The sequence below is a fragment of the Zootoca vivipara genome, chromosome 2 (genome assembly GCF_963506605.1).
Source record: "Zootoca vivipara chromosome 2, rZooViv1.1, whole genome shotgun sequence".
Lineage (NCBI taxonomy): Eukaryota > Metazoa > Chordata > Lepidosauria > Squamata > Lacertidae > Zootoca > Zootoca vivipara.
Window position 1 is genome coordinate 56,591,808 of NC_083277.1, and position 107,115 is coordinate 56,698,922.

A 107,115-nucleotide genomic window follows, 5' to 3' on the forward strand; every position below is an offset into this window, starting at 1 on the left:
AACATACATGTGTGTTTAGGGAATTCTTACTTCATTCTTTTGTGATGGTAAGTACTTTAATTCCTGGATCCTGGTCATAGGCTCACCCTATTCATACGCAAATATGGCCTTAAGACAGGTAAGCAAAAGACAATGGAGAGGCTTTCCCATTTCCTTCCCGCCTTGCCGAGACATTGGAGGTCAATTTAGGAGTCAAAATGGTTTCAGGATTGCTCTCTTAAGGAAATCAACCCTGAGTGCTCACTGGAAGGACAGATCCTGAAGCTGAGGCTCCAATACTTTGGACACCTCATGAGAAGAGAAGACTCCCTGGAAAAGACCCTGATGTTGGGAAAGATTGAGGGCACAAGGAGAAGGGGACGACAGAGGACGAGATGGTTGGACAGTGTTCTTGAAGTTACCAACATGAGTCTGACCAAACTGCGGGAGGCAGTGGAAGACAGGAGTGCCTGGCGTGCTCTGGTCCATGGGGTCACGAAGAGTGGGGACACGACTAAACAACAACAATTTCAGACACATGGTTTATATACTTATGTGTTTGCCTTGTAAATTTATGAACATTTAATTTATATATTTGAGACCTTAAATTCTTATAACACTGCCAAGTTGTAAAATGTTTTAGTTGCCTGCCTTCGATTTTGCTCATCTGATGAGTGTAACTGAACTAAAAGTGACTGAAAACCAACCTAGGTCAGCTTTTTGTCACCCATTCTGCAAAATGCTCCATTTAAAAACAGTCTGCTCTCCCCAGTAGTCATTTACAACTTACAAATAGGGTGTTCCCCAGGCTCCAGTCTCAAGTATGAAGGCTTTGCATTTCTTCTTCTTTGGCAATGACTTATAGCCAAGTAAGATTGTCTTCCATGAAAATGGTCTTAACAGTGAGTCTGTAAGTGATTGTGGAAGCCAATTCTATATCCACACATCCTTCCACAGTGGGTTTGCCAAACGTGCCTTTTAGCTTGTTCCTCCTTTTCACCCTGAGTTCGTGCTTCTTCAAAGTCCGCTACACCTTTGGTAAAGTCTGTTCTCCAATGGGAGCGTTTGCAGGCCAGTGTTTCCCAGTTATCAATGCTTATAACTACATTTTTAAAATATTTGCCTTGAGAAAATATTTAAACCTCTTCTGTTGTCCACTGATATTTCACTTTGCATTCTTAAGTTGGAAATAGAGTAGTTGCTTTGGAAGACGATAATCAGGCATCCGAACATGACCAGTCCAACAAAGTTGATGTTAAATATCATTGTTTCAACACTGGTGGTCTTTGCTTCTTCCAGTATACTGACATTTTGTCTTCTCAAGTGATGTGTAAAAAATTTCTGAGACACATTTGATGGAATCTTTCGAGGAGTTGGAGATGGCGTTTATAAGTTGTCCATGTTTCACAAGCGTAAAGTTAGTAGCAGAATGGCTTTGTAAACAAGCATTTTGGTTTCCCTGCAAATGTCCTCATACACTTGGTGCTTCAATTGGGAGGAAACTGCACTCGCAGAGCTCAGGCAATGCTGGATTTCAGCATTGATGTTGGTCCTTGTGAAAAGATAACTAGGTAGGAAAAGTGGTCGAAATTTTCCAACACTGCACCATTGTTGAATTTGTGGCACTGCATAGGGTGTTTTGTGTGCTTGTGGTGCAGCACTTTGGTTTTTTGGATATTGAGCAATAGGCCAAGCTTTCCATAAGCTGTGAAGCTGTTTAAGATGGTTTGGAGGTCATCCTCTAGAGCAGGGGTGTCAAACTCAAATTCATCGGGGGCCGCATCAGCAGTTTGGTCACCCTCAAAGGGCCGGTAGTATCTGTAGGACTATGTGTCCACTCTTTATTATCTTTATTATCATAAATTTTTGTCACTGCATTCAGTTATTACTGCTTTTTGTAATAATGTAAGTAATAACTAACATAGTCAGAATAATGGCAAGTAGATATTCAAATGTACAATTATTGTACAATTTATTGAAAAATGATTTTTTTGGTAACTGCACTGGGTGGTGGAGGCTCGGTAGGGTTTCATGCAGGAGCTTTGCAGAGCTACTAGTACCTGGAGATGCTGGGGTCCTTCTGCATGCAGGACAGATGTTCTGCCAGTGATCCACCACCCTTCACCAAAGGGACTGGCTGAGGTTCTCCTGGTTCCAGGGTTTAAGGGCCAGAAGTATAAAGCAGCATCCTACCGTGTTTTCCCTTTTTTAAGACACCGTCTTATAACTTTTTTTCCTAAAAAAAACACAGGGTGGCTTATTTTTGGTGGGTGTCTTTTTATTATTATTACTGCAAGTGGTTCCAGCAGCACGCGCAGAGGTTCATCTGGACCTGAGTCTTTTCTTCTTCTTTTTGGTACCAGGTGAAAACGTTGTATTACCCCAGACTTTTTAGATGTGGTTTTATGACCGTTACTGCTGATTTTTTTTAAAAAAAATGTGTTCTCCTTTAAAGTTGGTTTGAATGAGGCTCAGGGTGCTCTGCGTGTGCTGCTGGGTGTCAACCCAAGCCCCTGGGAGCCGGCAGGAGGAGGAGGAGGCTTGCTGGGACGTCATCCAGCAGCGCGCGCAGAGCGCCCCGAAGCCTCAGGAAGCCGGCAGGAGGAGGAGGAGGTTTGCTGGGTCGTTACCCAGCAGCGCGAGCAGAGCGCCCCTAGCCTCCGGCAGCCAGCAGCAGCAACGCTCCCAGAGACTCGGGGCGCTCCGCGCGCGCTGCTGTGTGACAACCCGGCAAGCCTCCTCCTCCTCCTGCCGGCTCCCAGAGGATTGGGTCGGCACCCAGAAGCATGCGCAGAGCGCCCTGAGTCTCTGGGAGCGTTGCTGCTGCTGGCTGCACTTTGAATCCTCCTGCTCCTCCACGCGGCGCTGCTGGTTGCTTTGTCTGTGCTTCAGCAGCAGCAGCAGCAGCCGTTTCCAGGCGCCGAGCCGTGGCAGGAGGAGGAGGATTCAAAGTGCTACAGAGCACTGCTGCGTCGCAGAGGATCGGGACTCTCCGTGCGGCGCTGCTGGGCGCTGACCTGGCAAGCTACCTCCTCCTTCTGCTGTGGCTCGGGGTGTTCCATGCAGCACTGCTCCAGCCGCCTTTCTACCCCCCCAGGCCCCAGCTGTTTGTCGGCGCTTTGTCGGCGCGGCGCTTCAGCAGCAAGGTCCCGCTGCTGGGTCCCGCTGGCTGGGGCGCTCGGCGGGCCACATGACGAGGTCTGGCGGGCCGGATTTGGCCCCCGGGCCTTGTGTTTGACACCCATGCTCTAGAGTGTGCACAAACTACATTGTCATCAGCATACTGAAGCTCGATGACAGAAGTTATGGTAACCTTACTCTTTGCTTTCATCCTACTCAGTTTAAAGAGTTTTCATCTGCTCGTTATGATTTCTACTCCAGTGGGCAGTTTCCTTTAGACAATGTGTTGGATCATGGCGATGAAGATAATAGAGTTGGGGTGATAACTCATCCCTGTTTAATGCCTGATCCCACTGTGAATGGTTCATTTTGAGAGCCATTGTTATCCACAATTGTTGCAGTTATATTATCATGGAGGAGTCAAGGGATGTTCACAAATTTATCTGGGCAGCCGATTTTCAGAAGGACAGTCCACAGGACAGTGCAATTCACCGTGTCAAAGGCCTTAGTCAGGTCAATAAATGCCACATACAGGGGTTGGTTTTGCTCTCTGCATTTTCCTTGCCAAGCAGTGAAAATCGTATCCACTGTCCCCCTAGAAGGTCGAAAACCATTTTGGGATTCAAGAAGAATATCCTCGGATATACCTAGGAGATGGTTTGCTAAGATCCTTGCAAGAATTTTTCCAGCCACAGCTAATAAAGAGATGCCTCGATAGTTTACACAATCCGTTCTATCATCTTGCTTTAAAAAAAATTGATTTTTTTTTTGCATCCCTAAAGCCTACTGGGATCTCCTCTTTCTCCCAGATTTTTTCGATGAGCTTTTGAAGTTGTTGTGTAAGCTCAATTCCGCCCACTTTGAAGACTTCAGCAGGTATCTCATCAGGTCCACTGGCTCTGTTGTTTTTCATTTGGTTAATAGCTGTACACAACTCGCCCAGATTTGGACATACTGCAAGGTCATCTCCAATTTGTTTTTCGGGGATTTGTGAGAGGCCTTCAGCAGCTACGGGGAAGTTGCCTTCCATTGCCACATCAACTTTTTATTACCATTTTAGACTTACCAGATTTCTCTTATCTAAAATCTTAAAATTTTAAGAGACCACATATCAAGTGCCCAGGATCCGGGGATCTGCCTATGGAAGGAGGCAGGTCAAAGGTAACTTTCCCAATCCCCTTCTCTTCCCAGCAATTCCAAGGGTCAAGAGACATTTCTGAATAGCGTAGACTGTGATGTACAGGAGTATAGTGTAAAATTGGGCAGATGCATCTCCTGTGAGCAGAAACTATATTTACAGAAGGTGCCTTCACTAACTTTCTGCTATTTCTCCCTTCCCCCATAATGCCCCACTTAGTCACTTCCCACCCCACCCCACTTCTGCAGGTTATCTCTAGAGCCACCCCTCAAGTTTACCAATTGCACAGATTGGCAAAAGTTGTAATACAGACACTAAATGGTTAGTCAAATACATTGTAAAGGGAGCAACACAGTGAAATGAGAAAACGCATATGACCATAAAGGAAATATTTATTAAAATATAATCAAAGAAACTGTCAAACTTCTAACAAAAGCCAGGAGAGAGTTGAAGGGAGAAACATCTGTACAGGAAACATCATTGGAAATGCTTTTACATGCTTTATTGTTTAAGTTTCACAGTTTAGTTATTGGCTACAAAAATATATTTCTGAAACTCTGAGTCCTCTATAAAAAAAGCTGGTCAGCAACAGCAAACCTGACAAGCAGAATATACCTTAGGACAGAGTGAGCTCCTCCTGCAGATAAGCTTGACATGACCCAGGGCACTCCTGCCTTAACGTTAGGAACAAACGTTCTTTGGGATTAAGCTCCACATTAATTCTGAAGGAAGTCTATTCTTCCTCCAGCATGCATAAAACTTGGAGCAAGGAGTTTCACATCTATATATGTGAGAAGGGGTCACTGAACCAATGTTTAGTGTCAGGAAAGAGACTCCACTTTAGCATTACCCTTGTGGCAACTGCTAGTCTGAACCCAAAATATACCATGATGTGCCACTGGAGCACTTTCATCAGCACCTGGCCCATCCTGCTTTCTGGGAAAAAAACCCTTGATTAGCTAAGGAGTCTCAAACCTGATATGGATCCTCAAGCGATGCCACTCTGGCAGTTTCAAAGTTGTTTTATTTCCCAAATGTAGGTCTAGGTAATACTGGCTATCTTTGAGGGCTTAAGGCTTATACAATGTTCACCAGCATTCAGAGACTGACACAGCCTTATCATTTATGTATTTCTAGTATGCTAATCAGCACGGTTTCTACAAAACAAAAGGCTCAGTGCTAGCCAGCTGGGATCTTCCCAATTTCTCTCCTTATGGAGGTTTTTACCTGATAAGTCTTTAGAGGTATTCATGTGTAAAAAATAATTTTGCTTACTAATATATGGTTGCCACTTTTAATTAAGTGTATCTTACACTACTCCCTGAAACAGGCAAGATGAACAGACTCTGGGCAATCCCACAACTGGGGACCTTGATCAGAAAATCTTACGAACAGAATTTAGGAATTGCCAGCAGCAAGCTGAGCAAAAGACGCTGCTGATTTTCTCTGCTTGTAATACGTACAATGTGACACTGGGGCAATAAGCATCCTATTTTCCACCGCAGGAATGCTCAACCCATGGGTTGACAGAACTTATCAGTTATAAAGCAACACTGATATTAGTTGGGTTGCAACAGGACAGTGAAATACATCAGTATCTCCTATCCAAGTATGAAATCTAATCAAACTTGGTATCCTGAGAATTTCAGTTTCATTTTTAAAGCACATTCCTGCTCTTATGGTTGTAGCCAACAGCTTGACAATGCATAACTAATGTTGAGTAAAGTACAAGAAACTAAAAGGCAGAGTGGCAGGGCACCAGAACCCTGCAATTCCCTGCTCTTCCTCAATGGCTATTTCCTACTGTCTTTCTCACTAATCCCAATCTCCATATGCACTTCTCACTCTACAATTCCCTGCCGTCTCTGTAAAAATACCCTAAACATGATGGTCTATTGGAGGCAGAAATATGCACATTTATATTATTATGAATCAGAATTTTGAGTGCTGTGTAATGGGGAGGTTGATGGAGAATACACACAGCCCTGAACTGCCCTCTGGAGTAGCACCTAATGTTATGGCTATCTGAGGCACATCAGCAATGTGTGAATGTTTTGTACCTTGGGATTTTCTCAACAGATTGTGAAATGTCATACATGCAGCCCACCTCACAGCTAGCTAGTTTGCCCACTACAGAGAGCCGAGTTTTTCAAGGGCTGGTGCAGACACAATTCTGGCCCTTGGCTCAGGCCAACAGATCAACAGCAAACAATAAGTTCACATCTCTGTCTCCTCTCACAGGTACATTCCTTTAGCTCTCTTGTTTAGAGTTAGGTCTAAGCAATGTTAATCTTGATTAACACAGATGTGAACCTAGATTTTGGAACTGAAGAGGGGGAAGGGTGCGGGCACAGGAAATTTACACTTGAGGAGGAAGGTTGGGGTGAGGAAGTGTCTTGTCACACAGGCTACTCACATTTTCTTTAACCCAAGTTAAAGGCCAGCATTGTGGTATATTTGCAACAACCCAAATGGCAATGCATTCCAGTTTTCAGGTTGTTTAGAGCAGATTAGTATGCAGATCAAATAAAAAGCTGAAACTGTTATTTTTGCCCCAAGTTAAATCTCTTCAGAGGTGAAGGCTTCACTCAAAGGTTCCTCACATTTACTGCCACACACTTAGCACTAACATCTGTAAGCATGCCCCCCCATGCACAGACTGCTAAAAACCCTGAGCGACCCAAGAGGTATGTGAATTTTAAACATGAAGTCATAATCATCCAAGAGATTATAAAGCTATTGTGCCTCCCCCACTACCAGAGCCTACATTACACCAAACACTTCCAACTCACATTCTAACAAAGCACACACTACAAGGGCACCATATACCATCTCACAATACAAAAGTAAGATTTTTCTTGCTCAGGACTTGCCTCACTTTAAAGGGATTCTCTGTACAACTGTCAGTTAGCACTTGGCATCGAAGAAATCCTGCCAATATTTGCAGACAGTCTTGGAAAATTGGGATGCTTGGGGACATGCTGGCCCATTATCAATGTTCAGTTGTAAGCAAGATCTAAGATGAGGTTTCTACTCCACCCAGTTCCCAGGTTGCCTAGCTGACATTTTGTTTGGAACAAAACAAGGGAAAGTTGAATTCTGATTACAAAAAAAAAATCCCGTTCTTCACCCCCAATTGTTTTCTGAGCTTAATACTTAGGCGGTCTGATTAAAAGCCATAACGTTTTCCTAGTCAAAGAGTTCTGTAAAGTCCAAGCAACATGACAAGGCTATCCTCCAACAATAATAAATACTTTGTTTCATTACGAACCATATGCTGTGTGGACAGTGCCAGGGAATAAGAATTTATTCACCTCGTAAGAGAGAATGTACAACACTAGTTCTGCCTTTAAATCTGGTTTAAATGCCTTGGTTAAAACATACCCCTGTTGTTGTTTTTTAAAGGCAACTGCCATAGTTTGCCACAGACCAACTATTTCCCCCAAGAAGAATCTATGTGGCCATCTGTAGGTTTTGAGAATGAATTCTGTTGGTTTTTTTTTTTTTTGCAAGACAAGGACTCAATTCAGAGAAAGGGGTTGAAGTAAAGAACTGGAAAACTTAGCACGCACACACCTGGGACATTTCATACTAAACAAAAATCAGAGGGAACAATCCTGGCTTGGCCTTTGATGCATGTTAAGAGACAGGTCAAAGAGACTTAGGTCCCAAGTTAAGTTCTAGGATTTCAGCATAATCATCTTATTGTAGCAAAGTTGCACTAATAAGTGTGCAAAGAGCAGGCATTTATGTAACCTGACACCTTGAGTTCTGAAACGCCTTCTGCCTCCCTATATGGAGCTGACTCCTCATTCCCTGAGCTGGGCCCAAATCTCAGTTGAATCTTCCTTCCTGTAACTTCACAAGCATCTTGGCTATCGATGCAAATTCTCTGCACATCTTGAAACACAAATAAGATTCCAGGCAGAATTTCCAATTCACTCTGGTTCATAGAATTACTTACCCCCAGCATCCTAAGAGCAAATCACCCACCAAGCACATCAGTTAACAGCATACAGGCAGGTCAAAGCAGTAAATGCCCACAACTGAGCCAGGGCTCCCCTTCCTACCAAGCAAAACTACACCCGCACTTTCCCTCCCCATTACAGTGTACTTTGCCCCTTGTACCTGAAACTCTGCTGACCTTCAACCTAAGAAACCACCTTAAATTCACACCAGTCTCGTTTTGGAATCACTGGAATTCTCAGTATTCTACTCAGGTACTGTTTCCCCGTATATCACACAGTGGAGGCACGGGCAAGGAAACCTGCATGTTCAAACTAAACATTACCAAGAGGGCGAAAAGTCACTGCTTCATTGCCCCAGATAAGGAAAAGGATTCACCAAAAGATTTAAACTAAATCTGATATAAAATATCTGTTTAAAGGCAAGAGCTAGAATTTGCCAACAATGAAATGCATTCTCCTGTCCAGTGTGAACAGGAAATAGTCCACAGGGATCACAATATGTCCTAAAAAAAAGAGGAGGCCTTCCCTGCTTTCTCATGGGGGAATAAAGAGAACAACAGAGATGCTACTGGTCAGTGGAGATTTCTCTGTCTGGCTCCAATTTGCTTGACTCTCCCGGAGAAGGGGTATGGGGTGCAGAGTGAGACACAGAGGGAATACCGTGAGGTACAATCCCCTCTACTGGTGGTTCTGGGAGCCCTGTGGCTGCTACTCCCACTACTCCTGGAGGAAACCTGCCACAAAAAAAGAAAGCACAGGGTGATTACAATCCAGGGAGTGTTTCCTTGAAGGTTTCATTGACATTATATAAAAGACATTCCGAAATCAAGCAATTAAGTGAAGGTTAGTGGGAAATTGCATTAAATTCTATTACAGCTTTAACTTTGCATTTATCAAGCCACAATCCTCTGGTCACTATCCTCCAAAGCAGGTTTGTCTTAATTGCTGCAGGGGTAGAGCTACATGTTAAAATCCTGACAAGTGTGCCTAGCCTGTAACCCATCTGAACGAAGGTCCTGAAGCCCTCTGGCTAACTTAGGTTGGTGCTCTTTGTTCAAGAGCTACAATTTACAAAGCAATGCAGCTTTATTTCAAATGAGTTTGCTGCCAGAAAGAAGGTGCACAGGGAGGCTGGGTGAGTCTCACAAAGCTAGATAAATGTTCTGAATACAATCCTTTTGAGACGTGACGCATAAGCGACCTGTGCAGAAAGCTATTGGTAAGAATGCATGCACATCTCACCTGTAAGCTGCAGCTCCGTTAAGCTCTGGATGCACAGCCGCAGGGTCAATACTGGACCACTGAGCTGCTAAAAGCAAGTACTCCTTATTAACACAGTTCCTCAAATGATCAGGTATGACACCTAAAACAAAGTCAAAAAATAGAGAGGTATATTAGATGCTAACGCCAAAGTTTATTTACACCCAAAAGTCACAGGGAAATACCCCAAAAGTCACAGGGAAATACCCCAACTGCTTCTCTACTTTGTATATAGGATGCAAGATAAACCCACAAATGTAATATAGATATGAAAAATAAAAATGGTGTAGCACAAGAAACAATTGCTTGATTCTTGCACCAAGTTCATGAGAAACTATTCCCTCAACTGCCGTTTCTAGGTGCACCAATGTCATTAGACACAATTGCTGTCAAGAAAATCCTCCAAGGCATCACTCCATGTTGAAGCAGCACCAAACATCTCCCAAACACCAGGGTAGGAAAACAGTCTAAGTCAGGCATCCCCAAACTGCGGCCCTCCAGATGTTTTGGCCTACAACTCCCATGATCCCTAGCTAACAGGACCAGTGGTCAGGAAACATGGGAATTGTAGTCCAAAACATCTGGAGGGCCGAAGTTTGGGGATGCCTGGTCTAAGTGGTCTAAAAAGCTAAAGAACTAATCCAGTGACTTAATTTTGACCTCCACCAATTAGGCAAGGAGCTCCATCACAACAGTTGTATAGACCTATCCCAGTGAAACAATCTCAGAAGCAAAAGCAGAGCTACCTGTGATGGCTCTTCGGATCTCCTTAGCTGCATCCTCTCTAGATTCAATGGAGGCCTGTTCACTATACCAGGCTGTGTGAGGAGTACAGATCACGTTGGGAGCATCTTTGAGGGGTCCATTCGCAAAGCTGTCATGTAGAGAAAGGGGCATGTTTTTTTATTATGATCTCTGGCAGCCCTAACACTTGGAGAAGGAGAGGTGAAAAGCGGTACAGTATAGGCTGGCAGCAGTACAGGGCAATAGTGGAGTTGTTACCTGAAGGGTTCTGACTCATGCACATCCAATGCTGCCCCTCGGATTCTCCCTTCCTTTAGGGCTTGAGCCAGGGCTCTCTCTTCAACCAGGCCTCCACGAGCTGTATTCACCAGAAAGCAGCCTTGGCGCATCTGCAGAAAAAAATATAGGTGGCTATTGAGCTTGAATAACCTACTATTGAGTCCAAATTACATTATTGTTAGTAAAATTTAAATGGAGCAGAGTTTAGAAGGAGTATTGGACAATCAGATCGCACTCTCTCCTCCCTCCCCCAATCAGTCATTCATCACCAGCCAGAACAACTGCTTTCAGGTTCTGTTAGGATCCCTCTCAAGGTTTTTTAAAGTAGTAGTTGAAGAGAACAGCCAACATTTGGATCATGGGATGACAATAATTAGGAAGAACCATTACTGCAAACCCATATAAAAGAAGTACAAAAATGAGACCTCAAATGAAACAAGCATTGAGTCACTATAGTATAAAACCACACTCACTCTAAAAAGAACATTGAGTGGGCAAACTGGGAAGAACATGACATTAAAAGAATCTGGAGTTGTTTGAAACAGTTCAGTGCTGTCACTGTTCTTTGCTTACTCAGCACTGCCAGTTACAGAGTTTATTATATATAGTCTGAACCCAAACATTTGTTACAGGCAGTTTCTAATCACAGAATCAATCTATTCACAACAAAAGAAGCCATGCTCAGCAGAAATGCAAGCACCAGATCCACACATTTTTTGTTTTCATGAAACCACCATACAGCAGCAACTTGTACTCCCAAGCACAATGCAATGTTGCACCTGTTTAATGGCGAAGTCATTGATGAGGTGATGATTATGTTCGTTGAGGCTGCAGTGCAATGTGATGCAGTCACTGTGCATGAGCAGATCTTGCAGGGTGCTCATTCGCTGTAACCCCAGGGAACGCTCCACTCCATGAGGCAGATATGGATCGTAGAAAATCACATTGAAGCCAAAGGGTTTTGCTCGCAGAGCAACTGCTTGCCCAACTCGACCTTGAAAAAAAGGAAGACAGATTCACCTAAATAACAGCACAACACATTATTTCCAAAGCGCTAAGTCACTGGGAGGAGACTTGGAATGACCTATGAAACACTATACCCTCTTTTAGGGATAGGGAGAAGGGGAGGGAAGACTGATGGTGGGTGCTGAGGTCTTCTGTGCTTTCTCTCCAAGGAAACAGACCCCACATATATGCAGCAGCTGTGATCAATGGCCTAGTTGAGGTTCTTTGCAAGCGCCGCTGGGAGATTCTGAAGAAGACCTGCAGAAAGCAACTGAAGTTTCAATTTAACCTGATTGTTCACAATACTAGAGTCTTCCCTAACTTGGGGCCCTCCACGTTTCGGACTGCAATTCCCACCAGCCCCAGCCAGCATGGATAATGGTTACGGATGTTGGGAGTTGTAGGCCAAAACACATAGACAGCCCCAAATTGGGGAGGGCTGCTCTACCAGATAAACCACTGGCCTAACTAAATATAAGGCAGATACCAATTCCACCCCAAATCTATCAGTGGGAACATCCCATTCACACTAGGAGCAACAAAGTCAAACTACACAACCAACAAGGCAGAGAGGGTGAATGAGCAGGAGCGTCATTCAACATGTGACACCCATTTCTGCAAACTTTCAATTTAACGATTAGATAAGTCTCTCCACATCTAGTAAATTTCCCATACAGGTAACTCCCCATTTACATGGGGGTTATGTTCCAGACTTCCATGCATGTCAGTGAAACACGTATAAATGGAGAACACCCTGGAGAGTCCTAGGGGCTTGTGAGGAGACCCACCCCAGACCCAGAAGAGGACATATGTAAAGAAGTAGTAAAGGAGGTTTTGGGCTTAGACATTCCCTCCTCACCTCACCTCCCATCTTTTGCCTCTCCAATCCTGGTTTGCAGTAGAAGCACAAACCATAGCAATGGTTTGCCTCAAGCTATGAAAAGAGGGAGAGAGCTGCCACAATGCAAGGCTCCTTCACTACAGGAAAGGGACTGTGAGCAGCATCATGGGAGGGGTGACTCTAGGACCAAGGTGAAACTGTAAAGCTCGCTTGTTATTTTTGCTATTGGATGCTTGATGTTGTTTATGTAATATTGATATATTAATAGTACTGAAATGTTTATTAGGTGTTATTGCTATTATTTATTAAATCTGTATATTGCCCTGCATCCAGATCACAGGGTGGTTGACAACATTAACTAATTAATTTTATTTCATATTTAGCATATCTAAAAACATAATTAAAACATCAAAGCATTAAAAACCTCCCAATACAGGGCCTCCTTCAGATGTTTTCTAAAAGTTACATAATTCTTTATCTCCTTGACATCTGAAGGGAGGGAGTTCCACAGGGAGGGCGCCACTACCGAGAATAATAATACAAAATGAGAACACAAAATACATAATAATGCCACTCCTCCCACAAAAACATTTAAAGGACATAAGGCCTAGTTATAGAGAAACATTTTCACCTGGCACCTGAAAATATGTAATGAAGTCACCAAGCAAGCCTCCTGGGGAGAGAATTCCGCAAGAGAGGAGCCACTGCAAAAAAGGTCAATTATTGTGTTGCCACACTCTCATGGAGGACGCACACAAAGATGATGATGATCAGATTATTATATTTGCTACTGTATTGTTTTGCTATGTTGTTATGAATTTTTTTTCGCACTCTTTGCTTTTGAAATGCATTCCTGTTTTCATTGTTGCAAGCCACTTTGAGCATTATATTTTGTGGAAAGGCGGTATACAAATAAAATGAATAAATGAATGTCTGATCATATAACTCCGAACAGCTTGGTCTAAACCATGTCCGTATCTCTAGGAGCAGCCAATTTCTTACCAAGGCCAATGATGCCCAAGGTCTCACCACGGATACGCACAGCACCTCCAGCCACCTCTCTGATTTGCTCCATACTTGAGGCCCTGTTTCCTTCTCGCATGGCCTGGTGGAGCCAAGTAACCCGACGATAAAGGTTTAAAATGTGGCAAAGGGTAGAATCAGCTGTCTCTTCCACAGAAGAAGAAGGGACGTTGCACACTGCAATGCCTAAGGAAATAGGAAGAGGCGGCTAGTACAATTCCCAAACAATCGCAATACAGATGAAGAAAAGAAGGGATTCCCCAACACTCCAGAGCTACAAACAAGGCAATATATTTGATACTGACCCTAGCACATTGTCCAACATTTTAATGTAAAGCAAAATCCTGTTCCCACTATCAACACCATGATAATTTCGGAGACAGGAAAACTCTCTGTCACAATCAGGCAGTTGGATGAAGGGCAGAAGAAGCTGAATTGCACCAAATCAGGTAAGTAGGCTATCTAATTTAGTCCTGTTTCTATCTGATATTAGCTGTCCAACTTCTGAGGCAGAGGTTCTCCCCAGCCCTGCTACCTAAAAGATTTTAAACAGTATATATCAGTGACTAAACCTGAGAGCACCTTCTATTTACAACACATGCCACTTACTATTTAGCTATGATCTATCCACAAAGGACTCGATTATATACCACATTTTCCCATGTATAAGACTAGGTTTTTTTCCCTTTAAAATAATGCCAAAAATTTCAAGGCATCTTATACGCGGATACATCTCCCCCCATTTTCTTAAACTGGAGTCCCCCAAAATAGGGGGCATCTTATACATGGGGGTGTCTTATAGATGGAAAAATACTGCAATTCTTTTCTTGAAAAATACTTGTCCTTGTGGAAATCATAGCTCAGAATACGCTATACGTAGTCTAAAAGCGCAACAATATGTATCAGTTTGGCATTAAATTTCAACACTTCAAGAAGATTATACAGACAGACCACCACCAAAACTCAAGAGAATTTAGGTTATTCAGTATGACAAGAGTTTAAGCCTAGGACTGCAGAATCTATAGGAACTCCATTAGATGGCTTTCACACAGGTGTTGAGATCAGTAGCAGAATACTTGCTGCTTTTAAGCTAGATGTATACATAGAGTTTAATTTGCAAACTATGCTATACTTTTGTATTGTGTTTGCTTAATTAGTAATTAGGTGTCATGGGCTTTGAAGACACTCAAACTCAGGACGAAAGGAAGAAACGTGCTAAGAGAAAGGCACATTTGGCAAAGTCTCACCATGATCAACTCCCATCCAGAAACCTATGGACTCTCTGTTAAGACCGTGTTCATGGAAGACAATCTTACTTGGCTATGAGTGATCGCCAAAGAAAGAAGAAGTCTACTTATTAAAATGGTTTACATCTTGAACCAAAGCATCCTTGTGTGAAAAAAGTCCCACTGAAATCAGTAAGTTACCTCCACATGAATCGGCTTAGGACCAGAAAGTTAGAAAATTACAGCCTTAGCCAACATAGCAACCAGAACATTAGCAGCCTGCAAAAACTGTTGCTCAAAGCAAACACAATACTATGTTGTTAGTGCATGTCCTCATAGGTCTGCCACTACATGCAACAAGTAGCTATTTAACAGCTTACATTTTATAAAATTCCTAAAATAGTTCTAATCCATAGTAGGCCTAACTTATAGGGGTTCTTATGAGAGCAAATGTATTAAAATAAAACAGTGGTGTGCTTTGCAAATTTCTCTCTCTCTGCAATGGTGAGCATTCCATCGCTTCTTAGGAGTTTATGTTTTTGGCTAGCCCCCAATTTAGACCCAGTAAACTGAACACAAAGAGGCAGTGCACATGTTTTCACTCTATGTATTCATTTATTTTTTAGAAAATATTGCACTGGGATCACCATACCTAATTCTGCAGCTGACTTGATATCCACATTGTCATAGCCACTGCCAATTCGCACAATGACCCGGAGAGCTTTGAACTTCTCCAGGTCCTGGCGCGACAAGGTAATGGTGTGGTACATCAGAGCCCCAACAGCTTCATTTAGCACCTATAGGAAGACAGAACAACAGAATAATGCTTGCTCCACAGCATTAGAACTAGTCAGGTCAGGATTCTGCAAACCCACTTACTTGATTGCCAGCGGCAATGCCCCTCCCTGCCCCATGGTGAGCAGCCCTGCCCCAACCCACACACCCACCATAAGGATCCCTTCCCCTAATTTTTGTGAAGCAGTGGTTTACTACCGCAGGGCCTTTGCAGAAGGCACAAGCAGCATCTCAGTGATTATTTTAATAAATGTTTAATAGATTATTTTATTTCATTTTTCTGTTGTAAGCCGCCTAGAGTGGCTGGGGAAACCCAGCCAGACGGGCCGGGTATAAATAATAAATTATTATTATTACTATTATTATTTTACAGAAGAAGAGAAACGACTCCCTTTCCCTCAATTTGTCTTGAGTTCTCAGTGAACTCAAGAGAGGAGTTGTTCCCCCCCTTCCCCCATGGCCTTCTGCAGGAGACAGAAACAGCAAGCCATAGTGTGTGCCTTCTGCACAAGCTCAGTGTGAAGTCAAAGAAAATGCATCACCCTCCCACAAATTCTCTGCTAAATTCTTTGCAAATTCATTGGGCTTCTGCAGGATTTGGGGGGGGGGGTTGGAAGCAACTACAAATAGCAGCTAGTTATTAAAGCAATAACAAAATGAAAGATATTCTTGTTTTAGTGTGTTTACCTTTTCATGGATTTCCTGAGTTGACTGTGCATCACAGAAAGCCACTGTAGCAACATCCTTCAGGATGGGCATCTCTACAGTGCAATCTCTGCCATCCAGGAGGGCAACCAGCGGACGGGCTTGCATTGGGCCATTACCAATAGGAGGCCTTATACCTAAAGGGAAAAAGCATCTTAATGAGCTGCAAATGCGTGCATGACAAGATTCTTATGTCAGTCCTAAGCAAACATCACCAAGAATTCATAGTGAAAACAAATATAAGGGTTGGGGGGGGGGGGGAATCAGAGAAGTCATAGCTCAGTGCTAAAGCACATGCTTTGCACGCAGAAGGTCACAGACTCAATCCCAAATATTTCCAGAACTGAAAAACACACCTGTCTAAAACCCTAGAGAGCTGCTGCCAACCACTGTAGACATTATAAAGCTAGTATGCCAGTGATCTGATCTGACACAGGCAGCTTTCTGTGTTGCTTTTAGTAGTATGCTTTTCTTACATGCAAAGGCTCCCATGAATCACTTGTGTCATACCAGCATGCAAACATTGCCTGAATTCATGATGCATGCAACAGGGCCCAGAGATACTTGCAAACTACGTAACAAGTTCTGAAGTTTGGTTATTCAGACCTTTTATAAAGTCAATTATCATATAACAGATACTGATAACTCGTTCACAAAAGTATGCAATTTGGGAGTTATCTGTAGGAAAAATAAAATTAGAAGAGCTCTATTTTTCACAAGTTACTTTGAAGGAAATGGGTCTAAAAGCAATCTGGGAGGAGTGTGGAGAAAAGGCAAACAGCTATTCTTGAACAGAAGCAGTGTCTCTAGGGAACCTATACAAAGTGATGACAACCCACAAAAATGACTCTTGGTACTTTGTGTTCATTTCAGGAAGCATGTGGTTGTTTGAAACATGCAAACTTAAAACCATGGTTTCAAAGTTTAGTCTGAAACAAACCATAGTTAACCACAGTTTGTCAGTTAGGATGGCACAAGCTGTGGCTAAGCTTCCAGACTCTCAGTCCAGAGATAGAAAAGTATATTTGCTTGTTCTGGTGAACAGAGGAAGCCTCAGGCTCATCTTGCTATCCACAGGGATAATGATAATCAAGGAGTAAATTCAATAATCTTAGAGAGACATTGCCAAACATAATGCACAGAATTGTGCTGCAATACAAAACAAGGACAGTTTATCTAACAGAGATCAAACTTCAACCATGCATGCAACTAGTTGAAGGGAAGGGAACTGACAATACGTTTTGAGGGTGAATCCAAAAACCTTTTGAAAAACTGGACCCACCCTACCTAATTAAGACATTGTGTGTATATGTGTGTGCCCAGGGTATGGAGACAGTACAGTTGATGCCTGAGTCTAGTCAATAAAAATGTAAGATAATAAAGGAGTGAAGAGCTAAACACTCTGTTTTGATAAATCACAATATAATCTGGAAAGGAGGAACAAAGGAGACATTTGCACTTGCATCAGCATCTTCCTGTGTCTCTTTGGGATGCTACACAGATACAGGATTATTTGTGCAATAGTGTTAGGCCACAGGGCATTATACACATAGTGTCACCTAAGAATGGTCCAGCTCACACATAAGCATCCTGATAAGAAACCATTGTCAGGCAATTAAAGGAATTAGTCACAAGATGAGGCAACTACTGCATAAGAATTAAGAAAGCATAATGTCAAATAGCAGCTGAGCCAGCAACACAACCCGTTTCTTCACAATTCTCTGTACTTTCAAGTAACCACACACCTGCTGCTGAACATATGAAGTTCCTTACTCTCTTTTCTAACTTTACTTTAGAACTCTAGAACAGTCTTGCAGATGGCTTCTTGACCTAGGGAAAGAACACCACCTTCCAGCCTTACTACTTAGGTCGGTCTGTGTTACTTCAGCAATCAGAAAATTTATATGGGAGTCTGGAGAAGTGGGCAGTGGCTCCAGAGACCACATCAACAGTACTCCAATTAAGAAAAAAGGGGCAATGACACAGTCTTAAAAAGGGGCTGTGAATAATGGACTGATTCCAGACTTAGTCTAACTTAAGTCCCATTGAATAAATGAGACTTTACTTCAACTAACCTAATCCAGATCCAATACAGTCATACCTCGGTTTAAGTACGCTTCAGTTTGAGTACTTTCAGTTTAAGTACTCCGCGGACCCGCCTGGAACAGATTAATCCACTTTCCATTACTTTCAATGGGAAAGTTCGCTTCAGGTTAAGTACACTTCAGGTTAAGTACAGACTTCCAGAACCAATTACACTCATTGTTGTTGTTTAGTCGTGTCCGACTCTTTGTGACCCCACTCATACTTCGGGTTAATTACGCTTCAGGTTGAGTACTCCGCGGACCCATCTGGAATGGATTAATCCACTTTCCATTACTTTCAATGGGAAAGTCCACTTCAGGTTAAGTACACTTCAGTTTAAGTACTCTGCAGACCGTCTGGAACGGATTAACCCACTTTCCATTACTTTCAATGGGAAAGTTCGCTTCAGGTTAAGTACACTTCAGTTTAAGTACTCTGCGGACCGTCTGGAACGGATTAACCCACTTTCCATTACTTTCAATGGGAAAGTTCGCTTCAGGTTAAGTACTGACTTTCAGGAACAATTGTGTACTTAAACCGAGCTAAAAACATATAAAGGGCAATTGTTAAAAAGCAATTAAGCTCTAATAGGATTAAAACGTTATAAGAAACAAATTATTAAAATGCAGTATTAAGAACCCTTTCGGTTTCTGGTCACGAACTTGTTAAGAGTTCATGAGCAGAAAAGGAAAGTCCCAGTTCTCTTGGCCTTGGCTCTTTCTTCCATCTACAATACAGGGATAATACTGTTGGGCTACCTGATCAGAATACCGTTAAGGTTTCTTGAGATGGGAGCATGTGAAGCCACCTGAACCGCTCTGTAAGACCGGAAATGGGATGTCTGCCTGCTCACAGCTCCCTAAAGGGCAGGGAGGCATTTGCACTTGGGCTAATCCTGCTCGTGTACACCTTCACTATCTGGACGGATCTGGCAAAGCTACCAGGATCTAAGCTTCGAGTGGGGAAAGGGCCACGTCCAAGACCCCGTTAACAGAAAGGGGCGTGGGGGTGCGAATAAACCCTTCGCCTGAAGTCGCCTGTCACTGCGGCGGAAGGGCGACGAGATCCTCCGCCGCTTGGCAGAAAGGAAGGCGCTCGCCCCGGGGCCAGGCCCCTTCCCCTTTCCCTTCCCCGCCGCCGCCCAGCAAACGCCTCCCTCCCTCCCTCTGCCCAGGGCGTTACCTTCGCAAATGCGGTCGAGCCTCTGGCGCTTCACTTTGTGCCTGTCCATGGGACACACCGAGGCAGGCCCGCGCGACTCTGACCCCGGGAGAGGCGGGTGCTAGGGAGGCACAAGCTCGGGGACCGGCGGCGGCGGCCTCGCCCCCGCCCAAGGACTCGCAGAGGCGGCGGCGAGCAGTCCGCCTACAGCCAGAGGAGAAAAGGGCGGGGAGGAAAGGCCAGGCCAGCTCAGCGGATGCGCTCCGGGCGCCGTCCTCCTGCCTCTCGCCTGCCGCGGCCCTCCCCCCACCGCACGTCGCTCGCCACCGGCCTCCAAAAGGGAAGCGGAAGGTCTCGGCTGGGTCCGCGGAGGGAAAGATCCCCGTCGAAGCCGGAGCGCAACGGGCTGCGCAGCCATAGAGTAGCGTGCCCAGAGCGGCCCCCGGAAACCACCGATCACTTCCGGTCCTTTGGGCTCTCCAGCGGCGCCGGCCACAGTCCTGTCGAGCCAGGCGCAAGGCTAGAGATCCAGGGGCGCCGAGGCACAAAAATTTTAAAGTAAAAACCAGGCGTGGCTTAAGGTTCTGGTTGCGGCAGTGATACAAGGACCCTCTCGCCTCTTTAGGGACCTTGTGCAAAGCAGAAATTCCAGAGGTGCAGCAATGAGAAAAGCTCCCGTTGGATTTGTTTCATCTGTAAAGAACCACCACAGCTATAGCAGTTTATTATTAGGTGTGTTCATTTCCCGCCTTTCTTCAAGCTATACGTAGCATGAAAACATTAGCCAGGTCACCAGTGCCCATTAAGGGCACGATACAGGAATTCAAACAAAAACGCAATAAAGCTATGGCAGTGGGTATTTTGTTGAATTTCTGCTTATGTAGCCTTTTAAAGGCACAGGTTTCCTATCCTGAAGCTCAGCTCCATATATTCTAATGAAATCTTTTTTGTCCCAATGAAGCCTCCAAGGGAGTGCCATTGAGGCTCCCAGCCTATGTGTGGGTTTGCACACACACATGTGCAGGGGGGGCACCAAACTGTGACCCAGGTGAAATAAAGCCTAGTTCTGCCCCTGTCCAAAAGCTGTTTAAAAAAATTATGAGTCTCACTTTTTGCAGTTTCTCAAAATAACTTACATACAGTGTGTGTGTGTCTTCGTGTGTAAAACATGAATCCAGTCTCAACTGTTCCAATAGTTCCCTTTTCTCTATACACTTCCCTTTTGGGGGGTGTTTTCCAGTTACTAACATATGGTCTTCTTTTCCGATAGTCAGGCAAAACATACAATCTTTACAGTGTAAGAAATTTAGATTCCGCTAGAAGGATAGCGTTACAGTGGTACCTCTGGTTAAGAAGTTAATTCGTTCCGGAGGCCCGTTCTTAACCTGAAACTGTTCTTAATCCAAGGTACCACTTTAGCTGATGGGGCCTCCCACTGCTGCTGCCATGCAATTCTGTTCTCATCTTGAAGCAAAGTTCTTAACCCAAGGTACTATTTCTGGGTTAGCGGAGTCTAACCTGAAGTGTACCTCAGGTTACAGGCGCTTCAGGTTACAGACTCCGCTAACCCAGAAATAGTACCTCGGGTTAAGAACAGTTTCAGGTTAAGAACGGACCTCCAGAGCAAATTAAGTTCTTAACCCGAGGTACCACTGTACTTGAATTGAGACAAGTCCAAGATGCATTGTCTTGCCAGAGTGGTGCATGCTCTAGTTATCTCCCACTTGGATTACTGCAATGCGCTCTACATGGGGCTACCTTTGAAGGTGACCCGTAAACTACAACTAATCCAGAATGCGGCAGCTAGACTGGTGACTGGGAGTAGCCGCCGAGACCATATTACACCAGTCTTGAAAGATCTACATTGGCTCCCAGTATGCTTCCAAACACAACTCAAAGTGTTGGTGCTGACCTTTAAAGCCCTAAACGGCCTCAGCCCAGTATACCTGAAGGAGCGTCTCCACCCCCATCAATCTGCCCAGACACTGAGGTCCAGCGCTGAGGGCCTTCTGGTGGTTCCCTTACTGCGAGAAGTGAGGTTACAGGGAACCAAGCAGAGGGCCTTCTCGGTAGTGGTGCCCACCCTGTGGAATGCCCTCCCATCAGATGTCAAGGAAATAAACAACTATCTGACTTTTAGAAGACATCTGAAGGCAGCCCTGTTTAGGGAGGTTCTTAATGTTTGAAGTTTTATTCTGTTTTTAGTGTTCTGTTGGGAGCCACCCAAAGTGGCTAGGGAAAGCCAGCCAGATGGGCGGGGTATAAATAAAAATTATTATTATTATTATTATTATTATTATTATTATTTTATTTCCTTGTTAATCTTCATAAAGAAACAAAAATAAAATTAAACTGAAGTCTTGACTTTTGGATTGGCTGATATGGGGAAGGAGGACAATAATAATAATAATTTATTATTTATACCCCACCCATCTGGCTGGGTTTCCCCAGCCACTCTAGGCGGCTTACAACAGAAAAATGAAATAAAATAATTAAACACTAAAAGCCTCCCTAAACAGGGCTGCCTTCAGATGTCTTCTAAAAATCTGGTAGCTGTTTTTCTCTTTGACATCTGATGGGAGGGCGTTCCACAGGGCGGGCGCCACCACCGAGAAGGCCCTCTGCCTGGTTCCCGGCAACTTGGCTTCTCGCAATGAGGGAACCGTCAGAAGGCCCTCGGTACTGGACCTCAGTGTCCGGCCAGAACGATGGGGGTGGAGATGCTCCTTCAGGTATACTGGACCGAGGCCATTTAGGGCTTTAAAGGTCAGCACCAACACTTTGAACTGTGCTCGGAAACATACTGGGAGCCAATATAGATCTTTCAAGACCGGTGTTATGTGGTCTCGGCGGCCGCTCTCAGTCACCAGACAGCAGCAAAAGCCTCGAGTTCTATACTTACCACCAGAAAGGAACTAGGTACTACCAGTGGGGGTGGGGGTGGGGAATGAGTATTACAAAGAACCACAACAAAATTTAATTTCCAACTCTGCTTGTTTCATCCAATATTTTTACAGAGATTCCTATTTTTTCCACCAAACTTGTGGAATCATTTCAATGGAATGAGGTCATAGTAGAACTCTCCCCGCCCCCCATCGTTTTACGGTACTAGAGACTAATGTTATTATCTCCCTTTGGGGTAATGGAGTCCATTTTGAAACCTGGGTGCCCAAGGGGCTTGCTAAAAAACTGATATGGGAATAGGGAGAAGGGTTATTGGCAAAGTTCTCTGTTTTTCTCACATATGGACACACCCCTCTGGCAGGGCTTCATCACTCTATCCCAGAGACATACAGCATCTATACAGCCATTTTTCCTTTTTTTTTAATAAAAAAGAAACAAGCAGACAAAACCCCACCAGTCCCAATGCCACTTTCCCCTCTGCACCCACCCCACTTCCCTCATCAAGGAGTGCAGCCTCCCTTTGTGGCTGATCCCAGAATCAGTTTCTTGTGGAGACATCCAACCCCTAGTTCTCCTCAATCAAAGTTAGATCCAGATCGCTAAAGTCTGGTTGGAAGAGTGTCCTTTTGCTTGCTAAATTCCAATTTAGTCGCCGTGCCGCTTGTACTGCTGCTTCCTCTTCCTCCTCCTCTTCCTCACTTTCACTAAGAACCTGGACACAGTTGCTGAGGGGACTACATGGAGCTGAAGGAGCTTGTGGGCTGCAGCCCAAGAGCCATGATGAATAGCCACCTTCTTCAGATTTGTCCAGCTGACCTGCAAATGGTTTCTGTCAAATGTAACAAAACAAGTTTTTATATACCAATGCACCTTCCATATTTACGGTAGATTACATTATTCTAATACTGACAATTTATAACCATATTCATAATCACTTGCACTAGAGCTCTTTTAAGTCATAACTTGCCAAAGAAAAACACCACTTCCCCCTCCCTGCTCTGGGTCATCTACCTGTCGGCCAGATTCCAGATAAGGCATGAAAAGCCACTTCAAAGCCTGTTCCAGGCTGCACAATGCAGTGCCCCACCTGCAGTGCCATCTACTATCCCATGCAAAGGATCCTTATGTTGTTAGTACTGTATTTTTTATTTTTTTAAATGTAGTTTATTGTTTCTTGTGAAAGCTGCCTTGGAAGTTATTTGTATCCTGTAAGGCAGGAACATAAATAATTGCCATACACAAATAATAAACTGAAGCTGCTGAAGGCTCACCATTGGCTATGGATCTGAGCAGATGGGACACAGACTTGAATTTTCAAAAACTAACTGCTCTCCTTGCTGACCTAAGCTGACGAGTGTGAGACAGACAATGCTATTCTAGCAAAGCCTTCCTGAAGCATTAGCTTCACATATATATTTCTGGTAGCCACCTTACTTTCCCCACAATATGATTATTAATTTAATCTATGTCTTCTCAGGCCATAGTAGACTACTGTTGAAGTTAATGGGGCTAAAGTCCTGAATGCTGTTCACATTATACTTTAATAATAATTAAGCTACCCATCACCTCCTGGCAAATAGAAGGAGAAGAAATGGAGGCAGTGAGAGATTTTACTTTCTTGGCTTCCATGATCACTGCAGATGGTGACAGCAGTCACGAAATTAAAAGACGCCTGCTTCTTGGGAGAAAAGCAATGACAAACCTAGACAGCATCTTAAAAAGCAGAGACATCACCTTGCCGACAAAGGTCCGTATAGTTAAAGCTATGGTTTTCCCAGTAGTGATGTATGGAAGTGAGAGCTGGACCATAAAGAAGGCTGATCGCCGAAGAATTGATGCTTTTGAATTATGGTGCTGGAGGAGACTCTTGAGAGTCCCATGGACTGCAAGAAGATCAAACCTATCCATTCTTAAAGGAAATCAGCCCTGAGTGCTCACTGGAAGGACAGATCGTGAAGCTGAGGCTCCAATACTTTGGCCACCTCATGAGAAGAGAAGACTCCCTGGAAAAGACCCTGATGTTGGGAAAGATTGAGGGCACTAGGAGAAGGGGACGACAGAGGACAAGATGGTTGGACAGTGTTCTCAAAGCCACCAACATGAGTCTGACCAAACTGCGGGAGGCAGTGGAAGACAGGAGTGCCTGGCGTGCTCTGGTCCATGGGATCACGAAGAGTCGGACACGACTAAACGACTAAACAACAACAACAAGCTACCAGTGTTCATATATGCTTTGCCCAAGGCAGAGGGCGTGGGAAAGCAGTGGCCATAATTGAATACTCCATAGAATGGAGGATTCTATAATAGGAATGGGTGCTCTACCCAAACATTTCTGCCCTAACTCTATGTTTTGAATCTGAAAATAACATGGGATGGCTGCTGGATCTTCCAGCAATAACTGAGCAACCAATTACTGCTGGTCAAATGTGAACCCTATAGCAATAGGGACATAAAACAGTAGTTTCAGCTGGAAACTGATAATGTAAGCGGAGGAGCCCATGAAGCAGGGTCTATTATCACTTCTGTATTTTGTGCAGCACCTGACCCAACATTACCAATAAATAAACACGGAGTAACATGTTTCGTTGGCATCATTCAGAGAAATCCCGGTGTGGCTCCCAGCTCTCCCCTTTGCCCAGTGCTTGTAATCTCAACTATCTCATAACAGCAAATTGTTGTCAGAGGTTAAGGACAGAGATCAAGAGAATCTCTCTCTCTCTCTCTTCTCTCTCTCTCTCTCTCTCTCTCTCTCTCTCTCTCTCTGTGTGTGTGTGTGTGTGTGTGTGTGTGTTATTTTGTGACATAGCCAAATCTGTTCTTCAGTAGATTACCCTTTTAATCTGACTCCACCCCATCATTTCCCCTTTCATATGTATCCTTAAGGCACTCAGATGGGAACAGTGCTTCCTTCCTTCCTTCCCTACCTGATTCATCTTGTAGAAATCAAGCGAGGGCCTATGCCACCTCACATCCTCATCGTGGCGCCGCTTGAGACCAGATTTCCTGGTGTCCAAGTCACATGGCTGTGAGCGGCTGCGAGGGAGGCTGTGCTGGTGTCGAAGCAACTCTGGAGTGGAGGTGGTGGAGCTTCGCGGGGAGGGAAGGAATCTGACAGGTGAAAGGGAGAAACGTCGTTGAAGAGGGTAGGGCTGCAAAGTCTCTCCAGTCTCCCATGATGTGCTTGCTGGCGATTCTCGGGATAGGGCCAGGCTAAAGAAAGGGGGGCTCCTGCCGCCGCTGCTACCACCAGCACCATCTTGAACACACTGGTGAGAGGCACTGGGGGCAGGGTTGAAGCAAGGTGTGTTGGCTCCCTGGGCCAGGTTCTGGGCTTGTACTGCCAAAGTGTCCCCTCCACTGTTGTCCCGGCGTTTGATGTGCGTCCAGACTTTGGAGCCCAGGGGCTTCCAGACAGCCTGCCAACGGGAGAGGTCTTCAGGCACTGATAGTGAACGGCAGTGTCTTTTGGTGGGGGGCACAGAAGCCTTTTCTGAGACTACTGAGTTGGTGGCCAGTGTTTGGGATGTGAGGCTGTTCTGAGGACGGTTGTCTGAGCTGCAGGGGGGCAGGGGGAGGCTCAAGCTGGAGTGTTGGTAAAGACCTGTGCTGTCCTGAAGATGGATCTTTGGACAAGGAGCTAGGTCCCTCCATGAAGTTCCCTCTGCAAGAAATATCACAAGACAGAATATTAAAGATGAAGGCTCTAATTAGCACCACAAGCCACACGCCAGATAGCCAATTTATCTTTTGACATGTGAGCAATCAGCACCCCTTGTTGCCTTATTTTTACTTTTTAATAGCACCATCACACATACAAAGTTTCAGAACCTTCTACAACAGCCATTGTAGAACAAACAATCATTCCAAGCAATTGTTAGATCAGAAACAGCCCTAACTATTCTACTATAGCCGATTAGGATTTAAGATCTCGTCTGATCATCTTTGTTGTGCCTCACTCTCAATTAAGAAGTAACCCACAATGACAACAAGATAGGGAAATGTTCTCCAGGATAACATTCCCATTTGCTCCCCTTAGTTCCCTGATTACGGTGCCTCTGGGTGTCCCCCCCCCCCCCCCGTGATGCATGAGGTCTTCACATTCAAGAAGCAATTCTCTTCTTTCGCTGTTAGACAGGAGGCACTTGTGGATCAGAGAAAGGGAGTAAACCTAGTGAGGGACAACATAAATTTTCTTTTATACTTACACCTGTTACAGTTGGAGCAAGATGTTGGCAGGGAGCCAGATTAAGATATCCTACCTTAAAAAATTCTACAATTTATTCATTGTTTGGTTACTACCGTTGGGGCAGTTCACTGAACAACTGTGGGAACCAATTAAAGGAATTGAATTCAAGCTGAAGAACAGTTGGAGAAAACAATTACTGCTTTTTTCCAAGTTCTTCCATGTTTAGTACAACTGACGAATTTGGGGTGCTTTTCATGTCCACAGCCCCACCCCACCCCATTCATATTTAACACACATATAATAAAACAGCTGGAATATTTCTCTCTCCAACATTAGCATACAGTAAGATCTTCCAGCCACTTCCCTTCTTAGTCATGCCTTAAGAAAAGCAAAAAGCAGTCCTGCGTTTCACAACTGCAGTCCGTCCAGAAAGGCTGTGTTCATTTATGACATTGTTCTTATAAGACTCATTTGTCTCTTTGCATAGCTACAGAGGTGGTCAAGCTAGTAGCAACAATAATCAAATGAGTTAGCCTCCAAGTCAAAATCCATGCTGCCTTGAAGGAAATCCAGAGACGAAACCCCAAGTTGCCTATATATAGAAGTTTTTTTTAAAAAATGACAAGGAGCTAATATGGCCCATTTCATTCAAAAGCATACTGGTTGCAAACTGAAATAAGAGGACTAATATGCAAAAGCTAGAACCAAACATGCCGCACAAAGAAAAGAAAGGAGCAGACATATGACAGGAACCTTGAGAAACACAAACCATGCTTTCCAACAAGACAGAAGGAAGGAGTTTAAATATTCTGTAAATCCCACACAAAGCCACTCACATAGCCAATCTGAGCTCCAAAAGCATAACCATACTAGTCTGTAGCAGCAAAAAGGAGTCCTGTTGAATCTTAAATATCAACAAATTTATCATGGCATAAAGTTTGAGGCTACGGTACAGCGCACCGGTATATTGTGTAGGGAAAAAAAAGCAAAGATAACCATGCTGGTCTATTAGGACTCCCAATATCCACAGGTGAGCAGTACCTTTTATTGGAACCAATTTTACCTCATTGAGGCGGATCTCCCTGCTTGTGTGTGTGTGTGTGTATTTAAATCTTCACCCTCCACTTGATGCACCTGATGAAGTAGGTTCATGTTAAAAGTATGTAGCCTGAAATGGCCCTCTTCGGACACTCCATTAGAGCAATTATTACGTACAGTAGAAGATAAAGCTATTTTAACTCAGGTTATCCAGCTGAAAATCCTGACAGGCTAATATTGCCCTGTATAAAGCAGGTAAAAGCTAACAAGTTTAAACCCAAGATACTTTGTTTTGTAAGGCAGCCTGGAAACTTGCTTAAAGGATAAGGTGGAAACTTCTGTAATAAATAAATCAGATAAATAAAATGGCCCATCATGCTATAGCTGAACCAAGAAAACACATTCGCCACCAACACCCACAAAGTCATTATGTGGAAAATATTCTAATTCTAAGCCTACAAAGGAGTCACAGTCAGATTGCTGTACAATATGGTTCTAGTACAAGTGACCAGAACAGTCACAGGAATGACTCACTTTGGCAGGGAACACACGCTTTCTTTAATGTGCCTTGCAAAGAAAACGTGCTGCAAACAAAAAATGCTATTTTAAAATAAGTGACTAGAAGCTATTCTGCTCAAGGCTCAGTACAGATTGTACAATGTAGGTTTCCTACATTGATTGGAAACATAAGAGCTACAAAGGATCCAGGAATACACTTTGATAGCTTACAGTTTTATGACATACAGCTGAGATTAATTACGTACCAAAATTCTATATGGGCCGACTGCAGTAAGAGTCAACAGAACTGATGAAGACAGCAGCTAGTATTTTTTTTAAAATTAAGACTATGGGTTTTATTCTCTTATCCACCTGGCATCAATTCTTCCTCCATACCTAATCAAGCACAACCATAATTCAAGTGCCAAAATCAAGTTATTTATCAGAGTATGTACCGATATACTGCCAATGTAACTATGCTACAACGTAGTTTGTATCAAGAGTTAATTATTAGCGCTATCTATCCTGAAGTGTTTACATGACCAGAATACCAGTGGTGGTACTTGGCCACATACGTAAACTGCTTTGATCAAGCGGTATATACATTTTTGAATAAATAAATAAATATGAAATATGTAACTTTTTTAATATAGGCAGCACCCAGTATGCATATAGCAATATTACGCTGTATTAGATTTTATTTTATTGTTTACACAATTTATATCTTAGATATAAGAATCTTAGTTGTTTGCAACATTTTAGATAAAACGGTGATGGTTGCCAGTTCAAAAATAAAGACGGAAAAAAGAAATGGGAGCATTAGCAGGATTAATTTTTAAAACTACTAAACAGAACACCACTTCTTCACTGGATCTCTTTCCTTCCATTCGTCAGAAGCATAATGACATTTCTTTACTGAAAACAGCCATTCTTGTTATTTATTGGGATATCCTCCTGCATTTAACTCTGTTGAATTCTTGTTATTAAAACTAAACCACAGTTGGAGATGGTATCACAAAATACATGAGCTCTAGGAGACCTGGAAAGCAAGCTAATCTTATTAACTGTGAGCTGCATATAAAGGACATCAGACGATAAAAAGGACAGACAAAAGAGAAATGGATGTAGGCACAAAAGGTGGAAGTCCAGCCAGACGCTCTTACCAGGCGCTATCTGGAAGGGGCTGCCACAGCTGGCCACATCAGCATGATCAGGCAAAGGCTAGGGAGGAAACACAAGGAGTCACCACATCACAGCAAGGACCAGCATCTCACAAGCACCTCTGGATCTGTAATTCCTAACATGTGGGCATACAACAGAAGAGTGGTACCAGCTGTGGGATTCTACCAACATTCAGATATCTTGCCGTATCTCAGGATTGGAGAATTTGTGGCTCTTCAGATATTGGTGGACCATGATGCCATTCACTTCCCACCATTACTCATACTGGCTAGGGTTGATACAAGGTGGAGCCCAACAACATCTGGAGGACCACAGGTCTCCCACTCCTGGACCTATCTGAATTCCTTGGATCCTATGACCCCCCACCCCCTGTCATTAGTAGTAGCAAATCTTCAAGCTTTCCCCAAGAAAAGCTTCCCAAACTTGCTTTAATCTGAATGTTGAAACCAAAGTTCAGAGGGGCAAAATAACCAAATGGAAACTCTGATTTGCTCAAGCTCGACTACCAGTCCTTTCCATGGTGCTGCTCTTACAGTCATCCACAAGCTACTATTCTACAGAGGTTCTACACAGATTTAAACTGCTCCCTTTATACCATGCCTAAACTATTCAGTATCAAAAGCCCGAGGATACTTCACTCTCATTAGAAAGAATGTGAGAAGACACAGCAAGAAATTAATGTTTTAGATTATGGCCACAGCTAAAAGTGCACTTACCACTATTTTCCTCTTTCATTCTATCACTTCACTGATCTTTGGTGACTGGAAACCCTCTGAGACAAGGACAATGTAGTATTTATTTGTCCGTATGCCAGCTCCCTTAATATAAGGAGAGCCAGACACTAAATACCACAAGCCATCATAAATTAAGATGCACCACTTCTACCTAAAGCAATGAGTGGTCTCCCCAAATCTCTTGCTTGACAATAACAGATTAAACATACCTAACAAAATAGCACAGGAAAGAGTTATGGAAGGAACAATTATTGTCATCTTTGCCTCCATGTGTTGTTTCCAAATGTCAATAGAGTAGCGTGTCTCTGCACATTATCCATGTTTAAAACTTGAAAGGCTGAAGTCCCTTTGCTCTCCAAACCATTGACTCTCTGCTACAGAGCTTCCTCTGCTCAAACATTATTATGCTTTTGGACTGTGCCTTCCCCTGCAAAAGCTGCATTAGGCCACACAACCCATTCTTAGAAGTCTACACCTCAATGCTGCAGAGAAGTCAAGTTCTGTTACTGGCTGCAACTGCAACTTTGCAGAGTTTTAACTTTTTTTCTGGACAATATTTCTAGGCAACAGATTAATGCATCTTTAACTCATTTTGAGGCAAAAAAATCCCTTATTCCCATGGACTCCAGATCTAGGATAAATCAGAAAATGCATGCTTCATATTCCACCACGTCATTCTCTTTTTAATTAATTTTTGCCACAGCAGTACATTGCCTTTCATTTTCCAAGTCAGACCAACTCTCCTTAGATTACAGGGACAGGTTAGAGAGAGGACCCCTTAGTACAGTTTATCCTATCCCCGTTAAGAAAAAATATGGAGAAAGTGCACTGGGAAACGCTTTGCATTTAATAAGGATTGGGGTGATTGGAAAACAAAGACGATAGAACACATGCACATGAGCGAGAAACTGGTGGGGGAACTTGGAAACTGCAGGTCAGTTTCCCTTGTGAGTGGTATTCCACAGTCCTCAAACAGTAACATGCTAAAAAGAAGAAAATAATATGGGATTTAGAGATAATTGTAAAAAAACGGCAAGCTCCTAGTGCAGTAGAATGCTTGAGTAATATTATATAAAGCAAAGAAATACACCAGTATCTTCTTGATTCCTCCCCAATACTCTTTACTCTTTCCATCACTGCCCTGTGATGTATTGTAAACCAATATGTGATCCTCAGATGAAGGGCTACATAGAAATTCAGTAAGAAAATAAATAAATCACCTTCCAAAGGAGTGACCTTTACCCTCAGTCATTCAATGGCAAACGAGCCTTTGACCTTTACCTGTTCAGAGCAGCAACAAATATAATGCTAACTTGAGGCATATCTGCAGTCATCTGTAGCAATAACTTCAGACCATACCTGTCCCTCACTTGTCCTTGAAGACAGGAAATTATGGAACTAGCATGGAAAAAAACAAAAAACCCACCCATTCTCTTGCTCTCACAGAAAGAAAAAAATCAACATCTGGGTAATTTTGATAAGCCCCTTGAAAACACCAGATACCCAATGTGATGTAGTGGTTAGAGTACTGGACTAGAGAGACCAGGGTTCAAACCCCCACTTAGTCATGAAGCTCACTGGGTGATCTTTAGTCAGTCACTTTCTCTTAGCCTAACCTACCTCATAGGATTGTTCTGAGGATAAAACATGTTGCTCAACAACTCCAGGTGAGCACTCAGGAAGTAAAGGCCCCTGTGGCAAAGGTATAACTTGGCGCACTACTTACAAATCACCTTATTGTATTTAGCACCTAATTGCATGATGAGGTACCAAGTCTCTTTTCTAGCATTAAACAGTAATCTTTTGAACACTAAAAGACAAGGCATGCCATATATGCAGCTTGGCTTGCATCACCAAAATCTGACCGGGGGAGGGGAGGAGAGTTACCATCTCCCAAATATGTCCAACCAAGCTTCGCAGTACAGTACAAAGTTCAATTTGGGATAGGAAAAGTTGGCCAGAGTTGAATGTCTATATCCGATATTGTAGACCCAATAACAAATTGGGACTCTGTTTATGTACCAGACACCTAGCTGCCCAACACTCTCCCCATTTGAGCTGACAAAGGTGGTCAGTGTGGCATTGAGAACTGCATGGTTTATGGTTAGGGAGAACTTTAATAACCCCACCAAACCTAATTGAGGCTGATTCAACACATGTAGGATGACAAACTTGGAAGCTAGTCTTCTGTACAAAACAAAAACATCTGCAGGTGAGGGAGACATTCTTGGTTCTGTTGCGTTGGCCACTTCATTACATGATCAGATTTGACATTCAGGCTGTCTAATCTCCACAGAACCTGATTAATTTCAATGGTTTTCTGTCATCACTGGAGATTTTCAGTCTAGCTGATGGTCCTGCCAAGACTCTGGTATCTGCTTGGAATGAGGAGATCACAATGGCAATTGATGGGATAGCTTGCAAATATCCTCAACCCGATTGTAGAAGCATATCAGCTTTGTGGTATTCCAAGAAGCTAATGGTGACGAATCATCTGAACCAACGATTAGTGTGTAAGTGACAGAAAACATTCAACGAATATGACCAAACACAAGTGAGAGCTAATTTACTTCTCTGCCACCACTGCATTTGTTCAACGTTATCCACCACATCCGTTTCTGGTGATGAGCAGACTCCTCAGTGGAGGCTCAGTGATACAAGATCTAGAGCCTGAGTCTGCTGTTTATTTTGTAGATAAAGTAACTTGCACCTGTGCCAACTTGGGTGCAAGAACTGTGATAGAGTACAAGACTATGAGCCTCTATGAGTGTCATTCTATGATTCTCATCACCTCACACCAAACTGAAGACATATACAAGTTGCTTGGAGAGTTGAGGCCCCCCACATATCCCCTTAACCCTTGCCCATTTTAGCTAGTGAAATCTGCCAAGGCTAGGCTATGCAATCTGAACCTTAGAGGTGATTAACACCTTTATCAGGGATACTGTGGTCACTGCTACCTTGAAATACGCCACGTTGAGGCCACTATTTAAAAAGCCAAGTTTAGAAATACTAAACTCCTGAGGCAATTATCTGGAGGCAACTGTGAGCTAGATGAGCGTGAGTAAGATACAACTTAATCCTGGAACCTGAATAATCTGGATGGAGAATTTAATCGAGTTGCACTCACTCTGAAGTATGAAATTCAGAAGGTTGCATGCTGGACTATTGTAATACACTCTAGATTGGGCTGTCTTTAAAGGCAGTTTAGAAATTTCAAATGGTGCAAAATGCAACTGCCCAAGTATTGATGAAGGTCAGGTGGTTAGAGCAAGCAACAACTACATTGCACAAGTTACACTGATTCAATAGTGCATTTCTGGGCTCAATTTAAAGTCCCAGCAATTACCTTTCAAGTCCCAAACCAGGTGTGGTGAACACAAAGATCATGCCAAAAGCAGTATCTTCCCCTTAAGGTGTCAGGTACTCAATTCTACTGTAACATCTCTATAAACATGGAGACTTCAGTCCTGCCTAATGAAACTATTAGCCAATGACAGCCTACCAATTTACCTTCATAGACACTTGTCATGTGGAGATCAGTTCCATAGGTTAATTACATGTAAATGTAGAATGGAATCTCTCTTCTTAAGCAGTGTATAGATAATAATCTCCGATAAGAAAGACTGCCTATTAGCTACTACCATGACAATAACTCCAACCCAGCAACAGTAGCTCAACAACTGTAGAAAAGTAATGGGTGAGAGGGGGAGGGAAGCACTTATCCTTATTTGCACCAATTCTTATAACTGTAAAATCACAGCCCTTTTCTTTAACCCCAAACACATGACTGGAATGGCAAAATTGACTTTGAGGAATCATAGAGTTGGAAGAGACCACAAGGGCCATCCAGTCCAACCACCTGCCAAGCAGGAAACACCATCAAAGCATTCCTGACAGATGGCTGTCAAGCCTCCGCTTAAAGACCTCCAAAGGAGACTCCACCACACTCCTTGGCAGCAAATTCCACTGTCGAACAGCTCTTACTGTCAGGAAGTTCTTCCTAATGTTTAGGTGGAATCTTCTTTCTTGTAGCTTGAATCCATTGCTCCGTGTCCGCTTCTCTGGAGCAACAGAAAACAATCTTTCTCCCTCCTCCATATGACACCCTTTTATAGATTTGAACATGGCTATCATATCACCCCTTAACCTTCTCTTCTCCAGGCTAAACATACCCAGCTCCCTAAGCCATTCCTCATAAGGCATCGTTTCCAGGCCTTTGACCATTTTGGTTGCCCTCCTCTGGACACGTTCCAGCTTGTCTGTATCCTTCTTGAACTGTGGTGCCCAGAACTGGACACAGTATTCCAGGTGAGGTCTGATCAGAGCAGAATACAGTGGTACTATTACTTCCCTTGATCTAGATGCTATACTCCTATTGATGCAGCCCAGAATTGCATTGGCTTTTTTAGCTGCTGCATCACACTGCTGACTCATGTCAAGTTTGTGGTCTACCAAGACTCCTAGATCCTTTTCACATGTACTGCTCTCAAGCCAGGTGTCACCCATCCTGTATTTGTGCCTTTCATTTTTTTTGCCCAAGTGTAGTACTTTACATTTCTCCCTGTTAAAATTCATCTTGTTTGCTTTGGCCCAGCTGTCTAATCTGTTAAGGTCATTTTGAAGTGTGATCCTGTCCTCTGGGGTATTAGCCACCCCTCCCAATTTGGTGTCATCTGCAAACTTGCTCAGTATGCCCTTAAGCCCATCATCCAAGTCATTGATAAAGATGTTGAATAAGACTGGGCCCAAGACAGAACCCTGTGGCACCCCACTTGTCACTTCTCTCCAGGAGAATAGTAGCAGCTTTTGGTCTACTCAGTTTTACTGCTAAGGAAATAATGTTCTTGAATGCCAGGGTACTGCTGAAAGAAGCAGGACCCTCACTTTGAGATGTCTACCCCAACCCACCACATTCGTATTTGCATAGGTACTCACTCATCTTTTCATCTGCTTAAGAGCTTTTTAAAAAATTCCAAATCTCCTCTGGCCATGGAGAAGCAAGGAAACTTGGGAGTGGGGGTAGGGAATATAAACTGTTTCATGGGCCACAACCATGGCCATAACAAGAGCTGCCCATAACAATCACCAGAATAAGTGTTCTTACTTATTATTGAAGTGTTAGCCATGTTCTCAAGGGCTGGTTTTAGCTTTGCCAGGGTATAGATTGAAACAGAAAATCTGTAAGAGTGATTGGCGTTAGGGCACTAAACGTAATATATGTACTCTGCAGAACACCCCTCTCTCCCAAGACGATATAGCAGGCTGCGGGTTCACAACAAAACTAATGATGTTGGGACTACAACTCCCATTCACCCTTGCCAACATGGTCAGTGGTCAGGGATAATGGGAGCTGTTGTTCAAGAAGATCCGAGGGAGACCATGTTGGTTACCCCGGCTTAGACGGTCACAAAGTGCTTGTACTACTTGTACTAGCCCAATAGATTTTTTTTTAACATCTGTCTTTGAATAGCAGATCCTCCTGCCATATCAAAAGCTCTATTGGAACCTCCCCTCACTTTCAAAAGCAGTTTGGCATGCAGTATGGGCAGAAGACTGTTGGGGTAGGGAAGACCCAAAGTATACTTAGGCATTCAGAATTAGTTATTTGACTCCTGGTCATAGGCAGCAGCAGCAGCTTGAAGCACAGCGTAGCAATCTCTCCAATCTTTCATCTATTAAAATGAGGCAACGGGTGAATTCAAGGTCACTGAGGAAATCATTCCACCAGTGCAAGCATTTCTGCTTGCCCAGCAGAACAATCTTCCCTCTCTTCCACCCTGTGTACTGTTCTGGGGGTTCTCCCAACCTCCAAAGTGGATTTGGAAGAGGCATGGGGGAGGGGGAGCCCCGCTGCACTGGCAGGAGTTATTGAGTTGGTTTCCTCTAACAGAATAAGTTACAGTGGTACCTCGGTTTAAGTACACAATTGGTTCCGGAAGTCTGTACTTAACCTGAAGCGAACTTTCCCATTGAAAGTAATGGGAAGTGGATTAATCCATTCCAGACGGGTCTGCGGAGTACTTAACTTGAAGCGTACTTGACCTGAGGTATGACTGTAATTGGTTCTGGAAGTCCGTACTTAACCTGAAGCGTACTTAACCTGAAGCAAACTTTCCCATTGAAAGTAATGGAAAGTGGATTAATCCATTCCAGATGGGTCCACGGAAGGTGATTAATCCACTTTCCATTACTTTCAATGGGAAAGTTCGCTTCAGGTTAAGTATGCTTCAGGTTAAGTACAGACTTCCGGAACCAATTGTGTACTTAAACCGAGGTACCACTGTAGTTGAATCTGGCCCTAAGATTCAAGATAAAAGCAAACAGTATTTCTTGTACTAATTTGAAAACTATCAAGATCCAAGGCAAGGCAGGGCAAATCTTACCAGGCTGATGCTGAAGGATGTGCATTTCAATTCCTCCAGGCTTTGTTTCTGTAGCTGTTCAGTTATCAAGGTGATCATGGCTTCTTACAGAGGCCAGGCACCAGAACCCTTGAGAGACTCCAGCTCCTGCCACCTGCCACCCTTTCGCCTCCCTCAGCAAGTCCAGCCGCATTCAAGCATCACCATCACATCTGCTAAGCTGTTGTCTTCATACATGCTAGCCATACTCCATCTCATACTCGGGAACCCTGCAAAAGACAGATATTAATTAAGGAAGGCGTATTATATCATCCCTACTCTCTCCAGATCTGCTGTTCAAAAACAAACATGCATATGTGTGTGATATACGTATATGACCAAGACACAAGTTAAACAAGCTTAAGCCTTGTTTAAGGCTCCATAGCTAGCATATTTTAAAATATTACATCTTTACCCTGCCTTTGCTACCAGGATGCTACCAAGCAGCATATAGGGTTTGTTCCCTCTACTCTATTTTATCCTCAGACCTACCCAGTGAGGTAGGTGAAAGCAGCAAGATAGTGATGGACCAAATGTCAGCCAGTGAGCTTCTTAGCTGTGTGCGGATCTGATTTGAACTTAAGCCAAGGAGACTATATCATCACACTGGCTCTCCAACTTTTATTTTCTGCATGTTGATTTTAGTTCAGCACTTTCAGAAAGCCCCAACCATGTGATATTTTATTTCTGTAGTACAAAGAGTCAGGACTCCATCCTCAGTTTTTCCTTTTGGTTCCTTGAATAAATTGATGCCTTACCTTATTCTTCAAATTTTCTACAATACTTAAAGACTGGTGTCTGGGCTTCTTAAATGTATTATAGTAAAACATGCAATGTTCCATAATAAGGAAACAGAACTTAGTACAGTATTGTGAGCTTAGTACTGTGAGCAAAATCTAAATCAGATGTGAAGCCTACCTAATTTAATCTCTCATTATCAGCGCTCAGTAGACTAAAAGTCAACATCTACTCTGAGCAAGCTTGATCATTTGCCACTGCCACCTTTCTCCCAGCGTGAACTTTCCCTCTTGATATGGATAACCAATCCCTAATGTTCAGTTTTGCTAACTTATCTCAGAATGCTGAAGTGAAGGATGTATTGTAAATAGCTTACTAGACCTAGATAATGCAAATTAACTACAAATTAACTAATGCAAATTTCACTGAACACCTCTTATTCTGTGCAAGTTAATACTTATACCTCTCCTAAACAGTCACAATGTGCTTTACAAAACCAAGATCAGTAGCCTAGAAGTTCTGCTATAGAGTAAAATAAGGGAACATAAAGATAAGAGATTGTAGCCTAATAAGTTCTACAGAGAGCTGACCCACTGAAATTAATGCACCTAAGTTAGTCATCTCTCTGTTTTGAGTATGACTAATGTTGACTACAACCCAGGCTACTTATGATGTTCATTCGTCATCTAGGAAAGGCAAATTAATATGCATAGCAATTTTTATAGCACTTTTTGGTATGTAAAGACTGAAATTCTACACACACTTTAGCTGGGAGTAACTCATTAAACTGTCCAAATTACTTCTGAGTAGGTATGTATAGGATTACAGTATTAAGTGGTTACAATCTTCACAGTGCGGTAATTCCCACTTAGTTCAAAGGGGACTGCACTCAGTCATGTGGGTATAGGATTGCAGTCTCAATGCATATTTATACATACAAAGACATACAAATGACTCTTACTTTTTCCAAAAATAGTAGAACAAACTAGTCCTAAAACCAAAGGGAAAAGAGGAATCCAAAGGCAATGTGTGAAAACGATTAGTTCAACAAGATGGACTTGCTGGTGGGGTGGGGGTGGGGTGGGAAAGTAGTTCACCAAAATCTATGCTGTATTTGTCTCAGGTGAAAGGAACTTGAAATCCAGGTTCTTAGTTTAGTCCAGAAAGAACCAAGCTGAGAAAAGTCAGGTGGCTTGCTTCCTTGAAAATGTTACCGTAGTTTTTCTAAGTACATCCCTTCTTTTTTACCTCAAAATAGAAGTTCATTTTAAAATTGCCTCTCTAGGTCTTCCTTGCTGCACCTTTGTCTTCCAGACTACCCTTTCTGAAACCATACATTAAGCATTAAAACACAATTTACAATAATTGGGGGGAAGAGTGAGGCTCCATGGATTTACCAAGCTGCTCACACACACTCATCCATTTCTAGTCCTGTCTCTGCCTCTTCATCAGTTATTGTCCTCCCCATTATCTGTTCTAGACCGCAAGATTCTTCAGGGCAGGAGCTGGGGCCTATCTACATTTTTGCTTATGGAACTCAGTAAACTAAAATATACTCCAGTGGTGCTCTATAAGCAAAATACATTTTCAAAACTCTTCACAATATTATTTTCTATATGTTCTTGATAAGGTGGGGTGCACTTTCTCCTCTACTGTTTTTTACAGATGCCAGAGCACTTTCTCACCATAAATCTAGTAAGGATGCAGTCCTATGCATTTTGCTAGGGATTAAGTGAATGTGCATAGGACCACACTGCACACAGAGAAATAGCTTAATTTTGGCACTTCAATTTACACAAGCAACTTGGTCAACAATTAATATTTCCCCTGGCATACACTGTATACATTGAAGGCTCCTCATAACTTTCTCTAAACTTAAAATACTCCATAGACTCTGTTCTAGAGAGCTTCTGCCAGGAACAATTTCTTTCCCCACATTAATCCTGGTTAATTTAGCAGCTGATAGCATGCAATAGATTTGCATCTGAAAGACAGAAGTTCAAGCCCCTGCTCAGTCATGAAGCCTACTGGGTGGCCTTGGATAAGTCAGTATCTCTCAGCAACAACCTAACTGCAGGACTGTTGTGATGAGAAAAGATAAAAAGATGAACTGTAATCCACCCTGGGCCTCAAGGATAGGGTGGGGGAAGTCTGCAAGAATAACTAAGAAGTCTCCTAGGATGTGCCCAAAATCTTGTGGCTGTTTTTTTACTGTAAAGGACGTGCTAGAAGTATTTTTTTCCTTATGTATTGTCCTTAGGCAATTAGTTATAATACTTTGCTATGCATCTTCCTCCACGCCTACTTATTCTAATGGCTTCAGGCCACAAGCCTTTAGAAAACACTGATCCACCAAGCCCCATTACCAGACACCTTAAAACTAGTGTAGAAAAATTTCCAACAGCTTAGCAAAGTGTTGGGTTTTCATTCCAGCTGCTTCCCCTCCTCCAGTCCTACATGATGCGCCCAATACTTGATTCATTCGTTTATACAGCGATCTAATTATTTAAAAACCCCAAACACAAGCAGGCCTCAAGCAACCTCGAGCCTGTGCGATAGGGAGACAGCGCGAGACTCCATGACAGGATTGTGCCATGCAGTGCGATTCTGCTGTGTTTTTAAGAATGGGTCCCGTCAACCTAGTTTTAGGAATGCATCCACAGGGGACGCAATACCTAACAAAGCAGAACCATCCCAGCCTCCGCGGAGGGAACCACTCCCCCCCCCTTTCTCCACCAAGGCCCTCCATTCCATCCCAAATTCCCATAGATTCACGCGCTGCCTTGCACGCCCAGGCAAGCCCCTGAACCCACATCTTCCGCCGAAACCACAACGTTATCCAATCCAGCGTAGCAAGCGCCTATAACGTAACAAAACAAAACAACCTCTGCCTTGCAGGGTTCCTTTTTTTCTTTTTCTTTTATGACAACAGGAGACGTCTGTAACCGAGGCACCTCACAAAGACAACCCCCCTCCCTCTCCGGAGACTCCCAAGATCCCCACCCCATAAACACACACACACACACACACCTGGAAGCACCAAAATCCCCCACCGCGCGCGCGCACCCCACAAATTTCAGTATTACACCCACCCGAGCTCCGCAGCCCCCCCCCTTTTGCCACCTTTCGCGATACCCACCGCGCCAGCTGAAGGCGGCGGCGGCGGCTCCAGCACCTCCTCGCGGGGCCCGCAGTCAGGCAGTTGTGCGCCCCCTTTCTCGCGCCCCCCCACCCCCGATTCTGAACAGCACCGAGACCACCCACCCGCTGTGTGCGTGGGGAGACCTCGTTCCTGGGCTCCCCCGACACGCCAGCATCCACCGGCCCTCCCTGGTCCAGCTGCCGCCCCCAACCCGGCGGCCAGGGCTCCCAGCCCCACCACCACCACCCCGCCAGGAGCCTCTGCTCCCCCTTCGGTCGGGAGTGGATCGACCTGCTCAGGACAAACCACCCCACTCACAAGGGAAGCGGTGAAGCCCCCTGTATCAGCAGCGACCCACAGGGGAATTTCAGAAAGGGGCTCGCCTCTCCACAACAACCCACTACGAACCCCTCTTGCAGCAACGCAGGGACTTGGCTTTCTGTCGTCCTGGGTTGCCCCAACACTAGCCTCGTCTTCTCCCCCTTCTACGGACCGTACCAAGTGGCAAAGCATGACGGGATATGTAGTTCGAATTGAGGCTCTGGGAGAATAGCGTTTTACCCCTTCCTCTGGCCCATTCCTTCCATGGCCCGAGGCATTTTCCACTTCTTAATTTAAGCCAGCCTCAGTTACAGAATAAATACCTTTCAGCGAGAGGGCTCCGTCTCATAAAATGTGAAATATATTGTTACTAAATATATATACTGTATATATATATATACCCCAATGATGTCAAGAGTCCCTTTCTTTCTCTACCCGAGCTCTTTCTTAGCCAACCTGGTCAACCACCTGAAACTGAGTGATAACGCTTCTGGGGCCACTGCTTGCACTGAGCCCTGGCCTCTCATAACACAAGCAGTATTTCTGGAACTACATAGACCTAAGTATGCATGAACAACTTTTGGCAAGAGTACACTCAATTTTGGCAGGTGGCAATGTGGGTTAATCCACAGAGTCTAGGGCTTGCTGATCAGAAGGTCGGCGGTTCAAATCCCTGCAGCGGGGTGAGCTCCCGTTGCTCGGTCCCAGCTCCTGCCCACCTAGCAGTTCGAAAGCACATCAAAGTGCAAGTAGATAAATAGGGACCGCTCTGGCGGGAAGGTAAATGGCGTTTCCGTGCGCTGATCTGGTTTGCCAGAAGCAGCTTTATCATGCTGGCCACATGACCCGGAAGCTGTCTGCAGACAAACGCCGGCTCCCTCGGCCTATAGAGCAAGATGAGCGCCGCAACCCCAGAGTCGGACACGACTGGACCTGATGGTCAGAGGTCCCTTTACCTGCAGGAGACCCAACTGATGAAACCTATGAAACATGTTTTGTGTCCTGATTCACCAGCTGCAACACATATAGAGAAGAGAGTGGCATATATTGAGAGCACAACCAGCTGGAGGTGCATAATCAGAAAAGTAAAGGACATGTTTTCGTAACCAAGCCACACTCATCATGACTAAATGATAAATGAATAGGGGCAGTCATGTACTTAGGTCAGAAGCAGGCATGTGTAACCTGTGACTCAACAAGATACTGCTGGACTCCCAGCTCCAAGCAGCTTGGGCAATGGTCAAAGACGAAGGAGTTCTAGTCCAACAATATATGAGCAGCCACAAGGTTTCCATCCCTACTCTACAGCTTTTCCCTGCTGTAGGGCAGGGGGGAAGCAGGTAGCTCTTCATGGTGCACTTTCCCCCATTTTAAACAGAGAGAGGCCAAGGTTTGTGCATTTGATAGGACCCCTCAAAAAAAAAAACAGTCCCGTACTAAGCTTCATGCTTATGAATTCTCTACCTCCCACCCAAGGTTTGGGGATGATGTTCTCACCTAAGTAACAGAAGGATATTAACTGAGGAACAAGTACAAAGGAAGCTTTCCTCACACCACTGTACTTGTGTCAAGTAGATCTAAACAAGCCAGGCCAATGATGAACTCATGAAAAAGCTGATCCTGGGTGCTTTCTAAAGTTGGCAATTCATGCTCAAACTTTTCATCTTTGGTTATCATCTCCCCCTTTCCCCCCTCCAATGCAAGGTACTGTCACCAAGTATTCCACTTCTAGAATGTACTTTACTGACCTTACACCCTCCACCCATGCTTCAGCAATAGAAATGTCAATGATACAAACAGGGCTTCTTCAACAGTAAGTGGGTGAAGCAGAGGCAGTAACAAGTGCTCTCTGTATGAAAACTGCATAGAGCGAATTACTCAAGAATGGAAATAGGATTAATGTATTACAAAATATTGCAGCAATCTAGGGAAGCAAGAGTTAGCTACAGTGGAAAAAAGCTTGAAGATAGCTCAGGTTCCCACTCCCCACTTTTTATTTTGTTTTAAAGATGCTGCCTCTTCTAGGGCATCAGGTGCTTTGGGTTTCCAGAAGATATGATTCACACCCAGAAGTAGTATGGATGATCTTCTGTATCTTCCATAAAGTTATCATCATGAAGCAGCAAAGCAGAAGAGTGGTCAGAAGATGACAAACCAGCAAACTAAAACCAGAAGAGACAGTGTTAAATGAATAGTCTAATACCGCAAAATGAGATTTCATACTGTAGTAACAAACCATTTTTCTCCTTTAAAGGTTATTTTCCCCACCCCACCTGTCATTGAATCACACATAAAGATCTAGAACTCTACAGCTTATCTTTCTTTAAAAAAACAACACCTTTATTTATATTTTATCAGTAAAATAGAACATAAAAGGGAGGGGACCTCCCTCTCCCCCTGGAACAGTTGCACTTATTGGATAGGAAGAAGAAATGTAAATTCCACCTTAACTATAACTTCATATAAGTTTATCAGTTCATAAATTGTCTTGTGATGCTGGTCTAATCAACCCTTCCTTGAGAGTGCATGAAAGAAAGCCAAACCATTTTCTCTCTAAAGTGTCTTTTTTCTTGTTACTCCTGCGTTCTCTCATTCTGTTGGTTAACTTGTCCATTAGGACTACGTAATTCCCATAGCTGTGCCAGTCACATTTCATACAAGTCCAAGTTCAATGTCCTCCAGTTTTTAGCTGCTGTCATAAGCTGTATAATAAGTTCTTTAAAAGTTAAGCCATCAGTTTCCCCCTCAAATATTGAAAATAAGGCTATCAGGTGCTACAGCTATTTGTTGTTTGGCTGTGAAAGACCATTTCCCAAAAGAAGAACACTGAAGAGCCTATCTATCATATGTGGGGAGAAAGAGGCTGGCCACAGGTCCTGCAGCAGGTAGCTGGGCAAGTTGCATTTATTAGTAGTGAAGAACGCATGCACCACCAGTAAGTTAATTTGACAGTCTTTTAGTGAACTCTAGCAGAGGAGGAGCGATGGGAGAACATGTCCAATATTTTATTCCAAGAGATCTTGTCTATAGAGTCACCTATAATCTCTCTTTCCCAAAGGGTTTCAATGGTAGTGAAGATTTTGCACAGAACTGTGATAGAGAACTGTAGTTTAAGGAAATTATGCTTCCACCCAAAAGCCTATCAAGAAAATTCAATGATTTTTGTAATACAAGTCAAAATATTTTGTTCTTTTAACCAGTGCTTTTTTTCTTAAAAAAATGTTTAGGGGAACTCTCATTTTCCTACCCATATTGAAATACTGCCCCTCAATGAGGCCAAACTTAGATTCACAATATGTTTAGGGGTATGTGTACCCCTGCACCTCCCCCCGAAAAAGCACCGCTTTTAACTATGGCAAAACAAAGCTATAAAGGAGCACAGTGTTAAATACCTGCCCATGCAAGACTTCTTTACAAAGTTTTTCCAGGGTCCCTTGGGCAACAAGCCAGTCATTTGAAAGAGCAGGCAAAGGACCCACCAGCTCTTGCCTTGCAAGCAAACAGAATTTCATTCATACTGAACTAGGCAGCAGGTAGCATTAGATTTCTTTAGATCCCAGACCAGGCATTGTACCAGGAACCTGTGTACAATTCTCATAAACTCGAACCATGGTTAATAGGAAGTAACATTTAGAGGCCTAGAAGTCCCACGTTGCCCTGGACCCCAAGGATGAAATCACACACGCTCCCATTATAACCATACTGAAAGAGAATTGTATGGCTTCTCTTTTCATCACTGATGGTAACTGAACTCAAATGACTCAATTCTCCTCCTCCCCATACACTCCTGGAGAGATCACCAACTGCCAAAATATAGGCAATGATTGAAATCCACTGAAGTATAAAGTGGGCTACATCTTCCTCACTTCTATACCACAGCAGCATTTCTCCCTCTTATCAATGCACATGTGAGCACCACCACATAGGCATTCACACAACAGTGTACAAAAATACTCCCAGACTTTGATAAGCCCAAGAGCCATTTGCTCTCAGCAAGGAGCACAAGAGCTGTGTTGACAATTAACCCTGTCTCCATGGTGATAAGGAATACCAGGGAGAGAGCCTACATAGACTAGGCCCGCAATTCCTGAAGAGTGTGCTAAGATTGCTTTATAAATGGGTCACGGGGCTGCTGGCAGTGAATGCTCCATAATGAAAAGGTACTGGTAGTTACTTTTTAATAATGAACCAAGGTTCAACAGGAGTATGTCAAAGAACGAATTCCATTAGCAAGTTCTCTAGAGCAAAAGATTTGGGCAGGGAAAACTGGACACACATGTCCATATTTCATCTCCAAAAGCTTCTTCCCCCAGATTATCCAGGAATAGCTAAGAGAAACTAGCAAAAACTTCCCTGTCCAGTTCCTGAGAACTCAAGTCCAGGCGGGTCCCAGCCATGCAGTGCCCGTCGCCACAGTTTGATCTGCATATCCCAGGAGCGGCGACTGTACTTCTTATATTTATTTGGAGTTCTTGGGTGAACACCTGGCTGCCGAGCAGCCCTAGAACAAAGCATGAACACTTATTAGGTTCTACCGTTTAAGACCACATTAAGCCCCCCCCCCCAATGGTTCATCAGGAGCAGATGCCAAAGTGAACATCTCAAATGCCAGTCCCTTGAAGTAGGCTTAGAGAACAGTTGCTGGCCACCATCACTGTTTGGAAAGGAAAGCTGTGGACTCCAAGCCCCTGCTTTGTGAAGAGAAAGACTTGGTAGATAAACAACTAGCTTTGCTCACTTGGGCACCTGCTGGATAAAGCACTGGTAACCAATGGTGTTTTTCCCATAGTCTATCTGCTTCTGCCTCCTTTGCAAGACAGCCGCATCTGTCTCCACGCCAGACCTGCTGAGAGAGGAGAGGTGTAATGCTAAAGAGACAACAGAAACATGCAAATTCTTCATCAGTAATAAACAATATTAGGACACATGAGGTGAATGAGTTGATGTAGTTAAGAATGCCGTATTTTCAGCATATCCAAATAAACATTTTTTGAGGAATCAAAGCCTAATTTTGTGTTTTTATTTAAATTGAAAAATTAGCAGCAGCAAATAAGCAAAAGCTAACTACTGTATATGGGATGCTACTGATTAGTAAGAAAAGATAAAGACAAGTGCCTATGAGAAAGTGGTGCAGAGATTGACAGAGAGGTCCCAGGTGACATTTTGAAATTATTTTTCACAATACTGTAGTTTTTGGGGGTCTCGTTTCTCAATGGCAGCTCAATATAGGAAAAACTGGTTTTAAATGAGTGCACATTGTAGGAAAAGTGGAAGCTCTATAAAGTAGAATTATTACAAAGAATATGAGATAAGGTATACGGTAAATTATTAGATGGTTAAGGAAACACAGCTGTATATATGTTAATATGAAATCAATATGAACTAGGAAAAACAATAAATAATCATGATAATAAAATAATTAAAATAATAATTTATTATTTATTATTTATACCCCGCCCATCTGGCTGGGTTTCCCCAGCTACTCTGGGTGGCTCCCAACAGAACATTAAAAACATGATAAAAGATCAAACTTTAAAAACTTCCTTAAACAGGGCTGCTTTCAGATGTCTTCTGAAAGTCAGAAAATAATCAGGATACAAACATGTGAGCAAAATAGAATGTGAACAACATGTAAACTATATCAATGGATGTACATATAGGCATAAGTTTGTAGTACGTGTGTTTATGACATAAAAGCCACCCCGCCCCCAAATAAAAGCACTTAAAACATCCTCAAAAACCTATAGCTGCACTCCTATTAAAACCTACCTGGATTCTGGTCTGGATTCTGTTGTCCTTTCTGGGCTTGTGCCTACACCCACACTCACCATTTCAACAGGAAAGACCTGGGATGAAGGCCTGTTCCAAGAAAATGAGAGGCTATATCCAATGGTAGTCATACTCGGAGTAGGCCCACTGACTTAAGTCTATATGACTTAAGTGGGTCTCCTTCGAATAAGACTTCACTGTTTATCATCTGTTTTGATTACAGAGCATGAAAAATAGGCTAGAGCCAGCTATGGCAAGATCCCACAACCCCCAATCTACCATGGTCACTACTGAAACATGCCTCTGAAAATCAGTAGGATCTTTTATTCAGTAAAGCAAATTGTACCTTTAAGTAGTTTCTGCCATCTGAAGCCACAGAAGGAGCCTAAAGGGCACACTTTTTCCAACTAAGAGCTGCATAACAGGATGTCTCAATGTACAAATAGCATTTATTTCTTGGAAATGGAGCCGACGCATCAGGATCCCTTTAATAAATGGTTTCTGCAAAAGGTTTCTGTCTCCAGGAACTAATGGTTGAAACTCAACAGCAAGGCAGCCATACAACTTTCAGACCCAGTTCAAGATCAGAACCACACACTATGGAGAAAGCCCATGAACTTTGAAATACATTTTAATGTTGTGCCAGTTGAAAGCTGGACAGCATGGGCTTTAAATGTGAAGATTCATAATGTGGGACATTAAGTTAGAGGTGAAGGAAAGTTAGCACTTTTATTCCATTTTGTGTCACATTCCATGTCCAATATGCTAGACAGCAATAATTGCCTGCTATCACCCATGCTATGTCTGACGCCCTTCATGCCAAACTAAAAATACCTAAAGCAATGCACAATTCAATATGCTCCATTTTGTTTCTCCCCAACCTTCCCATTAATTTTAACATTGTCCAAGTGTCTGAGCAATCTCTTGGCTACTCTACCCAGAGCACGCATAGCTAAACCTCAAGTTTTGGGTGCAGCTGCCTGAATCATGCAATATTAGCTTTATACATTCTCTGCACCAACACTGCCTGCCAGTCTGAGGAATCCAGGTGCTACATATTATTAAAACATCTTCTATGCTAGCGGTTCCCAAACTCACCACCAAGGCCACTTGAAAATTGCTGAGGTTCTTGGAAAACCACTTAATTATTTTTCTGCCTGTTGTAGGAATTGTGGTGGGCTGTGCTAGATGCTGTGAAACTTTTAATCATATTTTTACAGACATACCACCTAAAAGAGGCTCACAGACCACCTGTGGACCACAGTTTGGGAATGCTTATTCTATGCAACATTGTGGCCTAGAATGGGGAGAGAAGGGAAATGTTTTATTGATAATATGGATTCATTTATACCTCCAGACCACACATGTTCCCTCACATTTCACCCTATTTATGACATAGCTATCCCACCTTTCCTCATGGGAATCAAAGTGCATCTCTTAGTTTTCTTCACACCTACACTTTAAAAAAATCACAACAATAACCCTATAAAATAAACTAGGTCGAAAGACAGTGACTGGCTGTCAATAATTAGAATAGGTACAAGTTGCTGCCAGCTTCATACCCTAGTTCATGTACTACAGTATATACAAGGTAGTCTCCTGTGTTTATTTCCAGCTCAGCAGTCATGAATTGCTCCCAGAAGGAACCTGTTCACTATTGTAATGAGTAAACCCATGACCATGAATGACAAAAGAAAAATAATAAGGCATAACACAAAAGTCTTGGACAGTTTTCAATGCCTTGGAAAACATTAACTATTTTATTATTTATTATATTATGCTTTTCATAGTGATACACATTCAAGGGAATGTGGTCCCCAATGGTCCCTCACATTCCTTGCCTGAGACCAACACTTATCTTTTGGAGCACCAGGCAAAATAAAAAATAAAAAAAATTCAGGCATTTTAACTTATTTTATTTAAACAAATCTTAAATGTTTAAGCAAATGCAGTACCTGCTTTTATCTTTGTTTCATGTGTATTTAAATGCTTTAATATGACCACTAGAGGCTGAAGAAGGCTTCTGGTTCATTCCTTTCAATATTACATTCATCCTGCTCCCAAGCTCCATTCTAAAGCATCAGACATTGGCTGATACCAAACAATTAACCCTCTTCAAAGACATTTGTTACTGATTTGTATCACAAACTGGTGCCTTCATTACACCAGAATTCCCAATTTATTTCCTTTGTGAATCATAATCCACATAACTAATGAATTGACTTGTTATTTGGAAAAAAGTTTCTTCATTGCTTCTAATAAGTTCCTGGTTAATTGGTATACTGTACAGTATCTTACTTCATCCCACTACCCCCCCCCCCACTGAATTGTTACCTACCTGTTTCTTTGAAACACAGGCGACATCCCAGCAGCAAGTGCCCCATGATTGAAAACCAATGGCCCATAGTACAGAGAACTGAAGGCAGATTAAGACAATAATTTGTTATAAATATTCTACAGACGAGACTATTGCCAATCCCAAATACCTCCCAGAGGGGAGCAACAAATTTTAGCCTATACAGGATCTAGCTAACGATAGTAGACTGAAAACTGTTTCCAGGCACTTACGCTCTTATCAGTTCTCATCTCATTCATAACACGTAAACAGCAAAACCCCTGCAGCATGAAACCACATTTGCAGAGCAAAGCAAAACAAAACTAAAAGCCTCTTATGCAAACGTGTTATCCCCATTTAGCCTTTCCATACGAGTTCAGAAAATTGGAGAATCAGAGCTGTTAGTTAGTCCCAACATAAAACAAAACTGAGCCCGGAAAATGGGGAGTGGGAGACAAATTGACATGGCGCTGAGCTTAGTGAGCTTTTAGTGATTAGTCAGCTAAATTTAGAACAATATTTTTTAAAATGTTGTGCTAAAAGGAAACCATTCATTTATTCCGCGGCTCTGCAGCACTCTTCCTACCAGCTTTGGTAACCAATACTCGGGTGGCAAGAAACAGAACAGAACGAAGCAGCCAACAAACATCAGCTTCCTTCTCGTTACATTTCAGGAGGAAGAAAACTGAGTTTCGTATTCCACCCACTCCAGAAATCCAGCAAAAAGCACCTGTCGCTCACGGGAACCCACCCATCACCCACAGCACTCCCAAGGTGCATGACTCAGATGGAACAGCAGCGTGTCTGTCAGGTGCAGAGCAGAACCTTCCCGGGATTTAAATCTCCCGCAAGTAGCTCGAAAGGGCGGGGCTTGCAGCACACTCCTGGCCTATCGCGTAGTAGTGGGGGCGGGCCCTCCTTAAGCGATTGGCTGCACGCAAAGCACAAAGGAAGGCGGAAAGCCGTCGCGGAACAATAACAAGCGTGGTAAGCAAAGCCCCGCCTACCACCACTACGCTCTCCCAATAGGTGCTCCGGGGCCTTTTTGACGCCCGTGGCTACGTTAACCAATTGAAAAGCTGTTCGAGCCGTAGCTAGGGCTCCTCTTCGTCCGCGCTGCGGTGGTTGGTTGACGAAGAAGACGGCGTTTGGGATTGGCTGGCGGCTCGGGCGGCAGGTTTAAGTTCCCAGGCTGCTGTCCGCTTTCGAGTCTGTCCCTTCAGCCTGGCGAGGGAAGGGCTGGGCTGCGTCGATGGGCAGCAGGTGTGTTTGCGGAACGGGAGCGGTGCGGTGGGATGAGCTCTGCTCGGGGTGGCGACCTTGGTGGGGAGCAGTCGAGGCTCTATCTGCCTGGGGCTGCAGGTTCTGGCTGCCCTTGTATGTTTGCAGTATGGGGTCAAGGGAGCCTGGAGGAGAGCAGAGCCGGATTTAGGTGTGATGAGGCTATAAGCTACTGACGGTAATGGGCCCTTTATATGTCCAGCTGTCCTTTGTCAACAGCAAATTGTCGCTGTTTTTTGTGTTGAATATATGCTATTATGGTAATTTATGGTCCGAATAGCTATCTAAAGCAATTTGCACATAACAAAATACGTATTTTATCAAAGTAAATGTTGAACTGAAATACAATTAAGAAGTATATTAATAGTGAAATAATTATTAAGCTCTAACTTAAAATGATTTTTTATTCATAACAAACTTAATAATGCAAACACATTGGCATTTGGCAATAACAAAAGTTCCTTTGAAAACACAATTTACAAAGACTCATAATCTAGTCTCTAGAAACGTGCTATAACATGAAATAATACAGTAATAGCAAACAAGTGATATTTTAGGGAGCAGGCTAGCAGGCGGGGCCCATCACTTACATCATAGGAGCCTGCACAACACAAAAACACTGTTGCTGTATGTAGGTTTTATTTTATTTGTTTATCTTATATTTTGGAAATGTACATCCAGTGTGTTTTCTTTAAAAAAATTTTGGGCCCCCAAGAGATTGGGGTCCTAAGCTATAGCTCGTTTAGTTTATACGTAAATCCGGCACTGGAGGAGAGAGTCTTCGGACGACCTGAAGAAATGCAGCTTTGTAAAGGATTAAACTTCCATGGACAGACGGGTGCAGGAAACTAGCAGATAATCCTACACGCCTGGGGCTGGGAAAGGTGAGGTTGCAGGGAGACAAACTGCAACAGGAACACACGGCAGTAACTTAACAAAGCTGCGTTGGTGATAATTTACCAACAGCAGGATGCTTTCCTCCGCAAACCCATAAGCTTGATTCAAGCCATGTATGACAGAATTGGCTTTAATCATAAATTGCAAGAATTTGACTTTTGCTTAGCCTTGGAAATGGAAGATGCATATTTGGATGTGTTTATAAACATTCGATTTTATAACCCTTCAGTTTACTTAATCTTATCTCTACCAGTTTTGAGTGGTTCTTTTGAACCTCACTGCTGTCAAGTTTTAGTTTTGTTATGTATGTTGTTTTAATAATTTCAGTGATAACTGTATTGTTTATATTGCAGTTTTCGTGTTTATGCTGTAAGATACTCTGGTTATAATAAAAAGCAGGATATAAATAGTAATTGCTGTTCTCCACAGGCAGCTGCTCAGTGGATTCTGTGTCGAACTATGTCTAAGAACCTTTCCCCCATAGAGGCTGATGCTTCCCATTTGTGTCTTGAGTTCCGATCCAGATGCAGGATGATTATGTTCCAAGATCCTGAGTTCTCACTACCCTTTAATCCAGATATACCTCTTACCCCAATCTCTGGCCTAACTCGGGGTTTCAGGACCTTTAGCACATTAACCGGGTAAGTTTCAGAGTAGTGAAATGAGGTAGAAAACATTGCATTTTCACAATTTCCTTAATTTAGCAGCATAATGAGTGGATACAATATAGTTCAAGTTAGGTAGTTTCAAATGTGTAATTAATTTTTCAGTTGACTATCTCTGCAAAGTATGCATGCACAGTATAACTTACACACTATCGCTATCCAAACACAAGGCAGTCACAGGAAATCATTCTTTAGGTTTCCTGTGTTTTGAGATGAGTGTTTGCACAAGGAGTCAACAAACAACTATGATTATTTGAAAGCTGTGGTAAAGGCTCTTGAATATAAAAATGTCAATTTTCATATCTAGTACTTTGGGTGACTGTCTTTTTCATGGATTCTGGTGAAATAATTATTGAGAACTGACAGCATAACCATATTGCATTTGACCTAGTTTGTATTTAGTGCTGAGCAGCATGCATTGTGATTTTTTTCTTCCATAATTAAATTTGGTTTGTGCTAGTCACAAATTTTCTTTCATTATCTATAAAATATTATTTGCATTGAAACATGCTATTTTGCTCTGTGCATTAAAAGTACAAATGGTGGCAATGGCACACACCAGCAACGTGGAGAAAATTCTTTGTGTGTGCCCCACACCATCCCTAAATTTGCTTTGGAGGATTGGGTGGGGGACCTGGACCAGATTTAGGGGACATATAAAGAAAGGAAGCGGGGAAGTTTCATCGAGTCCTTGTGTTGACAGAATGAGTGCATTGAATACCACCCAAAATATTGATAGCAAAGCAATAGTACAGTATATAAAATCACACGTGACGGCCACTTTTTTAAAAAACAACAACAACTTACAATTAATCAAAATAAAGCAACTAATTCTAAAGCAGATCACAATAAAAATTAGATTAAAAAGCAGATCATCATAAAAACTTAAGTGTTCTCTAAATGGTGTCCCTATGGCAGTGATGGAGCCAGACTGCGGCTGCAAACTTAACCCAGTTACCTGGAATTAAGCCTCAATGAGTTCAATAGGACTTACTTTTGAGTAGACATGGTTAGGTTCCTGATGGAAGTTGGCAGATGGGGCTTAAGGTAGTCAGTGAGTCTTAAATGCATCTCGCTTACGGTAATCTAAATTCTAATCTGACTTCAGTCCTTAGTAATTATTTCTCTGGTGCAGCATTCTAAGGTCCCCTGATCATGTATAGTAGAAGCTGATGAAATGGCAGCTGAATGCAATTTGTCTACTAATTGTGATTACTGTCTTAGGAGAGAGGCGCACAGACCAGAAAACACTCACAAACTTTATATTTCAATCAGAAATTCAGTCTTTTATGTCCTGTATTAATTTGTAGAACATGTGTGTTTCTCCCAAGCATTCCTGTTACTTTGTTCATGCAGGGATACACCAAGACGCTGCCTAGATCTATCCAATCTCAGCAATGGTGAAGAGGAAACTGCCTTCAACTTCAACCAGTCCCCAGGTACATTGGAAACTGGTAATAGTTGTTGCCAGCAGCACAATTCTCTGCATGCTGCTGCTTGTCTGTATTCCTGTAGCTCTGTTCAAACGGCTAATGTGTTAGGGCATTTATATTGGCTGCCCAATGACAACATTCTCTGAATGGCTCACTAAAATAAAATAACCATAAGAAATGCAGCATAAAATTGTCAGTAAGCCAAGCCCCCTCAGAGAATTTGATTACATGCTAACATGCCAGGCAACTTGTGGAAACAAGTGTCCTGGACTCTCCCACTGCCATTCTATTAGAACTCTGGAAAGCTCTCTTCCCAAGCCGCACCCCTCATTGCGTGCTTTCAGTAGGCTTTTGTGATTTGTTTTCTGGTTATTCTAGGGCAGGGGTCCCAAGCTGGCCTGTTGTCCACCAGTGGTTCACAAGCTTCATTCAGGCGGTCTGTGGCATGATTGCAATAAATATTAATGTTGGTTTTTAGTTGTATTTTCATTGCTTCTTTTATTTATTATATTGTATTTTGTTGTATTCCAATTTTAATTATAAGGAATGCAAATTGTAATACAATAAAATAAATAAAATAAGCAATTAAAAATTGCAATTAAAAGTCGGCATCTAGCACAATTGTCACAAAAGGAAGAAAAATCAATTAAGTGGTCTGGCAAGACCATTGGCAATTTTCAAGTGGTCCATGGGGGGGGGGAAGTTTGGGAACCAGTGGTTAAGCCATTTTTACAGGTAGGAAGGAACATCTTCTGGCTTTTATCTTGTCACTTACACTTCAAGCCTGGATCTTTTCTGGTCTTTTGCTGATTTCTTTCTTTATTCTTTTACAGGTCAGAAGGGTTCAATGGGACTCCAGAATAAGCTGTAAGTTATGCCATCACATTCTTACAGCATATTAGCATATTAGTATTAGCTTCCCCACCACCACCATTTGTGTTTAAAATGTTGATCTGCTGAGAATGGGGAATAAAGCTGAGAATGATAGGAGAGAGGGAAGATTCTTTCCCAATTAGGTGGTTTCCTTTTTTGAGCCCTGAGTGCTAGAAATCTGTGAACCTGAGCAAAGCACAGACATATTTGGGCTCTTTGGCAACAAGTATGTTTTATAACTACCAATGACTTCAGGACCTCTATTGTCTTTTTCTAGAGTTTACCAACGTATATTTAGAAAAATGTAGAGATGCTTGTGGAGGCTTTTGTTCTTTTTTGCTTTTCTACCAAACAGCCTAGCAGGCCTTAGATTCTTCTTCTCACTTTCCTCAAGACAATTTATTTGTTCATTGGTGCTGTGGTTAAACCACTGAGCCTAGGGCTTGCTGATCAGAAGGTTGGTGGTTCAAATCCCTGTGACGGGGTGAGCTCCCGTTGCTTGGTCCCAGCTCCTGCCAACCTAGCAGTTCGAAAGCATGTCAAAATGCAAGTAGATAAATAGGAACCGCTACAGCGGGAAGGTAAACGGCGTTTCCATGTGCTGCTCTGGTTTGCCAGAAGCGGCTTTGTCATGCTGACCACATGACCTGGAAGCTATACGCCGGCTCCCTCGGCCAATAATGCGAGATGAGCGCGCAACCCCAGAGTCGGTCACGACTGGACCTAATGGTCAGGAGTCCCTTTACCTTTACCTAAAGAAGATACATTGGAAATGCCTTGTAAACTGGGGAACAGCTTGCTACTAATTTGCATGGTTTAGTTGCATATGACGTAACTTTCATGCCTGGTGGACACAGGTAGAGCATATGTGCCTGTTTCACCATCTGGGTCTACCAGGCAAATTGATTAACCAAAGCTGTTGATATTTGCAGCCCCAAACATTCATATCAATAGTTTGACCCAAATTGTAGTGAAATACAAGCCAGGCATTTTCAGCCTTAGATGGATTTATTCACAATATAGATGAAATACTGTAACTGGATTCATTTACATGAATAGAACGTGGGTTTTTTATCAGTACAAGGAAAGGGTGCCTTACCCTCTGAATGTCTGTCTCTCTGTTGGAAAATTCTAACCCAAATGCAGGTGGAGAGTGGTTGGTCCATTGCTTAATTTTCATGCACCCACATCAGTAAGCCCCTGTCCCTGAACTGAGGGTGCTGAATCTATAAGATGCTGGTCAAATTGATATTTTGCTCATCAGGATTCATAAGCAAAATGGCTGTACAAAGGACTTGCACTGTTTTTTCTTTGTATACCAGCGTACTAAAGATTTGGTCTTTGCTAGGTTAGTTTATTGTGAGAATAAAGAGAAGGTTGGGGTTTGGTTTTGTGTGTCATCTGGAAGTAGACCCCAGATGTTGGAAATATGAAAAGTAAGTAGGTAGCATGAACTTAACAACAAGTTTATAAAATATGGAACTGTCCTGTGAATAAACCAGGAGGTGAACTCTGAAGTGATTTCCAGGAAGGCCAGGAGACCTTGCCTCAATTCTTCAGACTGAAAAAATGGCTGAAATCTCTTCCTGCTGGACAACTTTTAGCAAGAGTTTGCAAGGCAGATTGGGATTGACAGATTGATCGCTCTTTTTCAATGAGAAGGCTTTCTGACTAGTTATCTTTTTCTCCCAGCAGACATTCAGGGAGGCAGTGTTCACAATTGCTGCAGGTGAGTATTTCCTGTCTGGTGAGGTGGAAGTCATTCACTTCTTTGTAATATTCTGCTGCTAGGGAACTGTGAGATAATGAGTCAGAGGACTTGGGGTCCCAGTTCTAAGATTCACAACCAATATTAATTTACTGGAAACGTGTTTCTCTACTTGGCCTTCCAGTCCCAGGTACTGTGCAGCACACCAGACACTCCAAGCTGCTTCCAGCACATTAGCAGGGTGATCAGCAGTCCTTCCATGAACAAAGAGAATGTGAGTATTTTTTATTTTATTTTATTTGCAGCAAGCTGGGCTTTCCAGCCATATTAGTAAGGTGCATACTGGGATATCAGGCAGGCAGAAGTCTTTGCTTACCAGAAGGGTACAGAATCTAGGCCCTTCCTTTTCACTTCATGGTGATAACACTTAGCTTAGCTTTCCTGAAACTAGGTTCTTGATTCCAGGGGTAGTTCTCAACTCTAAAAGCCACCTCCTTTCCTTATCTCCTTCCAGGAGGGTAGCCCTTTTAAGCACCCAGGGTGGAGCATGCCCAAATCCCTGCTGTTCTGGAAAAAACCACCAGATGCACAGCTGACCTATGCTACTACGCTGGTAAGTTAATACTGCTTAAGTTATGTGTGGGTATAGATATTAAGTAGTAGTCGGATCTACCAGCTGGACAGCTGTGAGGCCAACACCATAATTTAATTTATAACATTTTCAGTTTCATCTACACTGATACATGGGAATCCATGCATTGCGGGTTTACATATTTTTTCTCCTCTACAAAAATCACTGTTCCTTGGGAGTGTTAGTCTAACACAGGCATCCCCAAACTTTGGCCCTCCAGATGTTTTGGTCTACAACTCCCATGATCCCTAGCTAAGAGGACCAGTGGTCAGGAGTGATGGGAACTGTAGTCCAAAACATCTAGAGGGCCAAAGTTTGGGGGTGCCTGGTCTAATTCAAGCCAGTCTTTCAAGCTTCATGATGCAGGGAACTTCTTCGTTGGACATGAATGAATGGGGATGAAGCATTTGGTTAGGGAACTCAGAATTAATCTCCCAGCGGCAAGTGAGAGCCCAGGGGTCTGAACACTCATCCCCCACCACCACTTTCTGAACACAGCCCAGGAAGAAGGAGCGGAATCACTGCATGACAGTGCCCCCAGCTCCCAACCCCTCTAGACGGTCCAGAAGGATGTTATGGTCGATGGTGTCAAAAGCCGCTGAGAGATCCAGCAGAACTAGGAAACAGCTCTCACCTTTGTCCCTAGTCCGCCGGAGATCATCAACCAGTGTGATCAAGGCAGTTTCAGTCCCATGATGAGGCCTGAATCCCGACTGGAAGGGATCCAAATGGTCCGCTTCTTCCAGGCGTGCCTGGAGTTGTTCAGCAACCACTCGCTCAATCACCTTGCCCAAGAATGGAAGATTTGAGACTGGGCAATAGTTGGCCATATTGGCCGCATCTAAAGATGGTTTTTTAAGAAGCGGTTTAATAACTGCCTCTTTCAGCGGGTCTGGGAAGGCTCCCTCACAGAGAGAAGCATTCACCAACCCACGAAGCCCATCGCCCAGCTGTTCCCGGATAGCTTTTATAAGCCCGGATAGCTTTTATAAGCCCGGATGGGCAAGGATCAAGGAGACAGTTGGTTGGTTTCACTCGTCCAAGCAGCCTGTCCACATCCTCGGAGGTAACAGATTGGAATTGATCCCACACAACTGGACTAGACAGGACTCTAGCACTCTCCCGCCCCAGCCCTGCTCCCACGGTGGTGTCTACCTCTTCCTGAATCTGAGCGACTTTATCTGCAAAAAACTTTGCAGAATCGTTGCAGGAGATCATGCGGCCCGTACTGGGCCCCGATGGAGCAGGTGGTTCCACTAAACTGCGAACCACCTGAAAAAGACTCCTGCTGCTGTTTTCTGCAGATGCAATAGAGGCGGTGAAGAAAGTCTTCTTCGCTGTCACTACCGCCATTTGGTAGGCTCGACATTGAGCTCTAACCCGTTTCCGGTCAGCTTCAGCATGACTTATCCGCCACCGGCACTCTAACTGTCTCAGTGATTGTTTCATTGCCCTCAGATCCGTGGAAAACCACGGAGCTGTCTGGGCTCCATGCAATTGGAGAGGGCGCTTCAGAGCCAAACAGTCAATAGCCCTGGTTAACTCTACATTCCAGCGGGCCATCAGGGAATTGGCTGAAAGGCCATCAACATGGGATAAAGCATCCCCTACCACTCTCTGGAAACCATTTGGATCCATTAAGTGGCGGGGGCGGACCATCCGAATCGGTCCCAACTGGAGAAGTCCAGTTGCACCAGGTAGTGATCTGACCATGGCACTTCTTTAGTTTCGCTTTTACTTAGTGCCAGATCACCAATATCCATAGAGGTAAACACCAGGTCCAAGGCATGTCCGCGGCTATGAGTTGGGCCAGACTTATTCAGGGACAGCCCCATGGAGGCCATGCTTTCCACAAAGTCCCGAGCGGCCCCTTGTAAGGTCGTGTCGGCATGGATATTAAAATCCCCTAGGACAACCAAACTAGGTGTCTCCAGGAGAACGTCCGCCATGACCTGAAGCAGCTCGGGCAGGGAATCCTTGGTGCAGCGAGGAGGTCGGTACACCAGAAGGAATCCTGTACTGCCCCTATTGCCCAACTTCCAGAACATGCACTCAGAGAACTGGGTCTTCCCAATAGGACGCCTGGTGCAAAATAATGACTTCTAAAAATCACTGCAACCCCCCCTCCCCGCCCACAAGTCCTGGGTTGCTGTGCGTAAGAGAAACCTGGTGGACACGCAGCAGCTAAAACAGGCCTATCTGCTTCATCCAACCAAGTCTCTGTTACACATGCCGGGTCAAGTCCTCGATCCATGATCAAGTCATGGATGGCAGTGGTCTTATGAATCATTGACCTGGCATTGCACAGCAGTACTTTCAGGTCGTGTGGGTATCCCTTGTTGATTCCAGTATCCATCCGGTCAAGACCAGACCCGGAGGCAGGGATAGTCCTCAGACAAAACTAATATAAAAGCCAAATTACCCAACCACAGATATATAAAAATTCTAGGGGAAATATATATAGATACACACACATATATCATGCCAGAGAAGCAATAGGTGCCAGCTGTGAGCTTCTTATCTTGACAGGAAGCAGGTGATCTAGAGGAGTATGAGATGGAAGATCTTGGCAGCCCAATTTCTGCAGTGACACCACCAGGAATGCCAGAGTCCTTGAGTGGCTTTCCAGAACTCTGCCCTGAACAGGAAGAGACTGAGGTGAGACGAATGTGATACGTTCACTCCATTATTGGCATTTGTGAAAAGCAAGAAATCTTAGAAAATGGAAAAGTAGATCTTGCCAGCTATGGATCTCAGGGGTACCAGAACACAGTGGTCTTGGATCTGTTCCTGCTACAAAGCTGCCAGTGTGGTTGGAGAGAGAGCTCACAGCCTTTTGAGTAGTGTGGTTTGGTAATGGCTGAATCATGGACTTGTACTTTCAGATCCCCATCCCTGATCTATCTAGTAATTATAAAAAACTAAAATCCTGATGATGAGGCTGGTGCTGCTCACCACCAAAGCTGTAGGAGCCCTGAAACTTTGTCGATGAAACAAGGGAGTTCCCCACTGCTCCCCAACTTCCATCACTGTCTATGTGCCACTCTGAGCAGGTCTCTATGAACAAGACTCGACTCTTCCGATCCCCATCACTGCCAGAGAAACTGAACAGACCCGTACTGAAGAAGGCAGCAAAGAGCCAAGATGAAGACGAAGCGCCCATCAAGGTGAAACAGAAGCACATCCCAACCCAAGAGGAGCCGGATGAGGTAAGATCCTGCTTGGTTCAAGTACAGTACAAGTTCCTGGGTCTAAGTGGTGACAGCAGAATGGCAGTCCCATGTGCTGTATCAACAGGTAGCTATCAGGGCATAGCTGCTGTCATGAGAGCATACCTGATGATGCAGATAATAAGCCCATCTAGTCCAGCATTCTCCTCTTGCAGTGGTCCACCAGATGCCAGGGAGGCGGGGTGTCACACGCAGGACCTGAGTGTTGCAACACTTTCCCCACTTGCTTTCCCCAGCAACCAGTTATGTCTTAGCCCATAATGCCTTTGTTACTTGAGCCATCATAACTTAGGGGCCCATCAGACTGCTGTTTAGTTGTGGATGTATGCAGCAAAGTGTTTCTGATTCATAGTGCATTTGAAATGGGTGTGTACTGAGCCATCCAAACATCATGCCGTTTTCTCAGTTGTTTTGCGATGCTTCCCCAACATACCTGCGTCATTGCATCCACACTTAAACTCTGCCTTTCATTGTTCGTCTTCCGGCTACCCTTAATTCCCCGCTTTCTTCCTCCAGTGCAAATTAGTCATGCCGTGACGCCATGCCACTACACTTTCATTTCAACACCTTTTCAATTTTTATATTCAGGCTGTGATTGCTGTGCTAAACGTTTGCTCATTTCCATTAAAAGGAAAACACCCACAGGAATGCCAATTTTGGGCGTTAACAGGAGGGATAGGAGAGCGGCTACGTCACAAAGGAGCAGATGCATTTTGGCACATTGCCATGGCACTTTTGTGCTATTGTACATTAACAGCAGGAGTGAAAAGATGAACCGTAACATTTGTAGTATAAAAAGTTATGGGGTTTTAGCTGGAAGCTTGAGGATGTGCACTGATTGCTGCCAAGGCAGTATCAGCAAATGGTATTGAAAGTTTGATTGTGTATAATTGTCCTGATAGCATCGTGAGCACAAACCATGATGCATACACAGTAGAAAGGATGCCTGAGGGGGGGGGGCCCTAGAAGCCATCGATAGCCATGAATTTCTCCAAAACCCTTTAAAAGTCATCCAAATCGGAGGCCATCACTATATCTTGTGGTAGCATGTAATTTCTACTGCCACACTTGTGTGAACAGAGAGAAACAAGCAAGGTAACTGGGCAGGGAATTCATTTGCTTTACATGTTGTTGATGACTGCCTGCTTTGTTTATATAGGTAATGCATTTGAAGAAGGCAGCCTCCCTTTCTGAAATGGAGATTGTCAGAGCACTGGATCAAGACCACAGCTTCAGGCAGCTGATTGGAGATTTCTCCTGTGTAGGTTTCTTCAACCTTCGTGGGGCAGGCTTTTGTCTTTCACTCTCCAATGATGCTGAATTTCTTACCTTGATTGTTGACCGATGCTGGGAGATGCAAGCTTTCTACATATTTAAACTGTCTGATGATATTTTATCATCAGACAAAGCAGGGCAGGCACAGTTACAAGTGGGCTTGGGGTGGATATTGATATCACACACACACACACACACACACACACACACGCCTGATTTTATGACCTAGCTGTAAGACCACTTGCATGATTTGGGTGGGGTTCCAACTGCCTCTCTATAAGCAGCTCCCTGCATGAGTCAAGAAGCTCTTAACCGGATTGGTACACATATCTGTGAGAATTGTATTGGGGTAGTTCAAGGGTGGGGAACTTTTCCGGCTCTGGCGGCCCCACCCTGTGCACCAACTTTGATAGATGGGTGGGCGAATCTACCTGTAAGTCACATGGCATAACTGATGCCGCATGACTGACATATGGGTTGCCCTGCCCATGTGTCAAAATCCCTTTCAGTTCCTACAATCCCATCAAAACTTCACCAGCTATCTTTAAAAGGGTGGGAGAAACAGTTCTTCATGTTAAACTGTTCTGTACTAATTAATGAGAATTGAATGTTATAGTACAATATGGCCTAGATGCCACTGTGCCGTTCATTCCCACAAGTCTTGTTTTACCAATTGTTGTAGCACAGAATCAGATAAGATTTCTTTTTCACAGTCTGGAAACTCTTAAGGACGTGGTTCCCAACATGGGGCACACGCCCCACAGGGGGGGAATTTGAGAATGAGTTATTAACAGTTAATGGCCTTTTAGGCTTCCTCCAAGTGAATAGGAGTTCTCTTTTTGAATAATAAGCATTATATGTCATGGGGGGGGGGGCATCAGGATTTTAGAGATGCTTAGGTGGGGCATGGCCAAAATAAGGTTGGGAACCACTGCTCTAAGGCATTGCGCTCAACATTTTTAATTCTTATTGCAGGGAACCTTTAGAATATGAGGACTGTCTGCTGAAAGTCCTGAATGGGTTATCCCATTTGTCCCTTGCTGCCTCATCCTGATTCATTTTACAAACAGGAATGCAACATCACTCCTCAAAAAAAGTGGCTGTATATTAACCAAAAAGCCTATTTGCAACCGCTCAGCATTGCCAGAATAGCTGTCCTTTGTTACATCTTTAACTAGTTGCTGGAACGTTACTTGCACCTAAGCTGAATATAGTTCTGGTGCTTAAGAGTTAAACAGCAGTACTGTACATTTCTCCAATGTAAAAGTGGAATAATAAAATGCCATTAACCATACTATCAAGAAACCAACTGGAAAGTGAAAAGAACAAAAATAATCTCATTTCATTCACAATCTGCTGTGTTTTGCTTTTTACAAGGTTGTATAGGGCTACACTTCAGGCATCTTCCCTATGTTGTGATCCCTTTGTGGCATCACCCGTGTTAATTTGCCCCTGACAATTCTAATAAAATATATACTCCCCCCCCCAATTTGTGTAATTCTGCCAACAGGGTATGAGTTTTCAGACTATAAAGGATTTTTCTTGTAGAACTCTCAACGCTGCCTTGTAATCTTGCAGAAAATGCAGCCTAGCAAATAAAGATCAACCAGGGGGTTACGTTGCTTTTCAAAGCATAAGGAGTGCTTTTGAACCAGGAATCAAATGATACATTCAGTGCTTGCAGCCCAAATGTCTGCATGTTTTTTTCAGAAGTAGGTCTGATTATGGAGTTCACTGGGGCTTGGTTTTAGAATTTATCTTGCTAGGGCTCGGGAGATCTGGGGGGCTCGGGAGCTATGGCAAAGCCTGAAGTGGAACGTGGTTGCATTGTTTCCAGGTGTATTCACTGCCAACAGTAGCAGGAAGGCATCAGGACCTGAAATACATCACTTCAGATACCGTGAGCAATCACCTCTTCCGTTATCTGTGTGTGTCTGTGTCTTTGGCCCTTTGGTTTCCTCCACATCAGCTGAATTTTGGCTCCTTGACCCTCACTTGGTTCTATAAAAATCCCGGAAGGTACTTGGAGGGGTGGGGATATAGCTGTCCTTCCCACCCCAATACAGATTTGCGTTTTGTGCCCTAACTGAAGGACCACAGCGATACCTCAGTCTACCTTTAGTGTTACCTGCTGGAGCTATCCTCCACCTTAGAGATGATAGGTAACCATGTAACGACAGGAAAGAAATAGTAGAGCTTGTATGGGTTTTTTTACTTCCTATTTAGCCCATCCTCCCCCCCCCCCCAAGAGCTCAAGGTGGTGGTAGAGATGATGATTCTCCCCCCATTTCTAGCTGCATTTTATCCTGACAACAGCCCTGTGATGTAGGTACGGCTTGAGAGTTAGTGACGAGTTGAACTTGGGTCTTGTTCTGCTATTCTTTTAGATGGCTGCTCTGCTCCAAGGCCAGTTCCAAAGCCTTATAGAGAAGTTCTACATTATTGACTGTCGCTACCCCTATGAATATGACGGGGGACATATCAAGGTGAGAGAATCATGCGCTTAATTAAGGGTGGTGATTGGTTTTCGTGGGCTGCATGATGGGGTGGCTTTAGCTCACTGGCAAGGCATAATGCAAAACGTCACGGTTAAATCCCCAACACCTCTAGGTGGGGCTTCTGCATATCAATGCTAGACAACCATGACCAGCTGATGTAGATGCCTTATACCAGGCACCCCCAAACTGCAGCGCTCCAGATGTTTTGGCCTACAACTCCCATGATCCCTAGCTAACAGGACCAGTGGTCGGGGAAGATGGGAATTGTAGTCCAAAACATCTGGAGGGCTGAAGTTTGGGGATGCCTGCCTTATACCTCATCCCTACATCGTATTTCTGAGAATTTCTTTTCTATTTCTAACTACAGGGGGCTCTGAATATCCCCGGGGCAGATGATCTGTTTGAATCCTTCCTGAGAAAGCCTCTACTCTCGCCAACGCCTCAGAAGCGCCTCATCCTTGTTTTCCACTGTGAATATTCCTCAGAGAGGGGCCCAAAGATGTGAGTGTGGGTCTCAGTGAGGCAACCCTTTGGAGCACGATAAACAGGTGGGGTTTGGGAGGTCCTTTGCTTGATAGGGTGGCTTTTGCCTTGCCTTTCTTCTTACTCTTCCTTCCTTGCTGTTACTTGAAGGTGTCGCTATCTGAGGGAAGAAGACAGAGCCATGAATGAGTATCCTGCGCTGCACTATCCTGAACTGTATGTCCTTCAGGGTGGCTATAAGGACTTCTTCATCGAATACAAGGTAACAGCCAAGACTTTGGCTTCATAATCCTGCCACGCAGGAACATCTCATTCTAAGATTTGGGTTCTTCTAGCAAATTGGGGGGGGGGGAGATGTCAACCCTCTTGTGCATGTTTTGAGGGACAAGACAACTAAAAACTAATCCTGAAAAGATTATTATAAAATGCGTCTATAATGCAGCAGATCGAATTCCAACAGCTGAGATAGCAAGAAGCAATCAAAGATCAATTATTGTTCGTTTAAAAAGCTCAGGCAAATGAAATACTTGTAACCAGGCACTTAAAATTAGGTAACATATACAACAGACTAACAACTCTGGCGAGGGTATTGTGCAGTTGTGGTGCCACCTCCGTGAAGGTCCTGTCTCCACTCTCCTACCTCTGAAAGGTAAAGGGGAAGATCACTTTAATAAGCTTAATAAGAATGGGCACAGTCAGGCTTCCTGTTTCCAGCGGTGAGAAATGGCTGACTCCCAAACGATCGGACCCCAGCCGTGCCAGTAATTCAGGGTATGATATGGGGGTAATTAGCCCTGGCAGACTCCCTAGGGTGGGGGAGGACTGTCTCATAGACCCGCAGATTGTCCGAGATTGTCAGCTTGCATGCAAGCGGCAGGACACTGGGTCCCAGAGCATGACACGGCCGGCACTCTCCGAAGCCACTCTCATCGCCGGAAAGATCCGTTTGATAAAATAATTAGATTTGGACAATAAACAGACATAGTCTGGACCGAAGAAGATTATGATTACATGTTAATTGGCTGTTTTTCTTGAAAAACTAATAAAAATGATTTTTTTAAAAAAAAAAGAATGGGCACAGTCAGTCCTTTGGACTCCTTGATCCAAACATGGATCAACTTTGAAGTACAACTGAAAGCACATGGTAAGCCAGTGAAAATGTGTTTAAAACTGGTGAGTAATGTTCCAGTTGACTAGAATCCCATTAACAATGTAGCTGCAGTATTTTGGACCAGCGGAAGTTTATTGTTTGTTCAATTTGGATACTGCTCTTTGTCTGAAGATCCCAGGGTGGTTCACAACAGACAAATATAAAATGAGAATACAAAGCCTTTGAAGACAGGTACAATGCATTTGTCGTAGCCTTGTTTAGAACTCAAAAATTATAGCTCCCATGTTTGTGTTGTGGGCAGACTGTCAGGGCTTTCCTCTTACTAGATGCTGGTCAGCAGGTTGGTAAAAATGAATAAAATCTCCCTATTATGATTATGCCTGGCCTCATCATTGAGGATGTAGGTGGGTAAACTGTTGTTGAGTGCTGTGTAGGAATCCCAGGATTCTGTGCTTTAAGAAGCTTAGGGAAATCTATATTGCACACGTATAGGAGTACACCAGATCTGCAGGAATGTTAAACTAGAACCTGGTCGACTCAACCTGAGCTCCTTGGAGGCGGCATGGGACAAAGAAGTAATATGTTTCTTGTGTAGAACTTGAAATCCTTTGGTGTGACATAAGAAATTAGATAGGGAAAGGATGCATTGCCTCTAGGGAACAATGTTGAGCAGCTAATTTGTACATAGAAGCAGGAGAATACAGAAGGGAAAGGAAACCATATAAGATTCAGAATCTGCTTGGGTCCCATCCAGACCCTTTCTTTGTTTCTCCTTTAACTGAAAAAGTCCTCCTCCTATGTGCCAAAGAGCTGGAAATGCGCTGTTTGGGGTTTCTTAAGTTGTAGCTTGATATGTTTGTGATGAATTCACTGGGTCTTTGGCTTTAAAAGAAAAGCTCCAGCCCTTGCATTCTGCTACATCTCCCTTCTCCTTAGGAGCTGTGTGAGCCCCAGAGCTACTGCCCCATGTGCCACCAGGACTTCAAGGCAGAGATGCTCACGTTCCGCACCAGAAGCAAGACATGGGCAGGAGACCGGAGGTGGAGAGGCCAAGTTGCGCGTCTCATGAAGCCGTGAGGACAAAGGCAGTCTTGGAGAAGGGATTCTGCTCTAAGAGGACTCTTCCCTGACAAAGGGATAACCTGAGGTCTCTATAATTGACAGCGCCACACAGAGGCTCAGAAAGTGAGGAAGCCAGCACTTAGGAGTGCGTGTCAGTTGTTGCAATAAGGAGAGCTCAGAAATGCCAGGAAAGCGTCATTTGTGCTTCCACAAGTTCATTTCGGAGGGAGCTCAGTGGAAACTGGCACTTAAGTGTCTCATTTTAATGGAAGAATAAACTGTACTGGAACATAATGCCTGTTACTTCTTTGATATGCATTTCTTTCTGTGCGGTGTAGTGGCCAATATATTACAACTTTGGGAAAATATAGTATCTCCTAGGTTTATTTATTATTTATTTATTGAATTTATATACTGCCCTATACCCGGAGGTCTCAGGGCAGTTTACATAAAAAGATCACAGTATATAAAATTAAAATAAAAGCAATAACCCAATAATACCCCCCCCATAAAAGAGCCACATTTTGAAAGGTGTCGATGTTGCTCTGGATAGCATGTAAACATAAGAGGCACGCAAGTTGTTTGAGAGGGATGCAGAGAGTGGGTGGGGTTCTTTGTAACTTTTAAGTTTGAACCACATCTCTGCTGCAACTGATCCACACAAACCTGGGAGATGAAGCATGTGTGTTATCTACAGTGTTAGTCCATCTCAAAGAAAACCCATTGAAATTGGTGGACATGACTAAGCTAGGTCTATTAATTTCAGTGGGTCTAATCTGAGTACTTGGCTATAACCCTGTATTTTAATATACTGTATAGGCATTTTTGCTTAGAATATTATTATTTACTGACATTGAGGGAAGAAGATAAAGGTAAAGGACCCCTGTCCAGTCAAAGGCAGCTATGGGGTTGCAGCACTCATCTCGCTTTCAGGCCAAGGGAACCGACATTTGTCCACAGTCAGCTTTCCGGGTCATGTGGCGCAACAGAACACTGTAACGGAAGCCAGAGCACACAGAAATGCCGTTTACCTTCCCGCCACAATGGTACCTATTTATATACTTGCACTGATGTGCTTTCGAACTGCTAGGTTGGCAGAAGCTGGGACAGTGCAACAGGAGCTCACCCCGTCGCGGGGATTCTAACCATCGACGTTCTGATCGGGAAGCCTAAGAGGCTCAGTGGTTTAGACCACAGCGCCACCCGCGTCCCTCATAGAATTGTTGAGTTGGAAGGGACCATGAGGGTCACCTAGTCCAACTCCCTGCAATGCAGGGATCTTTTTCCCAATGTGTAGCTCAAACCCACAACCCTTTGCTCATTTGGTAGAGCATGAGACTCTTTATCTATGACGATTGCCAACATGAAGATAATGGGTTTAAGGCAGATTTAAAGCATAAGCATGTGGTGAGGGCTCCCTAAATGTCTGATGGGATTATAAAGAGCAACCTCATGAAGCAGTGGCATCTCCTTGATTTGAAGGCTTCGGGAGAAAGTTCCCTACTGCAGATTTTTTAAATTGCTTGCTACAAAAGAGATATGCCACCAGATGGCGCCACTGCAACGCTTAAGCCCAGATTTGAGTACTGTAAGGGGGGAAAACCTTTCTGTCAGCTGTGGGTGGCAACTTCTAGGCAGAATGAAATGATGACAGCAGGAAGCAACCTGGTAAAGGGTTGGGATGCACAGAACTGTACCAGAAAAGCCAACAAATGGCCTTGTGACACCTTAAGAGGTGAACAGGTTTATCATAGCATAAGCTGTGGGTGGGCTAGGGTCCCTCATCATCTGACGGACTCTAGAAGAAGCTTATGCTACAATAAGTCTGTTTTGAAGGTGCCACAAGGCTCTTTAATGGTTTTGCTGCAACAGTTATTTCCGTGATTTTGTGCAGAAAGGGCTATTCTGACTCGGCCTTTGCTTGGTCCCTTTAGTCCTGCAGTTGGCATTTAATGGGATCTATAATGTACTAGCCCATTCACCTGATTTAAAACTAACTGAAACAAAATGAATAGCAAGCACAAAATTAAAGTCACAAATCATATGGCACTGCAGACATCAATTACCTTATGTGCTGTCTTCTAATTTGTGCTCGTATAAGCTTAACAAACATATGGATAAGCTCTTCAAAAGGCACTCATATGCTCACATAATCACTGGTGCATCTCCAACATCTGGGAGTATCTCCCTGCAGGCATACAAATCACAAATTAATGTTTTGGGTGCTCATTAAATTGATGGCGCAGAAAAACTCCTAATGCTTTTCCGGCCCCTATGCTCAGCACTTCACAAAACACTGAGCTTGGGGCAGTAGCCCCTGCACTGTGGATCCCAAATGCCCACCAGCCAGCTGGCTGTTGGGCACCTTGGAAACCTGCACAAGAGAATTTGACTGGTGGGTGGGACAACCCACCTGTCAAGTGTGTGATGTCATAATTATGTCATGTGATTGATAGGTTCTCCACCAATTTGGTATAAGCAAGGCTGGTCCTGCCATACATCAGGGCAAAGGAACTACTTCAGGCAGTACTGGCAATGGTGAAAGGCAGGAATTAATGTTGGCATGGGGTGGTAAGGCTTTTTAAAGCAATGCAGGGGGGCGGCATTGGGACTTTGCTTCGGGCAGCAAAATGCCTGGGGCTATCACTGTGATGTAGTCATACCATCAGCCACCCATACATTCTGTTGCTTTTGCTGTGGCCACACAACTAAAGCCGGGGCTGGCCCAAGACATTTTGGCCCCTGAGACAAAACTCAGTGCTGCGCAGAATGGCATCGCCATTTGGTCCTCTGTTTCTTTCCTCCAGCTTCCTCTGCTCTTCTCCCAAGGCAACATTTAATCCTGGTGCTCATGCACTACTTTGGTGCTAAGAAGTAACTTTCTCAAATTCTCTTGTTTCCTGAAGCCCACCAGCAGTAACCCAACTCACGAACTGAAAGAACGCTTCCAAACGGAGTCCTCAGATAGCGTCCAGTCTCCCAAGGTTCTAGCCTGTATCCGTTTCCAAAGGATTTTGCGGTAGTGGCTGTGAAGTCCCATCTGTTTTGGCTCAGTACATCTTGTATAGTGACTGGAACCTAGAATATTTTTGAAAGCTGGCTCTGTGTGCCTTGGGGGCTTAATTAAAACAAAAACAAAAATGCCCCTCTGTTGCTAGGGGCGGGGGCGGGGGGGGGGCTGTGAGCTTCAGAAGTCATGCCAACAACTAGTCTGTGCACAGCAGTTTCACTGCTGAGGGTCAAAGTCCTGTTGGAAGGGAAAGCCCTCTACTCAGTCTCCGGCTAAAGTCACTGCAGCATTTGGCTATGCTGATAAAGAAAATGGGAAAACACCTGCCTCTACGCTGCTGCCTTTCCAGGTGTCCATGCTAATTGTAAGCAGGAGGTGCTCTCATCTGATCAGAAAACAGCACTGTTGTCAGGTGATAACCTGGTTCAAGCTGTGAATGAGAAAGAGAGAGATTAGCCCAACATCACCTGCTCTTGACACCTCTCCTTTTCTGTGTTTGCATGGCACAGTGATTCTGTTTGCTAACAGCCAGCGATAACAATGGTACCTCAGGTTACAAACCCTTCGGGTTACAGACTCCGCTAACCGGGAAGTACCATAGTACCTCGGGTTAAGAACTTTACCTCAGGATTAGAACAGAGATTGCGCGGCGGAAGCGGGAGGCCCCATTAGCTAAAGTGGTACCTCAGGTTAAGAACGGTTTCGGGTTAAGAACGGACCTCCGGAACGAATTAAGTTCGTAACCAGAGTTACCACTGTACTTCTAAATGTTCATAGGGACGAAATTTATGGTACTCTATAATGCATCCAAAATTTCATTGGTTCTGCCACGGATGGCTTTTTTTCCCAGGCTTTCTGCTCATTGTCAGTGGCAGCACAGTCCGCTAGCCCTCTCAACAGCTGCTGGTCCTGAGGCACTGGCCCATCTTTCTATCTCTCCCAGTGCACACTCACCCAGGATTGCCTTGGGCAAAGGAAGGCCCTCTGCTGCCACTAAACTTACTGCACATCTGCAAACTAGAGCATATGATGAGGGAAGGCAAAACAAGGGAGAGAAGAGCAGGCGCTTCTCCGTTCTATACAAAAAGCATTCTGCTTATTCAAACTTAACTCTGCTGAGTCTGCTTGAATTCTTTCTGAGAGTGCCAATGTCAGTTGGCCAAAAACCCCTCAAAACTGAGCTAACAATGGCTCCAAGTAAAATGCCATGCCCTGCTCATTGTGAATGGCAAATGTCAACTAACAGAAACATATGCAGAATGTTTACACACTATGTCCCAACACCGAGGCTTACGGGAAGTGGCTTGGCTATGCCATTTAAAAACTGTTCTGCAACATACAACTAATTCACAAAAGCAGCAGAACAGTCATCCTGGATAATATCTACTCTAGGGATGCTTTGGGATGGGTGCCGCTCATGCAAGCAGTTGTTTGTTGCAGTGCTCACATGCATCAGAATGCCATCTTGCAATTTCTAATCGTTTAATCCAAATTAACCTTATCCATTGAAATCTAGATAACTTTTTCTTTTAAAAAAGCCTGTTGCCAATGTTACATTTGTGATATCAGGTCTCTGTCTGGAAGTACCCCAAGTCTTGCTCCATCCTGACAGTCCTGAAGGCTAACTTGGAGCCCACTTTGCTTAGAGAATCAGGGTCGTTCTCAAGCAAAATCTGCATTTTTAGCAGTAGTGTAATTCAGATAGGTGGGGGCAGTGCTTCAAGGAACTGTAGAGTTGGAAGGGAACACACGGGTCATCTAGTTCAACCCTCTGCAATGCAGGTGTCTTTTGCCCAATGTGGGGCTTGAACCCATGACCCTGAGATTGAGTCTCATGCTCTGCTGAGTTATGAGTCACAAGTGATGCAGGGGTAGGTTCAAAGGCCCACTTCATATATCTATGGATACATTGTTGTTGTTCAGTCGTTTAGTCGTGTCTGACTCTTCGTGACCCCATGGACCAGAGCATGCCAGGCACTCCTGTCTTCCACTGCCTCCTGCAGTTTGGTCAAACTCATTTTGGTAGCTTTGAGAACACTGTCCAACCATCTCGTCCTCTGTCATCCCCTTCTCCTTGTGCCCTCCATCTTTCCTAACATCAGGGTCTTTTCCAGGGAGTCTTCTCTTCTCATGAGGTGGCCAAAATATTGGAGCCTCAGCTTCACGATTTGTCCTTCCAGTGAGCACTCAGGGCTGATTTCCTTTAAGAATGGATAGGTTTGATCTTCTAGCAGTCCATGGGACTCTCAAGAGTCTCCTCCAGCACCATAATTCAAAAGCATCAATTCTTCGGTGACCAGCCTTCTTTATGGTCCAGCTCTCACTTCCATACATATTATGGATACATATTAATTTGTAAAAAAATAATGTAGTTTAAGAACGCATTGTATGGCTCTTTTCTTTTCTTGCTGTTGTTGTTGTTTGGTTACCATCTACACAATCATTTCAAGGAAATGCACAATAAAAACAATTACAAAGACAACAGATGCATTTGAAAACAATACTAAAACCATACAAAAGAGACACAGCAAAGACCCATTTATCCAGCTGGAGAAGCCTTTCGGAACAAAAATGTCTCCAAATTGTTTTCAGAAGGTACAGAAAGTTTGTGTCATATCTTGGCAGGAACGCTATTCCAATGTACAGAGGGCAGCCACACTAAAAGCCTTGCTCCAAGTTATTGTGAAGAAGGCTTCTGAGATCTTTGGAACTTGCAGGAAAAACTCTCCTGCAGACCACAATGATGAACTGAGTACATAAAGTGGTTGCTCAATCTGGTCCTGTGCTGTACAGAGTCTTATATGTTGGTATGAACACCTTTAATTAGGCCTGGGAGCAAATTATTGGCAGCTAGTGCAAATCCAGCAAGAAGGGTGTTGTATGATGGCAGTGGTTTGGCCCCACAAGCAAAGTAGCTGCCATATTCTGACCAGCTTTAGCCTCTGGAATCACCCCAAGGGTAACTCCACATAGAGCACTTTACAGTAATCAAACTGTGAGGTTACCAGTGCATGGACAACTGCAGTCAAGTGAACCCTATCGAAGTGTTGTCATCCCAGATCAAAGGGTACCCCTCCTCCCTCTTTTCAGGAAGAGCTGGGGGTGGGGTAGATCTACTATTCCTTTGAAGAGCCAGTATGGTGCAGTGGTTAGAGTGCCAGACTCTAGTACCTGGAAGACCAATGTTTAAATCTCCACTTGGCTATGAAGCTCACTGGGTGACCCTGGGCTAGTCACTGCCTCTCAGCCTTACCTACCTCACAGGGGTGTTAAGGGGGTTGAATGAAGAAGGGGAGAACTATGTACAGTACACCAACTTGATCTCCTTGGATAAAAAGGCGGGATATAAATGCCCCTTGTCCATGTGTGATAATTATTTGTGCTTTACATTTTTTAATAGGCTATATGTGAGGGTATCCACATGACATTTTATTGGTGTGGCTCATGGATGCAAGTTTTCTGCACTGTGTGCAGGATACCATCCTCATCAAAATGGCAGCCTGTATTTTCCTCCCATTGAATCTGGAGGATTACCTGATTATCTGCAGAAACAGTAAATCTGGATTAAACGCTGATAGAAACAGGATGGCATTTTGACAATGACAGTGTTGTGTAGATGCTACACAAAAGTTGCAAGCATCAAGCCTAGAATAAATTGCTGTGAGGAGGCACCCTCTTGCTAGTTTTATAAAACGCTTCCTGGGATTTCATGTGGACAATTCACCCTGGGATTCAAGCTAAATATTGTTCCTTTCAAATGCTAATTGCTTTTCCTCTCTATTTGTTCTGGCTATATACAGTCTAGATATCTCCTGGTTATCCAGGAGTCAATTACTAATCCCTCTAGACCTCTGTTGTTAACTGCATTTTTGTTCCAGGGAACTTAAACTTGATATTTGCTGAGCTCAGATATATTGATAGTTGTTCCAAGATAGATGGGTCTGTTTTCTGTTGCCATCTGGAAGAGTTCACAGTGACTGAGATGGCCCCTTACCATTTCAGAAGACTTGACTATTGTTTCTCTGGGTTTGTGACAAAAGAGGCTAATGCAAGGGACTGACTTATAAAAGGCTGTGGCTGCATACGCACAATACAATATCCAAGCGCCAAGAGACTCCAGGGGTGCCAGCACTTAGGGTTCGGTTTCCTTGGATTAAGGTCAATGGAGACTGTGGTGTCTTTAGGACAGGGGTCGGCAAAGTTTTTGTGGCTTGGGCCGGTTCACGGTCCCGCAGACACTGCGGTGGGCCAGAGTGCACGCCCACGCATGCACAAACACTATTTCCGGCACTCCTTCCGGCGCGGAGGAGGCGTGCGCAGGTTCCCATTGGCTGCAGGAGCCAATGGAAATCCGGCCAGCACAGCGCACAGGAGCCAACCGAGCGGGCGGTGGGGCTACATGGGCCCACCTGTGGCCCATAGGCCTTAGGTTGCTAACCCCTGCTTTAGGATATATGGTTTTATTTGCACATTGTACAACCTACCCATAAGACAGAAGGGCTCACACACCATTAACACTCCCACAGATCTTGCTTCCTTCTTATGTTTTTTTGGGGGGTCCTCAAAACCACAGCTTTGAATTCAGCACCAAGAGCAAGCTAGTCAAGCGTCTGTGAGTTCCAGTTTCAGAGCAGGCTAAGAACAAAAGCTGGCTCCCTGGCCTATGGAGGCCTTTCCCCCTCCTGAAGGAACATCATTACCCTGTTGTCTCCACGGCAACATGGCCACTCATTAGTCATGCAAATAAAGGGGTAAAGGTAAAGGGGCCCCTGACCATCAGGTCCAGTCGTGTCCGACTCTGGGGTTGCAGCGCTCATCTCGCTCTATAGGCCGAGGGAGCCGGCGTTTGTCCGCAGACAGCTTCCGGGTCATGTGGCCAGCATGACAAAGCTGCTTCTGGCGAACCAGAGCAGCGCACGGAAACGCCGTTTACCTTCCCGCTGGAGCGGTCCCTATTTATCTACTTGCACTTTGATGTGCTTTCGAACTGCTAGGTGGGCAGGAGCTGGGACCGAGCAACAGGAGCTCACCCCATTGCAGGGATTCGAACCCCCCGACCTTCTGATCAGCAAGCCCTAGACTCTGTGCTTTAACCCACAGCGCCACCTGGGTCCCTTAGTCAATAGCAGGTGCTTATAGACCCAGGTGGGGCTGTTATCTTAACAAAGTGGCTGATTTGACCAGGTCAGTGGTTCCCTTCTGCTACAAACTCCCATCTCAGAGATCCTAAAACACAGGCTTGGTTGGGACCAATGGGCATAATTCAAACCAATCTCCTATAACAATGCATTTTAAGCACATCCCTCAATAATCCTGTGAACTATAGTTTACCCCTCACAGAGCTACAGTTCCCAAAACTCTTAACAAGCTACAGGTCCCAGGATTTGGGGAGGAAATGTATGTACTTTAAATGTTTGGTGTGTATACAGCCTATGTGTCAAAGCTCTGGGAGTATAAGAACTTTATACAATAACCTTGTGGTATACATTGGGAGGGCCATAGGTTCAGTATTTCTAGTTTAAACACTGTAAGTTAATGCTTGATGTTTTTATTTTGTTTTTAGATATGCTGTATGGCTGGGGAAACCCAGCAAGACGAGTGGGGTGTAAATATTATTATTATTACTTGTCAGCACTAGTACCACCATCTGACACAGTTTGAGAAAAGTGCTTGTTTTTAATTATTGTCCTACTTATTTAATGCTAAGTGTTTCTTATTTACTTCAATACAGTGTGTGTGTATATATATATATATATATATATATATATATATATATATATATATACTTTTGCCTTTGGATTTAAAGAAACTGCATCCACTCTCTTAGGAAGCAGGATGTTAAAGGATGTCCAGGCTCATCTAAGCGGTTCCAGTGTCTAAAGAGAAAAGACAAGGGATTGCCCAGACTCCATTTGTATCACATAAGCCCTACATTTTCTCCAAAGTGGCCTTAGCATTAATAAAAACAAATGGTGGCAGATTGTGGCTTTGTACTGGTAATGGCTCTCTGCAGTTTTACAGTGGTGGTGGCAGTGATTTATTATATTTTTATCCAGCACTTCTTCCCAAAGCAGTCCAGGGCAGTCATGTTGTGATACGTTGTGGAAGCACTGTAATTTTGTTTGTGTAGTTGTGTCTCAAACCTACACAAACAAATGTCTTCCTAAGAAAAAACAAGTTTAGGAAAAGGAGGAAACTGGTACTTAAGCAGAATTGTTGTTGTTTAGTCGTGTCCGACTCTTTGTGACCCCATGGACCAGAGTACGCCAGGCACTCCTGTCTTGCACTGCCTCCTGCAGTTTGGTCAGACTCATGTTGGTAGCTTCGAGAACCTTCACAGCTGATCGCGCTCCTGCAGTGCCGGCCACATGGAGTGACTCTGTGCGTGGAGGTGCCTGTGGGGGTTGGCTTTTTTGTGGCGCGGAAGTATGGCTTATTTTTGGGGTATGTCTTATATTTCTCAATTGCTTAAAAACCCTGCCATGGCTTACTTTATGACTATGTATTAAAAAGGGGGAAACAGGGTAATACTTTCTCATTTAAGATCAGACTGATCAGATCAGAAATTCCGCAAAAAAACCATTTCTGTTTGTAGCAACCCACCATTTCAACCTCTGTCCAGATCATGTTGAGCTTACATGCCTCCATTTCCTTCCAATGGCAGTGCAGTTTTAAAGGTTCTTACATTTATGCATTGGCATCTTCCATGGAGCCCAGGTTTACCTCCCCAAACACTTATTTGTGTCAGGAGATTCAGCCAGATTCTGATCAGGAGGAGTTCAGGCTTCAGCCTTCTCAAGGTGATCCCTGCCTCTAAATCTGAAATGTGTTAGAACTGGATAGGCTGCAGATCCTTGTAAGGAAAAGGCTATTTTAAATAAGCTGGCAGGCACCTTTCTTTCTTTTTACTTTATATTTTCTAGAATTCAGCCCTGCTGTTGAAAACAGATCCTGGGGCTCAGCCCTGGAGGAATATGTGTTAACTTGGCTCCTGTTGCAGGCAAATAAAACGAAGTGTTCTTTAGCAACTTCTAGGTTCCACAAGTCTTATGAAGTGACATAACAGCTGCTGAAAGAAATTTGGAGCTCTTGTCAGCTACTCTTTCCTTGTTCCTAGTCTATGTATTATTATTTTTATTATTATTAATGCTCAATATTTATATATTGGCAGCTCAAATAATTAGACAACACTTTGAGAAGAAATAGCTTTAGACAGGGCATGTGCAGTTTCCTAATCCTGCTTCACGTGTTTCTTTGTCTACAGTGGGCTGTCAAGAACAGAAACTTCTCATATTTTCTAACCGGCATGTGGCCAGCAGCTTGTGAAAAAGTTGATTCACCACCTGGCATGAGGCCTTTCTTGGATTAGCAGAAAGCACCTCTGAAGAAATTTCAGGAACTGAATTTGGGTAACTTCCCAGTATATACTTCTCATGACCTTTGAAACATGCACTACAGTGTCAGAGTGAGAGAGAAAAAACATACGACCTAAAGCAGAGGAGAGGCTTCATCATTTGTTAAGGTTTGTAAGAACACACTTTGAAAATCCATCAAACAGGAAAACTTGCATATGACTGCAAGGGTGTTTGTTTCTTCACAGAAGGCCAAGCTTTGCATGCAGTTCTTTTATAATATTGGAATGCTTCAAGATGCAAAGCTTCTTGCCCATAAGGCCTTTGTTTTCCCATTGTTTGTTGGCTGTGGAACTGCAATGGACCATCCAGACAATTGTTAACTGTTCATTCTTTATAAGTTTGGTCATGCTGTTTCACCAGTGGTTGAATCATGTTTCTGGAAAGAAAAGAGTTCATTCCCTGCCGTTGGTTCCCTCATAATTCCCACCCCACCATTTCCCTCGACCCTCCTACATACCAGTAGCTATTTGTGTTTGCTTAGCATTCACACAGATGCTTAATACACATCCTCTTATTCCTTCCCTTCCTTCTTCATCATAAAGCATTTTCCAACCAGTACAGTATTTCAAAACCTTTAAATTCTGATTAGCCACAGCCTATCTTCCTCTCCCCTTTTCTGTTTCCTTTTCTAATCACTTTGGCTCTAGCAATTGGTATAAATGAGGCTTTTTCTAACTTTGCACATGTACAAAAATGGAGCAAGGTATGGGAGGGATACTTACTGGAGAACTGAGGAAGTAGAAAGGGTTCATAACATAGAACCTCAATTTGCTAAACTTCACTGTATTATGCAGGAAGTGTTCCCCTCTCCACATGAAACTCTCTCAATTTTAAAATTGAGACACATCAGAATTCTGCAAGCCCCATTCCCACCCCCTGCCTTTTTATAAATATTTCAGTTTCCTGTGAAAAATAGTAAGTTTTCTGTTGACATATACACACTGTAATTACACAATTACACAATGGAAAACGTGGCCTGCCATCCTGTTTCATAAAGTGATGAATGTAAAATGTAAGTGGCGGATACTTCCTTATATTAAAGGTCAGGGATATTTACTATGGTGAGACCACTTGTCCACATTCACTCTTTGGGATTCTTGAACAAAGAGCTCCTCATAACCATTATTTGTAAAAGTAAAAAAATGCCTGGAGCAAAACAGAATGGCTCTGGTATGATCAGGTGGGAAGCAGCTAAAAGAGAAGAGGTGCAATTGGTGTTTAAGCCTCCAAAAATACCCACATCAAAGCCTCACCCACCTAAATCTGAGAGGTTAAAGTGTAAAGAAACATCCATATCTAATAGTTTGTTGGTTTGTTTGTTGTTCCAGGTCATTGGTAAAAATTGGATTTTCCATGTTAGCTGAAAAAGCAGATGAAATGAAGAAATAGCACAGAACAACTGCAAAAAAGGATAGCTACATTGTGTGCATTCCCCTGTAAAGAAACTATGGGGGAAATGTTTTAAAAGGTCTAGAAACAGGGAAGAGGCTTTAGGGGGAAAATATAGAATTCTTGGAACCTTCTGCCACTACAGGCGAAACTCGGAAAATTAGAATATCGTCGAAAAGTGCATTTATTTTAGTAATGCTACTTAAAAGGTAAAACCAATATATGAGATAGATGCATGACATGCAAAGCAAGATATGTCAAGCCTTTATTTGTTGTAATTGTAATTATTTGTCATTAGGCGGGTCAATTATAAATGGATGTAATTAATGAAATGTAATAGCGATGTTTATTTTTGTATTATTGTAACTATTCATTTTATTAATGTGGAATTTCCAAAAGAAAGTATGGTATTTGTAAAAATTAAAATAAAATAATAATAATTTGCAATACTGAAATAAATGCACTTTTTGACAATATTCTAATTTTATGAGTTTCTCCTGTATGTCTTTTGGTGATGTAAAGCCTCTCTTTTGGCAATGCATAACTGTCTGCAGACAAACACCAGCTCCCTTGGCCCGTAAAGCGAGATGAGCGCCGCAACCTCAGAGTCATCTGCGACTGGACTTAACAGACAGGGTCCTTTACCTTTTTTAACTGGCCACCTGAGTTTTGACTGTGGTGTCTGGACCTTAGGATGAAAACATCACTGGCTGCATGAAGCTGTTTCAACACTTCTCCACTTGAGCTAATACATTTTAGAACAATGTGGTCCTCTCATCATAGGGACAGGGACAGGCAGAAAGAAACACAAACACATACACACTGCAGTCAGGTATGCACTAGCATCTGTGCCACACAGTATTATTAACCTCCAGCAAACACCCCATCCCAAGCAAATGTCAACATTCAAAGGACACAAACACAAGCACTCTTGTTTCTTAACATCTGTTCATTATATACCCCATAAAGCACAGCCTAGAATTTAGTGCAAGATGTCAAGAAGGAGCATCTGCATTTTTTTGCTTGAAAACCCTTTGCTTTTATCTTCAAATGGAAATATATTATCCCAAGATATTTTAACCCCATGGTGCTAATTCTCTGGGACTAATATGCTATTGTCTATTATGTTTAAGCATAACTACCAGTGCTGAAGAAAGTGAAATTGACCAGTTCTATGAAGACTTACAACACCTAGAAATGACACCAAAAAAGGATGTTCTTCTCATTTTAGGGGATTGGAATGCTAAGGTAGGGATAAAAAGAGATAAAAGGAACAACTGGCAAGTTTGGCCTTGGAGTTCAAAATGAAGCAGGGCAAAGGCTGATACGGTAGTACAACAACTGGTGCCAATTCAGACAGTACACTATGCAATAAGGGCCTCGTGTGTATCAAGGACAAAGAGCAATAAGACCAACAAATATTAAAATATACCATTAATGTACTCCAATGAGCAAAAAGATAAAAAGGACAATGCACAATATTACAAACAAGATGATGAACGATAATACTACAGAACAAGCAGTTACTGATCTGTTTTAACCATTAAGGGTCTGTCCATACCTTGGCTTAATGTGGATTGTGAACCCAGTTGTGTTTCCTTTAATTCTCCCTCATCCTTAGTGTCCTTCTCCCAGCCACTCTTTCTCCTTCCTAAATCCGGATTCCCTATGCCCTGAAAATCCAAACAGGAGATCTACATCAATTGCATAAGGCAGGGCTTCTCAACCAGTGTGCCGTGGCACTCTGGAGTGCATTGAAGGATGGTCAGGGGTGCTGCGGGCAACACAGGCCTATGTCCCTCTTTCCTCCCCTCCCTCCTTTGATGCCCTCTTGCGTCTCTGCCTCCCAAAAGTTTGCACAGCTGTTTGTTGCAGCAGCCATGGCTACAAGCGCCCGCAGGCAAATGGTGCCAGGGGGTGCTGACTGCCAGGAGCTGAGGCAGACTCAGAGTAAGCAAGCAAGCAAGCAAGCAAGCGGGCAAGGGAGCTCAGCCAGCCAGTCCACCAGCCCTTGCTATTGTGAATGGACAGACGAGTAGCAGGCAAGCAGGTGCTGCGCTGGCCTTTCTTGTGTTTCTGTGTGCAAGGCCTGCCTGGGAGCTGAGTGCCTGGTGCTGAAGGGGAACCTTCCCGCTATGCAGGCCCAGCAGTGCCCCCCGCTGCCTCCCAAGGTAATGTGCTGGCCTCAAGTTCACCTTTGGCCAGTCTCTGTTGGGCCACTAAGTCTGGGGACATCCTCTTCCCAGGTCCCTGTGGGGCACTGTGAGGAGGCACTTCTCTTTGGGGCAGCAGGCGGGGTGGGGTGGGGTGGACTGAAAGACCAAGTCCAGCGAAGGCTGCTGCCCTGAGGACTCCCAAGGAGAGGGAAGATGAGAGGAACCTGAGGGAACTCTCCACAAGGGAGGGTGATAAAAAAAGGGTGAGAGGCTGCTAGCTGTGCAGGCAAGGGGTGACATAACTGGGCCCTGAGCCCCACAGGTGTGCCGCAGAAAGAAGGTAGTTGGTCAAGGGAGCCATGGACTCAAAAAAGTTGAATACCTCTGGTATAGAGAATTTCCAGATTTAGAAAGGAGAAAGTGTGATACCTTGGGAATCAGTGGATAGGTTAATGAAGACATTGACCCAGTGTGCAGCAGATGATCCAAAGCATGTTTACAAGCAAGTCCCACTAAATTCAACGCAATGTTCTCTCTGCTATGTGGAATTTCAGTCTTAAGTTGACCTCTCCAATTGCTCTACTAAGGAAGTGAATGGCAGAGCCATGCTGTTCACGTTCTAAGGCAGAGTTTGGCACCTGGTGCCAGATGGCATTTTGTGATTCCAGTGTTTTATCTGGGAGTGTTTTCCTTCCCTTCTGCCAAAGTGATACGGGAGTACTGTGTCCAGTTCTGGACACCACAGTTCAAGAAGGATACTGACAAGCTGGAACATGTCCAGAAGAGGGCAACCAAAATGGTCAAAGGCCTGGAAACAATGCCTTATGAGGAACAGCTTAGGGAGCTGGGTATGTTTAGCCTGGAGAAGAGAAGGTTAAGGGGTGATATGATAGCCATGGCATGTTCAAATATATAAAAGGGAGAAAGGTTGTTTTCTGCTGCTCCAGAGAAGCGGACGCGGAGCAATGGATTCAAACTACAAGAAAGAAGATTCCACCTAAACATTAGGAAGAACTTTCTGACAGTAAGAGCTGTTCGGCAGTGGAATTTGCTACCAAGGAGTGAGGTGGAATCTCCTTCTTTGGAGGTCTTTAAGCAGAGGTTTGACAGGCATATGTCAAGAATGCTTTGATAGTGTTTCCTGCTTGGCAGGAGGTTGGACTGGATGGCCCTTGTGGTCTCTGCCAACTCTATGATTCTATGATACAATCCAGACATATGAGAGCACCTAAAATGTATGAAATTGTCCGAATCAGATAAAATTAATTGACCTTGCCAAGGACTTGGGGGAAACGGATTTTCGAAACACAGTACTGCACATCAGAAGGAAACATGGCAATACAGGTCAAACTTTGTGTGGAATATGAGCTAAATGGAAAGATGATTGACAGTAGGAGAGTGGAAAGGAAAGCTGGGTGGAGTTAGAGTGAGTGACTAGTTATTCGGAAAATGACAAAGTGGGAAGAGTGTGGCTGTGAGAGACAGACGGGAACAGACGAGAGAGATGAAGTATATGTATGAAAGTAAGAATAACTTTTATGAAACTAAGGATAGTCAGTTATGACAGCAAACTAGAAATATACTTGTTCTGGATGTTATGTTCCTTAACTAAATATATGATTGCATTCTGGTCTGGGTGGATTCCAAGATAACTATATCTCACCCCACATCTGGTGTACATATATATAAAATATAAATGGAGAGTCCTACTATTTAGTGGGTGGTGGCAGTAGATGTCTTCAGGGACTGACTTTGGTGACATAACTGGGGGACAAGCCCTTGTCAAAGGACAGGAGGATAGGACAGTATTTAAAGTTTCTGTTCAGACATTGTATGAAATAACACCTGCAGGATGCTGCAAATGGAAATTCAAGGCTTGTTTTCAATGAAAGTACTGTATGGACTTCCCATGCCCTCATATTCCTTTCTGTTGTCCAATCCTTCAGTTTTGGGAGATTCTTTTGGAGATACCTGGTATTTCTCCATGATAAACAGGGTTTCATTGTTAAGCCAATCTATCTCACTGCTCATTCTTGACTTCAGAACACTGGTGCATATAGAAAATCTGATTCAATACTAGATTGATGTGGAATACTGTTGATAGTGAAAATCATTTTATCCCTACACCAGCCTCTCAAGGATGCCCAAACGTTTTGGAAATTCAAGTAAAGGACAGTGTCCCTCAGATTGATCCCTGTTGTAAGGCAAAAAGAAAAGAAATAAAGTTCCCAGGTCGTAATGTATCCAACAATTGTGTGACCCAATAATTTATTGACGTTTTGCTGCTGCATTTCGTTAAGTTTCTCCTCCTCCCGCACAAAGATAGTTCAAAGTCCGAGAGATGGCTGCAACTCTCCAGCTTCAAGAGGGGCCTTAAGCAGTAGTACTGGTCCAGAACATGTTCAACATGCAAAAATCATCACTGTCACCTCCAGCAGAGGCAGGACTGGCCAAGACCCGTCTGAAACCCCGGAGAGCTGAAGCCAGTCTGCATAGTTAGACCACAGTGGTCTAGATGGACCGATAACGCTGTGTGCTAGAACTGCTCCCCCCTCTCAGATTAAACTGAAGTGCTGAAGGAAGGCTGGGTGAAATTTATATGCTTTCTTTATGTTTTAAAATGGCGTGCCGCACGAGCGATATTTGCAAACAGTTCAAACTGTGTTGGTTTTGAGCTCGTTTATTTGTTTGCACCCCTCAGGAGCGCGACAGCAACACGGCGCGAGGAAATGTGCGCGCGCCAGAAGAACGCCTGAGCCATAGCTGCCAAGTTATCCCTTTTTTTTAAGGGATTTTCCCTTATGCTGAATAGGCTTCCTCGCGAGAAAAGAGAAAACTTGGCAGCTATGGCCTGAGCGTCGACAAAAGCGAAGGCGACACGCCCGTTTTCCCGGGCGGCGTTTTCGGTCCATAGCTGCCAAGTTATCCCTTTTTTAAGGGATTTTCCCTTATGCTGAATAGGCTTCCTCGCGAGAAAAGGGAAAACTTGGCAGCTATGTTTCGGTCCAGGCAAAAAAAACTCCCAATCCATACCGCTACCCCACCCAGAGAGAGCAAGCGCCCTAGTGCGAGCGAGGCGGACCATTCCCGCCGCGCTCCACCAGGGCGCTACTCCTGCGCCCCTCCCCTCCCCTCGCGCGCCGGCGGCGAGTTCCCGCTTGCCGCTGTAGCTCCGCGCGCGCACCTGCCCCGCGCGAGCTGAGAAGGCGAGTCCCCGCGAAGGCGGGACGACGAGGGCAGGCTGGCAGCAGGTGGCCACGCGAGGCTGCCCAGTCCCCGCTGAACTAGCGGAGCATGTGAGCCCTTCCCTCGCAAGACCGGCTCGGAGTGGAGTGACCGGCCGTGCTGCGCCTGCTGCGCTTCCCTCCGCCATGGGCCTCCCTTTGCTGCTGGGGCTGCTGCTCTCCCGAACCGGTAATGGGGCGTCGTGGGGGGCGGACGCTGTTGAGAAAGGGGTCCGGTGCGGGGTAAAGGCGGTGTTGGATCTGCTGTATGTTTTCTACCCGACCCCATCTCCGTTCATGGGGGGCTTGCTTGGCGCCCCTCGCCGTCGTGCGGGACTGGCTCGGGGGTTGCAGGCATAGCGAATCGGGCGCTATGGGGCGGGTCAAGAGAGAAGTTGTGTGTCCATCCGCGCCTTTTAGCTTTTGTTTTGCGCCCGCTGTCCCTAATAGGACCATCTTTTCTCTGTGGTTTTTTTTTCCCTGTCCCAAGGCAAAGAGGGTCTGGAATCCTATGCACGTCTTGCTGGGAGGCGAGCACCTGAGCAGACTTTGCTTCCATGTAAGCCCGCTCAGGATCGAGCTGCTCGTGTCTCTCTCTCTCAGCGGGGCGGTGTCTGGACAGTCATCCAGGTTTCTGATCCAGCGCGCGCTCGGCGTCTCGAATTTGCAGGCAGCGACGGGGAGGACTGTCTGACCACCCTGTTTGCTAATCACTTTGGGTGTGTTCAGGCCAGGCAGATCATTACTGATGGGTGCTGGGAGAGAAAGGAAAGAGGGATGTACGGCCATATAATAGGCTACGGAGGAACAGCGCAGTCCCCATTCCGCCGCTTGCTAACGTAGGGGAGAAAGTGCCTGTTGCTTACGGGGTAGCTAATTTGCGGGAATAAAGATTTGATCGTGGATTTCCATTTCGAGTGCCAGGCTGCTTTCTCTGTCGGAGAAACTTTCGGCAAGTGGCTGCCAAGCTGTTTGCCGGCCAGAGAGTGGCTGTGACCCTTTCCTCAACCATAGAGTTAGAGCCGCTCCGCAGCGCGCTGTAGGAGCACTTTGCAATGTACAACTCGCCTGCTCGATGGGGTCGTGTTCTTATAAATTAGCCCGAAATTAGATTTGTGTATGTTCCGATTCCGGAATACGAACAGAAGGGTTTTTCACATGACGTTTATATATTTTTAAAAATATATGCATATGTATGATATGCATGTAATTTGCATATCCTACATTGGCTATATTGGTTTAAATTGTGTTTCACACTTGTCAGGGGCAACATCAGGGGACAGCTATCTCCGTCTGGCTCTGTGAGCTTCCCAGACAGATCTGTTTGATATAGAGCACTGTTACATGTCTCCTTGGTCTAATTATATAACATAGAAAGGTCTAAGACTCTAATCAAACATGAACATTTTTTGGGTTGCTAATGCAGGAAGGAAGGATGAGGAGGACCATTTTAAAATGAAATGCACATTCCATCTAATGTGAATTTTAACATGGCATTATATGTCATGCTGCTGTAGGTGGAATCCTCTTCCGAGGATGACCTAGAGCTCTCCAAAGCAGCCCATGCCATTGGGCAGCGAGGCGCCAGGGGATGTGAGACAGCCACTGAGTCCTAGGGAGCACGGCCACCTAAAGGTGCAGGCTTACTTAGGCACTGGAGTGCAAGCCTGAGGAACAAGCACTACACCAGAGTAAAGTGATAGTTGTGTGAAAAAAGCTATTCACGAGTAGACCAAATCCTCAGGCAACCCAGATGCCCTGCTGCTGTGCTCAGACTAAAAATAATTCAGTTCATGACACAGAGTGCTGTAGCCATAATTTTGCTCCATTGCCCTGATGACCGTATCCCTGTCTACCTAGCTGTTCAATTCAAGACCTCCCCCACGCCTCACATTTTGACTTCAGATTGCCTTTGACCTTGCTTCTTGAGCTGCCCCTGGGTTTGAACATGCAACTAATACCGGTACCAGTCTCAGTCCAGTACTGTCCATGCTTAACTCTCAGCTGCTCTGTCCTTGCGTCACCTGGAACAGGACATTGTAAACTAGGGAAATACTGGTAATGGGGGTGGGTTTTTTTGTATCATGAATGAAAATACCACAGAAAGGGCTGTTGTGTTTACTGTATCTGTGATCTGAAAATATAAAACATACTTTGGTTAGAATAGCTCTAATCTGCTCACTTTCCTGCATTAACAACATTAACACATGCACAGATTGCACGGGAGTGAGTCAAAATGCTTTGTCAAACATGAAAACACTTCTGCTTTCTACCCTGCATTAACATATTTCACAAGTGACTCATTCCAGACTTACCTAATATGAAGACTTTTTTATTTTTGAAACATGAAACATTCATCTTTAGTTTGTGTGGTAGAATTGGACCCTTACCTTTAGGATAAGACAAGATAGAGTTTTAAGGCTACCATCCTATGCACATTTACTTAACAGAAAGCTCCAAAGGATACAGTGAGCCCTTTCTGTGGCAGCTCCTTGCTTGTGAGATGGTCTCTCCAGGGAGGCTCACCTGGTGCTTTCTTGCATATCTTTAGACACCAGGCAAAAACATTCCCTTTCAGGCCTTTGGCTTATTAAACAACCTATGGCCTTTTAAACTGTGGGTGGGTGTGTCTGGGTGTTTATTATTTTTGTTTTACTATGTTATACATTTTTGTGTTTTATATTGTAAACTACCCTCTGATCCTCAGATGAAGGGCATTAAAGAAATTTAACAAATAAATAAAAAATATACTGCTTGGTAAAGAGGAGTAGGGTCAGCCTTTATGGAATCACATGCATAGTTCACTTGCAAGGAAACCAAATTTCCTTCCTTGGATCCCCCCCCCCGAATTGGTTCACAAATTTTAATCTAGAAGCATAATACAATGATGACTATATTAATTTTAGGTAGATGTACCACTGGCTACTTTTAATGACCTGGGAGATATGTGTGACCACCTGTACTGAGAGATGTTGAATCAGTATCCATCACAAGTGGTAAGAAACATAATAAGAGCCCTGATAGATCAGATTGGAAGTACATCTAGTCTAGCATCTCATTTCTCACAACTACCAGCCAGCTGTCTCTGGCAACTCTACTAGTAGCACATGAACACAACAGCACTCTCCTGATGATGTTCCCCTTTAGCTGGTATTGAGAGGGATATTGCCTCTGATCCTGGAGGTAGTATATAGCCAGCATGGATAATATTCTTGATTGAGTAATAAAGAGTAATTTAGTGGTGAAATGTGGTGTTTAGCACTACCCATCTGCTATATCACTGACTTTCTGTATGTGTTGAAACAGCATTTGGTGGCATTATATCTGTCAGCATTCACTTCTCTCTTGAAATTATTGCAGAACATCATAGCTAATGACCCTATATCTCTTCCTTCTCCCTTTTGCATTTCACAGGGCATTGGTAAACAGTATGGTAGTTAGCAGCATGTAACATTTTAACCACCATGTAAAAATGGAGAAGCTTATTATTTTCTCTAGAGAGAAACTGCTCTGTTTCTTTTCTTTTTTTGCTTTAAACCCCTAGTTCATCTGCTTACCTGCCTTTGAGCTGTTCCATTGGGCTTATTGATCCAGAAAGGGTGATCTGTGCTGGCCCTCATTACCTCCTTGCTTCTGCAAGTGGCACCCTGAAATTCCAGGCAGCAGCAGAGGATCTAGGCCAGGCATCCCCAAACTTCGGCCCTCCAGATGTTTTGGACTACAATTCCCATCTTCCCCGACCACTGGTCCTGTTAGCTAGGGATCATGGGAGTTGTAGGCCAAAACATCTGGAGGGCCGCAGTTTGAGGATGCCTGATCTAGTCCGAGCATTGTTAGATCCAAAACATTACACTTACTGCCAGACGGCAAAGGTTCATTGGGGCTGCTGTGGGCCTTGGGCACCAGATTACTGGTGAGCAGCCAACCCTGCAGTAGAACAACTGTCCCACTCAGCTTCAGAGAGTGCTACAGCTGAAACTGGTTGTGCACCTGCAGCAGGTGTTGGAAGCTCCTTTGCAGTCCTTGTAGGGCACAGTGAGCACAGAGGACCTGTTGCCTGACCCCTTGTTGCTTGTTATTTCTCTTGTTGCCCTAAGCAGCCTGTCATCCATCCTGGTCCTACTTCCCTTCCTCTGCTTCTGCATCTCCTCCCTGGTGCAAATCTCATTTGCAGCCAGCTTCTGTTTCTGTAGTGGGACGTACTCCTGTTGGCTGTACTCCCATTCCCAAGGTTTAGGGGGCATTGCACAGACTTCCTCCCTAGGTAGGGCAAGGTTGGTGGTTGGTAGTGCTCCCCCACACCCAGGGGTAAGCCTATCACTGGCACAACACTTCCATCCACCTGGTTGCTTGTTGGATTGTGGGCTGTGATTGCCCTGATTAGACAGTTGCCTGGTTGTTCCTCCCTTTCCCACACAGATAATTGCAGTATCCCTGCAAATGGTTGTGCTCCTCCTGCCATCTGAGGGGTGGTGGTGGTGGTGGTGGGGAGAGACATGGAAGATGGTTGCAGCAGCTATACTTTGTAAGACAGTTGCCCCCTTTCCCCTGCATATCTCTGTGGGACGCTCTATAGTCAAATCTTTGCCATACATTTTAAATACATCTAAAGCACACGACTCTCTAAAAAATCCTGGAAACTGTTATCTACCGCTCACAGAGTCACAATTCTCACAGTTTTTTGTGGGAGGCCCATGTGCTTTAAGTGTATGCTGTGGAAGTGATCTGTCCGAATTCCATAAAGTCTATTGTTAAGTGTGTAGTAAGAATGCTTGGGATTCAATAGATGTTAACCAAGCCATAATAAAAATTGAAAATCAATATGCAAAGAGAAACACTAAAAGTAAATCAAAAGCACACTGGGGGAAATGAGAGATGGTGGACAGGAATATGAGTGTTTTAGAATGGGGCCATATTTCTATGTTGGGGTGAGGAACCTTTTCAGTGTGAGGGCCACATTCCCTCATGACCTTAGGGAGGCCACCTGAGAGGGGTGGGGAAAGCCGGAAACAAAAGTGGATGGGGCTCTTAATTTTCTACCGAAAGCTCCATTCCCAGCCACACACATGCCAGAGGTTTCTACAGGCCATCATGCACACACATATTTCCATTTTCCATCCAGGCAAGGAAGAAGCTTTATCACAATCCAAGGACACATTCCAGCCAGACAAAAGCACTTGAGGAGGGCACCGAGCAAGGCTGGTGAGGGAGAAGGCCAAGCTAGAGGAGTTCAGACCTCAAGGGAGCCCCAAGGACCAGATAGATCTAGTGGGCCACATTTGGACCCTGGGCCTGAGGTTCCCCATCCCTCTTGTATGTGATAGAAATTCGAGGAGTGTTTCATTTCTGCAACTGTCATTTTTCAAGGACAAGAACGTCTGCCCTTCAAGCATGGTTCAGTCTGCTCTGTTCTCCATTTGGCTCACATTCAAATACAGAAACCACTGCAGTAACTGGTTGGACCTGAAATGAGTCCATTTATTAGTGGTTATAGTAAGATGCCAAACGTGATACCAGGAAGTCTGTCTGTAGCTGTCATTCCTGTCACTTAAGTACCAGGACATGAGTCTGGAGCAGGTGCCAAATTGCTGAAGTGGACTGGAGGTTCAAACAGCACTGCTCTTAAAGACTGGGCCCATCTATTTCACCAAAATGCAGATTTCCACCAAAATTCAACACTAAAGTATAATCCTGCCCAACTGGACACTGCTGCTTTTAAAAGAGGCTTTAGAAACTCTTGATTTTATGTCAGAAGAATGGATTAAAGTGTGGAGATCTTCCTTTCTTCTAAAAAAGCATTTAATGCAAGGAATGGTGACCTTTTCATGCTAGCAATTATCAATTACCAACAGCAAGAGGTAGATAAATGTAGATTTGTAAAAAGAACTCTCATACACATCTGTTAGAATATCAAAATAAAAACCATACTATAGCAATAGCATAGCACTATGGCATTTGTTTTGTCAGAACAAGATTTCAGCTTTTCAGATGGAACAATACCCTTTCTCTTCCTGCTTTACACTGTTCTGGAGCTTCTCCCATACCACGGACAATGGGTCAAAGACCCAGTTTGGCATACACACACCCCTGCATTTGTGTGTGTGTGTGTGTGTGCGCGCACACACAGACACACACACACTGGGTGGCAGCCTCAGTGGTAGCCCTCTGGAGGCTTAACCCAGGGCAAGAAAATGGCTTCCCCCCCATATTTATGGCTCTGACTGAACCCCCCCCCCCAATAAAGCCAATTTGGTGGGGTGGGAACAGTGAGGGAAGTCCTGTTGCACTAACTGGAATCCTTGTGTTTGCTTCCTCCAGTAGGACTTGTTACTTGAATCCCACACATCTCCCCCCCCCCTTGATCATATGAACAACAGGATAGGTAAAGCATACACCTGTGTCCATGTTAAATGATTTCGAGAAACCACATTAGTGATTGTGGCAGTATAAACATTCCAGATTGCTTAATTCAGCAAAAACAGGAGCTTAATGATTGTGCCCTTGAAGGGATGAGAAAGTGGCCGCAGTGTGTGAATTTATGAAATGCTAACACACACTCTCTCCACTTGTACAGGAGGCCTCCTTGTTCTCGCTCTTGATCAGCCGCACACCTGTATAACAGCAGAGACCCTTTGCTTGGCTGAGCCTGCCTGCAGTGCCACTTATCAGACCTTGCAAAACTGTTCCCACTCTTTTTCCAAGAGCGGTTTCCTCCCTGACCAAGAAGCCAGGAACAGATGCTTGGCGGCAGAAACATTTGTAAGAAACAGTTATTTTCAGGACTGCAAGTGTCACCGGCGTACACGAAAGCTGGAACAGCTGTGCCTGCGCATCTACTGGACTGTTCATTTCACTTTTGGTGAGATAGAGGCTTTGCTCATTCTTCATTTTGTATTTTCACTGGTGGCGGGAGGATAAGAATTGTGCGCCCCACTCCAGGGCAATACCTGAATATCTGGGAGAAGACCCTTGGACCTGATTGCAAAAACAAAACAAAAATCTTTTCATCAAGTCCAGACTAGCATTGTCTGGCTGACTAGAAAGCACCTCCCCAGGGTCTCAGTCTTCCTATATCTAGCCTTGTTTCTTGAAATTCTTTTTAACCAGAGATGCTGGGGGTTGATTTTGGGATCTTCTGCTGTGGCTCCCCCCAAACAATAGAAAGCTATTGGAAACCCATTGCTTATTTTTTGCTACCTTGAAATTTTATTTTCCATGATGGTTTACAAAAAGAATAAAAACATATATATTAAAATGTTTACATTGACAATATTCTAAAATAGACGTCAAAATGAAAAAAAGATCCCTCATAATTGTTTTTTAGACTGAATAGTATATTAAGGTGTGATTCTTCTCTTTCTGTTAATTAAAATCTTAAGCATTTCCTGCTTAGTTTTATGTGCCCCAGCCCCCGCATTAAGGAGCCAACTGGGAACAGGTAAATAGACTTCTTTTCCACATGCAGCTGCTTGCAAGTGCTCTCTCACGCTGAAGGTGGAGGGCCTTCTCTGTTATGGCCTCTCCATTATGGCACAACAACAACAACAATAATTTATTATTTCTACCCCGCCCATCTGGCTGGGTTTCCCCAGCCAGTCTGGACGGCTTTCAACAGAACATTAAAAACAGAATAAAACTTCAAACATTAAAAACTTCCCTAAACAGGGCATGCTCTCCCTTGGGGCTTTCCCCCTTTTTTTGCCAATTATTTTTATTGGTTTTCCAAAGTTTTCCTTGCACCTACATTAATAAATGTTGGTACCAGTCAAATAGTTTTCAATTCGCCCAGTTTTTTATGAAATTATTTTTTAATGCTGAAATTATTTTTTAATTTAGTGCTGAAAGAATTTTAATCTGTGCTAGATTGACATGTGTTTTAGTTTTGTATTGCTCTTGTGCTTTTATGTAAATGGATATGTTTAGAGTTGCATTCTGCTGCCTTGGTTACTGTTTTTTTTTTTTAAGAGTTTGTATTTTGTGATTTTCTGTCTTATGCATTACACATAGAACATGGTTATAGTGTGACTCCTAAGTAAATTAATTTATTTTGCACAGATGACTTTCATTTGGAGGTGTCACCCTATGAAGATACAGACAATGAAGACTCTTCAAAGACCAATTACAACAAACTGTCAACTAGGATTTCAGGTAGCAGCTATACTAACATTTGGTTGTCTTTTCTTTTCCTCAGGACCTACATACTACAGCTGAGTTTTTTTAGGGAGATAGGAAATGTTTTATAAGCAATTTAAAGGTAGCTTCAAGCAGACTAAGGCTAGGATGCCAGGGAAAACATATGGACTAGAGGTGATGGATATCAGCATGGGTAACTGTAGACCAGAAATAAAACACAAACTCAAATGTGAAAGGCAGAAATAACTGTTATCATAACGTAACATAAAGCAAAAAGATTAAGTCTGAGAGGAATCTTCTGAGAGGTAACAGCAGTAGCAGTCAAAAGAAAACTCATTGGGAAGGTAGAAGGTATCACACCTTTTGATGTGTATACACAGAGAATAGGAGTGCACCACCCACCAAAACTCTGGCCTAGTATAAAATCTTCCCAAGTGAGGTTCTCCATGTGATTGCTTCCCCCAACCTTCAGGTCTGCTCTGATGCTGCACCTGGGTGGATACCCAAGGCAGCAGCACCAGTGTGCATGGTTCTTTTCAGAAGGACAGGTGCCTACTCCAAGGAGTCTACAATCTTAAGCTTCACACAGGGCAAACTATGAAGGAAAAGGAAGCAGGTGTAAATGAATGAATTTCTGAATTGCAAAGTGATGTTGGAAATTGCTTCAGCTACCTTTTCTTCGTGTTTTATCCACATCTTCATGGAAATAATCTCTGGAACCCACTATATATTCTTGTCTTTCTGTGACTTTCGTTGGCTCCCGTATAGCTATGGATAGGACAAATCCCTGCCTGCATGCCACAAATGTTTGCCACTTGAACCACAAGTGCATGCGTCTGCGCTCACTCTATGCCCAGACCTGCAGCACAGAGACCACCTGTGATCGGCGCAGATGCCACCGGCACCTGAGACACTTCTTTGAGAGGATCAGTGCAGATTTCACCAAGAGCCTCCTCTTCTGCCCTTGTCAAGACGAGGTCTGTGGTGAGCGGCGCTGGAATACCATTGTCCCGGAGTGCTCTTTCCAGAGCAGCAGCAGCAGCAGCAAGCCAAACTGCCTCGTCCTGTTGGACTCCTGTCTGAAGGATAATATCTGCAAGTAGGTCTGGCACCAAGGGCGTTGGGGTGGCTGCCATAGTAAGCTTTTAGTTGTATGAGGCGCAAGTAACTGGATCCTAAGGCGGATTGTACACTTGATATAGTAAAAGAAGGAAATAAAACGATATGTTTCCATAATGCCTAACTATTTACCGGTAGATAGTCCCAGTCTACACACATTTTAATTTTAAAATGCAGTTTTAAACAGTGGATCAGGAGAAGCATCACCTAAATCTGGGATGGACAATTTCTACATACTTGAGAGCCACTTCATTCTCCAGACAGATGTCTGTGGGCCAGAAGTGGTCAGTTTCATAATAAAATTGGAGACCATCTAGTAAGAAGGACTTTGCTCTTAAGGAGAGCATATGCTCAATATGTATGTTTATAAAAGGTAAAGGACCCCTGGACAGTTACGTCCAGGCAAGGGCAACTATGGGGTGCCGCGCTCATCTCGCTTCAGGCCGAGGGAGCCGGTGTTTGTCCACAGACAGCTTTCCAGGTCATGTGGCCAGTGTGACTAAACCGTTTACCTTCCCGCCACAGCAGTACCTATTTATCTACTTACAGTGGTGGGCTTTCGAATTGCTAGGTTGGCAGAAGTTGGGACAGAGCAACAGGAGCTCACCCTGTTGCGCGGATTCGAACCACCGATTAGCAGACTCAAGAGGCTCGGTAGTTTAGACCACAGCACCACCCACTCCCCTTGTACATTTGTATATTACATTAAACATGTGAGAGATGTAGCACTAACATGTCTGTTCTATAAAGTATTTTTGGTTAAACCACCAGTTGCCAGAAAACAGTGCTTCAGGGGCCACGTAAGCCATGAGCCATCAGTTGCCCATTCCTAATGTAGCTATTACTTTTAAGATGAAGATCTATTATCTTGCTTGGCTTTGCATAAAAAGTGGCTTTGGTTTATAAACTACAGGACAAATGAATAAAGCAATCTCTGTGGTGGTAAAGAAAGCCCTCATTCTGATAGTTGTTATCTTCCACCAGATCCCGGCTGGCAGACTTCCAAGAGCAATGCAAGCCTTCAGGCACATCTTCAGATGGCTGCTCTCCGCACAACCATGCTGCATGCCTGGAGGCTTACATGGGGATGGTTGGTATGTGCTGGGCCCAGAGGAATTCACTGGGAGCTTGATGAGGGTTATGCCATTAGACATACCTTGGGGGGGGGGCAATGTAAGGTCCTGCCTTCCCGGTCTATGGAACAGAGAGTGAGAAAGGAGCATAAGCTTCTTTGAGCTGTAGGAAAACCCCTCTTCTGAAGACTTAGTCCATCTTCCTTCCCCTTACAGCTGAATACTATTCCACTTCCACGTTCACTCTGAAGTTGGAGGAGGAACATTAACCATCAGTTTCTTACGTTAGGTGGTTATTAGCCATGGTAACAAAATGGAGTATCCACGTCTAGAAGCAGTACACCTCTGATTTTGAGGTGCTGATGCCAGAAACAGGATCACTATCCCCTTCATGCCCTGCCTATGAAGCATTTGGCTGACCATGGCAACAGTGCAGTTGTGCTTCAGTTAATTACAATTTTTAAAATTAGATATATTTTTAAACCTTGCCCTTCCGCCAATCTGGAGCACAGAGCGACTTCTCATCGGAAATCCTTAGAAGGAGGTTGAGATTGTCAGGATGTTGAATTGAGCAGATTGGAAAGCATGTCTAGACTGGTGGGTCTATATCTTTTGACTCATTGGTATTCCATATGGGCAAATTCTGACTCTTGTCTTTTCGGTCTTGAAATAGGTACACCTATGACCCCCAATTATGCCAGCAATTCCAGTACTGACGTCACACTGTGGTGCTCCTGCAAGGATAGTGGCAACCAGAAGGAGGATTGTGAGCAAGTCCTCAGCTCCTTTGCCAGCAACAGATGCCTCAGTAAGTCATCCAAACATATGCCAAACACTTAGTCCATCTAGCCGTATTCATTGTTATCTCCTTTTCATATTAATACTAGAAGTCAACTTTTCCCTGATTAAATTAATTAGGCAGCAGATTCAGGACAGGCAAAACGAAGTACTTTTCTATCCAGAGAATTCACTGCCACTGGATTTTATGCATATATTACACTTAAATCCACCTTTTCATTGAAGGCGCTCGAGATAATGCGTTTTATAAAGAATCAGAGAAATTCATAAGAGAAAGATCTGTCAACTTGTTTGTTGTTCAGAAACATCCATAATATTAGAGGTTGTATGTCAGAAGTTGGCTACAGAGACATCTTGCTGGGAGTTGGAGTCTAGCAATAGTTACCCCTTCCCATCTAGCTACTGGCTTCATGCCTGCATACAAATTTATCAGAGGCATCTAGTCAATCTCTTTTGGAAACAAAGGTCCTGTTTTCTGATCCCTTAGGGTACTTCTAGGGCTCTTGTTGCTCGTTAAGCAAGGGATTGGAAACTTGTAGCCCTCCAAGTTGTTACTGGGCTACAGCTCCTATAACTCCTGACTATTGGCCATGTTGGAATCCAACAGCACCTGGAAGACCAGAGGCTCCCCACCCCTATCAATTAATCACTCCGGCATTCACAAATTCTTTTGTTCTAACTAGTTCACTGGACTTTACATCAGCTCATTGATCCTACTGCTTGAGCATAAAATCTGATATTGGCCCTAACTTTGTCCAAGTCCTCCTCTCTATCTGTTATTGTTAACGCATCGCTTAAAATGTTTGGTCTTGCTAAGATTTAAATATTTTATTACTGTAAAAGCTCACAGAGGACGTAAAACAGAACCAAAGTTTGCTTGTTAAACATTTAATGCCTCAGCTTTTTATCTGTTTGATTATATTTATGGAAAAGTTTTTCATGCCCCCCCCCAGTTTAAGATTTGGGCACTTCTTTGACCAAACATGCTTCTCCCCTTTGGAAGGGAGTTAAGCCATGCCCCTGCAGACATTGGCTAGTCTGTGCTCCCCTACAGCATGGAAACAGCAGCTCAGCTAAATCATGACGCCTAAAGCACAGTCACAAATTCCGGAGTAGACTTGCAGTGTGTTAATTGCCAAATGCTTCAGCAATCAAAAATCAATCGAAAAAAATGTTTGATTCACAAAAATCAATCAAACTGTACACAAGGAGTGTGCAATATTTTCTTGCTCGAGCCATATTCCCTTGTGGGCAACCTTCGGGGAGGGGGGCACACATAACAATAAGTGGGTGGGGCCAGAGGCAAAAATGAGTGGATTAATAAATGTGGCTCCTAACATGGTTCAGCAGGCTGTATTCGAGCCATGCAAACACTTCTCTCTGTCATTCAGGCAAGCAAGAGGTGATGGTGCAGTTCAAGGACATATTTGAGTCAGAGAAAAGCACTCAAGTGCACAGAGCAGGGCTGTTGAGAGTATGGCCTGGGAAGGGGGCATGGCTTAGGGTGATTCATGGGGGTTGGAAGGGTGGCCCTGGGTCTGATGTTCTCTACCCCCACAGTAGATGCATGCATAGCCAAAGCTGAGCAGAAAAGGTCTGCCGGCTCCCTCTCAGGCCATTTCCAGGCACCAATGCATTAATTTACAATAATTTATCCTAGTTACAGGTAGGTACCCGTGTTGGTCTGACGTAGTCGAAAAAAATAAAATTCCTTCCAGTAGCACCTTAGAGACCAACTAAGTTTGTCATTGGTATGAGCTTTCATGTGCATGCACACTTCTTTATCCTGGTTACAGGTAGGTAGCCGTGTTGGTCTGGGTCGAAGTAAAATAAAAAAATTCCATCAGTTGCACCTTAAAGACCAACTAAGTTTTTATTTTGGTATGAGCTTTCGTGTGCATGCACACTTCTTCAGATACCAAAATAAAAACTTAGTTGGTCTTTAAGGTGCTACTGAAGGAATTTTTTTATTTTACTTCTTTATCCTGTTAGTTACACCTGGTTCTCAAAAACTCTGGGACCCAGAATGTGTAACCTGACTGTATACATGCATTCAGGTCCTCACACAATCTCCTGCGTGTTCTCTGCTTTACAGGAAGTGCAATCCAGTCTCAGATGATCTTAAACCAGAGGAATATGGAGGTTCAGGAGCAGCTGCAGTTCACACCTTCCCTAAATTTCCAGGGAGATGCCACCAGCACAGATGGCACAGTTTTCACTTCAGAAATGCGCTGGGTACGAACCGTTCCTCCTGTTTGATGCAAAGCCAGCTTCTTTTGAATCTGTAGCAGGGATATAGGGAACCTGTGGCCCCACAGAAGTTGCTGGTCTCCAAGCTCCCATCGGTCCAGTAGTGAGGGATGATGCAGCTGCAGTCCAGCAACAACTGGAGGACCACGGGTTTCCCATTCCTGATCTGTAGCGTAAGTGGAATCAGGTATGCTGTTATGCGCCTATAAAGCAAGTGGTTGGCATAACAAGGTTGCTTTAGTTAAGTGTGTTCTATTGTGAGAGAAAGTTGAGCAAAGAAGCTGGCGCCTTTGTCCCCGGGTATGTCCTCAGGTTTTCCAAGTAGAGCAGGGGACACGGTGCAAGTGGAAATGGTGCTGGCAGGGAAAGGAGGGATTCAAGTGAGACGTTGTGACCAACAGCAGATGTATCCAGTCATGAGTTCTCTCTCTCTCTCTCTGCCTTTTTAGGAAACTGAGAAAAATAAGATGCAGCCAGAGGTCCTCATGCAAGACGGAAGATCATTTCCTAACTCTGTATATTCTGGAGCGCATCTTTCTTCACTCACTTTGACCTTCACGCTGCTCCTTCTGTTACTTGGTCCGCCGTAACATCATACATCTGGCATTGCTCCTGACTTGTAATTCCATGAGAAGGGAAACTGGACATTGTTTCATGCCAAAGAGGAAGCACTGACCACCACAAGCTTCTTCCCAGTGCTCACCCCTTTCTGCCTACTTTCACTCGCTGTTCTATGCAAAGTTGGCCTGCCTGTGAAAGGAGCAGGGGTTGCTGGTTCTCTTCCCAGTGCCCATAAGGAAAACAAAGGCAGCTTGGAGATTCTAGGGACCTATTGCCTTCCAATATTTTTTTTATTTTAAGAGGAAGGCGCCCATTGCCCCTAGACTAGCAAATGAAATGCTATTTCTGGCTTCAGAGTTGCCCCCCAATCTGGACCCTCTACTCTTGGGTGGTGTTCAGGGCCATGTGTATATGCATGTCCATTTCTTTAGACATGCAAAACAAAACTTGGCAGTGATGCTAAATTGTATCCTCTGCACTTAACCCTTTCTGCCCCTTTGTTGTGACTCATGAGACATTTAACACCTCAGGGCTAGGCTGGGCTTCTGTATTCATCTCAGTAACGCACAACTTTTCTGTCTGGTATTATATGAGCCTTCTAGGCTTTCATAGGAATTTGCATGCAGGCTTACTAAGATTTTACCCACCAGAGTTTCCTCGGAGCAATGAAGTGTCTGCCCTGAGCTGCAGAGCAAAGATTTTTTTTCCCCCATGTGTGGCTACCAAGCATCCCTCCACATGTGTTTCTGTACGTTCTGTAGCACCAGACATTTATCCATAATGTAATAATTCCAGATGTAAAGATTTGTGTGGTGTAAACTGCTGTTCTTTTGTGCTGCGGTGGTGTGTTGTCCATTTCTAGGCACACATTCATAATTCACACCCCCATATGTGTCACCACTGCCTTGTTGGCTGGCTTAAATTGTTGGCAGAGGTAGCAAGCTAACTGCAACAACTTCCCTGTGCAGCTGTTTGGTGGCTGTGAAAGATGCAGTCAGTATTGCATCTTGTTTCTCTCCTACTCCCCAAGAAAAATAGACAATGTTGTGGTTGCCAAAGTTTCCTGCCATTTATGTGTGTGGGGTGGGGGGTTTGGAGAACAAAGGCACAATCCATCTTTCTGTGAATGTTCTACCACATCAACCAGTGATGACAATGCCTCTGTGGATTTTAGCATGTTTCATGTTTTTCTCATCCAGGTATGAGTTCCTTCTTATTTGTGGCCAGTGAAGGGGTCCCTGTACTGCCCACCAGCATAGGCTCTGTTTCTATGTACATTTACTGGTAGACTTGGTCTCAAACATTGAGGTATGATTTGCAAAGGCCTGCCAGTTCATTCTGCAGTGGTGATGGTGTTTATTATTATTCCAGCTCTTTACTGAAGGCAAGAAAGGATTTGCTTGTAGCCTTTTTAAAATGTTTGTATCTGGTTGTAGCTGTACAAATAACTTTGAAAGCATGTCTTCTGAAAAACAAGGCAAAGAATGTGAAAGGGTTACAATAAAAGCTTATTGGTTTTTTAAAAAAAATCAAAAACAAGAAAAAACACCAAATAAATATTGGGTTTGGCAGTGTAATACTGGCACAGAATATGTATTGGATCCAGGCACCTGAAGTGTTGTGGGAATCCAGACCTTGGAACAGGCTTAGTATCCATATAAGCTGAAAGCTTTCGCAACAGTGCAAATGTTTTTACAACATTCCTTAGGGTAAGCAAGTCCTGAGTGGAAAATCATGGGAAGTCTTAAACTTCATTTGTAAATGCTTTCTCATAAGCCAGTTTGTATTTCACAACACTGTTCTCCATTCTAGTTCAGTTGCCAAATCAGGCTTACTTATACAACATAGCAAGTTACAAAAATAAAGTTCAGCAATTTTATCCAGCTAAGAAGCATACCTATTGTAAGATTTCAAGTCCGCAACCCAGTCCACAATAGGCCCAGTACCCATGTGCAGTGGGATTGGTCACCAACCTTTTTAGGCCAGGGCATACTTGTGAAATTTTGAAAAACTTCTGTGAGCACCAGTCACAAGATGACTGCTCCGGAGGTGTTTAAATTACACAAAATGGCTACCTTGGGGCATGGCAGAATATATAATGGCTGCCACATCTAAAAGAACAGAAAAAGAGACAGGGCCACAAAATGGTGTGGGCGTGGCCCACATCAGTGCACACAGCCCTGCCATCAATGGGGAAAGAAACCTCAGCCTCTTACGTATTCAAGGAGAGAAGCTCTTTGCACTTTCTCTCTGTTCAGAATGCCCAGTCCTGGCATCCATGGAAATGTGGGCATGTCTTTAGACTGGGGGCTCAGTGCAAGCAGCAATTGAGCAAAGTATCTATTGTGCATTGGATTTTTAAAGGGATTATTTACTGAGACCTTCCATGGGAACCATAGGAGGTACTTGCAGGCATGCTGGCAACCCTTGCTTGAGCTTTGTTTTCTTGCTCTCCCCTGGTTAGAGTAAGTGGGTGCCTTCTTAGGTCCATGTACCTGTCTCCCCATCCTCTTTCAGCCCTGCTTCCCCCATCACTTCACTATAAATTACTTGTGCTCCAGAACATAAACTACTTGCTCTGTGGAGGGAGGCAAGGCTGTATGGCAGTAGAGAAGTGTGGTCCCTTGCTCATCCTACATGGGTAAGTGGGGGAAGGGGCAAAACTGCTTGCTGGATCTGCAGTGGACTGGATCATGCCCCAACTGCTTTTATTTCCAGTATATTCCACTGAAATTTCATTTTCAGTATCTGGCTGAAGTGACCCAGTATTGAGTCTCTGTTGACTTTTCAGTGTTGTGACGTTTGTTCCTGCTACTTAACATAGTAACAATGGTAATTTGTCTCTATTGAATACACCAGCAACTCTCATGCCTTTGTTAAAGCTTCAGGGCAATAGAAATCTCTAAAATGTTATCCGTCTTCAAAGTGCAATTTAGGTCTCTTGGCAAACAGAGAAAGCGGGAGCATTGAGAGCTGCTATAATGTACAAATTGCAATATCTTACAAATGTGGTTCAGACTATAATATCCAAAATAAAGTTTATCTCACAACTCTGGGAGTTCCTTTCCTTTTCGTTCAGCAGAAAATGCATGAAATGTCAGTTCTACCTAGTGATGGCACAGTGCAGGCAGCTCTCACACAACAGGTTTGAAAATGGAACCAAACCAGAGACGTGTCTAGTCTCTCCTGGCAACCTATGGTGTTAGAATTCGATTGTGTTTCTATAACTCGACACAGGAAGCATTGATCCTCAAGTCTCAACTTCTCTATGTGTTGGCATTCGTCTGCCTCGAGACACAATGGAGTGTACCTCCAGGGGTGAAGTCAAACCGCTGTGCTAGCAGCACCAGTAACCTCCCCAGGGTGCAAGCTGTGGTAATGTGTATGGAGATCCTGGCTGCCCAGACAATGACCCCCTCTTGGCTTCACAGACATCCAAAGAAAAGAAAAGCAATATGTTTGGCACCAGCCTGGCTGCAGGAGTTGCCGGAAGGAGGCATGCAAGATGCCATCCAACCGTTTTAGGGACTCCATTGCAGATTTGTGTAGGGTTTACGCCTTAGCCTTTTCTTCTCCTGCAAGACAGCAAAGGTTTAGGATAAGAGTTTTCCTTCTAGATAGGCTACCTTCTCAGGTTGACAAGCCCCATCTGCCCCTCACTTCCCTCTACAGCAGGTACAGAAACTGCCCTGATGGTGCAGGAGAGGGACCAGGCAATCACTTGCTCAAGGCCACGCTATGAAAATACCTCTTCTCGTGATGCAAGATTTAGGCGATAACCTGTATCTATAAAGCTTCCATCACACTTGCCAACAAAGACCAGTCTGAGAACTTGGTGAAGAAATAGGTTCATCAGTGCCAACTTTGTTAAACAGATACTATTCCATAGGTTCGCTATTCCTCTGGAGATGGGGAAAGGTTAGGTTGGTTGTTTCATCATAGCCTTGGGAGAGTTTATAGTTGATTTGGCATGTGTTCCTGTTGAAGCCCTGGTTGATCTGTGGAAAAATGAGATAAACCAGATAATGGATGTGATCTTTTCTAAGCACACACTCTTGAATGGCTTTCTTGTACCCCAGGGAACTTGGAGTAATAGCAGCAGGGATAATTAGTAGAATGTAAGTGGAGAAAGGCACGTTCTAAATGTGATCAAACGCAGGCTAGATCTCACTTTAGATCATACTTGATGGTGATAGTTGTAAAGAAAGAACTCTCCCCACCACTATTGCATCCACACACTGCAGTCCAGTGGAACTGTTTAGGTAGCAAAGGGTCTGCAGAGTGTTAGTCCCCAGTGTGAATGCCAACAGGTTACAGATAGTTCATTGTAACTTACTTGCTAAGCACTTCGTGAAAAATAGAAGTCAACATTCATTCCAAACTGCACCTGACATGCATCTTTACATACAGGTTTTCTGTGTTGTTTTTCTAAAACGCAAATTGCTCGGCTGGAGGGGAATCTGCTAATTAACCTCTTCCTCCCTTGCTAAAGTCTTAACCACTGCTGGTGGTTAAGTTCCAGGTGTTTCTGGGTGACAAGAGGTAGCAGATTGCCCTATTAGATGACCTACACCAGGAGAAAATGTGATGTTGATTCTTCTGAACCTCTCAGCAACATTCAATACCATCAGTCCTAGTATTTGGGATGATTTGGATTGGGAATTAGATATACTATGCTTCTGTTCCACTCCTATATAACACGCAGGTCTCATAAAGTGGTGGTGGAGAACTTTGGCTTTGTGCAGTGGCATCTGTGGCTATGGAGTAAACTTCTAGGAGAAGTTTGGAGCTAGGTGTAGGCATATCAATGACACCCAGCGCTGCTTTTCTTACAATTTAGATGTAGCAGTGGATGTCCTGAACAGATGCCTTCACTTGAAACAATACGTTGGCTAACAAGCTAAACCCAGACAAGATGGAAGTAGTGCTGATGAGTAGGGCTTGCCAAATGATATTTAAGTCAACAGCGAGTGATATTGGCTTTGTGTGACAAATGGCATCTGTGGCACACAGCGCCATTCTTCAACTGCTTTACCAGCTGCACCTCATCTTAGAGCCTTCTCACAACTTTCCATACTTTGGTAACATGCAAGAATTATTGCTGTGGTGTTTGCACATAGACTTTCCTTTGAAGAACATTTGGAAACTTTGGTAGGCTCAGATTCCAGTGACCAGGTTGCTAACAGGGATCTACTACACTGAACCCATTTTATGGGTGGTAAAATATCTTCGCTGGCTCTTGGCTTGTTTCCAGATTCAAAGGGTTGGTTTTGTAACTTGTAAAGCCCTGAACAGCAGGGGACTGAGGCGAGGGGGCCTCAAGAAGGCTGCGGTCAGAGTCCCCACTTTCTGATGAAGTTAGGTGTTTGCCTGGCACCAACGTTCTTTATCCTTCAGGCGCCAGATTAAAACTGTCTTATTTGCCCGTGCATTTAGCGGATGATTGCTTATTGCTCACTTATTACTCCCTTTTGTGCTTCCCTTATCTGCTTTTTCTTTTCAGTGATTGATTTTTTTTATTGTTGGTTTGTTTTTATTACTTGATAAGCTGCCTTGGTTGCTTGAAAAGCAATGCAGAATGCAAATGCTTTAAAGAAAGAAATTAGATTCTCTAAAATTATTCTTAATAATCCAATGACAAGGCAGCAAGCAACCAAAGTTCACTAAGCCTCCCCCCCCCAACACTCCAAGTGTCCCTATTTTCCAGGGACACTCACAGATTTACAGAAACCGTCCCAGTTTCTTATTTGATCTCAGAATGTCCTACTTTTCCTTAGGACGTCCCTATTTTCATCAGAGAAATGTTGGAGGGTGTGGAGTTATGCGACTCCCAAACCAAGGAGACAAGTAACTATAAAGCTTTTTAAAGACATCTGAATGCAGCCTTGTATAGGGAAGTTTTTATGTTAAAACATTAGTTTTATTATGTTTTTATACAGGTGAAACTCGGAAAATTAGAATATCGTTGAAAAGTGCATTTATTTCAGTAATGCAACTTAAAAGGTGAAACCAATATATGAGATAGATGCATGACATGCAAAGCAAGATATGTCAAGCCTTGTTGTAATTGTAATTATTTGTCATTAGGCAGGTCAGTTATAAATGGAATGTAATTAATGAAATGTAATAGCAATGTTTATTTTTGTATTATTGTAACTATTTGTTTTACTACTGTGGAATTTCCAAAAGAAAGCATTTGTAAAAATTAAAAGAAAAATAAAAAATAATAAGTTGCAGTACTGAAATAAATGTACTTTTCGACGATATTCAAATTTTCCTAGTTTCACCTGTATATGCTGGAAGCCACCAGTATCCGGGCAACCCAGTCAGATGGGCAGGGTGTTGTTGTTGTTGTGATGGTGGTGGTGGTGTCACACAATACTTTTAGTTGTGCATCCAATTGATCCAATATGCTTTTAAATGTACTTTTTAAAAAGTATACTTGCTTTGGAGTGCTTTAGAAATCAATACTTAATTGCTCAACTTATTAATAAGAATTAATACTTCGCTTACGGTAATTTGTTAATTACTGTATGATACCTTGTGAAGACTTTATTATAAAAGGCAGGATATAAATACATCAAATTAATAAAATACATTTAGATACAGACACAGACTTGACTATAATCTAATATAAACATGTTCACAGTTACATGTTTCATGATACAAGTGCACTCACTAATGAGCCCAGATTGGAAGCAGCTCTTTGTCTAGTAGTTTATGCTGGTTTAAGGAGAAGTCTTATGAAAACAAAAATGGAAGCAGAAATTGCCACTGTTCATTTATTCACCTCATGTCCAGCAAATATGATTGGCATTGGCTGTTGTTGGTTTCACTCTGCAAATGATAATCTGCATTGCATTTCCTTAGCGTTGAAATGAATGGGGTGGAATAATGTAATGGCAACATAATTTATGTAAGTTAAAAGATTTCATCGCAGTGAGAAGTGTAACATAGTTTCCGACAGAAGACAAACTGCAGCAGAACGGAAACACTGCTGTGTGTGACGAATGCAGGGAAGAAAGAAAAACTATGCCTCCTTACATCCCTAATGCTGAGTGATATATGATGGTATCTTGCTACATGATTTGTCACATGGTCATGAGGGTCTAGAAATATTTTGGCTTTATTTTCAAATAGGTCGGGTAATGGTCATTATGTAGCTGGGCAGATGACCGATAATTTTTTTCTAAATCTCTTCCGGAAGCTACTTACAAGCAGATTGTTCCATAATTGGTTTGTTTTTTTAATGCCCCTTTATTATTCATTATTGATAACTATCAGCAAAAACTACCAGAGACGATCCTTTGGGCTCTGTAGGTAAACTGTTGATCCATAAGCAATTAAGGAGTTATCTGCTGACCCACCGAAATAGTCCAAGTGTATTATGGAACGTGGAAGTTCTCAATTATTTAAACCTAAGAGGGCCCACCCACTCTGCAGTAGCTTTCATAAAGGACTAAACCTATTGTTTGGAGTCAGACACCAACCTGTAGTTTTCTACTATTTCCCAATAATTTGTTTCAAGTGAGTTTGAGCCAGGCCTCTGCAGATATGGATGGAGAGCTGCCAGGTACAGCCTTGGTTATCCCCTGGCCCCCAGCTGTGTGTCCTAACTGGGTCCTCCTGAGACAGAGGTGACGATCCCACTAATAACTTTTTCAGAGATGTGGAGGTGATATTGAAGAGGTGGTCTCCACATCCATAATTTATTCTGTGCAGCTTTATTAAACTGACACAATATGACACTCTGTAAGGACCTTACCGAGATGCAGATGGACTAACATGGTTACTGTTGCTTTGCAGTTATTTTCAGGGAAGTAGTCCCATAGTTGACAGCAGCCAGGGCCGTCTTAATCATATCCGGCGCCGTGGTGCGAAGATCCCTCCGGCGCCCCCCCCCCCCATTTCCCAGAGTTGTTGACCTTTTTTTAGGAAGGGGTCCCCAGAGTTGTTGACCTTTTTTAGGGAGCTGACACCACACTTGCATATTATCTCTGCTTGGGAAAAGAAAACAGGAAAGCTCTTTCGCTTTCCCCCAGACAGCGTGCCCGGCTCTCCTGAGTGTGAGGTGCTCGGCTGTGGGAGGAGGGAGCCAGAGGCCGCAGCCCCGCAGGGCGCGCTCGAAGCATGGGCAGGGAGGTGGGGGGCAGAGCAGCAGCCCCCCTGGTGGCCAGGCGCCCTGGCACATTGCGCCACCCAGCCCAGACCTAGAGACGGCCCTGACAGCAGCAGCAATGAATCAGGCCTGCCTCTTGGGTGCTATGGTTGAACTTTTACACTGGTAAAGGAGAGTCTGTTTTAGTGACTGGTTGGTTGGGATACTAATGGAGATTGTCCTCCAGAATGCCTTTTCCTGTTTGGGCCTTAGGGTCAAGGAAGGTTCCTCTGTGCCATGCTTTGTCTCTCCACTCCCCACAAGCAAACAGTCCTTCATCTTTTCCATTTGCAGCTGATCTCTTCCATTATCCACAGACCTGGAGGAGATGATCAGTAATTGTTAAGTGCTTGAATCAGAGACTAATAGCTGGCTGCTAATTTGCCCTGTAATGCAAGTCTGAATTCCTGGTAAACAAACTGGCTGCTTTTCACACACAGGGATGGTTGCCAAGAACCTAATATTAGAACTCTGGAGTGAAGGCTTTTAGAGCAATTTCATCCACTCAAAAGATGTTTAATGACATTAAATTGTGTACTAAATAATTAGAAGATGAAGGCTCACTTGGAGTCAATGAGTTACTGTCTGATTATGGTGGAAAGGGGTTTCTGTCCTACTTTTTAAGCAGTTGTACTAAAATGGTGTACCTGATAAATGATAAAGATAACTAGGCCTTTACCTATGGGCAAAAGAATTGGCGCAAGATGACGTTATCCATCAAAGTCTAAACAAGATAATTCCTGGCTTCAGCCTTCTTCCAAGTGGCTTTTTAAAAGCATACCGTTGGTAAAAGGTGATATAATAAAAGTCAGATGTGGTTCTAAATTTTTATAGTAAGCATCTGCTGGCAGGAATTTATGACTTAGCAAAGGGGGCTTTGGGTGGGAAGATGCACCGATTGCTTCTGCCTTGAGGAAAGTAGAAGCTCCACACCACAGAAAAACACAGTGTCAAGTTCAGAGGCTGTGTGCGAGCAGGAATCAGGAAAGCCAACGATACTCAGTTTGAAGCACACACAGAGATGGATAAACTAAAGGATGTTATATTGATTTTGCAACTGAATCAAAGTTAATTAGTAAGTTAACCTTCAGCGGCGTTGTGCGTTGGCTACAACCCATCAATATAAACAGAGTCCAGAAAAGTGCAGCCGTGGCTCAGATGATCAGTGCAGAGGGAGCTGGGTCTCCTGCCCTATCCTTTTTGATGGTTTTACCCTTTGCTGGTTCTGTACTTCTAGCAGCTACATAGCATGCAGAAATCTAGCACGTCATGCATTCCCTGGCATGGAGATAAAATTATAACGAAGGGCTCATCTGACAAATCACTAGGTATATGTAAGCAAAATAAAAGTTAGCAAGTTTTTTGGTGCTGCTTTCCATTTGTTTTATCACAGTGTCCCTGTACAAAGCTCTGGTTTTGCAGTGGCAGTTGAGGTTTGTCTGCATCAGTAAATCCCACCCCCTGCATTTCAACCTTGAATTGTGGTGATATATGGGGTTTGCCACATAGCAGGAGGCAGAGTAGGGAGAAGACAAATGGATCACATCTCAGTAGTGATGAGAAAGGAATTTTTTGATGGTATGATGCCAAACATCTGAGATGTCTGGCAGTTGTACCTTATCTGTGGCTACTACCGTAGGTAATGTAAAGGGACCCCTGACCATTAGGTCCAGTCGTTACCGACTCTGGGGTTGCGGCACTCATCTCGCGTTATTGGCCAAGGGAGCCGGCGTACAGCTTCCAGGTCATGTGGCCAGCATGACTAAGCCGCTTCTGGCGAACCAGAGCAGCACACAGAAATGCCGTTTACCTTCCCGCTGTAGTGGCACCTATTTATCTACTTGCACTTTGACGTGCTTTCGAACTGCTAGGTGGGCAGGAGCTGGGACCGAGCAATGGGAGCTCACCCCGTCGCGGGGATTCGAACCGCCAGCCTTCTGATCAGCAAGCCCTAGGCTCTGTGGTTTAACCCACAACGCCACCCGTGTCCCTTACTGTATATATATTTTGAAGTAAATAAGAAACACTTAGCATTAAATAAGTAAGACAATAATTAAAAACAAGCACTTTTTCCCAGCTGTGTCAGATGGTGGTACTACTGC

At 43.8% G+C, this 107,115-nt stretch overlaps 5 protein-coding genes and 1 long non-coding RNA gene across 10 annotated transcripts; 2 read left to right on the forward strand and 4 right to left on the reverse strand.

Annotated features, from left to right (window-relative positions):
• Nucleotides 1–4,611: 4,611 nt before the first annotated feature.
• On the reverse strand, nt 4,612–19,772 carry LOC118080534 (C-terminal-binding protein 2). The gene is made up of 9 exons (XM_035105903.2): nt 19,351–19,772; nt 16,066–16,220; nt 15,236–15,380; nt 13,337–13,543; nt 11,268–11,482; nt 10,468–10,598; nt 10,212–10,339; nt 9,448–9,568; nt 4,612–8,939 (listed from the first exon to the last, which is right to left on the reverse strand). Exons 1-9 carry the CDS (start codon nt 19,397–19,399, stop codon nt 8,771–8,773), a joined length of 1,320 nt encoding a protein of 439 aa, XP_034961794.1. The 5' UTR covers nt 19,400–19,772; the 3' UTR covers nt 4,612–8,770.
• Nucleotides 19,773–22,139: 2,367 nt separating this feature from the next.
• Nucleotides 22,140–40,638, reverse strand: FAM53C (family with sequence similarity 53 member C). Of its 5 annotated transcripts, none has more exons than XM_060271577.1 (5): nt 40,153–40,268; nt 36,258–36,505; nt 35,458–35,546; nt 25,158–25,894; nt 22,140–23,062 (listed from the first exon to the last, which is right to left on the reverse strand). In XM_060271577.1, exons 3-5 carry the CDS (start codon nt 35,492–35,494, stop codon nt 22,799–22,801), a joined length of 1,038 nt encoding a protein of 345 aa, XP_060127560.1. In that variant the 5' UTR covers nt 35,495–35,546; nt 36,258–36,505; nt 40,153–40,268; the 3' UTR covers nt 22,140–22,798. The 5 variants fall into 5 exon arrangements, with proteins under 5 accessions (XP_060127560.1, XP_034961791.1, XP_034961788.1 ...); XM_035105900.2 differs by lacking the exons at nt 35,458–35,546; nt 40,153–40,268 and adding exons at nt 29,119–29,176; nt 40,564–40,638 and having other exon boundaries at nt 22,141–23,062; XM_035105897.2 differs by lacking the exons at nt 35,458–35,546; nt 40,153–40,268 and adding exons at nt 29,119–29,176; nt 40,278–40,391 and having other exon boundaries at nt 22,141–23,062.
• LOC132591716 (uncharacterized) lies at nt 27,037–29,110 on the reverse strand. The gene is made up of 2 exons (XR_009557124.1): nt 27,631–29,110; nt 27,037–27,587 (listed from the first exon to the last, which is right to left on the reverse strand). It is a non-coding gene; the product is annotated as an uncharacterized LOC132591716 (long non-coding RNA).
• Nucleotides 40,639–44,814: 4,176 nt separating the features above from the next.
• On the reverse strand, nt 44,815–46,376 carry LOC132591646 (oocyte-specific histone RNA stem-loop-binding protein 2-like). The gene is made up of 3 exons (XM_060271033.1): nt 46,246–46,376; nt 45,215–45,322; nt 44,815–44,977 (listed from the first exon to the last, which is right to left on the reverse strand). Exons 1-3 carry the CDS (start codon nt 46,374–46,376, stop codon nt 44,815–44,817), a joined length of 402 nt encoding a protein of 133 aa, XP_060127016.1.
• Nucleotides 46,377–51,204: 4,828 nt separating this feature from the next.
• Nucleotides 51,205–65,910, forward strand: CDC25C (cell division cycle 25C). Its single transcript, XM_035108055.2, has 14 exons — nt 51,205–51,399; nt 52,780–52,862; nt 53,690–53,723; nt 55,425–55,458; nt 55,622–55,711; nt 55,952–56,050; nt 58,598–58,726; nt 59,122–59,277; nt 60,458–60,559; nt 62,411–62,473; nt 62,961–63,059; nt 63,439–63,572; nt 63,705–63,816; nt 65,602–65,910. The coding sequence occupies exons 1-14, from the start codon at nt 51,218–51,220 to the stop codon at nt 65,740–65,742; spliced, it is 1,458 nt and encodes a 485-aa protein (XP_034963946.2). The 5' UTR covers nt 51,205–51,217; the 3' UTR covers nt 65,743–65,910.
• A 16,945-nt stretch (nt 65,911–82,855) lies between these two features.
• Nucleotides 82,856–99,897, forward strand: GFRA3 (GDNF family receptor alpha 3). The gene is made up of 8 exons (XM_035105896.2): nt 82,856–83,111; nt 89,496–89,780; nt 90,977–91,069; nt 91,823–92,153; nt 93,158–93,267; nt 93,920–94,054; nt 96,140–96,279; nt 96,744–99,897. The coding sequence occupies exons 1-8, from the start codon at nt 83,069–83,071 to the stop codon at nt 96,882–96,884; spliced, it is 1,278 nt and encodes a 425-aa protein (XP_034961787.2). The 5' UTR covers nt 82,856–83,068; the 3' UTR covers nt 96,885–99,897.
• The last annotated feature ends 7,218 nt before the right edge of the window (nt 99,898–107,115 follow it).

What these genes read in the sequence shown, in the direction of transcription:
- LOC118080534 (XM_035105903.2), bottom strand. Translation starts at nt 19,399, where the DNA reads ATGGACAGGCACAAAGTGAAGCGCCAGAGGCTCGACCGCATTTGCGAA. An exon ending in CTTGGGCATCATTGGCCTTG is followed by an intron (nt 11,483 to 13,336) that starts GTAAGAAATTGG and finishes CTTTTTTTCAAG; the next exon opens with GTCGAGTTGGGCAAGCAGTT. An exon ending in CATGAGTCAGAACCCTTCAG is followed by an intron (nt 10,340 to 10,467) that starts GTAACAACTCCA and finishes TCTACATGACAG; the next exon opens with CTTTGCGAATGGACCCCTCA.
- FAM53C (XM_035105900.2), bottom strand. Translation starts at nt 36,335, where the DNA reads ATGATCACCTTGATAACTGAACAGCTACAGAAACAAAGCCTGGAGGAA. An exon ending in CATCCTTCAGCATCAGCCTG is followed by an intron (nt 29,177 to 36,257) that starts GTAAGATTTGCC and finishes TTTCCTCCCTAG; the next exon opens with CCTTTGCCTGATCATGCTGA. An exon ending in ATTTCTACAAGATGAATCAG is followed by an intron (nt 23,063 to 25,157) that starts GTAGGGAAGGAA and finishes TACATTTGACAG; the next exon opens with AAACCATTTGCAGGTCAGCT.
- LOC132591646 (XM_060271033.1), bottom strand. Translation starts at nt 46,376, where the DNA reads ATGACTACCATTGGATATAGCCTCTCATTTTCTTGGAACAGGCCTTCA. An exon ending in GAATCCAGACCAGAATCCAG is followed by an intron (nt 45,323 to 46,245) that starts GTAGGTTTTAAT and finishes CTCCTCTCTCAG; the next exon opens with CAGGTCTGGCGTGGAGACAG. An exon ending in TTTATCCAGCAGGTGCCCAA is followed by an intron (nt 44,978 to 45,214) that starts GTGAGCAAAGCT and finishes GCTTTGTTCTAG; the next exon opens with GGCTGCTCGGCAGCCAGGTG.
- CDC25C (XM_035108055.2), top strand. Translation starts at nt 51,218, where the DNA reads ATGTCTAAGAACCTTTCCCCCATAGAGGCTGATGCTTCCCATTTGTGT. An exon ending in CAACTTCAACCAGTCCCCAG is followed by an intron (nt 52,863 to 53,689) that starts GTACATTGGAAA and finishes ATTCTTTTACAG; the next exon opens with GTCAGAAGGGTTCAATGGGA. An exon ending in CCCAAGAGGAGCCGGATGAG is followed by an intron (nt 59,278 to 60,457) that starts GTAAGATCCTGC and finishes TTGTTTATATAG; the next exon opens with GTAATGCATTTGAAGAAGGC.
- GFRA3 (XM_035105896.2), top strand. Translation starts at nt 83,069, where the DNA reads ATGGGCCTCCCTTTGCTGCTGGGGCTGCTGCTCTCCCGAACCG. An exon ending in GCTGCTGCTCTCCCGAACCG is followed by an intron (nt 83,112 to 89,495) that starts GTAATGGGGCGT and finishes CCACTTGTACAG; the next exon opens with GAGGCCTCCTTGTTCTCGCT. An exon ending in ACTGTCAACTAGGATTTCAG is followed by an intron (nt 91,070 to 91,822) that starts GTAGCAGCTATA and finishes GCTCCCGTATAG; the next exon opens with CTATGGATAGGACAAATCCC.